The following is a 144,179-nucleotide window of genomic DNA, read 5'->3' as shown; positions in this document are numbered from 1 at the left end:
CTTAGAATTACTGTTCTCAAAACCAGTATTTTTACCAAAAAAAAAAAAACCTACACGTTTGGAGGTCTGGTTTCCCATGCATCACCCATTGATGATGTTTTTGTTATTATTTTTGTCTATTCAGGTGGATATGTCATGTCTCTGCTGCTAGCTGTTTTCCCAGACTGAACAAGTTGGTGTTCAACAGGAAGACTAACCATGTTAGGCTCGTTTAGGCTGTATTATTTCAGCATGAGTGCTATTGTTATGCCATGCTACACTGATATCATGCAAGATAAACATAGAAGGCTACAGATATTTTATAAAATTCATACATTCTCACTGGATGAGCCACATGCAAAGCAGTTTTACAATTGCCAATATGCTAACAACTTAGCACACAAATATGCTAACACCATAGCACACAAATAACTAAACATACTTTAGCAACCATAAAACTCAATTTAGGCTAATTAGCAATATTACTAAGAGGGAGCGATTTTACCACAGTCAATTTTGCTTCATGCCAAACAACTTTCCTTCGTCATGGCAAAATCACAGCAAAAAGTTAACAACTCATAATACAACTCTTAATTTCTCGTTAAACAAGCATAAATTACAATCTTATCAAGCAAAAGCTTGCTATACTAAATAATTCACTAATTTTATGTTGTTTTCAAAAATAAATTTGTATGCCATAAGCTAGTTCAGGATACAAAGCACATCATTAGCAATAGTGGTGGCAAACAAAATGATATCACTGAATAAGAGATAAACATTTCCAATTGTCTTTGATGAGGTTTATTTTCTTGCAAGAAAAGGTCAGCAGTCGTACAGTCACACAGAGTGGCTGCAGAGTGTGACAGTGAAGGGAGGGCATCCTTCCTCTTTTATAGTCTTGACTCCCAGAATGTTATCTTTCTAGACCAATGATGGTATTTTAACCATACGTGGAACATTCTTAGACTTGTTCATCATATTTTATCCTTGAGTGGAGGCCCTCCTGTCACGTACCAACACTCTTTACCATTCCAATACAATTCTATATTAGAATAAGGTTTGTGTGTGCTCTTTTACTGTCATATGATGGTCATACACATCTTAAAGATAAAAATGATTCCACACAACCAAAGGAAATAAGAAGGGGGCTGAAGCAGAAGATGTGTCAGCCAATAAAATGACAACATTCAAACAAAATTATAATAAGCAATTATGGTTGGCTAACAACTTCAAGCTTTTTTCCTCCACGAGGATGTGATCCTTACGCTCTAAAGAAATAATACTGCAATATCTAACTGCTAGAAAGAGATCTGCAAATAAACACCACCTCAAGGAAGTATGGTAGGGAGAGCAGAAGAGAAAAATTGTTCTCTTCCTTCACACCTGCGCCGAGTGGTGCGGGTCAGAGATGCACATTGTTATTCATGAATGCACACGTGCAACTTCACATGACAGCTGACTCCAAGAAGAACTTCTAGAAGGTGGTCATTTCAGCCAATAGAATGCACATGCAAGTTAAGCATTCTACTATACCACACTGTAAAAAATTTCTAACCCTCCCAAATCAAAAATTTCAAGTGACCGATAACATCTACATTTTTCAGTTGGCCCAAGTGAAATTCTTGTTGCAATAGTCTGTTAACATTGGCTCAATGAGAAATAATACGTCAGACTAATTGAAAAATTTAGATGTTATTGGTCACTTGACATTTTTGACTTGGGGATGTCTTTTTTTTTTTACAGTTCATGTAAAATAACAATTTATTTACTATTAAAATTGTCTTGAAAATGTTGTAAAGTAAAACTACTTTGTTTTGACAATTTGAATTTGTTCACTAAATGCAAAAGATGCCTCATTAAGTCAATAAATTCAGCAAGATAATTACAGATTACTTGTTCAACAAATTTTCAATTAGCAATACAATAAATGATCCTATCATTTTGGTAGCCATAAATATAGCCTTATACAGGACACTTAATATGAGAAGTGAACTATGCTATCTGTTTTTGAAGCCGCAATCACTTTATTAATCAAACATCTGAAAAATAGTTTTAGAAGGTTGTACAACACCTAAACACTGGACACACAAACCTCAAGAACAATGACAATCAACGAATGTAGATATCACAAAAAAATATACGATTATAACGCAACAACAACAACAACAGCAACAACGTTTTTAAAAAAATCAGCAATCACTGCATAATTTATGTTATGCTGCAAAGCATGCTGAGAACTCACAAATTAACATTTTAGCAATATTGTTCAACTTGAAGTTCTTTATTCAGACAAATGTGTTTGAGTTGGGACAACATTTGGGGGAATTCTGTTGGTCTAACATGGGGTTTTATGTAGCTTCCAGTAATTTGCATGTCTTATCATTTGTGACTCAAAAGGTCCCATTTACTGGAAAATATGTAGTTGCTTATTTACAGTGTAACAGTGTTTTCTCCCCCCCCCCCCCCAAATCTGTGTTTTGTGGCTTGGCTAAATATGGCTGCCAAGCTGCCACCCCGTAACTTCTCAATAGATTTATCTTCACAAAACTGTTTTAATGCCATTGTGTTCGGATTCTTTTTCGCCACACTGGGGAAAACTTAAAAAGGTTGGCATGAGGCAAAGAGCTCCATAACTGTTCACCATACCTCACTCCAACCTCTCTTAGTCACAGCACACACAAAGGTAATAAGACTCCAGAGAATAGCTCATAGGGGCCATTTTTCAGTGTCGATTGGTCTCTGTCCTCGTGTACTTGCGCACATCCATACTCAAAAACCAATAGAACTGCATACAGTAACCCCTGACATCCATCGACTGCTGCTATGAATGTGCATGCGTGTGTACTGGTGTACTCAAGGGATTTTGCACGAATCTTTCTGTTGGGTTTCCACTGAGATTATAGAAGCGTGAAAAAGAAATGGAGAGACTGAGACGGCTTGATTATCTGTATTACAGGAAAACGTCCCTAGCCGTCCTCAAATTTGATTGTTTGCCCCAGGTCCCACCACAAAACTCTAAACTATGATTAACCATATCCCACATCAACGGGGCATTCAATAAAAAACAGATATAACCTCCTAGGGTTAAACCAGAGCTGAAAGTAGTGTAAATTATCAGTGGTAGCTTGAGGTCAGATTTGCTTCAGCAATGGGGACTTTCAGTTCAGGGCATTACAGAGAGGATTAGAATGGGGACACATAGAACATGTTCCTGCTTTCAAAAACAGTTATAGATGCAGATTGATGGAACAGAATGCATGGGTAATTTTTTTTACTGTATGCTGTCTTAAAAACAGTAAGACACAATGCAACGACAACAGCCATCTGTGTGATGCATTTATACTTTATACCACTATGCCACTAATTGCTACGTACTGTATGGTGTTTTGAAAGTTTGAAGTTCATCAGATTCAAAAGCAAGCATTATTTTTTTGCTCATTCCTTTACCTTCATTTGCTTTAGCTCCATTTTCTTAATCAATCCATTATCTTGTAAGACAAATATATTATAAATAAAATGGATTTATTATCACCATCATTATTACTATCCCACCCACAAAATGAAAAATTATCATTGTATCTCAATGATAAGTCATTTCTAAGTCCAAAAATCCCCAGTGAAGCTCTATTATTATTATTATAAAGAACAAGTGGCAGTAAAACCTGGATGAGAGAAAACAAAGAGGTGTGATTAGGGCATTACGACCACTTCTACATTTATTCCTAAAGACTCTTGATAGTAGCTTTCTCAGTGGGCAGTAAAAAGGTGAATTGCAGCCACATTATGATTTTTACCTTCAATACAATAAAGGCCCAATCAGAGGACAAATCATTGACTAATTGGATGTAATGTTCTCTTCATTCCCTCATAATTTAAAAATGCAAGCATCTTACAATTTTCCCCTGCGTTGTGTTATGGGTCATTTTTTTCATCCTCATTCCAAGGGTCAATTTAAAATTCAAATTAAGCCAAAATGGAAAAAGGCATGTTATTAATCATAACGAGAGCCAGAGAGAATGTAGTTTTAAATTGAACTGTATTAGCGTGCCATTTCTGTGGCAATAGCGGCACCACAACGAAATTATAAAAAGGAACAAACCAGACATTTGTAGTTAAGTTTTGAGATGACACAACATGCATGTATTCATTCTCTTTACAATCAGTGCACCTCTAGAAACAATAACGACTACTGAAAATGCTAATTTGTTTTTAAATATGACTGGAAAGAAAATGTCTTCGATCTCAACCATATTGTGAAAATGATGCCATGACAATGCGGCAAAAGTACAACATTCATCCCAATTTCCTGTCATTACAGACTAATCAAGTCCTTATTTGACCTTTATCACTTAAAAATACAATACTGAGATATTTCCAATAATTCCAATCTTTCTCAATAAAAGGCTTTACTCATTTTCATAAAGCCAGCATACAGAGATTTCACAGGCCCACCACTGAGACAGCGAAACGAAATATGCCAATGGAAATGGAGTCAGATCTACTTGGGGAGTAATCCAATCTTCACTCTGTACGAGTCGTCCATACATTTGACTTCCAAATACATATTTAAAGCTTTCCTGCCTTATGGAACCCTATTACCGCCCCCCTCCTGCCAGCCTTAATAACACTGTTAAACAATGAGAGATGAGAAAGACAGGAATGGAGACCGGGGCAGGCTGGGTAATTCTTTGGGTAAATTCCCTCCATACTTCGGGCTAGATTGAGTTTAATCCCTTGTGGGTGTGTGTATATATATATATATATATATATATATATATATATATATATATATATATATATATATATATATATATATATATAATATAGGGGAGACTGGGGATGGTTGTAACATTTTTGACCTTTCTGTCTATATCTTGGAGTACTTTTAAGCCAGTGTGTTCAAAATGTGATTCAAACTACAGATGGTGGACAACCAAAATGCCTATTACCGCCGCGCCAGCTGCCGCGGCGAAATCACCGCGGCGAAAATAAACCAGCCGCATTTCAAAGTCGTTCCCGAAATGACCGCCAGGTGGCGCAAAGGGACATTGTGCAAAACAGCAGCAATTGCCGTATTTTAAAATGTGGGTTAAATATAAAACCCTAAGCCTAATAGGCATATGATATTTTTCATATATAAATAGGCCTATAAGGCTACAACAGAATAGAACCAAAGATAGAATCAATTTTAGAACTGAAAAAATAGAATCAAAAGTTAAAAATAGAGACGATATTAGGAGCAATGACGCGGAATATTTTTACTATTCTATTGAGGAATTAGATAAATGAAGAGCTCTCGTGAGCGATACAATTACATAGTAATTTATAGTGATTTCAAAAGCAGTCCTTAAAAAAATATATATATATATATACATGGAGTAGTGTGGCATTATTTTTGAGAGATTACGCGGAACGCGTTAGTTAAGATCCTGGTTTCAATGCCCTTAATGTATACTCTAGGGCGGCTACAGCTTTAAAAAAATGTCACAACGCGTTTTGAGATTGTTTTGGATTAAACATTGAAGTTTAAAATGTAGTGTTTTGGCACACCAGGCCGAGTGGCGTTACGCATTGTTCAAAAATCAGGTTTTATTCTGGCATGTTGAACTGGCGTTAGATTTTTTTTTTTTTTTGTATTTATTAGATTTAGATTTTAGATTTCGTTAGATTTTTTTTTCTCATAACTAAAATAGCTAAAATAACTAATATATGCCTTGTCTTAATATGACCTACTTAATATAGGCAATAGGCATATAATAGCCTATATAATAAATTAGCAAAACTTGGCCACTAAATATTTAATTTTCAATTATTTTAATTATCACAATTAAGTTTTAATTTTATTAAATTGAACAAGCGCAACAATCAGCATTTAATCAAATATTCTAAAAGATGTATTATTAATAATAATGTTATTTCAACAAAATATTTCGTTTTTTCGACAATAATGTGTGCCTGCAACAAGCAAGATGTGTATTTGTAAATCCGGTGATGCGTGCATTGATTTTTATCAATAAACTAGTGTTTTCTGACAGTGTCGACTGCAAAGATGAAGTTGACGATCGCCATATTTGTAGTGAACGCACCTAGAGAGAAATGCACATAAAGACATAATCAGAGAGTAGCCTTTTTCTTTTCGTTTTGAATTATTTCGTTTGAAGACATTTCAAGCTTTGTGTATTTGATGTATTTATCATGTCTGTGTGAGGCATACGCTGAGTTTCGTTAAGTTAGGAGGATGAGATGCGCTCCAGCTGACGTGCAATGCAAGTGACCGCGCGGGCGCCTCCATTATTAGTGTCTGTTATATTTGCTTCTCTTACTTATTAAATCCAGGCAATTTTGATGAATTTTTTTTTTTAATTAAGATACAATTTATAGAAAACGAAATTCACTTTAAAGAAAGGTTTTCTACTAAACAAAATTTAATGAAGTGGTCAAAATCATGTCTGACCCACTCCATATCCATCTCTCGATATAATGCATCCTATCTTACTCGTGCTGTTCACTTTTCATATTCAACATAGATGGAAAAAAATAACATTATAATATTTTAACAAATATGATACTAAATGAGATTATTTAATGGCTACAACAGTAGGCCTATAGACTCTATTTGTACAAATTGCTGCACATTAATTTAATTAAATGAAACCTTGTAACGAATTCACACTGTAGGGTAGACGGTGTACAGTTGAGACACCTTAAATAACTTGCGTTCGCAGCAAGCACAAGTTGTGATTTTTGTTGTGCACTTGCATATTAGTGTCAGCTGGGAAGGAAATATATAGAGACCAGGGGTGCGTTTCCCGAAAGCATCGTTGGCCAACTATGGTCGCAAGTTCCGTCGTTACCAATAGAGTTCAATGGACATTGCGATGAACTTGCGACCATAGTTGGCCAACGATGCTTTCGGGAAACGCACTCCAGACCTCTTGGAACTTTAATTGAATACATAGCGTTGGTAAAGCATACTGAAATTACATCCCTACAAATTTATTAGGCCCTACTGAAAATAAATGTATCGAATTTAAGCAAAGTAGCCTAAATGTTAAGACTGTAAGCCCTTTGCTTTTTTACGTATAGCCTATAAAGGACTCTTATAGCCGACTTTGTGTTAATTTAATTTGTAAAGGATTTTTTTTAACTCAAACATTAACACTGAAATAAATGAAACTAAATTATTGTAAAAAAATTTGGCACACCACGACGAGTGGCGCTATGCATTGTTCTAAAGCCAGGTTTTATTCTGGCATGTTGAATTAGTGTTGGACAAACGCGGCGGCGCGTTCATTTGAATGAAGAGCGCTTCTCGCTCGTGTGAGCGAACACACACTGGAACGTTAGGCCATGTCGCAACGAGTGAATCGTGGCCGAATGGTTGAACTTACGTTACGATCATTTAGATGACACGGCTTCGAATCCCGAACTAACTTGGACTATTGATATTTTTATATTAGCCTATTAATGCATTTTATAGTCTATTGTTGATGCAGAGAGATTTGTCTAGTTCTAAATCATAGTTTTTTGCTTATAGCCTATTTACAAAATAAAATCACCATGCATTTCCATTTTACACTAAGGAACAAATATTATACAATGACTTTACTTCTGTAGCCTATAATAATTCCAATCGTAATTTCAAAAGCAGTTCCGTAAAAAAAATATATATATAGGCCGGCCTATATATATATATATATATATAGGCTATATATATATATGTTTAAACGACAAACAATAAAATCAGAACCAGTATTCTGTTGCGTTCATGGTTCCAGTGGCAGTAATGCATCCACGGCTTTTCAAAATGTCACAAAGCGTTTTGAGATTGTTTTGTATGAAATATTGAAGTTTATAATTAAGTGTTTTGGCACACCACGACGAGTGGCAAACTCTTTGTTTTGTTTTGCAAACTCAGCTAGCCTGTGGGGGGTTTGGAGAAGGCAATAGTTGCTTTATCGTGGGGGTGCAGGACAGAGGTGTTAATGTTCCGTCTTTCATATGGAGAGTGTCGGAGCCAGCCTGATGAGCAGGCAAAGGCAACATTCTTTTAAGGATTAATTAATCTCAAAATCTCCAAAACTCCATAGCCTATGTACAGTAGGCCCTATATCTTATTAAATTATATATTGTAGTTTTATTGATTGTATTTAAAGGTTTTCCACACACAATTTCAATTTAGCAGATACAGAGCTCTTTAATTCGCGACCCACCTCGTTTTATTGTGAGGTGAATTCAGCAAGGCATGTTGTATCTTTGAAGGAACAAAAGCTATTTGTTACAGTTTTTTCTTTCGTGATTTGTGTGGATGACACAGCGACATACAGTATTATCAGCTGTATGGTGTTTTTTACGCTGAAATGCTTAATTTCGAGAAAGACCCGCCGCGCGCAGTGAGGGAGACCAAACTTACTAAAAAAATATTCAGCGCGAGAGAGGTAAAGAAAAACGCCTGTTCTTAATTTGTTGCTTTGAACTTTTTTCGTTTTGTAAACGAACCGTTTTAATTTTATAATTTAGCTGCAATTTCTTTGACAATAGAAATTTAAAATGTTGCAAGAATAAGATTCTGTGTTTCTTATTTTGCATCACAAAGGGAATAAACTCTATCGATGCAACCCTGTTTAAATAAATAAACTGTCCCGACACTTTATTCATACCTTGAAATGTGCGATGGGTTTTCAAACTTAATTAATTTTCTTTTTCTTTTACATTTTCATTGTTTATTTTTTAATTGAAAGCAATACTGTATTGAAAGTATTTTTCTGATTTGTTCGATCTGTTTTGAAAAATGTCTTCCGTTGCTATGGCCGGGTATCACTGTCAGTCATCTCAATCTCGTGAATGATTCCCACACACAAAAAAAAATAATTTAGCAGATTAAAGACGAGCTTCATCATCTTCATTTTCTGGTGCAATCGGCTGACAGTCTTCCTTCATCAGATTCATCAGTGTCGTCTTCGCAGCGGCTCTGGAATGTAGCAAATTTATGTTGTAATGTAGGCTACAATTGATAATTAAACAAGACGATTGACTTTAATAAACAGATGCATATTTAAGCATCAAGAACGGAAAAACATAAACACTGTCGGCTACACTGAGATTCGATCTCAGATCGTTTGAAGCTCCGAGAGGCTATTGTTAATGCTTTGCCCACAGAGCTATCGTCTGAATAGCCTAGGTCTACTACTGTTTGTTCGGTATTTGAACCGATCTGAATTCGGCCACGAAACACTAATGTATTTTTACATATTTTGCTTTCGTTAATGTTAACCAATTCTGTTGTAGCATAATAGGTTTTATTTTTATTTTCTGTTTTATTCTCTGCTTTGTTTGTTTATATTTTTACATATTCAATCAGTCTTTTTTTTTTTTTACAAGATCTTGCAAAAGTTTCTTTTTTTTCAAATTTTTTTTTTTAAATAAACAGATAGGAAACTTACCTTTTAAAATGCCGCAGTTGCTGCTGTTTTGCCCTGTCACTTGCGCCACCCGGTATAGCCTAGTCATTTCGCGAACGACTTTGAAATTCGACTGGTTTATTTTTGCTGCGGCAGTAGGCCTAATATGCATTGTGGTGGATTATTTATTAATTAATTCAATTGATAATCATAACAACATGTAAGCCTATTTAATTCTGAATATAACAAAGAATGCTTAAACCGACTAACATCGGTTAGTTGTCTACTGCAAGTCCTGAAAATGTTTTAATTTTACGATAAATTATTTTAATTTATTTCACTGTTATGTTTCAGTTAATAAATCTACAAACACATTAAAATAACACGAAGTAAATGACAAGTAACCTATTGACATAGCCTTTCTAAATTATAGAAAAACTGGGCACACAATGTTAACGTGTGTCTACTTTGTTTAAATTTAATGAATTTGAATTCGTTTAACCACAATATTTATCTTGAATTTATCTGTGGCCTCAGCTCAGATTACTGCCGCGGCAGATTACGTCATAAAGAGAATAAACTGACACTTTTCAAAGTCTGTGATTACAGCGCCACTCAGCGGTAAAAGGCAGCAAATACACATCCCAATTTTGCCGCCGCGGGAACGGCGGCGGTAAAAGTCTCATTCTGGTTGTCCACCATCTGTAGTTACAAGTGTCTGCTATCAAATGAAAATGACATCGCTATTATCTTTGCAACACAAACAGAAAATGCATGGTTTACTTTCAAACACGAGGAGTGAAATGTTACAATTCACCCCATAGTCTGGTTTAGTTGTAACATACCCTGGGGTGAGATGTAACATTATGATATCCACCGGGGTGAAATATGTAACATAATGAAATAAGGATTATGCCGATTTTTTTTTTTTATTATTCAACACTGACTTTTCAATATAACTGATGTGCGTGTCTGTATGTGTGTCACTCTCAGTCTCAGTGTGTTTGTCACTCTCAGTCATAGTAATTAACCATAATAAATTGAACTTGAACACTTGAGCATTTGGTCTGTGTAAGCACGTTATGTATTGGCCCTAATACAATTAAAATTGTGTGTGTCTGTGTGTGTGTGTGTGTGTGTGTGTGTGTGTGTGTGTGTGTGTGTGTGTGTGTGTGTGTGTGTGTGAGTGTGTGTGTGTGTGTGTGTGTGTGTGTAAGGTGTTAGGGTTAGGTTGTAACGTTTCATTGTTGTTACAACTAACTCATGTAGCCATGAACTAGCTCACCTTACAGCTAACAGGCAACTTGCATGAAAAATATCTACACAGACACACAATAAACATAATTTACAGTTTTTCTCAGTCGCTTTGGTGCATTTCTCACATCACTTTTTACATTTGCACAACAGTTAGTTCAACCTCCACAACATTTAGTCATGTGTGCACATCATAGTAGCAGTTTCTCATTCCTTCCAACAAATTGCAAATGCTTTTGGACATGCAACAATTGCTTTCATACAACTCTCTGCTGTTTTATAACATTATCATTTGCTTATGTCATGTCAGTCAAAATTAACTATACATGTGAATGCTGAATAGTCATTCCATATAAAACTAATAGTCCTCATTTCATTGCTTGAGTCACTACATACAAAAATGTTGAACTAGTTGTCAAAATCTGTCAAGCAAATTTTATGTCTTGTACTCAGTTACCTCACTAAATACAGTAATGTGTAACTTTACTGTATTTTTCAAATGGCTGTGCAAATAGTATGTAGTGCTGTCTTGAGCATTTTCAGGTAGTGTCACCAAGATCTGACTTTTTTGTATTGGGAAAACATTTACAGAGTAAACTGTCATAATGAAAACATGACAAAGCCATTTTGACTATCTTGTTCATAAACAATGGTGTCAGGACTTTTCATTTTGATGACACTGACACTTTCATTGACATGAATACTTGCTTTTGAGGAATGAGCTATCCATTTTGAGCAAGTGACACGCTTTTGCAGGTTATCAACTAGGTTTTGCAGTTTGTACTAATTGTTTTGAGAACTGCATTAACTGTTGTGCAAATGTAAATAGTGATGTGAGAAATGCACCAAAGCGACTGAGAAAAACTGTAAATTTGATGAGTTTAACTACAAAGCAGAAATTCCCATAACAAAAATAAACAAAGTAAAAAAAGTTACTTTCTTACCTCAAAATTAGTTTCTCCACTCTAACATCTGCTGTGTTAGCCACAGGGTTCTACTTTATCACATGTGGAATAAGGACTAAACTCAGCATGTGAAGTGAATCAGGTGAAGATAGATAGATAGATAGATAGATAGATAGATAGATAGATAGATAGATAGATAGATAGATAGATAGATAGATAGATAGATAGATAGATAGATAGATAGATAGATAGATAGATAGATAGATAGATAGATAGATAGATAAAGAAAAAAATATATATATATAATATTTATTTATTTTTTATTTATTTTTTGTGCTAACACTCAGGGTGCAATGTATGATCAGCATTGATGCCGAATCGTAAATGAGGAAAAGCACTCACATTACATTTTTATTCAGTCTCTCAGAGGAGTTGGTTATGCTGTCTTGATCCAGAATGCTTAGAGTCAGGGATTTTCTCCAAAAATCTGATGGAGTGAATTTTAATACTAAAGTGTGGATCATTATTTGCTAGGAAGCTGTAATGCCTCATACACACAAATATGAGACATTGCATAATATACCTGACCTCTGTTTAGCAGTCGGTCAGCTCTCATGGGAGGCTTTCTACCCCTATTCCCTCACTTGGAACAGTTAGGGATTAAAAAGACAGCTAAAAAAAAAGTATTTTCTACTGAGAAAGAGATATGAGACTTTTATGCAATCCTTTATCACATAAATTCAACCACATTGCATAGCCTCACCGCGATAACTTCAACAAATTAAAGTCACGGTCCACATTCCAGTTTTTCTGTGACAGATAAACTACCCAGAGAAAGAATTACACCGAATCCTGGGAGATCTGTTGCATTCTGCTCTTCCCAAATCACATGAGATTGTGTTTTTCTTTTCTACACAGACCCATCCAAGCACAGGGTATTGGGGAGAAATATAGCTTCAACAGATAAACAGGTTGAGAATAGCTCTTGCTTTTTATGTCCAGATGAGAATATCAGTCACTGTTTTCTGTTTGGTTTAAAGTTAACATGAAATAAGCGTCTGAATTTTGCTTGCACAATATGGTGCATTTCCAAGTCAAACAGGGTATTCAGTGAGAATCGAATGCAGAGGATAAAAAAAAAAAAATAAAATTAATTAATTTCTAGACATTTTACAGTGTAAAAAACAAAACAAAAAACTGCCGTCAATGTAACAAACAAACAACACTAAAATAATGCACTAAAATGTACTAAATAACATCAAATTTAACATAAACAACAAGACACCTGGTAACAAAAATAAGGAGAAAATAATTACACAACTTTAAACAATATATAATGCTATTGTAATTATAACGTTATTTTAGTAACAAAATATGTTAATAATATTTTGCTGTAAAATTGCAGGCATTGTCTTTTTTAAATAGTCTATGTTACTTTGTCTTAATAAAACTACTTTAACAACATTTTACTTGTCTTGTTAAATATAATATACATGTTTTATTGTACATGAAATGGTAATTCATATTTAGAAAACAATATTTTCATAGTGTTTTACAGTAAAATTGTACTTATAAAACTTATTTGACTGTTAAAACTGTTCCCAATGAGACCAGGATCATGCATTAAGAAAATTAACAGGATCCTTTTTGATTTCATGTCGACTTTAAACCAAATCTCTACAGTAGCCTTCCATTTATTTTTTAGGTGGACAGAAGACTGATGGACAAATACACACAATGTTCCTTGATGCTAGACTTGTCCAATCTGGTGTCCCCATGAAAAAGAAGACAAAGCGAGAGTGAAATAACTGAAGAAGTGAAAAGAAGGACACTTTATCCAGATAAACGAGAATAACGTTGCAGCCAATGAACCTCTGGCCTAACATCCACACTACGACCATTTCCGTGTTCACTTTCCTGTCTCCTGGGAAACAAGTACCTGCCGACAGTTAGTAATAGTGTCTCCCTCTCCTATCTCTAAGCTTAAGGGATGGAGTGAAGGTTTGTAAGTGGGTGATGAAAGAAAGAGAAAAAGAGACAGTATTGCCGATAAGAGGAGGGTTTCGCTGATGTGTGTGGTGATGGATCACTCCGAACGGTAGAGTTGGCAGGTGGGGTCGCTACATTTGAACAGAGGACACTTGATCCATCAAACTCTCTTTCTCGTTCTCTCTCTCCCTCTTTCTGTCTCATTTATTAACCGTCCCGATCTCACTCACCTTCTTTGTATTGGTAGAGTGATTTGAACACGCTGTCTGGTCACCAAGAACAGTTTTTGAAATTACAGTCTGTTCGTGAAATTGAGATGAAAGGCAAGGCTCGAACACACACAAACAAACACACAGGTCACACTGAAGGACGAGTTTTTCTCATATCGACAATCTTGACAGACACTTTCATGACACGATTTGAAATCAATACGCACTATAATATGGATTGTGTCTGGCTGCTACACCTTGAACATTTGAGGTATTCTTCACACGGGGGAAGCAGAAAAGGGGCTCTAACTGTCAATCAGAAGGTAAAGCCAATTATAGCCTCGCTAATTACTGCCATTAAACCCTTGTCATTGTTAACCTATCATAAAAAAACATTTCCCTTACAGGAAAGCACTCCCCTGACATGCAATAAAACACTATAAAACTGTCATATAGCCTATGTCAGTGTGAGGTATGGCGAGTGACTGATTTCTTATTGATTGGCTGCTGATGGTTAAATCGATCACCATTTAGTGATACTATTATATACAGTATAAATACGATTTTTGATTCTACACGACTGCTTTAATAGCCATCATCATGTAAGGTTATTTTCACCCTTGATATGAATGTGATCACACTGACACATCTTGCACTGCTGTACATGCATAAACCATGAGTGATCTCAGATCTGATCTGCCTTATTCTCAGTGGACTGAGAAGTTACTCAGAATTCCCTTTCATTTGGAATTGTAAAGGTTCGGGCAACATTTACTCATTCTAAAGGTGTGGAGAACTTCCATCAAATTTATATTAATGAGATATTGATTCATTATTTTGAAAATGGCTCATTATTACAACTTAGAGAATCACATTTGTAATCAAATATAGCAGAAATCAACTTCCTGTTCTTGTCATTTAACATATTTTGCAGATTATTATCCCTTATTCCATTAAAGTGTCAGTCTGTCAGTCATTGAATGGACATTCCCTAGTTTAGTGTGTTTCCTCCTGTTCCGTGTTTTCATTTGTTTTCATCAGTTACTTTGTGTTCGCACTTTAATAAATGTAACCTGCTCATGGATCCGCTTCCCAGCCTGCTTCTTTGCCTGTCTCAAATATTACACATGCACTATTAAACATCCAAAAAACGACTGAAATCAATAAGTTAACCTGTGTGGTACCATTATATCATGCATTCCTACTCATCATCCACTTTTACTGTATGGAAAAAAAGCAGTTTTGATATCCACAGAAAATCATACAGGACTGGAACAACATGAGGATGAGTAAATAATGGCAGAATAAGGCTTTTGAGTAAAGTAACACTTTAAGTACCAGTAATAAATGTAAATCGCTTCTAAAACAAAACAAAACAAAAAATAACTGAGGCTGCAGATAAAGGTAAGCAGGGCTCCTTACGCCTCACTGAGAATAAATCACACACATTTAGGTTTGCAGCCAGCGGTCCAGATAACTCACTGATTCTCTTTATTACTCTCCTGCAATCCTTTCTTCTGCCCTGATAACATGATTACAAGGAAGAATGAAAGGGTGGTGGAGTGGGGAGGCTGAAATCTGCATACATTTGCGCACTCACACACACTTTAACATAGACATTGTGGCTCGAAGCAATCAAATGCTGTGCTGCATACAGCGCCGGTGCATGTTTTATTCATTTGCCTTCTAAAGTATCCCGAAACACTCTCTCTCTCTCTCTCTCTCTCTCTCTCTCTCTCTCTCTCTCTCTCTCCTTTCAAACTCAAAACTATACATTGACAGGGACATGTCTTCCACACACACAAAAGAAACTTCAAAAAATCAATCCACTATCTTAACCACAAGCCTGGTACAAGAAAACAAACATGTCCACCAACCTGGATCACTGGGCTCATGCAGTGCGAGACTTTGAATTGTCGCTTTTCATTTATGCTGCAGAAGAAATCAAATGTCAAATGAAATGAATGGAAACCATTGTCATATTTGCTGAGCCCCAGCTAGTGCCGCACCAGATACAGATAATTGAAAATAAAAGCAAATTATGAAAATAAAGACAGCTGTCACATGATTTTCTGCATTCAATCACAATCTCCCTCAGCAATTGATGTCTATTATCAGATGTTTTAAGATAAAAAAATATATATAATAATACCTGACTTAACTGTAAAATTGCACAAAAAAAAAGGTTCAGCTTGAATGCAGCTAAAAACACACAAAACACATCTAAAATGCAAAAGAGCCTTGCGATTAACTGTATACCAATAGATTCAATAAGAAATCTGACCTATCTTTTGCTGAAAGCTAAGAGAAGCAATCGCTTGTAGAAATAACTGGAATTCAGGCAGCAAAACATGAATTTGCAGTTGCCATTTTTTGGCAGATATGTTGAATTTTGAGGTAAAATTATATAGGTTATATATTGTACATTTTATATCTTTGAAGGAACCAGTGGCAAATTAGTCTTCCGGGTTTTGGATGTCAACCCTGCACCACTCTATTACATATCTATCACATATCTGTGTACATATATCAACGCCCCACTTCCTACGATCCAATCAATTCCTGAAGGACAAAATCAAGTCCCATCCTACATTTTTCACATTCCAGAAGCTGTTTCACCCAGATATACATCACAATAGAAAAGAAAATACTATACCACACCTTCTGTTTAATTTTTTTCCTGCAATTCTTCAATCATCTTTGTCTTTTTCATTTTTTTCTATCATTATCAGTCGGCATGTAACGAAAGATGCGATCATTTCAGACAGAGTCCCATGGATTCAGGAACTAGTACGATCAACGCCTTCTGTGTTTTTCCAAATACTAGTAACCCCCAGACACCTTTTTTGAATAGAGCCAACACACCCTCCCTTGAGCTGACATTACAACAGTTTCAGGGACAGACATTACATTATAGTAGCTAGTCCTTCTGCTTGGTTGAGCACATTCTTGAGCTGTGAAACTCAATTAATAAAAGCATATCCACATGTTCATCTGGGAATGTCTACAAAATTTGAAGGGACAAGAAAAGAGTTTAAAAATAAGAGCCAACTGTGAATTGGATACATAAATTATAGGAAGTCATAATGGCTATAGCAGCATACAGTAGTATGTGGCTAACACTATCAACAAACAAAATACAATATACTGTATATTCTTTCATATTCTTTTTGATACACACAAACACACACACCACATAGGTTCTTGTAAGATTTTCAACAACACTATAGTACATATTTTTCAAAAAGAATAGTCAAACAGGTGATTGTCATTATACTGTGCTGTTGCTGGCTTTCTAAGAAATGTATGGGTACGTGAGAGTGTTTCAAGGTCTATGCAGAGGAAGCAGCATAAATACCCATGTTTGATTCAGATTGTGAACATCAAGCGATGGTTTTGATGGGCTTAGGGGAAAAGGCAGCATAGGCAACACAAAAAGTGAACACACACATTCAAAATAAATGTGCCTCCTCCCGCTAGACGACAGCTGGCAGAGCACTAGTGAGTGTGTGTGTGTGGTACACCTGGCACTGGGCAGATAGAGTAAACCTCAAAATGCACACAAACATCCACATCACATCAGAGGTTATCACAAATGCATTTCAGAAGGTTAACATCGATAACATATGCCATCAACTATAGCCGACTGTGAAATAAATGTCAATATAAGAGGCATCTAATGGTCATCTGGGTTTATTAATTTTATGAATGCATTATTCTACAGTACTAATATCAATTAAGAGAGAGAGATAATATTCACATGGAATGTAAATTTACATGGTGGTTCAAAAGTGTCTGTATGATTGCCTTTGTGTAAGGAACCCTTAACTGGACTGCTATTTTCCTCCTGGTCAGCAGGTGGCGCCTCTCACCAAACTCCTGCTGAACACTACCTCTCATTATGCCTGATGCATCACACCTGTATCTTGCCCTATTTAACTGTGTTTGTGCCATGCCTTATTGTTCAGTCTTGAGCCTATGTTACCTGTTGCAAGCTAAGTCTGTTAAAGTTTAAGTCTTTGGACCCTTGTGTCTATTTTTCTTTGTACTGTTTCTTGGAAGCCCGGCTTCCCTTGTTTTGTTGTACTTTTTATCAGTAAAGATTGTCTTTTGTTGAAGATCTATGACTCCTTGCCTTTTGATCACCCCTGCTCTTGGATTCATTTAGTGGGGAGTTAGCTTAATCTGTTAACTCAGTGACTTTGAACACAACAGACCAGGGTTCAATCCCCACTACAGACCTGGGAACAGCCCCATTACAGCAAGACTGAACCTTAAACATGAATCCAGCGGAGGAGAGTTCACCACCCTCTAATGTGGATCGCATTCTGTCTGCCATATCAGGGCAAGCTGCTGCCATTCAGCAACATGAGCAGATCCTTACTGAGATTCTTCAACGTTTAAATCTTCAGACTCCAGTCTCTTCATCTCAAGAGCCTCAGCTGTCACATGGTAATCCTTCTCAAGCAGTGGTAGCTTCCCTGTCAGAACCCAAATTACCAGCACCAGAATGATTTGATGGCAGTCCTGAGAAGTGTTGTGGGTTCGTCACTCAATGCACCCTAGTTTTTCAGTTACAACCTGGCAGCTTCCCCACAGAGCAGCAAGGTTGCTTACATCATTACCCTTCTTACTGGCAAGGCTTTAGACTCGGCCTCGGCTTTGTGGGACCAACATGCACCACTCACTGCAAACAGTGGCAGCTTCATTGCTGAAATGAAGAGAGTCTTCCACCATCCAGCCAGCACAGGTGATGTGGACTACCGTTTGCTTCGACTCTCTCAAGACACTCGAAGTGTGGCGGAGTTTGCTATTGAGTTTCGTACCCTAGCTTCAGAGAGTGGATGGGACCAGCGAGCCTTAAGGGCCACATTCCACCAGGCCTTGTCTCCGGAACTCAAGGATGAGTTAGCTTTTAGAGAGCCTTCTCCGGATTTGGAATCCCTAATCGAGGTGGCTATCCGAGTAGATCATCGTCTCCGAGAACGACAACAGGAACAACATCGGGAGACCAGTGTGTATCGTCCTCAGGAATTTTCCAATACTGTTGAACCACTCTGGAAACCCAGTGATCTGGAGGAACCCATGCAGCTGGGTCGAACCAGATTAACCCAGACAGAAAGGGATCGACGGATGAGGGAGCGACGCTGTCTGGAAAGTCTGGCCATTTCCGATCCAACTGTCCTGAATTGTCGGGAAAAGCCAGTTCTCGTCCAGGAAAGGGGGAACTGGAACGAGAGTAGATATCTTCCCTCATCCTACAACCTCTGTTAGTTACGATCCAAGCCACCATCTTCCACAACCAGAATCACCAGCTTGGTGCTTTCATCGACTCTGGGGCTGCTGGGAACTTTTTGGATCTAGATGTAGCCAGACGTTTGGGCATTCCATCCGTGCTCCTCCAGAAACCTCTAACCATCACGGCTCTCGATGGCAGACCTCTGGGGTCGGGACAGGTTAGTCACTGCACTTCGTTTATTCAGTTAGAAATTGGGGGTCACAAGGAACTAATAGTTTTCTCATCCAGTTACCAGAACTCCCCTTAGTTCTTGGATTTCCATGGCTAACTTGTCACAACCCAAATATTGACTGGTCAAGAGGTGTAGTTAAAGGTTGGGGAACTGTTGTGTTTCTGCTCTTTCTTTTTGCCGCTCTACTGAGATACTGGAGGTATACCCAGGGCCATTGTCGACACTATCCAGGTGGCCTGCCATTCTCAATCCAGACATGTCTAACACTCAAGGGCTACCTGTATCTCAGTTCAAATCTGCCACCACGAAGTGCCCAGCCTTTCATCCTGAGTCGTCTCAAGTTCCCCAGGCCACAGATGCATTGCAGCTTCCCATTTTGAAGACCCAGAGTATTATGCCTCCTGTGGTTCTCCCTGAACTGTCCAGAGTTCCTCGAGTATGCTGATCTCAAAGAAGTCTTCAGCAAGTCCCGAGCCACCTCCCTTCCTCCTCACAGACCACATGACTGTGCCATAGACTTGGTTTCTGGAGCATGCCCACCGCGGGGTAGGCTTTACTCTCTCTCTGCCCCTGAGAGGGCTGCTATGGAGAAGTACCTCAAGGAAGCCTTGGATAATGGTTTTATTCATACTTCGACCTCACCTGCTGGAGCAGGGTTTTTCTTTGTTGAGAAGGATGGTGACCTCAGGCCTTGCATCGACTACAGGGGTCTCAACCGCATCACCATTAAGAATCGCTACCCCTTGCCCCTGATGACCTCTGCTTTTGAGATCCTGCAAGGTGCCACCATATTCACTAAATTAGATCTCTGAAATGCCTACCATCTGGTCAGGATTCGAGAAGGTGATGAGTGGAAGACAGCTTGCAACACCCCGTCAGGCCACTATGAGTACAGGGTAATGCCCTTTGGCCTGGTCAATGCCCCAGCGGTCTTCCAGGCGTTGATCAATGATGTCTTGCGGGAGATGCTGAACAAGTTTGTTTTTGTCTACCTTGATGATATCTTAATTTTTTTTCATGCAACCACCAAGAACACATTCAACATGTTCGACAGGTCCTGTCCCAGTTACTTAAACACAGCCTCTTTGCAAGCTGGAAAAGAGCGAATTTCATGTGTCTTCAACCCCATTTCTTGGCTTCATCGTTTCCAAGGGCAACATCCAGATGGATCCTGGCAAGGTGCAAGCAGTTCAGGAATGGCCTCAGCCTAATTCTGTGAAGCAGGTACAACGTTTTCTTGGGTTTGCCAATTTTTATAGAAGATTTATAAGAAGCTTCAGCTCTGTTGCAGAACCTCTCTCCGCACTCACCAGGAAGTCTGCCCGATCATTCATGTGGACTGAGAAGGCCAATCAAGCTTTTAACAAGCTGAAAAGACTCTTTACGTCTGCCCTTATCTTAACCCTTCCAGACCCAGAGTTGCCCTTTGTGGTGGAGGTTGACGCTTCTGATGTGGGGGTAGGGGCAGTCTTGTCCCAAAGAGCCAGGGTTGACAACAGGCTTCACCCATGTGCTTATCTGTCTCGTCGACTAACTGCAGCAGAGAGGAATTACGATATTGGAAACCGAGAGCTGTTGGCAGTAAAGGTGGCATTGGAGGAGTGGAGGCATTGGTTGGAAGGGGCCAAGCATCCATTCCTCATCTGGACAGACCACAGAAACCTAACCTACATTCGGGAGGCCAAGAGACTGAATTCCCGCCAAGCGCGCTGGGCACTGTTCTTCAATCGGTTTGACTTTGTTCTTTCTTACCACCCAGGTTCCAAGAATTCAAAACCAGATGCACTCTCGAGGCAGTTTGACTCCCCAGAGGAGGAGGCCAGACCGGAACCCATCCTTCCCACCTCCAGAATAATAGCAGCTATCCAGTGGGGCATTGAGGCTGCCATTAAGAAGGCCCAACGCCAGCAGTCGGATCCAGGTAATGGTCCACCAGGACATCTTTTTGTACCTAACCGACTACGTTCTGATGTGTTGCAGTGGGCACATACCTCCCTTCCCTCTGGTCATCCTGGGGCCACTAGAACTTGCAAGCTCATCCAGAGGAGATTTTGGTGGCCAAAGTTGCAAAAAGACGTCCAAGATTTTGTCACCGCTTGCACTGTGTGTGCCCAGAACAAGGAGCTCAGAGCCCACCCTCAAGGACTACTGTATCCTCTACCTATCCCTAAATTTCCTTGGTCGCACATATCTCTGGACTATGTCACAGGTCTGCCTGAATCCCAAGTTAATACAGTCATTCTTGTGGTGGTGGATAGATTTTCCAAAGCCTGTCACCTCCTGCCATTACCCAACCTGTTTCTTGGAAGCCCGGCTTCCCTTGTTTTGTTTTACTTTTTATCAGTAAAGACTGTCTTTTGTTGAAGATCCACGACTCCTTGCCTTTTGATCACCCCTGCTCTTGGATTCATTTAGTGGGGAGTTAGCTCAATCTGTTAACTCAGTGACTTTGAACACAACAGACCAGGGTTCAATCCCCACCTAGAACAGCCCTGTTACACTTTGATGGAGGCCAATGTTGTAAAGCAGGTTTTTCAGTGAAAAACAACTTAAATTTCCGTCTATTACTTACACAATGCAGTTGTATGCTTTCAGAAGACTTTTAACATATAGTATATGAGTTGATGACTAATGATGATTTATGTGGTATTATATCCTTTCTGGAGCTTGACAGTCTCAGTCCCTATCTGCTTTCACTGTATGGGGGGAAAAAAAGCAGTACTAAAAAATATGAAAATATTTGTTTTATCATTTCAACATTTTAAGTGATTTTTGCTTGTTCAGTTTAATTAATTTAAAATGAGCTAAAGTAACCAGATAGTTCCATTGACTTCCATGGAAAATAAAAAAATACTATGGACATCAATTGGGCCCATCAACTGTTTGGTTACCCATATTCTTCAACTTTTGAGTTCAGCAGAAGAAATCATTTGGAAACCATAAATAATTTTTGTTTACAGAACTAACCTTATGAAAATGAAGTTGATTCAAGTGTGCTATACTACTTTTAAATTAAAAATATGAAAGTATACTTTCAGTCTATACTTTTTATGTACTTCTCAGAAATATACTTGATATACTTCTCAGAAATATACTTAAAATTGCACAAGCATATTTGACTTATACTGACAGAAAAGTCTAAATATATTTGGCCTTACTTGTACTCAATCTTTTGATCGAGCCATCGAGATATACTTAAAAGTATTATTAAGTATTCAACTCTTTCCCCGCTACTGACTGAATTTTCCGGCTATCCATGTGTTCACTGTTATACGGTATAGGGGCTGCTATTACTCAACTTCTGAAAGAGTACAGAATCTCTGGATCAAAACACAGGTGAAGAAGCAGAGACAAGCGATAGAAGATTGCTTACGAAAATGTAAAATAACATCAAACATTAAACAGCATATAAATCAAAACTGCCTAACGTTACCGAATTAAATGTCAACCCCATATCATACAGATATAAATTCCTTTTTAATTTGTTAATAAATTATTTAATTTAGGTTATGCTAGTTTCCATGTCAGAGTTCAAGATAAATCTTTAAATTACTACTGGAGCTGCCAGTTTGCCACCAATATTAAACAGCAAGCACAAATTATGCAAAATCGGCAGCCCTTCCGGCGCACTCATTGTCCGAATTCACTCAATTGTTTTCATCAGCTCCTACATCAAGTGGACTATTAGAGTAGCCTAATGTAGGGAATCGTGAATGACGAAATAGGGGGGCGATTTCGAACACAGCATGTTTTGATCATCGCTCTGAATCCCATCCGGACGTAGTAGACAAAATGCGATTTTGTCAGCTTTTTGTTTAAAATGTTGCTTTTTTATGAAACCTACCCACATTCAAGTGTTGATAAAAAAAGTATGCATGAAGCTATAATAAAAAAAATGGAAAGAGTAAAGTATAGTTAAAGGCATATTTCAAGTATATATATATATATATAAAGTAAAGTACTTAAAGTGCAAAAATAATATATAGAATAGTAAACTATAAGTTTGATGTTATGTTCACTTAAAGAAAACTTACAAGTAGCCTATACATGCAGTATACAACTACTAAACTAGTAGTTTACTGAGAGTATACTTCAAAGTGTACTTTCATAAATTAAAAAAAATGTGCTACAAGTATTTGGCTAGTAAACTATCAGTATACCTATAAGTTAACTTGTAGTATAGTTGCACTACAGACAAAACACTTTATGTACTCAAAGTTTACTAGTGTTACACTTAAAAGTATAATTAAAAGTATACTTTTAAAAAGTGGGCCAGTTTAGTCCCTAGTACTATTGAAACAGTACACTTACAATTATACTTTTAGTGCATTGATATTAGTATACTTACTACATACTGAAATATACTTGAACCTTACTTAACTATACTTAATAAAATGAACTTGAAGTATACTTATTTTTGGAAGGGTAACTGGGCAGTGGATCTGTTGTTCCTACAATGCTTTGCAAGGGACTGTATTAGGACAGTAAATTAATTTAAAAATAAAGTTGGAACTTTAATAAAGTTCTTCTGTAAATTAATTTGACTTAATCCAACTAAATTGTGTTGATCTAACTAAACTTATTTAATTTGAATGAAATAAAATAAAATTCGTAAAACATTTTGAAAGTTTTGCCAATCATTATTACATATTCGGGTCTTTAGCGACCCGGATCTATATGTAACTTGGATGGATCTCTACCTGTCGCGATACTATAAAACTCTCCTGGTATTAGAGTAACAATTACAGAAGAATAAAACATATTTTGTTACCTTTTGGAGCTTGGAAGGGTTCAGTTTGAGCAGATGTTTTATACCATCATCACTGTCCTCATCAGAGCTCATTTCCCAGTACTGTACATTCAGCATCTGGCTCATATTCGCGATCTCAAACATATTCTCAAAAATATTTTTTTCAACATCTTGAAAATCAATATTATGATCGCTGACAGCTTCTTCGCCAGATCCACCATCGAGTGACATTGAGACTAATATTTGATTGCGTTCAGTACAAATCGTGGAGCCATTTCATAGTTAGTCATTTAAAATTCTGATTGGAATTAAAAACTGCAAAATCGAATATATTCTCTACTTTTGGACTCATTACCGTCAGCTGCTAGAGCACAAATATTGACTCTGTCAGTCCCATGAATATTGTTCACTGTGCTCTGTCCTCTTTAAATGAAGCCATATCTCTTTGTCTCCCACACACTCACTCTCTCCTTTCAGCCTCATTCCAGCAATCTCCATCCACCTCTTCTGAAGATCTGAGGTGCCCTGCTGTTCACGGCCTGAGGGGTCTGTCTACTGGCTCAAGAGTGTCAGGCCGGCTATGAGAGCTTCCACCTTGGGCACATCACAGAGCTTGCTGCCCTGGAGACATCCATGTACATCTAATCACCCAGGCATTTTCCACCATTTCACCTATTCCATCTTTTTCCTCTCTCCTTCTTCCCCCCTCTCCCTTCATCCTTCCATCCATCGCGCTCATCCTGCAGGAAACATACAAGACTATTAATGTCAAATAGCTATTGGTGAAACATTCTTCTAACGCACCTGCAGAGCAGACTAGCTAAGGGCAAAGACTTGATTAATGTTAGTGTGTGTGTGTGTGTGTGTGCGCGCACGCGCGCGCTCATGAGAGACAGCGGGTGGGGGATCAGTTAGAGAGTAAAAGATAAAGGGCAGGACAGAGAGATACAGTGTTATGCTTTGATCGGAAAGGTCATGATTTCAGTTGCATATTATTAAAGGAGTTGAACCCACCAGAAAGAAAGAGTGCATATTTGCTATTTGGAAGTGTAGAATTTATTTTCATCTTTTCCTATTCATCTATGTTTTCTCAGGTCAAATTTCTCATTAAAGCATTTCAGAACAGAACTCCTCTACACAAAAGAATTCCATGTGTATATGAATCTCTAACAGTTCCCCTTTCTCAACACCCTCTCTTTCCTCATCTCATCTCTTGTCCCGTCTCTCCTCCCCTTTCTTTTCCAATCTCCTGTCCTTCCCTGCCCTCTCTTTCACTCTCTCTTTTCTTTGCATACATGACTGGTAATGTCCATTTCTCCTCATCATGTGTCCTTGAGCCTTTCTCCGGTCTTAATTCCTATTAACGCTCAGAATGACCTGATCACTGCCTGCCCATTGTTCCTCTGCTTTCAAATGGCATTTTAATTAAGATTCTGTCATGCACTGCAGATGAACCTTAGGCTCTGGACACTGGTCAGGCTAACTGGAACAGACTGACCGCAGCTCCGTGGCAGGGTTGAGTTCAATTTAATTTTCATCCTGCAAAATGAGAACAAAGAAAGAACTTAACAGCGTTGAAAACTGCAGAAGAAGTGGAATTGAACGACAGATGGCGATCACATTTTATTTATTTATTTCATTGAATTTTTAATTGAATTTCCCAAACAAGAGATTTGCAAACAGCATTTTCCACAAAGGTGTGTGAGGTCAAAGAGAGTTAATTTTAGAAATATTTAAGGTTACATCTATTTATTATAATTGCACAATTATTTAGTTGCCATATTTCATCTAAGTACACTCAATAGAAATGTAATTACTTACACTGACAGTTGTGTGATAAAACATTAAATATTAAGAGATAAAACTGAAATGATTTCTTAAAAAACTACTTCTGTTTAGATAGCTATTGAAGGCTGCTTATTGGGACATTGAAACTACAGTGGGGAGTACAAGTATTTGATACACTGCCGATTTTGCAGGTTTTCCCACTTACAAAGCATGTAGAAGTCTGTCATTTTTATCATAGGTACTCTTTAACTGTGAGTGACGGAATCTAAAACAAAAATCCAGAAAATCACATTGTATGATTTTTAAATAATTAATTAGCATTTTATTGCATGACATAAGTATTTGATACATCAGAAAAGCAGAACTTAATATTTGGTACAGAAACCTTTGTTTGCAATTACAGAGATCATACGTTTCCTGTAGTTCTTGACCAGGTTTGCACACACTGCAGCAGGGATTTTGGCCCACTCCTCCATACAGACCTCCAGATCCTTCAGGTTTTGGGGCTGTCGCTGGGCATTTCAGCTCCCTCCAAAGATTTTCTATTGGGTTCAGGTCTGGAGACTGGCTAGGCCACTTAGACGGTGGGCCGAGGGGAGATTTCGTGTTTTCAGACGATGGATAACCCAGTTTTTTATATGTAACCGCTACGCTTTTCAACAAAGCAAATAAAAATTGTTGCCACTCACATACTTTGTCCATTACTATAATATCGGTAACTTTCTCCAGGTTATTTTCCCGGTGAATAGAGCAGGCAGCTACGTGTGGGGTCTGACATGCGTGACGTATTTGTTGCCTTCATCCAATAGCGTGCGTGGGAAAGTGTCGCTGTTGGTTACGCGTTTGTCAACACATTGGCGCGCCCCGCGCCCAGGAAAGATTTAACTTAACTCATTTTACCCACTTATGCTACATATTCAGTCTGACACAAAATATGAATGTAGATGTAACGTTATCCATTCTTACTGTTTTTATTTTATGTAACCATCTTTTGTCATACGACGTCCGTCTGTCATTTAGTTTACAACCATTTCACAAATATCACGAAGATAAAAACGAGCACAAAGAAGAGGAGAGAAGGCAGTATTAGTTGAAGAAACTGCAAAGGAAGGTTGGTATTAAATTGTATAGACAGGCGGTGCAGTGTAGACAGTAGTATACAGGTAAGATAGTATGGTTTGCAGTAATATAAATTAAATATAAATGTGCAATGTATTAGCAGTAGCCTTATAAGAGCAGAATAGATATGGATATGCAGTATGAACAACATATACAGATATGTGCAGTGTAGTAGCAGTAACAGTATAAGAGTAGTACAAATAATATAGATAATATACAGTGTAGTAACAGTTATATAATAAAAACACCCTGCAAAAATGTACCCTTCCAATTATGGCATCATTAACATCAACAAGGCCAGACACCTGAACGCTGTGAAACTGGTATATTACCCATGTTAAGGGAACAGGTGGAACCAATATATGGAGCATGAGTTTTCCCCTGCTGAAAGTTACAAACCATTTTTCCTTAATCAGTGATGTGGGGAAGGGTGCAGAACCTAGATCTATTGTTTTGCACTTTTTTTAGTGGTAGAGGCAGAGGATGGTGAGGCAACTCCAGTAAAAACACGGGCTCTGAGGTGATCTCTACACGTCCAGCTCCTGCTCGTGTAAAAAAACAAATTGTGTTAAGGGTAGATGCACATGTAAGCTGCATGAGCTGCCATGTACAAACCTCTGTCAGTGTTTAAACTGTGACAATAAGTCACTTGAAGATGACTAGGGCACATGTGTGCATGTATGAACACGCGTGGAGAGTTTTGTGTGTGTGTGTGTGTGTGTGTGTGTGTTGGCTACTCCTGCAGAAGTAAATCTGTATGACATATTTATGTACATTATAACTCTGCTCTGTTTGATAGCTTATGTTCTTTGTTATGCAAGTTATGTACTTATAATCTTGTTTCTATTACATCCAGTTCTAACTTGAGCTCTTAGCTTTCCGGTTAGAATATTGGCTGCTTACTGACCCTTTTAAGAAACACAAAACTCACTCTTGCACTCACACTTACACACAATCTCTCTCTCACACGCACACACACACACAACAGATATGTGGTTTATGGGGACTCTGCATAGGCGTAATGGTTTTTCTAATGTACAAACTGTATAATCTATCCCCCTACACTAACCCTACCCCTAAACCTACAAATCACAGAAAACTTTTGCCATTTTTTGAATTTCAAAAAACACCATTTAGTATGTTTTAAGCCGTTTGGTTTATAAGGACACAGATGTCCTCATAAACCATGTTTACGTTGTAATACCCATGTCATTATACACATTTGTGTCCTCATAAACCACACACACACACACACACACACACACACACACACACACACTAACAGTAGGCCCTGACAGGAGGAGGACAGAGTAAAGGTACACAGGACCTACAATTTCCACACTTTTATTAGCCCCGAACATCCTGTGTATTTGGGGCTAATAAAACACAAAAAAATTTGTAGGGGGGGTGTACAGTGTGTGGTTATTGAAAATGTGTTCTGATATACATTCTTCACAGAAAATGAGCCAAGGCCAATGAGTCGGAGTTTGAAAAAATAATTAATCGTATAATTTTTCTCTTGATAAAAAATGAAAACGGGTCCTACAAACCCGAACACCATACAAGGGTTAAAACGACACTAACGAGACGCTTACATACGTTTGAACAACACAGTGTACAAAACAAACCTTTTAACGTTATATAGATATCATATTCTAATTAAATGAATACTTACAATCACAGAAAGAATGTCCTTGGAGATGGTCAATGTGCTGCCGCAGCAGCTCTGCTCGTGTCCGATAGCTGACATACGTGTAACAGCTGTTCTAAATAAGCTACATCTGATTGGTTAATAATAATCCAATGTCCGTATCTTGCCGCTCTATTGGCTCGACTGATATAGTAGGCAACCGTGTTTGCCTGCATATTTACGGGTCGTGAAATATGATTTCGGGGGAAAATGTGCAATAAATGGGAGTGGCAACACTTTTCATATCGTTGAGAATAAAACAACTGTCCCAACTTTACAAATCCAGGTTCTCCCTCCATGGAGATCATCCATTTCGAAAAGTAAAGCAGATACGGACCCTCGGCCCACCGTCTAACTCCAGGACCTTGAGATGCTTCTTACGGAGCCACTCCTTAGTTGCCCCGGCTGTGTGTTTCGGGTCGTTGTCATGCTGGAAGACCCAGCCACGACCCATCGTCAATGCTCTTACTGAGGGAAGGAGGTTGTTGGCCAAGATCTCACGATACATGGCCTCATCCATCCTCCGCCTCAATACGGTGCAGTCGCCCTGTCCCTGTTGCAGAAAAGCATCCCCAAAGAATGATGTTTCCACCTCCAAGCTTCACAGTTGGGATGGTGTTCTTGGGGTTGTACTCATCCTTCTTCTTCCTCCAAACACGGCGAGTGGAGTTTAGACCAAAAAGCTCTATTTTTGTCTCATCAGACCACATGACCTTCTCCCATTCCTCCTCTGGATCATCCAGAAGGTCATTGGCAAACTTCAGACGGCCTGGACATGCGCTGGCTTGAGCAGGGGGACCTTACATGCGCTGCAGGACTTTAATGCATGATGGCGTAGTGTGTTACAAATGGTTTTCTTTGAGACTGTGATCCCAGCTCTCTTCAGGTCATTGACCAGGTCCTGCCGTGTAGTTCTGGGCTGATCCCTCACCTTCCTCATGATCATTGATGCCCCACGAGGCGAGATCTTGCATGGTGCCCCAGACCGAGGGAGATTGACCGTCTTCTTGAACTTCTTCCATTTTCTAATAATTGCACCAACAGATGTTGCCTTCTCACCAAGCTGCTTGCCTATTGTCCTGTAGCCCATCCCAGCCTTGTGCAGGTCTACAATTTTATCCCTGATGTCCTTACACAGCTCTCTGGTCTCGGCCATTGTGGAGAGGTTGGAGTCTGTTTGATTGAGTGTGTGGACAGGTGTCTTTTATACAGGTAACGAGTTCAAACAGGTGCAGTTAATACAGGTAATGAGTGGAGAACAGGAGGACTTCTTAAATAAAAACTAACAGGCCTGTGAGAGCCGGAATTCTTACTGGTTGGTAGGTGATCAAATACTTATGTCATGCAATAAAATGCAAATTAATTATATAAAAATCATACAATGTGATTTTCTGGATTTTTGTTTTAGATTCCGTCTCTCACAGCTGAAGTGTACCTATGATATAAATTACAAACCTCTACATGCCTCGTAAGTAGGAAAACCTGCAAAATTGGCAGTGTATCAAATACTTGTTCTCCCCACTGTAGATGTCATATTGTGCATTACTTTATTAAATGCCAAATTAAGTGCATCCAAATTAAGTACAAAAACAAAACTGGTTACAATATTTCTTAATGTGAACTTTACATTTCTATTTTAGTAAGACCTTAAGAAGCAATCCTCTTATCTATAAGGCTGATCGTATTTATTCCAACATTTATGGAAATCTCATGCCATGTGGTCTAGTATGGTAAATGTCAGGCAAAAGAAACATCTTATCTAAGTTCACAGGCAGACAGCAAAGAGCAGTTCAATGAGTGCAATGATTAATATATTTCTCAACATATTTTCTTCAAAGAAAAGCAATTTCACCTTTACAGCTAAAATGTAAATGTCTGAAGGTAGCACAAGCAATCTGATGTCTAATGGTAAAAGCTGCCTTTGCTAATGTCTGTCATCCATCCGCTAATAATCACCCATTGACCTTGTGTATGAGTAAGCACTGGTCTGCCTTTTGTGCCAATTAAACTTGGCTAATTATCTACTTAGCCTTTTAGCCTTCATCTGCAGTTCAATGTTAGCCAGAAGCAACAGCAATTAGCAGCCGGCCTGAACCGGGGGAAAAAACGGAAACATTACCCATTACCCGCACTCTAACACAGGTCCATTCTTATCTACAAAGAGACAAAAACTCATAAACAGTTTAACAATTGAACATGACAGATAAACATAGTTGAGATGGCTAACAGAAAACAGGCCTAGCCAATACATTAGGAAAAACAAATGAAAACAGACACAAGGAACAAATTAAATCTATCTATCTATCTATCTATCTATCTATCTATCTATCTATCTATCTATCTATCTATCTATCTATCTATCTATCTGTCTGTCTATCTGTCTGTCTGTCTGTCTGTCTGTCTGTCTTTCTGTCTAGCTATCCATCCCTCATCTATCTATTTTAAAACATTTTAATTATACATCCTTACATTCTAATTTGAATTCCAAATCTACATCTTGTTTTCTACCTCAATATTAAAATTAATTTCAAATTAAGGAACTGAACTGGCATTTAAAAGTCCTTCTTAATTATATTCTTAATGGCACACAACTCATGTTACACAACTTACTAATGTAAGTAATTACATTTGTAATAAATATTATGGTTAAACTTTTTTTTTTTATTAGAATATAATGAAGTGATAAGACCAGGATCAAAAAAAGCATTTATTTTTTTACTTTTTTACTTTTTTATGTAAAGCTGCTTGGTTTTCACACAAATTTTTAGATTGATTGAAATAACATCTGTAAATATGATGGTGAAGAGTTTGTAAAGCAAATGCATGAAATGTTATTTCATAATTAAGGAGTGGCACAAAATGAACAGTAGAAAACAGTAACCTATCAGTTTATGCAAGAAAACAAATATTTTTAATACATAAAAAAAAATACTGCATTGAAGCCGAGAGCTGTAGCGTGCACACACACATACACAACTTTACATAACTTTAACTGATGGCCACTGTTGAATTAACTAACCGTTAAAACCAATAATGTCCCTGTGACAGCGCAAGGGATGGAAGGACGCAGAGAAGGACTCTGCACTCTGTCAGGAGAGTATAATCAACACTGACAGAGGTATCATTTCACTGGAATATCTCGCCCCCTCTCTCTCTCTCTCTTTCTTTTTCACTGACTCACTCTCTCATGCATGCATAATATGACTTCATAAAAGATTGGTGACATGAAACAGCACAGGTTTGATTGGCAATTCAGTGACTGTCAGTTCTCCACTACCAGATTCATTTAATGCAGAGAAAGAGGGAAAAATATCCATGCAGATTCTGAACCGATAGCATTTCTTTTTTTTCATATAGATGATAATATAACATAATTCTATTTACACATACCGCATGGCGGAACTCGGATGGCATTTTGATGACACATTATTTCATCTCTGAATAAAATAATAACTTTTTGTTACCATTGGCAAATTACACAGTCTATTTTTTCATAAAACGTAACCTATGAAAAAGAATCAGAATTGGAAATTATTAACTGCAGAGAACCCAAATGCACGTTTTTATAATATTCTAGATTTTCTTTTTTATTTGGCTTAGATGATAGACTCTTCCTTGACAAGAGTGATGCTTTAAAAGAAGTTTATTTGATGTCATGCTCTTTTTGAAGTAAATCTTTAAGTCCAAATGTTTTAATGGCACAGAGCTGATATCAGTTCCTTTCAAATCTATTTTGCCAGAAGAATCAGCAGGGGTACAATGAGGCTATTTAGCACCCCAGGGTAGAAAACTCAATTGATTTTTTTTCTTCTCTGAAATAAAATAGCAACAAATTCAGTATGCAACACAAACTGAACATTGTACAATTGTCATGATGCATGAGATGCAGTGACAATGTGTTGATTTTGAGGTCATTTTGTTGGCACTATAACAACAGGAACAAAAAGAACATGTTTTAGTCAAGCAGGTCAAAAATGAATTGTACTGCTTGTTCAATTTGCTTAAAAAAAAGGTTACACTTTATTTTGATGGTCCACTTTAGACATTTTAATTATAAGTAACTTTGCGAACATATCAGCTAAATCTCATTAGAGTATTTAGTTGACAACTTAAGACAACTTAATTTCATCCAGTTTGACCACTTTACTTAAACCACGTGAATGATTTAAGTTGTTTCAAACTGGCATTATAGAAAAGGAAAAGGATTTTCTCTTCCCATCATGCTTTGCACAGTGCTGGACAGGGAGAGTAAATGATTAAATAATGCATTATGCATTTTTTTTTTCAAGATAATAAAATGGTGGGTTAATGTTTAATGTTCTATTATGTTGATATTTAAAATAATTATGTTGGTATTTTATTTTATTTTATTTTATTTTATTTTTGGTTGGGTGACGTGTAGTGCATGTGCTTGGGTTGAGGGCCTTCTAATTTAAGCTGTTTTAATAAAGTAACTTAATAAAATGCGACAGATGTACCCATGATGCAACACTCAACAAGAAAAGCCTTTTAGTTTGTTAGTATGTTATTTTTGGCAGCTACATTAAAAAATATCTTACTATAAAGGAGCCGTATGTACGATTGTGGCCAAAACTGGTACTGCAATCACTTTCAAATTACTGTAGAGCGGTGTATCCCCTCCCCCTCCCCCCTGACTGGAGGTTGCCAAATAGGCTGCAGGATCCAGCAGGAACGTAGGCTGCTACGTAGCTGTGGTAACTAGAGCAGAGCTGGCAACCCCGATGCCGAAACACTACTGACTTCGTGATTGGTAGATAGGTGGAGGGTGGCGCTTCAGGCCAAAACACAAGATGACAACATCAACATCAGTTGAGGGCTGCAACTTCACTTTTTAAATGACAATATCCTGGCCGGACTACTGTTGTCAGTGATATAAGTATTTGAAATGAACATGATTTCTTAATGTCTAGTGACATATCAGGGCCATTTTATGATTAATTGAAATACATTTCTTACATACAGCTCCTTTAAATTAACTCAATTAAATCATGGACAGTTTGGTCCCATGTGATTGAAACATGTTATATCTACTCAAATACTTCAGGTAGGATGAACTTGAATCAAGTTATTTGGACATGTTTAAGCTGCGTGTGTGTGTGTGCGTGCGTGCGTTTATATTACATTGTGAGGACCAAATGTCCCAAGGATAGTAAAACCTAAGATCACCTACATTGTGGGGACTGCTGGGGGAAATGGATTGATAAACATACAATAAAGTGTGTAAACTTATGCAGTTCATTATGCAGGTCACTATTCCAAGTTTTTTTCCTCTCTCTGAAATTTGTCACTTTGGTTTTTAGTGGCATTGCATGGTAATTTTTACATTAAACATGCAAAAGTTCTAATATGATTTACCTTTTTTTAATTTTGCATTCAATCAATCTGCCTCGGACATCCAAATATCCAGTAGAGCACCAGTTATACCTTGTGCCACTGGCACAGCAACAAGGCTAAGTCATAACATACGTACAGCATGCAACTGGCCCCAGGGTTCTGGCCAGAATCCACTTAGATTTTCTTGGAAAAGCTTGCTTTAATTAGAGGACAACTCATGCTTTAATCCAAAGCCACTAACCATACACTTCTTAGATGGACAGTCTCCTTGGAACAACCTGGGGTTAAGTGCCTTGCTCAAGGCGCAGTGGTGATCATTACACTGCCCTTTTGTTCACTGAACGCCTTTGAGGGATTTTAACCTATAACCTTTTAGTAACCACCTCGGATCACTAACCAAAAGGCAACATGACCTATATTGTCATAGACTCAACATGCACTGAAAAACTTTCCAGTTTGAAATCTAATCAGAGCTTTACTGATATAACAATTTCAAACGGCAATCAATGTCAACGGTCCAGCGAAACACAATTCAGTAATGCACTAGAGAGACACTAAATAGTCCTAATTGTTTAAAAAGTGTTCATTTTAGTTAAAATGTTAAAACTGTGTTAAAAACAAAACGAAACAACACTGGAAATTTAACCATAAGCTTAATAAGTCTCTCTTTGTTGACTAAAAGGATGAGCTGTGTTTAGCAAGAATGCACATCCTCCGCAACTGAGGATGAACAAGGATTATATTTCTCCATTTATAACAGAAATTGACCATGACAGAGAACCTACCGAGGGAGATATATGTTTGACGTAGATTGATGGATGTTCTCCTACACTGTTGCCCTGCTTTAAGAATTTACTCATTCATAGATGCCGACAATACTGGGTGGTTTCACACAGGCAATGCACCAATGCAATTCAGAAGCATGAATGTGAAAATGAAACATTCATATTCATGACTAGAAATAACTAGTTCCAGAAAAATGTGACGCCCATCGGTATGATGCTGCCTTTGCAGCAGATAATGGATGTCTGTATAATAAACTGTGTTAATTAGGCTGATTATAGCAACTTGATAAAATTAATTAACTGACCAATTAGATCCACTCAACTAATGCATCTCGGTTAGAGAATAGAGCCTCGTATACCTCTGAAGAGATATATATGTATTATAAAAGCTGTCAGTATGGTATTAATCAAGACGACAAGAAAGACTTTGCTTATTAATAAAATTCAGAGCGCCATTTATTGCACTGAGGATTTGTGGGTATAGCTTTAGAAAAATGCTCTGTCATTCTTAGATCATTCTCAAATCAGCTTTTTACTCCAATACTCCAATTCATCATGGCTGCATCCATCACTGTCTGAGACAATAGTAATGATTCCCCTGCTTAAATGCTGCCAGCACTGAGCTGATGGATCCTCACAGCTACAAAGAAATGCCACGCTGACTTACAGATGAAAATATGTGCTGACAGGAGGCTTAAACCCAGTTTAGCTTAGTCACAGTCTACCATTCCTGAACTCCATAAATAATAGCTACAATTTCATACATCTGTCATGTCTAGGCTTGCCATTATGGCCATTATTGATTTTCTGCAGATGTTATGTCAATTATTCTGGAAAGATTTATGAAAACCGAATGTTTTTGTATAAATGCACAAATGAGGGGATTTTTCAGTGACTCTTTCTCCAGGTTACATTATCACACCAGTAGGTGGTGCCAAATTACTGTCTATATGAGTGATTCGTTGAATCATTCATTCAAACGATTCATGTGAAACAAATGAATGAATGAATCACTCAACTGATTGTTAAACATGTTGATTTTTTTTAGTGATATCTTTATAAATGAGTCATTGAATCATTCAACTGATTCTTTCAAAAACACTCATTCATTTAGGACTGAAACACTACTGTGTTGCTTAGAGCCAGAACGGTTAAAGGCCCCAATATCCTTCAAGCGAAATCGAAGAACGAACTGGTGTGATGTCATTTCGGGGGGAAAAAATCAGGCCAAACGAAGTTTATTTGAAATTTGTTTTGGGAACTGGACGCAGATTTGGCTTCGTTTAGAACTGTTTCCTTTGGCGGAGCGAAAATACACAAAGTAGTTGGGAATATTGTGTCCATGGTGTTATTTATTTTGTTTATTGAACAAGAAGATAATATCAAATCAATTGTTTATTGGACAAAGTTAATACTGAAGTAATATCACACTCATAACCCTGCTGTAAGTCTGAATATTAGAAGGCTAGGATTTACTTGTTCTCATTCAAAACATCTCACAAACAAATCAGTCCATTGTTCAAATGTAATTTGAACAGTCAGACTGAAGCATTTCCAAAGATTATAGGTTTTAATCAGAATTAAGTTTGTAAAAAAAAAAAATATATATATATATATATATATATATATATATATATATATATATTTTTTTTTTTTTTTTTTTTTTTAAATAAATTGTCTTATACCTTGGGAGCTCATTCACAGAATGGAGAGCTTCAAACAATTCATAGTAGGGCTACCATGACTGGAGTAAGCCTTGTATTAATTTACAATCGCACCAAAGTGTTTGGCATACAGTAGCTCTGGATGTGCAGACAGGTACTACCAACTCAACTAGCAGTCACGCAGTCAATCAATCACGGCTCAGGCCTGCTGCTTCTAACTGCAGCCATCCGTCATCTCAGTATCTTCCTCTTAGACAACAGTGATGGATCATCAGCGGCGCATTCTGTCAGCACCGTAAGCGACAGCCCTCAGTGGGTTGGCCCCATCCCACTGAAGGAGGTAGGATATGGGCTTGCAGTGCACAAAGAGATTTAATTGAACTGCTGTTCAACAACAGTTTAAGGTATCTGACTATAACAGGATAATTAATATGGATAATACAGACTTAAATGGCCTTGGGCAGTTATAAAATAAGACCTATTAAAGTCTTTTAGCAGAAAGACTTAAAAAATCCGCCTGGCTGGAAAGGTCACAGTCTGATTTATGAAAACTGCTGTAGGTCAATGTTATACTTCAGATCATGCCCTCAACCCCTATAGCTCACCAACTCTAAATTAGAGAACAACTTTAACTTGGATTATTGTGCCCTGCAGACCTCTGATACTGAAAATTGCACCAGTTGTTAACCAAGAAAAAAATAGCAGAACTAAATTGCATTTGGTTCCATTAACGATTCTCGCACATAATTCTTCTGCCGGTAATCTGAAATTGTTTTCTGCAACACTATTCATCGGCACGTGCATCTTAATCTACAAGTGTTGTCCGATTCCTGAACAAACAAAAACATACAGCGCAAACAAGGTACAGTCCAATTCCCCAGCAACAAATTACTCTTTTTTTTTACAAACTGATTATTTTTAGTGAATCAACACTTACAGCGAAAGCTGTGTGGTCTGATTCCTAAACAAATGAATCTTATTAGCTGATTCTTTTCAGTTAATCAAACAAATACAGCTTTAAGACTTACTGTAAATTAGTGTAGTCAATGACTGGTGGTTTATAACAGTGTAATTAAAGATGCACATTGTGTTTCATCAGTTGTATTGCTAGAAATAAATTTGTGAAATATATATCACATTTTTGTTCTTTAGCATTATTTCAGGCACATAGCCTGTTAAAGCCAATTATTGGATTGTATTTATGCTGTCTCTAAAAAAGGCTGTAAAACATGCCTCATATACCAATCCCGTAAAAAAAAATAAAAAAAAACCCGATAAAAGTCTGGCAGCAGAGTTTCCAGACGGATTCCGTTAAATTACAGCAAATAACCATTTCACAAAACAAAACATGCAAAAACCGTAAAAATACAGAATTAACTTAATTAAATTAAATAACAGTATATTGCTGTTGATAATGGCTTATTAAACCGTGGAAAAACAGATAAATTATGTCAAATTACATTAAAAAACATATAACTTTCAGATTAAACTGTACATTTAGGGTTTTATAAAGTTATTTTATAATAATGCTGTCTATCTACAGTAATTTTCTTTTAATATATAGTTTTTCTGTGTAAAATAACTATGAAGTTATGTATAAAAATGCAATGCAGGTCATTCCACCAGCAGGAAACACCAGCAGTCATTCCACCAGCAGTCAAGGTAAAGGTCAGTGAAAGTGATTTTGTGTCTCTTTGGGATGATGGCACCACAAGGCGCCGGTCACTTGCAGGACACAAGCTTCTGGAGGACACATAGATCTGAAGTAGTGAGTTTAGGTATAGGGCTACCTTTAAAGACCACTCTTGCTGCAGCATCTGGATCAGTTGCAGAGGTTTGACTGATGCTGGAAGGCCTGCCAAGAGAGCATTACAATAGTCCAGTCTGGATAGAACAAGATCTTGGACAAGGAGTTGTGTAGCTCCGATAGAAAGGGCCGGATCTTTCTGATGTTGTATAAGGCAAATCAGCAGGATCACACAGCATGTATGGCTGAAAGCATAAGCCAGGGGTCGGCAAGTAAGTTTGCCATCGGGCCAAAAAAAATGTTTGCCCACTAGATGGCGGGCCAGAACATAGTCAAAGGATAATTTAAGAAATTAAAGCCTTTCATGTAGTGTGTAACATAGCCCTAAGTGAATGAAAACATCCTGCACTGTATATAAAGTTATTGTCTTTCAAAAGTAAGAGTTGATTATGAGTTAATTAAATGAATAATTTTTCAAACGAGTCATAAGCCGTTTAGTTGTGACGTCAAGACGGAACATTAGCATATTGCCCGCCCACTTATTGCGCAGGGAGACACCAGGGAAAACTTAAACGCCCTCAAACCGGCAGCTGATTCCTGTGGATACTAGCATCATGTCGAGAAGACGCTGTGCTATACAATGTGAAGGTAAAGCCAGTTTTTTTTTTTTTTCACTGCCCAAGGACGAGCATGTGAAGAATCAGTGGTTAAAATTCATCTTTACCATGATACCACAGCAGTATAATCCTACATTTTTGCTGTGTTTCCTTTATTTTACTGACGACTGCTTCTCAAATCTCAGAGTTCAATGTAGGATTCACAAACCGCTTGCTCTTGAAAGATGGTGTTCAAAAAACTTAGGCCCAATCCCAATTCTACCCCTTACCCCTTCACTTTCCCCTACCCCTCTGTTTTGCGCGTTCCTGTGAAGGGGTAGGGTTGTCTCGATTATCTTTTGGTTGGAGGGGTGGGGGGAAGGGCCAGATAGCCCTTGAAACGAAGATTTTTCGGGACCACACTTCAAACGAAGGGGTATGAGAAATGTACCTGCATACACCGGCTACAGAGGCAACATGGCTGCTAATAATCATTTTCTTTATGTCACATTCAATATTGTGTTCATATTTACGGTCATGTTCTTCAAAGAAACGTTTGCAAAAAAATCACTGAAGTTCGTTAACGATAGTCCCGCAACATATTTTCATGTCTGATAACTGGTGAATGTAATTGCGGCAGGGAATTGGCTTATCTTTTACCATACTTCTGCTATGAACGCATTGTTTTCTTGTGGTTATATATGAACACGATATAAACGAACAGTGCTTACACAGTTTCGTGCTTTTTGCAACATGATCAACCAGTCTTGTATGTTCTTTATCAAACAGGGACACCTGAGGAAACCCGGAGGCTCATTCGTTTTCGCGCTGACAACGAGCAACGTTTCCTGAAGTCCAAAAATACTTAGGCATCGAAGATAACGTCATGTCCATTGTTTTCTGTGAACTTCAGAAGAAAAATGCAAAAAAATAGCTGTAACCCACCCAATTTAGATTACTACAGCTGACGACGGCATCTTGGAAGTTTGTGATAAACATTGGCGCATCTCCTGTGACGAGGCGCTAGCGACAACGTATAATGACGTGTAACGATGTAGTAGTGGTGTCCCATTTCTTAGGGGAATATTTTCACCCCTACGCCTTGCCACTCTGTTTCAAGGGGCAAGGGTAAGGGGTAGGCGAAGGGGTATAAAATAGAATTGGGATTGGGCCTTAGTTTTGAGTTTTATATTGTGTAGGTCTCCTGTTGTAGGAGACTCCAAAACAACATTACCCTGGAAATCCAGAGTTCTCACGAGAGCACAAAGTTGAATTTGCTCATTAATCTTTCAGATTTAGGTCTGGATTTCCAGGCTAAAACAACATTAGGAAAATTTTAAATAGCATAATAGAGGCACTTTAATTAATGAAAAATGCAATTGCCTGTGTCAGACTGTTACAGTGTCTTTTGTAACTGGTAGTGAGCTGTTACTCTGTTAAATCCTGTAGTAGGACAGTCATAAACAAAAGACACATTTGTGTGGCGGTGTCTTGGGTTTACACTGGAAAAATTAATAAAGCAGTAGTGACTAGGGATGAGTCACGATTGTCAAATATTCGATTAGGTTGTGCGATCATTGTCTAAAAAAATCCCCAGCTGCTGTAGTGACCGCAGTAGTGAATGTGCCTATAGAGAGAAATGGACATTTCTCGGATAACATAGGCAGAGAGTAGTCTGTTTCTTTTCGTGTTTAATTGTTTTATTTAAAAGACCTTTCAAGCTTTCTGTATGTATATATATATATATATTTATATTTCTCGTGTCTGTGAGGCAGCTTATACGCTGAGATTCGGTTCATTTATGAGACGAGCTCCAGTTCACGTGCAGTCCAAGTTATCGCGCCGGCGCCTCCATGTCCTGCTTATCGTCTGCTATATTTGCTTCTTATTTAAATCCAGGCAATTGGTTGATGAAACATTGATTACAATTAAGATACAATTTATACCAAATGAATTTCACTTTAAAGAAGGCTTTCTACAAAACAAAACTTAATGAAGTGGTCAAAATCATGTCTGACCCACATGTCTCCTGATATATTGCGGCATCTTGCAACACAGACCCAAGCGTGCCGCACAAGCCCTGAAAAGTGAAGCCAAACCGTCTCAATCGCCCCCCGGTGACTGGTCCTAGTATAGGTCATAAACCCTCCCTCCCCGTGTTATTCAACGGGACTTGAGACCAACTAAACAATTTAATTACACTTCAAATATCTTTTTACCGAAGGTGGTTTCTGTCATTTACTGTAGTTTTTATCACGCTGATGTAAATTCAAGTGTTTGTTTTTAAAATAAGTTTGTTTTTAGTTAGTTATTTGATGCTATAAAAACGGTGGTGTGACGTCATGATTGACAGTTGTGATTGACAGGTTGTCTGAGCGAAGTAGTCACTGAAGCACCAACAGACTTTTTTTCGGGATCTTCTGAGGACTGAGGAGATTGGAGCTTTAAATTTAATATAAAAATTTCTCTAATTAATTATTTCACACCGAGAGTGAGGGCGGGGCCTTGATTTTGCGGCTTTACTTCCTGCTCACTACTGCGCAGGTCTGGTCCCGAAATCGCTACTGCGCAGACTCAAACCCCAAGATGTCAGCACCATATCGGGACACTGGCGGCTTCAGTTCTCACCAATGGAAGAGTGCGAAGGGGCGTCGTCCATATTTTTTTACAGTCTATGCACAGACCGCCTTGCTAAAACACACATATGTGGGAGATGCGGAATGGATAAAAAATAACTCACAAAATAAAAGAGGACTTGAATAAGCCCATTAATGGCATGTTTGAGTCATCCACTTAACAAACTATGTTTGCTACACAATGGAGCCTAACTTATTGTAATAATTATTTGACGTAGTCTTCTTTTACACTGCTTTTTTTATTATTGTTTGCGTGCTGGAGGTACGCTATTACGTCATGTGCAGAGTGATGTTAACATTTAAGCTATAGCTGGTGAGAGAAAATGGCACTATCAAATATTCTAAAGACGAAAGTTGAGAAGAATGGAAAGACAACTATGCGTTCATCCTACCTAGTTTTGTGAATGCAAAGCCGGTGTGTCTTATCTGCAACAAAGTTAGACATTGCATTGCATGATGGCTATTTTAGAGGTGTGTCTAGCGATCCACAGACCCTTTTTTGAATGTCTATCAGAACTTTTCAAATGAAAAGCTCTCAATTCATCTCAAAATATAACATTGCTGCAAAAACGTTCTCATACTTTTATTATGAAAGCAAAATCACTAAAGACGAAGTGATTGTGAGTAACTTTTGCTGTCATGACAAATCTATGCAGCCGCTATCAAAATAATCTGACCAGATATTATTGCTGGCGGGCCAGTTTTGGCCTGCAGGCCGTCTGTTGCTGACCCCTGCCATAAGCAGTTATGTCTTGCCAAGGTTGAGTTGAAGGTGAAGGTCATTCATCCAGCAAGAATTTTCCATCAGGTAGGCTGAGATGTGAGCAGCAACCGTCAGATCATCTGGCTGGAATGAAAGGTAGAGGTGTGTCATTAGGATAGTAGTGATAGGCAAAGCCATGTTTATGAACTTCATAATGACAATTTATTTGTGCATTTGTTTGTTTATTTAATTACAAAAAAGGCCAAGGACACAAAAGTGCCTGTAGTTGGAGAATCACCCACATACAGTAGGCTATATTATTTGTTGTATAGTCTTTTAATCTTGTCTTGCAAATAGATGCTCATTTTGATCATCATTCCATTGTTTTATTCTCCCCTAATTTCATGTATATTTTAAGTCTTTTATGAATATTTTTACAAATCTGCGTTGTTGCACATTCAGGGCTTTGTGTGTGTGTGTGTGTGTGTGTGTGTGTGTATGTGTGCGTGACTGTGTGCGCGCGCAATGATGCAAATTCAAATTAGCCGCCATTCAGTTACCGTTGTTTAATCCTGTCCACAACGGTTAGCTGATCTGTCGAGTAAGTTTGGATCTGTATCAAGGGCAAGCGGGAGATTTGAATTCAGTCTACGCTTGTGAAGTGGATTTTGAGATCAACAGTGGTTTAAAGCAATCGTATTCGTCAAGAGCAGCTGGCTGGCCCATGAGCTGATTCTGAACACATAAGTTATAATCTGTAATAAACAGAAACAATCTTTCCACCATAAACCGTCATTTCCACCACTAGTAAAAAAAAATAAATTTTTTTAAAAGAACATGTGGACGTGGATCTAAGTGTATTTTAAATCAAGTATTAATAGTTCATTACTTACAATATATGTTTGAGTGACTTATAATAAACATAGCCCTGAGCAAAAATGAAATGCTGTAGGCAAAAATCCCAACTCGTGGCAACTCGTGGCATTTAGCAACTTTAAATAAAAATGCATTAAGATTAGATTAGATTAGATTCAACTTTATTGTCATTACACAAGTACAGGTACAAGGCAACGAAATGCAGTTTAGGTCTAACCAGAAGTGCAATAGCAGCAAGTGCAGGATATACAGTGGTTCCATAAGTGCAGAACATGGATATGTACTGAATAAATATAGAGTTGAATACTATTATAAACAAAAATTTACAGATAGATTGTCCTATGAATATAATATACAGATAACTATTACTGTGAACAGAGTTTACAGCTAGATATGTACTGAATATAATAATATACAGATGGCTATTACTATAAACAGAATGTTTACAGATAGATATGTACTGAATATAATATACAGATGGCTGTTACTATAAACAGAATTTTACAGATAGATATGTACTATGAATATATATACAGATGGCTGTTACTATAAACAGAATGTGAGCATAATATACAGATGGCTATTACTATAAACAGAATTTAACAAATAGATATATGTATAAGTTAGGCTAATGAGCAGTATAACAATGGATTTAAAGTAGTGCAAATAAAGTTTGGACAGAAGCTATCCGAGTGAAAGTGCAGTGGAAAGTAATTGCATATTACAGTTAAGGTACGATATTGCAATGTATACAGTATATAAACAGTCGGTACTGTAATAAACAGTCGGCAGTGCAAATTGAGCATATTCCAGTCAAGGTAGTAGTGCAAGATGCATATGTAAACAGTTGTTACTGTAATAACAGTCAGCAGTGCAAATGAACATTATAGTATTGCAAATAACAAAATGGAGGCAGGTGTGAGGAGGGAGAGGAGAGTCAATCAGTATATGAGGGGAGTGGGATCAATGAGGGTTAGAGTTTAATAAAGAGACAGCTCTGGGGAAAAAACTGTTCTTTAGTCTGCTGGTCCTGGTCCGGAGGCACCTGAAACGCCTGCCGGAGGGCAGGAGAGAAAACAGTCTGTGGGCTGGGTGAGAGGAGTCCTTAAGGATGCTGCGAGCTCGATGCAGACAGCGTTTCCTCTGGATGTGCTCGATGGCAGGTAGTGGAGTCCCAGTGATGCGCTGGGCGGTTTTCACCACCCGCTGCACATTAAAGGCACAATATGTAACTTTTTTGCTTTAAAATAGCAAAAATCACTATATCAATGTTATATATATTTTTTTTTTTGTTGTGTACTTACATTATCCCGACTGTTTCCAACAACTTTCAAACCAGGAGAAATTTGTAATTTAATTACAATGTCCCGTTTCTTTATGTCGTTGTCAATGGCGTCATATCCGCATTGTCCCTGATTTCCGCTCGTAATGCCATAGCAACCAGAGCTATGAACCAGAGCCCTTTGATAGTAACCAAAGCGACAGATGTGGACAACTGTGTAGTTCGCAATGTCTATTTGCACACTGTTGTTGTTTCGTTCAAACATTATAGACCATGGCAAGCAGACTTTGGATAAAAAAGAGAACTAAAACGAGAATCAATATCAGCGCAGTGTTTTCGAGATGCCTACTGCCCATAGACAGTATATAAACGAGAGCTCCACGTCCGAGACTTTGACCGCTCCTACATGTACTTTATTAAACAGGTGAGCACATTATATAGTTCAACAATGTTATTCTAATGTTGATCTAGCTTACTGCTAGTCTCATACAGACAAACTAACACATAAATTTCAACACATTCAAATGCAGTTTAGTGTGCTAGTGTAATGTTAGACTAAGTGAAACAGCACTGCGTTACCTCACAAGTTTAATTTGTCTAATAAACTGACCTGTGAGTTGTAATTCTGCACTTGCGTGTAGTTCGGTAGAATGAAATATCCATATTCCTTTTATACCCGCGGGACTCGCGTCGCGTGTGGAGCTGATAGCTGTCTCTTAGCAATCCCGACCTGCTTCATATCACAGTCATGAAAAAAACATAGATGTATTCAGTCATCCATAAACATTATTAGATCGGTCGGCTTGACGTTGACGACAAGATCCATAATTCTTAGCAAATGTTGCGTCATCAAACTACGCCTTTGTTATTGTAAAGAGGTTAGCGACCCCTAGCGGCGAAAAATTTACATACTGTACGTTTAAGTTCATGAAGTATTAAGATTTATTTTGTTACATGATTAGGTAGCCACTGATGTTGTTGACTGATACATAATCTTATATAATCAGTTTTACAATATTATATTGTAATAAAATACATAAATTGAAAAGTGGTGGAAATGATATCTTTGAAAGCGCTCTTCAGAAAAACTGTTAAAAATAATAATATTCCATGGAATTCTAAAACTGCCCACTGTGTTAGACAAATTAATGACGCTAGGAAGATTGTTTTAAGTGTGTTTTAAAAGAGTGAATTTTCCATAAGCTCACAGTGCCAAAAGTGCTCCTAGTTGGAGAATCACCCATGTACTGTATGTACTAATACTATTATTTAACCTTTAAAAAACTCACTTTAACCCCCACATGCTTAATGATCTTCAAGGAAAATGACTGCTCATTTCTGCAGTTACACCTTTTCTTTGTTTTCTAATTTCACAGAAAGAATCTGTAAAATATTACTTAATATTTTATGTAAAATTACACATAAAAATACAGACAATTTCCTTTTAAAAGCTTAAAATTGATGTAAAACCAAAATACAAGCAATTACCTGTAAATGTAATAGTGGACCTTTAAATATCTGTAAATTAAGGCATTTCACTGTATAATGACAAAACTGTAAGATTCTGTAAAACAAACACACAAAAAAACAGACCATTACCTGTAAAATTACACTTTTTTTTAACAGTGAAGACTATTCACACACCAGAAAGACCATGTTTGACCAGTATCACATAAATTATACTGGTCAATATCTCTAAATTGTAGCCTACCTTAAACTGACACTCTCAGAATAGATAATTTTTCAAATTAATAATCAGGGTTTGAAATTAACGTTTTTACTCACCAGTCAATTTGGCTACAAAAATTTTAAGTTACCAGCCTCAGAACTTCTACTATAGCCAGAACAAAATAATCAGAAATAAAACAGATCATCAAAGTGACAGTTTTTAAGTTGTAAAATTTACAGGTTGTTCTATAAATACATTTACATTTTTAATGTATTTTTAAAGAATTATTCTGGCAACCACAGCTGCCATTATTTTTTCTTTAAAAACAGGAATTTTTTGTCTTTTTTTTTAGCAGGGTGATGTGTTTTAAGACATGATATTCATGCCAGCCATGCACTGTGTGATAAAGGAGAGGTAGAAGACCACAGAGCAGGGGAGAAATGTTCATTTTCGAGCTGTTAGACAGACACGGCTTCTGTTCACTTTAGTGCGAGGAGTCAAGCCATAGTCTGTAAGCAAATGCAATTAAATCCTCTTATACCAGCCACTGTTTCTAATCCTTCCATCTTCCTTAACATCCAGATGAAAGAGTGATACAAGCCATCTTGTTGTTCCCCTCTCTCTCTTTCCCTCAACATCCTTGTGTAATCTGACAGTGAAAATTAACTAAATGAAAGTTGTACTTATATCCCTTTAGCCTTTGCTTCGTGTGGGCTGAAGGCACAGATGGATTCGATTTTATTAGCTGTGTTTAAGTGAGCTTTTCTCTATCCTTTCGTCCCTAGAGCTCTGCCTGGATCTGATTCCGTCTGTCAGGAAGACTTATGCCCAACATGCTGCGTGCTTTGCCTGCGAAATGTGAGGTATCTGTGATTGAAAAGCAATTTTTATTATAATGATGTGCCTAAGATTAACATTGATCTGTTTACAAGACCTTTATTGAATAAGTAGGCATGACAGTCAGCAAGACAAGGGAGATGTGCATCAGCCAAAATCCCATGAAATTCTCAGAGAGGATCCAGAAGTTGCACTTTCATGGAAGGGCCAGTTAAATCATTGACATTCTCCATCCAGGCTTAAATCATTCAAAGTTTTCCCATCTCCATTGGAGGAATTCTCAGGGTATCTGGAATCAATAGCGCTCAATGATTCCTACAGAAGTGCAGTATTGTTGAAATTCATTGTTTTTTCCCTACAAGGATCCCAGATTTATTTTATTCAGAGCCAGTACACTCAGAACTAAGAGACCACCTAAGTAGGTATAGAATATAGGATCTTGTTTGTAAGCAGACTTCCTGGCAGAGTTCATTGCTTCCTCTGCAAAACCCATTCTCAGTCGGCATGCTTGACAACAGTCCAGTTGCTATTGCATTGTATTCCATATTGTAATTTACATTCAATTTGTTTGCTATTGTAAAATGAGCAGTGTGGGGGTGAATTCATTAGTTCTGACACTTTTAGATGCAAAAACCTGTGCTTTATTAATTTACTGCACACGAATCACGACCCAGTTTCACCATATGCCACTTGGGTGAACGTGATTTCACCAAGTAGAACATGTTCCTGAATAAACACCCTTGTTGATCCTGGAACCTTCCAATTTGAGATTTGAGACCAATTTGAGGGATAGGTTTATAGTTAATGTCAAATTTAAAGACCCCCTGTGGTGAAAATTCAGTTTTTAATGTTGTTTCTATGTCTATGTGGTGTTTTTAATTCTATGCTAACCATGTGCAGATTCATAAGTCAACACCATTGCTAAGTATTTTCAGAGGTGTCAAGTAACGAAGTACAAATACTTCGTTACCTTACTTAAGTAGAAATTTGGGGTATCTATACTTTACTGGAGTAATTATTTTTCAGACGACTTTTTACTTCTACTCCTTACATTTTCACGCAACTATCTGTACTGTGTACTCCTTACATTTTAAAAATAGCCTCGTTACTCATATTTAATTTCGGCTTGTTTTCATTCCGGCTTGTCGTCGTTAAAAAAAAAATTGGCCAATTACACAAACGGTTTAGATCTGAGTCCCGCCTCCTGAATACACATCGCTAAACTGATTGGCGTTGTGTTTTCTCTCTAACTTGTGAGAGGCTGTAGTCACATTTGGTTGTGCGAAGCGCCAAAACTCCTCCGAAGGAAACCTAGATGCGGTAAGCGAGGGAGAAATCGGGGCAAATCGCATCAAATATTGATTTAGAGAGAGAGAGAGAGAGAGCATTAATTGCATTTTTTTCCTTACATTACTTTTCCTTTTATACTTTAAGTAGTTTTGAAACAAGTACTTTTAAACTTTTACTTGAGTAAAAAGCTTGAGTTGATACTTCAACTTCTACAGAAGTCTTTTTAAACCCTAGTATCTATACTTCTACCTGAGTAATGAATGTGAATACTTTTGACACCTCTGAGTATTTTCTCCTTAAAACTGCAGTGAACCAAAGACAGTCTCAAAAAGGTGGTTTGAAATCACCATTGTTCTCTGTCACAAATATGTTCCCATCAATCCCGTCAACGTGCGGGGCAGGCTTTAGCATCATATCATTTCATATATCATAATTATTCTGTGAAGCAGGCAAGTCTCGAGAAGCCGGTTATATTTTGCTGTTGATATGAAAAATCTGGTACATTTTGCAATATAGCGGGTGACTTATATTCTGATGTTATGATGAACTATATGCCTTTTTCCACTGACATTCTGAGTTGCTGATTGTTAGAAGGCAGCTGTCTGACTCTGAGGTGGCAAATGGGAACATGGTTTGTGTAACATTAACAACACATTATTAGCTGTTTGATAACATAGTCAATCAAAAGGCTGCCAATCGTATTAATTACCATTATGTGTCCGACGTTGTAGAGAGCGATACATAAAATACATAAAACCATTCTGATACATCTATTTTTAGACGACCCTGTATAATTCATTTTTCCACTTCTTCTGAATCAGTTTCTGGTTCAAACATATATGGCTGGATTAAACCAGTATTGCCACTTGCCATTGTGTAGCATTTACTACAGTAAAGTTGACCGAGTGGATCAGGTAGTCCCAGCTGTTGTGATGCGGGACTAATTTGCATATTGATGGATCCGCATATACTAAATGAGGCAAGGTAGTAGAGTTACATTAAAGCTATTTTAAAGGATGAAGAAATTATTTTCTCAGGAAAATATATTTAAACAACATTTAAATATGTAATTTTGGTGATCAAATTTGAGTTTTAAGGGATAAAACTTTTGACTGGGGGACTTTAAGCGTACAACAAGAGTTAGGTGCTTCTGCACCCATCTTATTCACCTGTCATTTCCCTTTGATTTTATGGATACGTTATGGGTAGTGTAAGTGTCACCATTATGTTCAGTTTAATTCAGTTCAAGGACTTTTAGTTTGTATTTCTTCAGTTCATGCCTTTGATTTCACCACTCTTTAGTTACCATGGTCACGTCATTATTAGTTCATTTGTTCCAGCTGTGTTTTATTAATTACATTTTAGTTCACTATATAATTGTACCCCTGTCTTCACTTTTTGTCTGGTCACGTTCACACTTAGTGGTGTTAACTAACGCCTGTTTGCAGAGTATATTTGCTGTTAAACTTTGTTGAGAACTTTATTCATCTAAGGGTTAGGAGTGGGACTATGTTTTTGGACAGGAATGTTGATTCAGGAACATGTCAACATACTGCTTGTGCTGATATAATGCCATGCGTGTCAATGTGATTATTTTCAGTTCAAACATGCCTCGTTTCTATGTAAATTATTTTTGTTCTAAATTGTGCCTACACATATATATAGGCTGGTGGAAATCACAGAAAGTTTAAGTCGGCATGAAACAGAAGTCACAATAGTCTTTCTTTCCTTATTGTGACATATATTCGAGTGAAAAGGCTTCTTAAACAAGAAAAAATGTAGGGCGGGACTTGGTTTTGTCCATCGGGAATTGATTGGATGGTTGTGGTTTGCTATTGCTGTGATCTAATGTGAGTGACAGGTTGTCCCGCCCTCATGTAAACATCATCAAAGAAGAGAAGAGATTATGTTGCAAGAGGGAGGAGAAGTTATTTTGGTTAAAGATTACGAGGACACACGATTTAAAAAAAGAAGAAGATATACACAGATAAATAATCTATAATAAATACAGCGATATTCCATAAAACACAAATTGTCAATTTTGATTTTATAGTGACATTAAGGTTAGACAGTAAATTGAATTTGGTTTAAGAGACAACTGTATACCTCATGGCATCAGTAATTCATTAATTCATTAATTCATACAAATGAATTTGATTCAAGAAATGAAGTTACACTGTGACATGTAAAGTCTAAAGTGACAGATATAAAGTAATACAAAGTAGCAATTTCGAGTCATTAAGTCACATTGTGAAATATAAAAATCCAAATTGTGAGATACAGTCAAAGCTATGAGATATAAAGCTGCAGTTGTGGTATATAAAGTCGCCACCTTTGTAGATACAACAGTTACCTTTTTTATACTCTGAGGTGGAAACAGGCTCAATATAACAAGAACAAACAAAAAAACACAATCGGTGGCCGCAATTGCTTTTTTGTGAACTCCACCTTATATGTTTCAGTTTAGAATAAGCCAAATCTCCGGTAGTTGATGAATTGGGAAGGTATCATTATATACACTCTTATGTGTGTGATTTAAACCATATCCTAATATAAGAAAAATGTGCACTAAAGAGAGTTCTTATGAGGTGTTTAAACAAACAATTTCTCTTCAAAGGAAATATTCATTGTTGTTATTTTTTATTGTTTTCTCTCTCTTTACACCAACCTAATGTACTGTAGGTGTGTGAAATGAAAGTAGAAAAACACATTGCTCTATATAATAACATTTCCTCTCTCTGTATTGTGGCGAAACGCACAAGAACTATGAAATATGATACAGCTTGCAAATAAACGTCTACAGTCTTATAGCTCACATGAACAACACAACAGCACTTTTTGTAACCCCCTCCCCATCTTTTCCCCAATTCAGCCCCAGAGCTGACAACATTCCAGATGTCTCCAGTAGGACCACTTTAAGCAGAAACACAATAACCTGTGGCATTTCGAGGAGATCAAACGCAGCCCGCTTCAGAGTGCTGCACACCAAAAGAGTGCCCTCAGAACACAACCCTTCCCACGTCTCAGAACCGCTCTGTCTGACCATCATTACACATCATCCAAAGCCACTCTGTAGTGTGAGGTTAGAGGTGAGGATGAGTCAGGTGTGAGATGAGGAAGAGCAGGTGGGGGGTGGGGGGTGGGGGGTGGGATGTTAAGTGTGGTCTCGACTGCAAGAAGCTAGGCGCAGTGTATTTTGAAAGAATACAGATGGCAAGATTTAAAAACGAACAAAAAAAATGATATATATTATATATCTTAGAATCATAAAATAAAAATACGTGCAAGGAAACCCATGGTGTGGAGAGAGAATGTGTTATGAGAATTGCATTAAAAAAAACGTGCTCTTTCACGGCGCACGCCACTCATTCGTGTGACAGTAAGCACGCTCCGTCGAGGTGCAAGAATGCTTGTTAATTGGCCCGTGAATCAGATTGGTTTATCCTTGGAGCCAGATAAGGGATCCATAATTTATCTGAGACAAAAAAAGAGCAAAAGAAATGTAATTATTTTCCTGTTCAGTAGAGCATGTGGAGATGAGGAGGACTGTGATGATTATTGAATTCTCACCGTTTTCTATTACACGCTGTATCCGCAGCGGAACTGTGGGGAGCTGGTGAGAGTTCTGTGGCTCCCCGCGAAGTTCATCCATTCGACTGCGTTGAGGGAGCGTCGCGCTGCAGTTTTATTGGCGTCGGTCGTGTTTGTCTTCCTATGGGAACAGCTGGGGCGGATGCGAGATCGGGACTGTGAAAAGAGCAGCTGGAGGAGAACTATGATGTGTACTTGATTCCCTACTGGGACGCCCTGAAAGCAGGAGAGAAGTTCATGGTGCACACAAATGGATGTAATCTAGAGATCCAGGGTGTGTGTAATCAAATTAAAATTAAATAAATAAACAAAATAAAGAATGAATAGGTCTTTTGTAGTAACAGTGATTTTTTTTTTTTTTCTAATTCTGCACAAATTATTTGACTACTAAAAACACTACTCGGTGTGTATGTATGCCTGCATGCAGGGCCGTAGCTAGGGCAAGGGCGGACTTAGTGATTTAAGAGCCCCAAGCAAATTTCAGGTATGAGATCCCAGCTTGAAATCGCAATCCCGTGCCCCCATTGATCACACATACCCCCCACCCCCGAAAGTCAGGGACGACGAGAATCATCACCACCTTTTTGCGACGACCCTGTATGCATGTATGTATGTGTATGTGTAGGATATTATGTAACATATATTATCATATATAAATTTAGATATAAACTTCCATTCAAATGTTTGGGAACTATAAGACATTTTTAAGGTTTTAGAAAGAAGCCTCTTAAGCTCACCAAGTTTGCATTTATTTATTTAAAAATATTACAATTTAAAACGACTTATCTATTTTGAGCCATAACTCCAGTCTCCAGTGTCACATGATCCTTCAGAAATCATTCTAAAATGCAAAATCTGGTGCTCAAGAAATATTTCCTATTATTATCAATGTTGAAAACAGTTGTACTGTTTTGTGGATATTTTTTCTTTTTCTTCAGGGAACAGCATTTATTTTAAATAGAAATATTTTTTTATATTATAAATGCATGTCTTTATTGTTACTTTTGATCAATTTAATGCATCCTTGTAGAATAAAAGTAATATATACTGACCCCAAACTTTTGAACGGCACATATTCATTCATTCGTTCCTTCGTTCATTCACTCATTCATTCATTCATTCGTACGGAAAAAAACTAAAATCAATGGAAAAAACAAAAAACAATTAATGAAACTGATCGAAAAGCCCATGTAGTTAATAATCTATAAGACAGAGGATGAGTGACAGCAAAACATCTAAATGACAGGATGGTAGGGTAAAAATGAAAACGCATAAAAAGAAAAGAAAGCTAGAACTCTCACCTCCATCTGTGAGACTGTGCCTAATCTTTGACTCAATTGCAGCTCTAATAACAAGGTGGAGGAGATTACTCTCTTCCACCCTCAAAAACTCTTCCATTTCACCCCCTCGCTCAAGCCATGATTACTGTCTCCAAGGCAACAGTTCCAGAATGTCTCCATGGCAGTGACAGTGTCCTCTCTGGACTTTATGTCCACACTGTTGTCAGAGAGAAAGTGCATTCTCTACTTTGGGAGAGAAAGGCCCCCTTGGTACCAGAAGTAGTTTTAGAGCTGTTGGCCTCCACCTTCTAGTCCCCTATTGTCCCAGAAAAAGAGAGAAGGAGCAATAGAGAGAGGGAGAGATCACCCGGAAGGCAGGTAGAAAGAAGGACACCTTGCATTGCTGTAATTGAATCACTACTCATCAGTGGCGCTGTGGTGATTTTCTTGGCCAGGACTGATTCTAGGGTCACACTGAGATATTACTGCATGCACACACAGATACACATTGTGTTTTCATGTTTTATGGGGACTTTCCATAGACACAAATGATTTTTTTTTTCGTTTTACTGTAGAAACTGTATATTTTATCCCCTTACACTAACCCTACCCCTAAACCTACCCATCACAGAAAACCTTCTGTACTTTTACATTTTCAAAAAAACATCACGTAGTATAATTATGATATATATATATATAAAATATATAAATATATAATTATTATTTTTTTTTTCATCTACTGAATTTTTCGTCAACGATACCAGGGACACCGAAACACCGGGGAACATGAAATTTGGTGGGCATGTAGCCCCACTAGACTTTTACGGAAAAATTTCGTTTTGGGCCACTCCCCCCCCCCCCCCCCCCCCCGCACTGGGCCCCCCCAAACCCAAAAAATGCAGTTTTTCCTAAATAACTACCTGAACCGTGGCACCGAGGATGACATTTTTATGGTATGTTGGTCTTAAGGGCCCACATAAACCTAGCCCATAATCACTCATTTGTGATTTGTGCCCCTCCCATAAAAAATGAAAATGCAATATTATTCTGCTTTAATCGCCCCTATCTTCAGTTGAGATGTTCAGAACTGCACCATATTTCATGTGTATGATTAACTTGACATCCTCTGGGGGTATGCTAAGTTTCGTAGAATTTCATCCATGGGGGGTATAAAATAAATTCATTTATGTGCACATTTAGTGACTGTACACTCATCGGCCTGTAGATGGTGCTGTTGAGCGAAGGGTTGCTGGTTTAGGATGAAACTGTCACACACACACATGCAGGAATACAAACAAACGCAAGCATGCACACACACTGACATCCACACGCACAGACACACACACACAAACACACATGTACGCACGCACGCATACATACACGCACAGACACACACATACACAAACACACACACATACACACACACACACACACATACACATACACACACACATAGACAGACATGCACATACTACTACTTTTTTTAGGTATCAGCCATATACCCAATTTACCAATACCCAATGTGTTATGCTTGGGCAGTATACTAATGAGGTGGGTGGGACATGTTTCATGCCATGTTAGATCACATCCTGAGAGTCTACGCTTTCAGAAAATATATAGTTTATATAGTTGAATCAGTTTTCTCTTCATGGTACAGACCAAAATGTATTATGTGTACACTTTCTTCACCTAAATCCATAAAATCCCATTAATTTCAATGGGACATTTACTTAAGTGTTCTACTAGGTACAGTGGGAATGAGTTTAATTTTGTTTGTTTTTTGTTTAAAAAGCTGTTTGTTGTTACCAATGTAGCATGAAAAAGACTTGCTTGAACACAATAAGTGTGTTTTTGAAACTCATTTTTATAATACATTATGTAGGGAAAACCACTGTTATGAATGTGACATTTTCACATTACGGATGTTAAGTGTCTAAACTAATGGCTTTTGATATAAAACTTAAATAGTAATAGCAAATAATTACAAAACTCTAAATTATCCATGATCCACAGGAATACTCCAGACAGTCTTTTAAAATATACAACTTATATACATAAACACGCAATACAGCCAAATTGCTCCACGTCATTTATTTTAGTGGAAAGCCAGTGCAGGCCTGAGCGGCGGTCATATTTTGTACCGCCATGCGGTACATCTAGTTTATAAGCTGGTTTCCTCATAGAGACCAAAAGATGTCCCCACAAGGACAAGTATTTCGGATATTGCCATCTTTGTGGGGACATTTTGTCTCCATAATGTTGGCTTTACCACACACACACACAGAGAGAGAGAGAGATTATTAATTTCACATACAGCCCTTCTCTCCCTGTCTGAAGGCCTGTTCACACCAAGAGTGACGACTATAACAGTAACTATATTTGCGTGCACATCAGCGAAAGATAACGTTTATTGTAAGAACTTGCAGCAGTTATATCGTTGGTTGCTTTAAATGCTCAAGCTGGTTAGGTAGATTCTGATTGGCTGTCAATGTTTGTATCATTCATTAGATAAAGTGATTATCAAAGTGATTTCAAAGATATCAAAGGTGTGGACTTTGTGTGTGGATATTATTGTTGATAGTTGTGGCTTTTCCACCATCAGGCCTAACGGTTCTAAGAATGGTTCCAGTTATTTTTCCACAGTTATTTACATCTCATATCGCCTGTAAACTCTTGCGTTACCAAGGCAAAGAGTGACGCATTTGTATTACATTCCAAAGAGTGGCCGTTATCAGCCCTACAGTGGAAAATGAAACCAGTACTGCCGGATTGGCACGGAATGGAACGGTTAAGCAAGATTTGACCCGACGGTGGAAAAGCTGCAATTGTCCTTGTTGTGAATATAATACAGTATGAGTTATGAGTTATGTTATGAGTAAAATATAGTAAAGACATTTTTTCCATATGTTTTTCACTGAATTAACACAATTAAAAGATACTAAAACATTTTAAAGTCGGCATAAAAAAAGAAGTTGCGATCATCTGTTCTTCTCTATTGTGATGTATATCTGAGTTAAACGGCTTCTAGAACAAGAAAAAAATGTAAGGCGGGACTTGCTTTTGTCCATCGGGAATTGATTGTATCGTTGGATCATTGTGGTTTGCTATTGCTGTGATCTCATGTGAATGACAGGTTGTCCCACCCTTGCGCCAGTAAACACATCATCAGAGAAGAGAAGAGATGTCGTTGCTAGAGGGAAAGGAAGTCCATATTACATAAAACATCCTTTTAACTCACTCATACCCAAGATGTGAGGTAAAATAAGCGTTATGAAACTACCCTGACACCATTCCCTTAACCATGTGCATCAGAAGATTAGATTCTTTCTTCAAATACCTTTTATGACTTAAAGGGATAGTTCACTTTGAAATTAAATTTTGGTATGTTTTAGCTTACCTCAAGGGCATCCAAGATGTAGGTGTCTTTGTTTCCGCAGTAGTTTCAATTTTGATATTTTTAGGTCAAACCGTTCTTGTCTGTCAGTCATATAATGCAGGTCTATGGTCACCACCTCAAAGAGCATGCACAGAGAAGTCCAAATTAAACAATTCCCCATCGTAAGTACACACTGATGGCCTAAGACACGAAACGAGCAGTTTGTGTGAGAAAACGAACAGTATTTATAGCGTTTTTACCCTGTACACAACCACGTCCAAGTGATCTGAGGGCGCGCGCGCTTCCTGGTGTGTGACGTGTGCGCGCGTTCTGGCTTAGTCTGCGCAAGCGCCGTGGTTGTGTACAAGAGGTAAAAACGATATAAATACTGTTCGTTTTCTCACACAAACCTCTCGTTTCGTGTCTTAGGCCAACTTACGATGGGGAATTGTTTAATTTGGACTTCTCTGTGCATGCTCTTTGAGGTGGTGACCATAGACCTGCATTATATGACTGACAGACAAGAACGGTTTGACCTAAAAATATCAAAATTGAAACTACTGCGGAAACAAAGACACCTACATCTTGGATCCCCTTGAGGTAAGCTAAAACATACCAAATTTGTATTTCAAAGTGAACTATCCCTTTAATGTTTTATCGCGTTGCATCAGAGCACTGTGTAACAGTACTTGTCTAAAAAAAAATCACAATGTTACTTAAATATATTGTCTAGGATAAAACATGTACCAAAAGAGACTCAAGCAATCCCTACGATATCCTTCAGCAATGACCCAGACTCCACACCCACAATATACAGTATTGTACTGAATGCACGATGAGTCTGCAGATTTTGCTGTTTCAGCTTCAAGTCCTTTTTTTTTCTTTTGGTTGTAAAAAGAGAGAGAGATCAATATTCCCAATGCAGCAGCAACAGAAAGAAAGGAGTTAGTGTTTGCAAAGGCTGGCGTCTGGAAAAGTGACCTGAAAACAACTGACTGTTGGAGATACAATGACCCGGCCGTCTCCCTTTGATGACACAACAGAAGCTGCACCACAAACGTAGGCAAGATATTGTGCTGTTCCAGACACTGGTCTCCTCAAATGGGATAGGATGCTGATATTCTCCTGCATATAGAGCAGTCCAGCTATGGATTTAAAAAAAAGACAAGGTTCAAAGAGAACTGAAGGATAAAAAGACGTGAGAGAGTGCAAGTTTGCAATTGGTTAGAGGAGACAAACATAGAGCTGGCGTGGCACACACTTAAGATACACTTCAGAAAATTGCTAGTCATAGACACACGCGTGTGCACGTGAAGAAGTCGTGCTGGGCCCCTGCTGATTTGTTCGTTGTATACATACCAACTGTAAATCACACACAGGCACTTAAAGCCATTATGCTGCATAATTGCTTTGCCCATTCTAATCCTCAGTCACTAATCAATGGCGTCATTCTCCCAGATGCCCCATGCTGTTCTCATGGCAACCCGGTGACCAATCGTTTACACACATGGCACTGACACAAATCCCGCACAAATTATTTAAACCTACTATCGATATAGCAAATGGCCATTGACAATGGAATTATACACAGATGAACACTAACACACATACTTACACACCGTGCGATTACCTACTGTCTTGCTGCTTTGGAATAGTTTGTATCATGACATTTCAAAAAATAAATACTGAATATAATAGTTTTGGATGGATGGATGGATGAAAGATGGAAAGGAAGGAAGGATGGAAGGATGATGGATGGAAAAGAAGGATGGATATATGGATGAAAGAAAGGAAGGATGGATGGAAAGGATGGATGGATAAAAAGAAAGAAAGAAAGTATGGATGGATGGATGGATGGATGGATGGATGGATGGATGGATGGATGGATGAAAGAAACCAAAGACTTGTTTCACACACTAAACCACAGAACTAGAAATCACATCTGAATACAATACCACCAAAGATCAAGTGCAGTTTACTGATGAATTAATTCCTACTTCTCATTGCTTTCACAATTCGTTTAATGGGCCACTTGTGGACCCCTGTGATGGACAAACTCCTGTCTTGCACCTTTCCACTGAAAAATGCTGTTTGTTCTGCTATAAACACTCAAATATATCAAAACTGTAGTGGAATCAATAATTTTTTGTGTAAGGTGCAACAACCACTATCTTTGCAAGAAAACCAACACACACACACACACACACACACACACACACACACACACACACACACACACACACAAAACCTGTGCCAGGTGCTCTGTATGAACAAGTTTGGTTTATTTCATCTTAGCCAATAAAGTAGAACGCTATAATCCAGAAAACCTCCTGCTGTTAGACTAATTGAGTTCAATAAGCAGTCAATGTATCCATCCCTCTTTCCCTCTCTCTCTCTCCATCTCCTTCTGTCCCATTTATTTCCTCTCACTTTCGTTGTTGTCCTTTTTCATATGCTGTGGATTCATCTTTCTTTCTTAAGGACTCTTTAAGAATAAATTTTGATCTGAGTTTTGTGGTGTTTAGTTATGCTTTGTTGTGCAAAATTCAAAATTTGATGTCCAAAATGATGTCGATCTTCCACTCTGATCCATATGTTAACTTACTATGATGAAATATATAAAGTAAATACTAATTCCATTTAATTTCTATTCCCCAAAGTTTTTGAAAACCTCTTTTTCCTTTGAAAACCTTTACATTATTTTTACTGAATTTCTTTGAGTTTCAGTTCATTTTGATTCTATCTCCTTGCTATCTTCAGCTTGCAATTCTACTTCCTGTTTGCTACCGTCTCGATTCAATTCTGAACGGCACACATGCTAATGTACGCGTAACAGTTGACAAAATATTTTTAGCAGATATTTATATATATTTATTTAAATATAGCTATTCAGACATTGGGCCCTATTTTAACGATCTGAAACGCAAGTATCAAGCGCAAAACGCAAGTAACTTTGTGGGCGGGACTCTTGCGCCCGACACAAATCTAAAATGGGTTGGTCTGAAGTAGCTTCATTATTCATAGGTGTGGTTTGGGCGTAACGTGAAATAAACCAATCAGAGCGTTATCTCACATTCCCTTTAAGAGCAGGCGCGCTTGTTCTATAGCGGATTCCTATTATAACGGCGGATTTGCCAGGCGCACGCCAGGAGCGGTTCACAGCCGAGGAGACCGACGTCCTCGTCAGGGCCGTAAAACACAGAGAAGTGACGTTGGGGATGGAGAAACACACCCAAATTAACTTCGGTTACACAGGCGTGTGATAATTTGGGTAAATGTGTAAGCTAGATGTATGCCTTTATAATAAACTGTCTATCTATCTATCTATCTATCTATCTATCTATCTATCGTAATAATGTATGATTTGCAAAAATGAAAACTGCTGCTTCTGCTTCACGCTACATTGATTATGGCCAAGCATGCGCCCTTAAAATAGCATATGAATAACATGCGCAACGCGCCACTGACTTTAAACTAGTTTTTTTCGGTCAGTGGCGGAATTGTTTTCTAAACCTGCAAAATAGCATGAGGGAACGTTTGCGCCGGAACACGCCTCCTCTTTGCGCTGAACCGCCCCGGGAAGCGCAAGTGTATTTCTTAGTTAACCGACGTGCGTCTGTGGAGGGAAAAGTCCGCTGTGCGCGGGTGCAAAATAGGAGTGATACATGCGTCGGTGTACAAAGTCAATTGCGCTGGATGCAAGATAGGGCCCATGATGTCTATGTGTAGGCCAAACCAGAAGAAAATTTGCTAACCTGGTCTAACCTTTGTGCTAACCAGCACAAAAAGTCTTAATTCGACAGTTTATTAGACATAACAGTAGATTACCATTTTGACAGTTTCAGAATTAACATTTGCAATGTTGTAGAACACAACTTAAAAGTCTCTTCAAGTAACCACAGACCTTATAGTATAAAGAAAAAACCTCTATTCTAAAAACCCATTGCAAATTCTAACAATAGAATTTTTAGCTACATAATAAGTGTGACAGCACAGAAGAAGAAAAAATCTGCATTCATCAAGCAAGCTTTAAATCATGCATACTATTGTAGCTAATGATTCACACCAAAGTCCAGTATGGCATTTTTCTTCAGCTCATTTAAGTTCTCTACGATGTTCCTTAATCAAGACCTGAGGAAAAGAGATAGTGAGAGAATGAGAGAGAGAGAGAGAGAGAGAGAGCAGGTGCGCATTAGCGTGAAACCCGAAACCTGCCCACAACTCCCAATTAAACGCTTGATGGTCATTATGCATTCAGGTGATGAGAACCTTCACACTTGAATCTGGCTTTCGTGTTCCCTCATATCCTCTGCTTTCCCCACATGCATATTAATCATCGGATTTAAATCGTGAGACCTTATTTGTCTCTAATGGACTGCACAATGCATCTGTCATTATTTATGTTATTTCCTTCCTCCCCTCCTCCTCTTTCCTTCCCGCGTTCTTTTGGCAGGTAGTGAGCTGACACAGGAGTGTGTAATTAACTCAGTGAGGCTGTAGAAAGCAGTGTGATCTGTCACCAGCCGGGCTCCGTCAGCGTAACACAGCTTTACACCACCTGACTGCTTCTCATTAGGTGAGATGTGTGTGTGTGTGTGTGTGTGTGTGTGTGTGTGTGTGTGTGTGTGTGTGTGTGTGTGTGTGTGTGTGTGTGTGTGTGTGTGTGTGCCTGATCCTGATCCACACCCTTAAACCTCCTCTTCATTGATTTCAGTAGGAACACCTTATCTGCAGTCCAAGGTTCAAGTGGCCTTCACATGATGATACCCATTAGCTAACATGAGAGACATCAGAACACATAATTCATGCATTACATGCGACATGCTTAAAGGGATTGTTCAACCATAAAAAGAACAATTTCACCGCCGTGTTGTTCCAAAAATGTAGAATGTTCTTTTTTTCATGAAGCACATATTTTGAATTCTAGAAAGGTCACTCTTTTCCATGCAATTACAACGAATGGGAACCAAAGCCATCAAGTTCCAAAAAAGGAGGTGAGAGCATCAGATAAGTGGTGCATATGGCTTATTATGCACTATATTACAAGTCCATAAGAACAGCTAGAATTTAAATAAACTTTACATGCACTGAGCTGTTGACCTCCATGACCAGATCCTAGAGTCAGTGCATTCAAAAACCAAATCATTCACACAAATTTGGTAAACTGGATCGATTACAAATATCTTACTCAAAATAATGATTTGTTTATGAATCAGACTTTATTCTCAAAAACTGCAGGGTTATAAAACTAAAATTAGCTCAAATTAAATTAAATTAAACCTAACATTAAAAATAAGACTAAATTGATTGATTTGTAATCATAAATAAAATAAATAAAAATTAAACCAGACTAAAATAGTGATTGAAAAAAAAATTAAAATAGTAATCAACAAAACATTTTTTTTATATATATTCAAAGTTTAGTAGATATTCATTTATATTTTTATAAATATTATTATCAAAAACTAAAATACATAAAGAAATGGATTTGTCTGAAACTAAACTGTAAAACTACTGTTGAATCGAACTAAAACTAAACTTAAATGTAAAGCAAATTTGAAAGTGGCTAAAACTGAATTTGAAACCAAACAATATCATGAATATACTTTATAATGCATATCATATAATTTATATTTTAATCATACAGTGCACAAGTCATTTGGATGCAATAAGAGCACTAATATGTCTATAATTTATCTTATGAATGGGTTATCTGAATTTTCTCTTTTGATTTGATTAGGATACATCCTGGGTTTTTTAAAATGGTATTGGGTGTGGATTTAATGTTTTGGTTACACATCGAAATATGTCACAGAAGTCTGAAGTGCAAAAAATGTCCCACATTAGGGCAATTCACCCTATATATATATATATATATATATAATTTTTTTTTTTAAGTACATTTTTTAACTGGAAATTCTTTAAAATAAATCAATAAAAAGTAACCTCTTGTGTCCCAAAGACGAAAGAAGGTCATACGAGTTTAAACTAAAATGTGGTGAGTAAATGATGACAGTATTTTTATTTTTGGGTGCACTGTCCCTCCAAACCCCCATTCCTTTCATTTGACTAGCAACACTCTCCCATTTGCAGTCTGAGATGCGAGTGATTGTCGCATGATGATACTCATTAGCTAACATGAGAGACATCAGAGCACATAATTCATGCATTACACGCCACCGGCTTAAGGCTACTTATGCCTGACTAATACATGGAAAGAAAGATCTTTGTGTTTCTCATTTCATACTTAGGATTGGATCTGCAGTAAATTGCATCCACCTTACACAGAAAATGGAGAGAGGGAGGGAAAGGAAGTGAAGGAGCACCAGAGAATTCTGCTGAGACCACATTTAGTGATGCTGAAAGTCTAATTACAGTGGGCAGCTGCTCCTAATAGGGTTTACACAGCAGCATGCTGAGTACAGGTAGAGAGGTCAGGCTCCCCAAGCCTCTGGAGGACAACGAAGAGGAACGGACGGCATGGTGAGATGTAGATCCTAGAGTAGAACAACAGTTTCCCTCAGTTTTACAAACATCTACACGCGGGCTGGTTATAGCCTGGTGGTTAGGGGTTTGGGTTGGTGGGGCGAGGAGTATACAGGTTTGATATCCGTATAGGGGCGACTCATAAAGTGGAGTTATTGGTATGTTCTATCACCATTGCGGCCTTGATCCAGACAACTCCAAAAGGGAATAGTGCCTGCAATTAGAAAACTGTAAATTGCAATGCTGTAAGGAATAATGTACATCCAGCTGGTTGTTATCTCAGAATAAACCCCCAACAGGGTGATGAGGATCAGCCTGAAGGGGGTTCATTCTGAGATAACAACAGGTTGGATGTGCATTATCCTGCTTATTACAGGGCTACTTGCCACATAAGTAAATAATTAGACACGAAATATTGATCCGAGTTTAAATATTTTATTAGGTCCTTAAACACAAAGGTTCCGCGGAGAGAGCCGCTGCTAGCGCGGCAAGTTCAAACTAGACAGACTTCTAAGAGATACGGTTTACAGTCATTCCACTTATTACACAGCATTTCACCACATAAATAATTATGGAGATAAGAGATATTGATTTCAGATTAAACTGTTTTAAAATCATACCTTTTTGTATCTTATAATCCAACAGTGTACAAAACAATAGTCACAAAATGGCAGCAGCTGCATTTGTATGAAACAAGAGAGAGCGAGTTCACAATACTGGAAGGCATAATTAAATAACTGTACACAAAATATTAATTTGACTGAGTTTTAATATTTTATTAGCTATTAGCTATATTCTATTAGCACCAAATGCAAAACATCCTCGAAGAAAAAACATTCCTAGCAAGCGTATAGCACTGCTGACTTCAGTAACTCGGATGAGCCTGTGTTATCTGTTTTCAGCGGATGTTATCTATAAGATACCTCTGGTATCTTTTATACAGTATATATACTGTGTGTGTGTGTGTGTGTGTGTGTCCTGTAAGCTCACAGTATAGTCCGCATAATAAAACACACTCCCTGATTAAATAAAACCAAGCTTCTTGTAATAAAACCAAACCCGTGAGCTTCTTGTTCAACCTGAGGTAAAATGATTAGTTTTGGGAGTCTGTCACCTAATACACATGTGAACCAAACCACATGCTAACATGTTCGGATCATACCAGCTGTTGTACTTCGTAGAAATCTACACAGCGGTCTCTTACGGCTGGCAGATCGAATTACGGCTCGACAGAACAACACAAGCTAAGTGTGTCGAGAGTCTCCCCAGTCAGCATGTGCTCGGATTAATATGCATGAAAATTGAAACACTTACACTCAATAATCATTTAAGCACCAGACTAGGCTTGAAACAGCCAAATCCACTGGAATTCATGCATGTCACGGACAAAGTAAATCTCTCTACAGGGTTTTTTTCTTATAGAGCCCAGAAAAAAAGTGAAGAATTGACAATATTTTCCCGATTACCACTGCAGGGGTATTTTAATATCCTTCTTTAAAGGTGTACAAATGTATTTCTGGATGAAATACGCTTAAGTGGAGTCTCAGAGCAACGGCAGGGTTAAAGATGTCACATTAGGCTGGTTAGAAGTTCTAAGATCCTTTTGAACTTCATATCTATACATATATATACATATCAAGGTATAATTCCCCCACGTTCCTTTTGGGCGATCTATCAGGATGTTCAGATTTCCCTTTCAAGTTAGACACTAAAGGCAGACTCTTCCTCTGACTGAAAGTCGTATGATCTGTCCCTTCCACAACTCTGTCTGAAATCGCATACACTCTTGAGTAGGTATTATTTTGAATAAGTAATTACTTTATGACGTAATTACTATATGAATGTGAAGTATGAATCTGTAGGTATACATTCACCATGGTGTCGTTATCATGTGACCTACCAGCGTCAGTTACGTCGCTTCACTGCCATTCACTAAACCTCTCCCGTGGTCTCATGGGATAGTAAAGTGTCCATCATATACACACTTCAAAATCTCGCTGGGAGTAGTAAGTCATCTGGGTACTTTTTGCCCACTTTTTTACGAGAACATTTTACGATGACATACTTCTTTTGTCACATACTGTTTTTCGCCTACTATATAGGGAAGTGTGAGATTTCGGATGCAGCCCAAACCTTGCATTCAGTGTTAAAAAGCTGATGAGTTGAATCATTTGTGTTAGATAGAGAAGACATACAAGGGCTGTTTCTCAATTCCAAGAACGCAAAGAGGAGACTTGCGTTCTCGTGAAAGAACGAACTCGAAAGGACACAGAACACACCCTGGTGAGAATGGAGATGTGCTGCGATCTTGTTGCTCAACTCTATGATAAGTAGCGTCCAATGCACAACAAAAACAACATCACATCACAAACAAATGCCATGACCTATTAAAACATTTATTTCACATTATTATAGACATTAATTTCATAGTATTTTATATCGGTTTAATTTACTATGTGTATATTTGTAAAAATGAGTAGGCCTATGAATGTTTAATGTTACGCCTTGTCAATGTTAAGATTCTTTTTAATATGCTAATTAAAATACCTCAGGCTTTCTCCGTGTCTTTATCACTTTATTAAAATTAGGCTAAACAAAACATCAAATGTTTACTTTCATGAGTTGGCACGCATTTCCAAGCTTGCAGTGGAATCTCTTAAGAGAGAAAAAAGTTTAAAGCTTGCAGGCTTCCGTACCGTCTTTTGGGATTTCTATCAGTTCAGTCTGCATTCGATGCATCCTCGATATCAGTAACACATCGGGGGAATTTTCATGCGTCCTCTGTGCTTGCATTCTTGAGTACTGGAATTGAACTCTGAAGGTTGATGATGATGTAGTACGAGAACATAAGGATTCTAGAACATTCTATTGACAAAAGACACAAACACTCCATTATATTCTAATAGGAAAGTTTTTATATTCAATATTCAATGTTTTTATGTATATTTATGTATAAAAACAATGTATATGTTTTTATATTCAATATTATATATTCAATAAAATATTATATTCAATTCAACTCCCATTTATTTGTATAGCACTTTTCACAATACATATTGTTTCAAAGCAGCTTAAAAAATAAATAAAAAAATTATTACATGAGCTAAGCTGCAATAGCAATATAGTTTCAAGGCCATTTCACACCAAGGACATGTATGAAAAGCATGTATTTTTAAGCAAAACAATGCATGCAAATTTGACGTTGTAGGCATCTGTGATTACCTATTGTTTTCGAATTTGTTGATTCTCTTATTTGTTTTTGATGCCCAGCAATTCATTCATCTGAACATATTTCTAGGCAATGGCAAATATTTGCCATCAGTGCTGGAGTGAATTAGCCTGGCTAACGTCAGACTTCTTTCTCTTTGAGACGTGGTCTGGGAACCACATGTTCATTTTCTCGTATTTGAGGCGTGGTTTACGAATGCCCAGAGCCGTTTATTGGGCGCTGCAAATGTCTATCAAATGCGCCTGTACGTAGCTCATAGCCAATCGTTTCAATTATACCAGATGATGTATGTAGAGCGACAGATATTCAACGAAGAAGACGACGATGGGTCAGAGACACCAGAGTCCTGCACGGGTCCGATTTTGTAAATCCGCACCCGCCCGTACCCGCAGTGCTTAAAACAGCACCCGACCAGTTTTCCGACAGCAGCACTAATTAAAATCTTCACCCGACCCGCTTAAAATAGAACCGACACCCAACCCGCACCCGAAATAAAATCAGTTTAGACAATCACATTATAGACACACTTACAAAAATGTTTATTGCCAAGTCATACAGAAGTTATTACACGACAATTAACACAAGGACAACTTCAGCCGAAGCTGTCAAAAGGCCGATACATGAAGAACATGGCTAACGTTACCACAAAACTGAGTAGCCTTATAACATTTTACCAATCGAACAGACGTGGCTACAACACTATATGCCACGCAATTTCGTCTAGCCTACATCTGACCATTTTGGGTTCAAACACGCCCTGCACACCACACATACTTAACAGTGTTAAATATGAAAAATACCGTTCGATAGAACTGCTTTAATTGTTACCACAGTTTCTGCGTGCTTCCTCGGGGATGAAGTTCCACATTTGCGGCTATCCAACACGAAAATGTTTGCAGCAAAGCCTTTCACAATATTTTCTTCAGATAACTCCAAATTTCTCCCACACACTGGACTTGATTTTTGATGACGTATTGTTGACAACTTTACAATCTCCACTAGCTATTATTTTCTTCAACTCCTCAGCATCCATCTCGACGACTGCAAGCAGATCGCGTGCGCGGTTATGTCGTCATCATCTTGCTGCTCCCTCCCCATTCTGTGATTGGTTCCCTAGCTGAGGCGAAAATCTGGTCCATGGTATCCAGGCTGCCTAGCATTCCCCAGCATGGGGAAACCCAGGCTAGGAGTGAATAGCTTTGGTGCAAAAATCTTTGCTATTATTTTATACTTTTCTGTCAGTTATTCAGACTATGCTTTTTTTTTTTTTCAGCAGTCTGTTCTGGCCATCTACTATCTGCTAATCCATACACTTATTTCCCAAGCATAATGAGAACATTTAAGGCTAAAAGGGCTTTTGGATTTGCATGGTTCTTAATTGAAATGAGATTTGCTGAGGTCTTGGAAAATGCAAGCCCATCACAGAATGTAAATTTGTTTTAGAGCACAGGGACCAATGCTTGACTTAAAGACCTGGTGTAAAACAAACAGACTTACACACAGAAATACACAGAGGGGCTTGTTTTTTTTAAACAAACATCACAGAAGCGACCTTGGAACACCTTAGGACCGTGTAGCTGCATGCAGAACTGAGACAGACCGTCTCAGTAGGAAGGTGTAGGACCATAAGATGTTCGTCCAATCATTTCAGAGGGCAACAATATGATGTCCTACCTGCCTGTCAACATATTTTTTTCCATACCTTCGCGAACCCTGCTTGTGCAGACATCACAGGTCACCAGTGCATTTCATGCTATGCAGAGTTAGACAGATGTTAGTCGCCAAGCACCGAAACCAAAACAGCAGCCACCTTTTACAGTACCTCCTGAACCAAAACAATGAGCTTATGCTACGTTCACGCATAACTACTGTAATTTAGAAGAGATGGAAACCTGTGACCTTATAATCAGAGTGGTTTGTGACTCGAATTTATGCGTTTAAATGGCAAGTCATATAAAGCCATGGCTTTGGAGACCATGGCTCTAAAGAAAGGGTGGGATATCATGCTTTCAAAATAGCTCGCTATTGCTATCCTCTCCGAAAATCGCCTACCCAACCTTTAAATTGATTTTCAGGTGCATCTTTTTGCACGTTTTTTCTAACCCTATTAAATGTATGTCATGTTTTATGTCAAATTAGGTATCATAGTAGGTGGTGGCAAGTCACTGTCCTAATGAATGTCACATCAACAGTAAAATCATTTGTATATCAGTGTTGATATTATTATCAACATTAAAAACATGAGGCAGTCCATCCAGGATTTCACGATTTTTGTGTGTGATTTTTGCGATCAAAATGACTGATTTTGTGGTGGTAATTTCCAGAAATTTGTGAAAAGATTTGCGATTTTTATATTTTATAATTAGGTATCACATTTACCATAATAGTATGTCAGATGCACAATAGTCATACAAGACACAAATCACAAACAAAATGCATAAAGCTTGTTTATTTTGGTCTAATCAAATTCTCATCAAATTAACTTTTAAAACAACCTATGGGCAATTTTTCTACCTGACCTATGTAAATATTAACAGCAGGTGTAGTAATTTATACTGTAGAACTTTGTGTAAATCCTGAGTTGAGGGGTCCTGAGCTGCAGAAGGCAACCAGTTACTTATAGTGCAGCGTTTTGCATGGCGTCCCCACTGCATAGACTATAGCTACGCAATACGAAGTGACCGTTCGAAAGGGAACTACTCAGTTACTATCGTAACCTCAGTTCCCTGAGAGTAGGGAACGAGTATTGCGTTGCCGGCCGCACTATAGTAACCTGGCAAGTTGTCGCTTCAGTCATTAAACCTGCTAAAACGGCTTTTTTGGGGGACTAATATCATAGACAGTAAAAGAATAATACAGGCTAAGGCCGCGCCCGCGCCATTGGATGTGCAGTTGCCGCAGCACAGCCAATGAGTGAGCCAGACACTCACTGCGCTAGCTGTGCAGCTGCAAAATGTGTTTTACATTTTCGGCTTCAGTAAATCGAGGAAAAGGAGTTTGCCCTTTTCCCGCAACATCTGTATCCACGTAAAAATGCATTGAAACTATAATTAAACTAGAGATATTTCAATTGGGTGATTATAATTTAATGTTTTGTGAGGTTTTTCATTATTGTGATTATTTTGCGGTTAAATTAGGAATTATGCAGGATCGCAAAAAATTTCGACATTTTGTTGATTTTGCGTTGTATGCAGCGATCGCGGAATCGCGAAAAACTGGAGGGACTGATGAGGAACTCACACAGGGTATGTTTCCATATCAAAGAGAGTTTGAGTCTTAATTCCATCTACAGTATATGAACAGTCTGTGTCTATATTTGTGCTAAATCCCCACTTTTACAAAGGTACATTGTCAAGAACAGTAGCATGATTTGCTAAGGCAGCATAGTCATCACGCAACCTACAGGTTCATATCAGTATCATACGCACACTGCTTGTGTAGATGCAGTCAGTTTTGACTGCAAATGTTAATGTAATATCCTGGGATGTCATGTATTTGACCTTTTACGGCACTACCATTTTCCTGTTTTTACATTAGAAGCAGAATTTTGCCTATTAGAAATGCATGCTTGATTTTGTTATTTATAAGGGGAGATAGAATTAATTGAGCAACAAAACTCAGCATTTTGTTTGTGTACCCCCTCTGTCACGTCACCAAGATTGGGAACCACTGATTTAGTGCATTGCTATGTGTTTACCATTGCATTGCTATGCAGTTGTAGTTGCAGTAGAGTGTTTTGAGTGCATTGCTATGCAGTTGTAGTTGCAGCAAGAGTGTTTTAAGTGCATTGCTATGCAGTTGTAGTTGCAGTAAGAGTGTTTTGAGTGCATTGCTATGCAGTTTTAGGTGGTTCTCTGCGTGGCTGCTTATTGGTCCAATTCAAGAGAGCTCACCAAGTCTCAATGATATTCGGGACATTTGATGTGGCTCAGGTCCCTCCTTCGGTTTCTTCGAAGAGAAAAAAAAAATTAAAATTTTTTATTTGCCAGTCAAAAATCATTGGGAAAAGTCAGATTGCTTATAAAAATAACACTCTCCTCAACTTTATGTCTGAAAAACAGTAACCACACAGGATGAATAAAGTTTTTCACTTTGGCTTTTAAAAAAAAGCACAAAATATAGGCAAGCTCTGCCGTTTTTGAAAGCCGCAAACTGAGTAAAAATGGAAGGTAAACACAAGAAAAGCAAGGAGAGGTTGGCACATTGTGGCAACAGACAGAATATGACAGTAAAAAAAAAAGAAAAAAAACGAATGATGCTGGAATGACAAACAGTGAAAACTGTATGTTAAAAAATAAAACCCACACTAACAAGCCAAAATAAAACACACACACACACAAAATAAACCTTTCCCTTCCCACCATCCCTTATCTCTATTTAAAAACGCATACATTTTCGGCTTATTAGTTTTGTCCGCAGTGGTGCATTAGGCAGCGTGTCGGCCATGAAGCACCGTGTGAGGCTCAGCCTGCTCCCCGGGGATCTTTCTATTTACTGATACTATCGGTAGAGTGCTCTGCGGAGGACACAACCTCCACCACCACCCTGCTTACGGATGCCTGGTCACGGTGCAAAGATAGACTTCCTCACTTCTCTTGCTTCTGAACTAGTGCTGCTTCTCTTTTTGGGGGGCCTGAAGCAAGTACAGATAGGCTGACTGACAATGAGGCAAACATTACATGAGACAGTAGCTACTTCTGCTGCCTGACTCAATCGTGTTGAAAGTGACAGTGAATTGGTTCAGAAGAGGATGTAAAACCACAGCGGATGTATTTCTGAGTCATGAGAACACTCAAGAATTTGTCAAAGTCTGCTAATAAAGAAAAACACATGCGCCTACACACAGCACCAAGGACACCCAAGCTCAGGAACTCGCCCTTCAAGTACGTTTCATTCCAAAGTTTATCATAGGAAAAGCGACTCTGGGGGTTTTGTTCAACAGCCTGTTCCCTTCATCTCCGCTTGAGCTGGAATCATTAAACACGTCCACTGGACAGTGAGAAGAACACACATGGCTTGTTTGTCAATTTCAGAGGGAACAGAGGCAAATCTGAGATTAATGAAGAGAGGCTCACAGAGAGCCTTTGAAGTCGCTAAGCCGGCGAAGGCACTCGGCAAACACTCTATTGTACACTATTGAATGAGTTGTATGAGGTCGACGTAAGTAGAGCATCTCTTCTCGATGAAGAGGAGAATTCTCTCAAAGCTCATGATGGTAATACTTCTGTGGAATGCGTTTGACTATTGACGAGGGTGGAGGGAGAGAATAAACTAATGGAAGAGAGAGAGAAAGGACGTTTTTGTACTGCAGTAAGGGAAAGGTAAGCAAGCAATGCTTACGTGCACACATCTGCAACATTGCTTGCATGCACCAGATGTGGTCAGATCAGTGTCTTTAAATAATAATAAAAACTACAAAACCATAATTTATGTAATAAGTTGAAAACAGTGATGAACAGCAGCAAATATTTTGTAAAACTGTTCTTATAAATCTGTGCATTTAAACAAAGCAAACCTATTCATTAAAATCAATGGCAGTGAGAGGGCAATCCCAGAATGCACTTCAGGCACACTGATCCAAGATGGTGGAGAATGCGGGAGATCCACTTTTGATATTGTCAATCAAAATAGTTTGAATCTAATTGAAAACGGATGTAATCAAATTAATGGACTTACTGTAACGCATTGTTAGCTTAACAACATACTTATGTCAAATGGCATTGGAATAAATTGTAACTTTAAAATAAACATTAATGACTCATCCAGCAATACACCAATCAAAATATTTTTTTAATCGTCCCTTTGAATGCCGTCCAGTACCCAGTACCAGTACCAGTAAAATGAACATGATGAATCGAGATCGTTTTGAATTATTACTTTAACTAAAAATGATCAGCATTTTAGAGCATCTCAGTTCACAGTGAAGCGAACTTATGTCTGCATGTGTGAATTTAACATGCGTTCATTCATTCCACATTCTGAGACGCATTTGCAAACCTGTTTTTACAGAAACCTAATACACTAATACAAACACATTTTTATTAAAATGTGACATGTACATTCTAATTTATATTCATATCTGAATACACATTAGCAGCTGACCTGTTAAGCATTACATAATCTAAGCATTGCATAATCTGTAATGAAAACTTTGCACTCTATATAATGTGAATGAAGCTCTGTTGAATGAGCCGCAGTACAATGATTGAAGTTTGTGGTTTCCAGTTAGCCATTTTGACCTGTGAATGATTTGACCTGTGATGTTCTCCTCTTTCATTTTGCGCTAAAACTCCTGTCAGACAGCCCAAAGGTGCTGTCACCTCTTCAGCTAGACAAGAGAGAACCACTTACAGTCAACAAATGAAAAGAGATGTAACAGGCAAAGAGAAATCTATACATGGCTTTAGGCTATGCTTTTATACATTTATGTATTCTGCCTCTTTCTCCCTTTCCCTCTGTCTTTATTCTTTTCACAAAAGCTTGTAAAAAGGCTGATGGAGAAGGAACGCCAAGTGACACTGGTTGAGGGGCAGTTTGGGATTCCTGGTGCCTGGGGACAGCTGTGTATGAAGGTTAAAAATGCAGAGCCAAGCTTGGAAACAAGGTCAGGGGGAGTGTAAACAGGGAGCGCTTCAGGGCAATGGACAATAAAGACAGACAGACACATCCAGTATGGAGTGATGGAGGAGAGTATGTTTCAGATGAAATTAAACTGGGTGAGGGATTTCAAAAGGGGCGGATGGTTTTACAAGGGGATCGATTCAGTGGTTGTGTATGGGGCTTCGTTCACGAGCTCATGCCTGGAAACAGGTTTATTATATAGTATGCATCATATTGTAGTGCATGTTCATGTAATGGATATAACAGAAAGAATAAAGGGCAAAGGGAAAGATGGGAATTATGGGAAAGATGCAATCACCCATATAGGAATTAAGAAAACAAGGACGAGGATAGAAAGGTAACTCAGCAACAAAAAAAAAAATTCTCAGTATACTGTATTTTCAAGATAAGTCCATAAGTCCTTAAGACACTAACAGTTAACAGGCGTTAGACAATTAAGGTAATGGTCACAATAAATAAGGACACTAAGGAGACCTTTCTACTGACTCGGAAAAAAACACCAGGAGAAAGATGCCTAGGGTCCGTGATCACCTGTGTGAACATGCCATAGTCCTGCTGGAGGCATGAAGACTGCAGATGTGAACAGAGCAATAAACTAGCAAACAGCAATGTCTGTAATAAGAAGCCAGTTGTACAGGGAGACAGGAAGGACACCTGATTTCCCTTGCGGTGGCAAACCAACCCCGTGTAACCATATGCCCCCCATATGCCACCACTACATAGAATGAGTTTCCATGGCTGAGCAGCTGCACGCAAGCCTCACATCACCAAGTACAATGCCATGTGTCGGATGGACTGGTGTAAAGCACACTGCCACTGGACTCTGGATCAGTGGAAGCGTGTTCTGTGGAGTGAGGATCTGAGTTTGGCAGATTTCAGAAGAATGTTACCTGCCTGACCGCACTGTGCCAACTGTAAAGTATGGTGGAGGAGGGATAATGGTATGCAGCTGTTTCAGGGGTTCTCTTACTTCAATTGAAGGAAAATCTAAATGCTTCACTATACCAAGACATTTTGAACAATGCTATGCTTCCAACTTTATGGGAACAGTTTGGGGAAGGCCCTTTTCTATTCCAGCATGGCTGTGCCACGGTGCACAAAGCAATGCCCATGAAGACATGGTTGGGTGAGTTTGGTGTGGAAGAACTTGACTGGCCTGACCTCAACTCCATCAAACACCTTTGGGATGAACTTGCATGAAGATTGCAAGCCAGGCCTTTTCATCCAACATCAGTCCCTGACCTCACAAATGCTCTACTGGATGAATGCATGGGCAGAATTTCCCACAGAGACTTGAAAAAAAATCTTGGAAAGCCTTTCCAGACAAGTGGGAGCAGTTATAGCAGCAAAATGAGGGACCAACTACACATTAATGTCTATGTATTTACAATGCTACAATTTTCTGTCATAATCATTTGTTAACTAACAAGTATTCATTACTTCAATGAGATAATTGTTTCTGCCCTAAAATATTACACTGTTTAAATTAATCCATGCCTTAAAATATTACATTATTCAAATCAATAAATTTTTAGCCAACTGTGATTTGTACATTTCTGAAATACATGACTTAGACAGTTACCTCTGATAACAGATCACTCTAAATTGTAATGCATTTTCTGTAAAGCTGCTTTGAAATGATGTGTTTTGTCAGAAGCGCTAAAAAATAAATGTGAACTGGTGAATGTGATGTCATTACTCTCCATGTTGGAGTAATGGTCAGGTGTCCCAATACTTTTGTATTTTCTTTTTTGTGTAAAGCCACTAAAACAGTATGTGACGTCACTGCTCAACCATCCATTCATTTATGCATCTGTCTATCTGCCCAGGGGGTCATTCTGATGCATCACTTTTGTTCTTCTTTTTATTCTAAAACAGAATTCTCTTATTCAAGCAGCCAGCTTTGCTACACAAAGTCGTTCTCTCTCGATGCAGCGAAGTGCAGTTCGTGTGTAGCTTTAGACTGCCAGAGGGTCTAGTGCTATTAATTAACTTCCGTTTATTGATATATGGTTTCCTCTTGAGAGAAAACAATGCATTCATCTCGCCTCCCTCCCATCTCTTTCAATTCCTCGCTCTCTTGCTATCTCACTCTTTCTTGTGCACACTCGCATTCACAGGCGTGCAGGATAAGGACCGGTAACAGCCGTTTGAAATCGCTTTTCTTTACAAAGCAGGTGAAACAAGCATTAATTCTGAAACAACAGGCATTGTTCTGTTATTGACCACTTACCTAACAAAGAGCTTAGACTGCCATTGTTGAGTTATTGAAAAGGTAAAACGACAACTGTGACATTTTCTGAACCATATTTAGAGAGTCCTTCTATATACAGTGAAAATTCATTATTTACTCACCATGAGTGAGTCCCTTAATGGAACAAACAAATGATTAGAAGATAATAATAATAATAATAATAATAATAACAAACAATAATAATTTAACCCAGTTAAATGTTATCTTTAACAAATCTCAAAATGAATATTCATATCCATACTGTTTATTATAATATTGTGATGTCTAAATTCACCTGTGGCATTTAAAAAAAAAAAAAATTAAATATAGATTTTATTTTTTCATTTAGACAAAATAGTATAAAAAGGTACATAGAATCAGCCACTTATCAGTTAAAGGCCATTCATTTATTCATGGACTTATCTGTAAAAAAAAATAAATAAATAAATAAATAATAATAATAATAATATATGTGCATCATTATTTCCAATACAACAACAGCTCACAGTGAATATACAGTAGCTAAATGTGGTCAAACCAATAAACCACACAATATATTTGTGTGAGGAACAGTCCAAATTGTACAAGTTTTTGTTTCACTCATAAATGCGTTACATTACAGACGTAAAATAGGTTTTGAATAATGTACAACATTAAGTATGAATAAAGGTAAAAATCCATGAAATATAATAGTCCTATAAATGTTTTAAACAGCCTGACCTTAAAATATTAACACTACAATATAAAGTGGTCCATCACAGCTTCAACACAAAACCCCTATCACATGTATGCTTTCTATGCGGGATAAGGCCGAATTTCTGTATTTTGAATGAAAGGTGAGGGGAAAACAATAGGACAAAGAGAAAGAGCCTCTGTCAGTCACACTCAATAACCATTCAACAATGCTCAGATGCAAAGCACTGCATTGGCCGAGCATCATTTAAAAATCAATGTGTAGAGAGCATCAGGCTCTCGAGAGAAGTCTCTTATTACATTGTTCTTTCCCTCTCAGGAGAGACGCGTCTCTCTAACACAATCCTTGCAAACATTCATCTTCTCTCCTGCTGGCATTATGATGTCATTACATTCCACAGAGGTCACGCTAAGGCCATGTTGAACGACTGTATTCATTGACCGGGGCGCTCTTCAGGGCTTCAGCAAAACATTAGTGAGCTGTTGACCCTTGACCCATCTTCTTCTAAACAATGGACAATCGGCCTTTGTCTGTTTACATATACGCAGAAGTAATTTACTGCTGTATGGACAAGTGCCAGTTCTTTTTTCCATCCTTTTTTAATTAACTATTGCATGTGGAGCAGTTTATAATGAATTCACTTCATCAAGTGCAAAGATGTGAAAAACATATTGTTCATACAAGCACACTCTAGGCCTCATGGCTTTAATAGACATAACAGTTTGTTGAGAGAAATGTCAGGGATATTTTCATAAGAGGTGAAAAGAGAGAGATAGAGAGACTGAAAGAGAGAGATTGAGAGAACGAAGGGGATGAAACGCTACGATATAGAGCAAAGAGTGGGAGGGGAAGTCCATGCAAATTGGCGGTAATGCAGTCGTAAGCTTGTGCTGGCTTATCACTGGTGCATGTCCAATTTTCTGACTCAAAGCGAGACGCAGAACAGATGATTTCCTGTTTGTTTTACAGCTTCATACTGTTAAAATATTGATTGCCCATTCACGACGAGAGCACACACACACACACACAATCAAAGGCATGGTGTGTTGAAATTGTTTAATTCCTAATGCTGGTTAAAATAATATTAACATGCTGATATCTGTTTTGAAAAGAATCACTTATTTGTGAATGTGATTTGAATATCTAAAATAATCAAAAACATTTTTCTAATTTGTATCTTAAAAACGACCTTGTTATCCTGTTATCCTCCTTAAATGCTAATTATAGCCTAAAAAATTCTTATCAGAAGTTATCATACCATTTTTTTTTATACTATTTATTAATAAATGTTAACTCATCATAAGAATGAGTAAACGATGATAGAATTGTCATTTTTGGGTGTAATGTCCCTTTAAGTCACGATCCAGAAAATCAATGACCTTGGGTTACAGCCAGGTTGTGATGATGTTACCAGCAGTTCTTAATATCCATTCAGCACTCATCTTTGCAATGCATCCTCCAATGATAGAATTGATGTTTGTCTTTACAGAACAGCAAACAAACAAGCATAATCTCCCATATCAGCCAACACGAAAAATAAATAGAATTTGGCAGCTAAATCCATGACCAGTATCGTCTCTATTGAAAGAGGGGATAAATATTAGTCTGGCAAAGGGAAATTGCTGTGTGACACTTTTAATAACATAGCTCTGAATTTAAAGCCTAGTGAATTTTGGTCTATAAATAAACACCTGCAAACACACACAAAGATATATTCACAACAAGACAAAACAGACAAACATCCAGGTATTAATATATGCAGTAAAGACACAATATATTAATAAGATCACTACCAAACAAGCCAAGTAAACATGCTTTACAGTTAGTAGTCATCATACAATCAAGAATTTGTTCTCATCTTTACTTCTAGAAAATACACATTCACTAAGAATAAATAGTGGCAGATGCCATTTGAACCCCAATAACATACATAATTTGCATTTGACTAGCAACTTATACTATTGCATATAAATAGCAAAATATCTAATATTATAAATAAATTGTGTGTGCGTGCGCGTGTATATGCGTGTGTGAGTGTGTGTGGTAAAAAGATAAATAAAAAATGTATAATTAAAAAGTATTAAAATTGTTCTATTTTGGGGGATTTTTTCAATTAATTCATTTTAATCTTTTTGCCTTTTAATTAGTCTGTTAATTAATAGAGAGGTTCAAAGTGGAGACAGGAAAATATGTTAAATGTGCAATTAAGTACCATTTAGATTTTGTAAACAACTTCTTGTAAACAACACATTTTTGCCTTGTATTTAATTACTCTATATCTTCATATCAATCTCGACCTTGCAGAGAATCCAACACTGCCTCTGTTTTGGTGCGGCTGATAATTCCACAAGAGTTTCGAACCCCTTTCTGACTGAAGAACCTCTAATGGTCTGGGCCCGGTTTCCCGATAACGCTCACTCTTAGCCTGCTAAGAAGACTCGAAAGATATATCTTACCAAATTTGTTTATTTTCCTAAGTGTGTTCCCCGAACTATACCTTAGGAAGCCGCTTAAGATATACCTTCTTACGTGGGACGTGACCAGGCGCTGTCCGTGCCAATGGTGCTGAATTGTTTGAAATCGATGGCTCGAGAATCAATTATTCTCTCGTGCAGGGGCTGTTTATGTGAAAAAGCGGTCATCTTTATAAAAGAAGCACTTCAGAAATAGTTGAAATTTCAATTTATTATGATTATTGGATATTATAAAAAATAATTCAAACTATAATAGCCTATAAAAGCGTAGCCTACATATTTTAAAATTGTAACATATAGCCTATTGCTGCCACAATAACCTTTTCAAAAATTTACGTGCCACCTTTTCTTTCCCATTTTTGTTCGCTGAGGTGGAGCTGCGATGAAATATTGTTCTTGTGTAAATACTTTCCAGCATTTCAGTAATAAAAGTTTACATCTTGCGTACGGTGCTCGGCAGTGATCAAAAAGGATTTAAACCGTGAATTTTGAATCTCTTGTAAACTCGGAGATGTGGATTCAGACGGCAATTAAATTACCACACGACCTGTTTGTCAAAAAACAGAAGGTACTAATTTGTCCAGGGATTTTTACGCGGATTGGGTGAGAAAAACACTGATATTATGGATTCGGACGGCACTAAAATCACCGACTTACCCCTGTAAATGTTTAAAATACCGGACGAGCCCATGAGAAACAATATTAGCGTCCGAATAGGACTTAACTGACAGTAGCCTATGCTTTCACTGGCCTTTAAAAGAGCGTTTTAATTCAATTAATAATATTGTATAATAATATAATTAAAAATCTAACAACAATCAGTGTAATGACAATTTTATTCTTTGCATGAAAACACTTGAATTAGCCTAATTTAATACTGTCTGGGTGTATTAAAACTTCAGAATTATATTCATTTAGACCTGCAACAACGCTAAGAGAGAGCTACGAATGGTCCAGACCAACCTTACGAAAGTGTGACTTACAAAAGATATACTTAGCGTACGAACGTTCCGGGAACCGTCCCATAAGGTTAAGAGAGAGGTTAAGGAATAGGTTAAGAACTACTTAGAGATAAGAACGCTTTGGGAAACCGGGCCCTGTTTGCAGGACCAGGACCATTCCTTCAGTGAGAGGCGAAGGCCTAATAAACTTTCCTCGCACTGACTTTCCTTCTAAACAGATTATACAGTACAAATACATCACTTCATTATTGTTACTAGTTGAAAAAATATATTCATAGTCATTTAAAAATTAGTCGAGTACAATGCTGTGTTGAAGAAGAGTTTGTGAGAAAAATATATTTATAAAAGGTATATTCACCGCAGGGAATCTGAATTAAAAAGTGTTTTTGAACAAAGCGACAGAGGGAACAATTCAGTGTCTCGTTCATAAAAGGCAGTTGGTGGTTTTGTTCATGAAGAATCTAGATAATTCATTACTATATAGTAGTCGAAAATCAGTATGTGAAAACAGAATCATGTCAGAAATCACAGTATTTAAAACAGCATGTATATATGTTTCCGGTGAGATTCTGAAGTGTGAATCCAAAGGACACTTCACTATCCCGTGAGGCCACAGAAGAGGAGTTGTGAATGACAAAACCTAGCGAGTATGCAGTGTTTTTGACTAATGATTCAGTGACTCACTCATAAAGATCTACTGGCATAACAATGTAACTGCTCAAATAAATAAATAAAATGAATAAAATTTGAGAACTGGAACTAATTGTTATTCTAAATAAATAAATAAATAGATGGATGGATGGACCAGAACTAATGGGTAAATAAACAAACAAACATTCGAGGACCAGAACTAACATGTTAAAGTAAAGTCAAATAAAATGCTTACATAAGCTTTTAAAAATACTGTGAATTTACAGGGTTGCAATAGAAACAAGAAACATTATAATGTCAACCTGACCAAGACTTCCTTCTGCAGCAAATAACAAATACCATCTCATAAAATGGATTCACACACTCTGAATTCATTTTTCTCCCTATATTTTTTGTTGTTGCTCTGGTGACATTTCCGTCAAAATCAAACTGTAAAGCAATTATGCAGATCTGCGGAAGTCATCCTTCGGTAAAGACATTTATGAAGTTGTTTGTGCATTTTTGAGAAGAATACAAAGCTTCCAGTCGTTCCTGAGAGGTGCACTTTGCTTTTTAAAAGCTGATGGCTCAGTCTCAAATCTATGAGAAAGAAATGTGTCCTTCGCTCACAACAACTGCAGTGTTTCTGCTGAACTAAACAACACATGTAATTTATGTACTTTTACACATTCTCCGCCCCATGGTCAGACTGTGTGTGTGTGTGTGTGTGTGTGTGTGTGTGTGTGTGTGTGTGTGTGTGTGTGTGTGTGTGTCTTCACGGAAAAAATGGCTTTTCTCTCTGTCCCTATCTATGGCTAATGGAACATGTAGAATGAGAGTCATTAAGCGAAGCCGTGGACTATGGCAACACCTAGTCTATGGCTCCTCGATGAGATGGCCTCGTCTATCACTGCTCAGCCAGGGCCACTCACACAAGGTCAGTTTGTACTAATGACGCGTGACCACTGCCTGCCAAAGAGAGAGAAAGCGAGAGACAAGAGCAGAAAGACAGAGTTTATGATATGAAAGCCAGATGTAATGGAGAGAAATGAGAAGGTTAAACCAAAATTACAGAAGGATGGAAGGATTATTAGATTCATCAATGGATCAATTATCCATGAGGTCTTCATAAGTGCTGGTGGAAGTGACAACCTGTCTAGAGGTCGGAGGTCAGTTGTGAGGAGAGTAGACACTCACCCTGCCCCATGAAATTGCTCGATGAACACAGTTTTCCAACTGAAATAGGCTGTTGATCTTGATTTTAGTCTTAATGGTGTCTTTAAGCCTATGACCCCAAAAAACTGAAAACATAATGCAGGGAGTTCAACCTGTTTTTAAAATTACGACTAAATCCTGTACATTGATTGACCCTTTTACTTGTATAGAATTTTTTCTCTCAACACAAAATATAAAAACGACATCATCACAAACCAAAATGAGTAATTCATTGAGCAAAAAATCCACAGAAAAAGCATAATGGTCATTTTGATATGTGGAATATCAAGGAATTTTACTAAAAGAACCAAACACCCCCCCCCACCCCTTTTATGCATTCTAGGGTTAATGTGTGTGCTTTGTAGGGCGAGAATATGTTGGATTATTAAAGGGATTGTTCACACAAAAATAAAAATCCTGTCGTCACTTACTCACCCTCACGTTGTTCTAAACCTGTATGAGTTTCTTTGTTCTGTTACTGTAAACCCAAAAGAAGATATTTTTAGGAATGTTCGTAAACAAACAGAAGCTGGTCACCATTGACTTCCATAGTAAAAAAAAAAATACTTTGCAAGTCAATGAGGACCTGAAGACTAAAATTTCATCTTTTAATATAATTTTATTATTTAATATTATGTATCTGTATTATTATTATTCTTTATTAGTATTCATAATCAGTTGTATTATCTTATGGAGTTTAAAATGCATGAGTTAGACTATAGATAGCATGAGTCCATGTGTGAGGATCACATGTCAGACACAGGGAGGGGAGCTGGGAGAGAGTAACATGTTCCCCTGATGATGATACATCAAATGTGTTGGCATATTCTTTACAAGGAAAGGAATGTTTTGATGAAAATGTACTACAAATGTATACACCGAGGGATAGTTTCTTAATATGGAAAGTGGATTGCAATGTGTAAGCATGAGGTATGTGTTCCATTTTAAACATAAGCAGCATGTTTTTCTATTACATGGAAGTTGTAAGTCCCTCAGTGGTGTATATAAGGTCAATCTTACTGTACTACTGCAGAGAAACACCGGGAACACATAGACCTGGCACGAATACAACTTCTTCTCCAGTTTCTCTCCTATGCTGACACATGTGAAGAATAAAATATTTGTATTGGCAAGATAACTGCACTGTAAAAAATGATCGTGATTTTAAAGGTCAAAGACTGTAAAAATGCTACAGTGAAAAACTGTTAATTGGTTAAGAGAAAGTTTCCTTACTATATACGGTAAACAACTGTGATAGATCTAACGGTACATTTAATGTAATTTTACTGTAAAATACCGTTAAATTTACAGTTTTTGGAAGTGAAAAAGAACAAGTCATTGTATAATTTACATTGAAAAAACGTAAATTGACATTCCCACAATTCCCTGCGTGACACTACACATTTGATGTATTTTTGTTGAAATAACTGTTTCTTCTTTTCATAGTTTTTTCTAATCCGTTATGACATTAGGGTTTTATGTTACATTTAATGTTGTTAAATTAATGTTTATTGCATTTTTAAAATTTCACCTGTGTTACCATGATGGTGTTTAGTGTTTGTATGAATGAGACTGTGCAGCTTATTTATTAGTATTAACTTTTTTCTGAAAGAGCTGTTTGTGATGATCTTTAATTCATCATGGGATTTTCATCTCTACTGTGATTAGTGGTTGTCAGTATATAACTATGGTACAAAACAGATATAAATACTTCAAAAGGTCAGTAAATTAACATTATATCAGATAATTAAATACGGTTTATTACTGTAAGTTTAAGTAAAGTCTGTAAAATCTAAAATGTTGCTACCGTATTTTTTACGGTACATTTCTGGCAACCACAGCTGCCGGTATTTTACCATAAATGTAACAGATTTTTTTTTTTTTACAGTGTGGTGTCCGATCCCGTGAATCAAATAATAACGGGGAAAAGGCTTAATTCCAAGTATACAGGACCAGAAGGTTTTTGTTTAACAACATTCTTCAAAATATCTTCTTTTTTTGTTCAAAAGAATAAAGAAACTAACACAAGTTTAGAACAATGTGAGGGTGAGTAAATAATGACAGAACTTTATTTTACTTGTTTCTTTTGGGTAAACTAAAATCCATTTAACTTGTATGCGTGACACACACATCATTGCAACAGATTGTAGCCAGGTTGATCTTTTCATACTGCTCCCGAATTCAGTCACTCATATTAACCAGCTGTCTACTACACTGCAAAAACGAATTAAAATAGCAACTCGATCAGCTGCACATGATGTCATGATTGAACAGTATTGTGATGTAATTGCAAAGCATTGCCTACATTTTGAGGAAAAACGCACTGCTGTCTCTGTCTTTTATAGCGTTTCCTTCCTCACAGCATTATTCCTAATCACAGTTTGATCTCCCAAAAGACTTCTGCCTCTCTTGGCGCGTGCACACGCGTGCGAACGAGCCACTGATCTGCAATGTGTTTCACGCCTCCTTACGAGTCGAAAATGAGCACACTTTTTTTGCGCAATTATTTTCCTGAGGAGCGGAACACAGTGGCGCGAGCGCAAGACGTGAAACAAAACAAGTCCTTGCTGAATTGAATGGCAATTATGAAAAACTGCCTTAATTACGGGGACTAGCTCACCGGGAGATATTTTGAGGGAGGTCTAGGTCTACAAAGCAACAGATTTTCACTCGTTATTCTGCATAAAGCACCGTCGCCGTGGGTCCTTTAACGCTGGAAGCACAGCTGGTGAAGGGTGAGAGATGCTTTGAGAGGAAAACAGAGACAGTTTTACATATGCGCAAGCTAATTGTGTGATTATAGAGTGTCTATAGATTTCTCTGTGAATGGCCTACTAGTCCAAGCTCCATTCGATGTATTGTAAACATACCTCTGGCATACAAACAATGGCATATGTCGTTCAGCCGAGCACGTGTCTGAACATCAGCGCGCAGCACTGCTTTTAATTCATAGTCATTTGGTGTAATTAGCTAAACACAGCACGCGCAGGTTGCTGTTGGGATGATTGCAAGCATACTGTCAAATGAATAAGGCTTTCGTAGGAAACCCAAGGGGGTGATATGACAGGTGTCTGCCATTATATAAAAGAAAAAAATGTCAATCTAATAAGAATGAAATGAGTAATTTGTTCTAAACAGTTAAACCTTCTGATTCTGTGAAAGGGATTAGCACTTACTTTGGGTTTTTATACTACATTCATACATTTCATGTGATTTGGTGATCCTGGGGTATTTTAGTATTACAAATTATAAGTACATTTAGTATAGTTCCTTTAAAAAGCATATAGGGAACAAACAAGAGCAGATTTCAGGACCACAGACAGCGCCATGGGTGACTGCATTATCTGTATTTTTGGTATATGGCGTAGTATTATTAAAGTTATGATATTTTTTATTATATAAATAAATGAATTATATAAATTGATGTTATACAGGTGAGGATTTGCATGGTCTTTGTAAAATGTCAAGTTTGTGTAGACTTGTTTATCTGTTTGTTGTTGCTTGGAGCATTTTGCAATGACCTGGATGACTGAGAATTTTTTTTTAAACAACATCCAACATCCATTTATTTGACATAAAATTAAACCAACAAATGGATAAACAAGTAATCTAATTCTAATTAATCTATCTTCTAATTTTCCTCCTAAACTAGGATAGATAGATAGATAGATAGATAGATAGATAGATAGATAGATAGATAGATAGATAGATAGATAGATAGTGTATTTTGTACACTATTCATTGAAAGTGGCACTTGAATTTCATTTTTGCTGATATTCACTTCTTTTCTCTGAATGAAAAAAAAAGGTTTGGTATTCAAAAGACCAATCAGTTTACACCTTGTCAGTACACATCTTAGAGACAACTATGCAGACAAACCACTACATATATACGCAGACAGTCAGACAGATAGAAACTGACACCCGCACACAGAAACGTCACAGATCAGCAGCAACTGAGCGGTGAAGGAATAATTGCATGCATGTAAACATATGCAGAGCGAGAGAGAGGACAATCATCAGACGGGTTTGATAAAGGTGGCGAGATAACCTTTTCCTTCCCTGCTTCGCATGGATGAACACGGAAAATAAGAAAATCTCAATTATAACCAGTAAAGAAAGACAGAAAAATACACCAAAAAAAAGCAATAGAAAAACGAAGGATGCAAAGGAGATGAGAAAAAAGGCAAACAGATACTACAGGCAAACAAAAAAAAGGATGCAAATTGAAATTCAGGTTCAGATTATGCTCTGAAGTCAAGAAGAGAAGAAGGCAGGAAGCGGAGGCTAATCTGAATAAATCACATTAACCGAGTTCATAAGATCATGCTCTTCAATCCCGCAACAACAACCTATATAAAAATGCACATCTGCCATCGCTGGTGATAGATGCAAGCAGAAATGGTTTTGAAAAGGATCCATTATAAAACTGTTTATGTAACATCAACTAAAGTTTGACTCAAAAAATGGGTGGCAGTTTTGATAACTGTTTGATAGTTGCAGACAGCAGGAGATAAAAAATATGTTAAATGCAAATAATACAAATGCAACCAACCATATAATCTTGGATAATTAAGATAAGTAGCAAAATAAACAGGCTTATCAACTTTTAATAGAGAAAACTGTTTATTTATATATTATTAAGTCGTTTTTTTTTTTTTTTTTTAGCATTTATTTATTGTTTTAATTTAGTATATTATTATGTAACAGTTGGGAACCACTGGTCTTCACAACTTTGTCTATGCAACCTTTAGTTTCCAAGCACATATCAAGGTATTTCTAAACTACATGACTAACTGAAAGGCTTATTGATGTGGGCCATGACACACTATTATCCATGTCAAAATCACTGAAGAAATGTTGGACTGAAATGTGAAATATTATTTTGATGGTATATCTAGGGTTAGGTATGAGTCAGCAGTAATTCTATAGCAACAAAAAGACTCCATAACACCCAGAATCCTCATTTTGTTCTTTTCTTTTTCTTTTTTTTTTTTGCCAGGAAATCACAAAGCAACTGAGGAACATAGTGCAGGTGGTGTCATTCCTCAAAGAGGAACATCTCATTATTGTTCTAGAATGTTCTCACCCACCGATCTGCTGCACTTTTCTCCTGTCCTGGGGGGACAAACAGGGGAAAAGAAGTGGAAAACATTAAAAACAAGGGATAAGTCAATAAACCAAGACAGCTGAATGGCTTTAGCATGATAAGCACGGCAAAAAAAATTAGTTTTAAGAAGTTCAGTCAATGTGATTCATTATTTAACAAATATATGAAAATAAATAAGTGATAAAATGAAATTATTAAACTCCCTGACCCATACATGAATTCAGTAATTAGAGATGTTCCTATCATCTGAGCATTAATAATGACAATAAATGCAATGCCTTTGAATCATCTTCATTTGATTTGATGATCAAGTAATCACCAGTAATTAATATGATGCTTTTTGCTGAACTAATCAGCATATCAGATTGACAGCCTTAATTATAATTATACACATGCACAGCATAAAGGTCTATTTGATGATGAACACTTATGAGATGGTCTAACATCAGAAATAGTGCTGTGTGGGTGTAAGATTATTAGTAGCATCAATAATGTGATTAAGACAGAATAAACTCATATCTGAAGCTGATTTGCGGCACAAGGTAAAACAGCAGCACAAAAAATTGGTTGCTGAAGAGTTTAAGTCATAGTAGAGCACAATTTCTGTTTGAGGTTTCAAAGAAAAATGTTAATTTGAAATAGTTCCCTGAGATAGTTCTTTTTGTTATGTGATTTGAGAGTATGTAACTTTTTCAGTCATTGCTTATGTAATTAGCATTTTAAAAGGCAGTCTATTCTATAAGGTTTCTACAACCGTCGAGTACAACACATTGAATTTGCATTTACTGACAATAGAATTATGTTTCAATCAAGCCTTCGACTTTCACAAACAAATGAATGTCCCTTTACTTTGGAAAAGAAACCTCATCACCCCCTTTTCTCCTCCCTTTCTTTCTCATTTCTTCTCATTCAAAGTTCTCTCCTGACATTGTTTTACAGAGTGACCGAGAGTGTCAGTCTCTCCTGGCTCAATCTGTTCTGACTAGGAACACTCTGGCTCAAACCTCTCATTTGTCAATGCAGAAGTGTTTTTTTTATTTTTCACTTCTAAGTTCTTTCATTCTTTTCCACACTGCTTGAGGACAACCTTATGCACCCAATACTACACTACTAGGAACTAATACAAAAACTATTTCTGCCCGGCACGACAGGGAGAGGTTGAAAGGTGGAAAGGTGTTCGGAGTCAAGGAAATATAACCCAGAGTGGTGAAGGGTGAGATTGGAAAGTGTGACCCTGGTGGGCCACATCAGCTATAGCTCTGGAATCTCGCACAGATATGGGCATGTACGAGCAGGGAACAAAGAGTGACAAAAGTGAACAGCAAATCATTGTGGAATTTAAACTAAGTCACATTGTACAAGACACAAATGTTCACAAGCAGAGTAGAAGACCAGGGCGGTTTGAGGGTCAGTGAATATTCAGAGCGCAGTCCCGACATCAGTCCATGTGTTTGTAGGCATGCTTTTATGAAATACAGGTATATGATTGACAGGAACATGAGACTTTCAGTATTACTGGAGATTAAACTGAAGCCTCAGTCTCAGCCTAATACACGCTTAAAGAAAGGTTTACTGATACTGTTAACAGCAACTTTGACTGAAAAAATGCAGTATATTTGATCCAAGTTTAATATGCATTTAATATGAGCAGTAGCTACCCTTACGAAAAATACGTTTATTCAAGTGTTCTATTAGTATTTTTCTAATTTTCATTACTTTTTTGTTTAAAATGTTGTCTTTCTTTATGAAACTTACCGACATTCAAGTGTTGATTAAAAAAGGATGCATGAAGCTAATAAAATAAAACGTATAAGTTCACTTGTAGTACAGATGCATTACAAATGAGAAACCTAGTTGTGTACTTAGTTTACTACTCTTACACTTATAGTACTAAACGTATACATTTATATACCAAAATTGGGCCAATTTAGTCCCAAGCAGTATCGAAATAGTAAGTTTACTACAAGTACACATTGATATTAGTATACTTACTACATAAAGTATACTTAAAAATATACTTGAACATATATAATTAACAATACTTGAGGATACTTCATAAAATTAACTTGAAAGGGTAATGATGTATGAGTGTGTGTGTGTGTGTGTGTGTGTGTGTGTGTGTGTGTGTGTGTGTGTGTGTGTGTGTGTGTGTGTGTGTGTGTGTGTGTGTGTGTGTGTGTGTGTGTGTGTGTGTGTGTGTGTGTGTGTGTGTGTGTGTGTGTGTGTGTGTGTGTGTGTGTGTTTCTATTTTTGGGGGTTTTGATTCCCTAATATCCTGAATTCTTTGAGCACAGCTTTTTATACTTCTCCAAAATTTCATTTCTTAAATGCTTGCTGCTGGATCTGAATTGACAGAAACTCTGAACAAAAAGGCACAAGACGTTTCTTCAACTCTTCTCAGCGTTATCTGCAGAACAGGCGGTTGTTCCATAATTTAAATAAATGCTTCCACTTAGTTGCCGAATACCAATGCCAAAAGTCAAAAACTTGGCTTTTGAAACTACATCTGAAGTATAGAGCAGACTGAGTGACTTAACAAAAATTCCAGACATAAAAGCTTAGCGGGAAAGACCAGGTGTTTTAGCTTAACTTAAAACCTTTTGTGGTTTAACAACTGGAAGACCAGAAGACATTTTACATTCTTAGTCAACAGTCTCTCTTTTTTTCCCTCTACTAATTCATCGCACTTAAGAACTGCAGAACATCTCTGATAACTTAAAAACAGAACAATTGTTATCTGAATATATATTAACACAATAACCTTTTAATTGCACCATGTTTCAAATGACTCTGCAGTGAAGTTTGTGTTCAGAACTCTCTTCCACATTCTCCATGTCTGGTTGTGGTCCTGGTGGAGCGCTTGGTAATTAGCTAATCTGCCTAGTTGTGATTACGTGTGCTGGAACAGAAAGAGGAGAGGGCGGGAGGGTGCGCTGACAGATTAGGGAAAAGTTGTGCGTGAAAAAAAAGTTACTTTTCCAGCCCATGCTGGGAACACAACACTGGAAGATTAATTAAACTCAACTGCCATCCCATCAGGTTAATTAGGGTTAAGGTATAATTAGGACACAATTAAAAAACTGGCACACACTGAGGTCCTTCCATAATCTGGCAATATCTGAGCGTATGTGAGAACACATTTGCATATTTGCATATTAAGTGTTAGAGGCCTCATTGCATATGAATGATCCGACCTTGCCATTAGATCCCATAAGAGGACTGTTGATGGTTTCACTTCAGCCTATACAGCGGAAGGTATGAGAGACAGCAATCTTTCCACTAAACAAGCCTGTGGGGTGCGACTAACGCTCCAACCTCCCGCAGTAAAGCTTCCCGGTGGCAATTTCATCTGTGATTTAAAATGAACATCGCCTTCACATGAATAATGCCACCTTATGGGCTACAAATATTTGTATTGGACATAGTTTGATAAAAATGTGCTTTCAGGCACCAAATATACAAACCAAACATCCTGAGAGTTTTATGAGCATTATATCAAACTTTTGAAAAATAAATGAATAAATACAATGATAAATTGAATTATAATAAAACAAACAATATATATATATATATATATATATATATATATATATATATAGTAATAAAACAAAACAAAATACAATACAATACAATAATAAAATTATCACGGTTCATGAATTCACTGGCTCGTTCTCGCTCTGTGTGTATGTGTGTGCGTGTGGGTGTGGCCGCTGATTACCACTCAGCTGATTATCAACGCCAGCTGTCACTCATCATCTGTGTCTATTTATACTCATTGTCATTCGTCTTGTGTTTGTCAGATCATTGGGTTAGTTCCTGTGTGCTTGTCTGTTCTCCGGGCCGATTTCCTGAGTCCCCAGTGGATTTCCTGTCGGATTTACTGATCGCTCTGCCTGTCTTCTCTGAGGATTATCCGATGTTGTTCCCGTCCTGGTTCTGCGGTGGTTTGGATTTCCCGATCGCTCCTCTCACCTTCACAGAGGATCTGGGTTGCCCATTGAGTCCCTGCGCTGCCAAGGCTCAGATTGTTCCAGGCACCACATCTACATCTGACCCTGTTTAACTACTCTCACCTGTGTTTCTCAATAAATGTTTGTTGTCACTCACAATTGAATCCTCTGTTTTATTCTACGTGACAGAACAATCTGACCATCATGGATTCAGCGAGTACACCGGATTTGACACAATTTGTGTCCTGAAGCATGGATCAGCAGGAGGAACAGATGACTGTCACAAGCCGTGCAAGCCTTGGTAGCGCAGGTGTCTGAGCTCACCCAACAGCTCCAACATCTAAGCGGTCCCACTGCGGTCCCACTGCGCCACCCCCTGCGCCTTTTCCCCCCGCTCCTACATCGCTTTACCACCAACCTGAGCTACGTATGCCTACCCCGGAGGCATATTCTGGTGAGCCCAACTTCTGCAGACCATTTATCAACAAGTGCTCTTTGTTCTTCTCGCTCCAGCCAAAGATGTTCACTTCTGAACAGTCTAAGGTGGCTTTTTTACTAACACTGTTGACAGGACACGCGGCTCAGTGAGGGACGGCGGTGTGGGAGAACCACCACCCATGCAGCGCTTCGTTCCAGGCACTATCCGACGAGCTGAGGAGGGTCTTTGATCCTGCTGTGACTTGAGGCGGCCCGTATACTCGCGGATCTTCGTTAGGGGAATAGACCGGTGTCAGACTATTCTATCGAATTTAGGACTTTAGCAACAGAGTGCCAATGCAACAAAGAGGCGCAGTGGGACATGTTCCTGCATGGGCTGGCTGACCGTATTGAAAGAGAGATTTATACGCTGGACCTACCCAGGAACTTGGACGGACTCATCGAGTTGGCTTTACGGGTTGACGCTCACTTACACCGATTGGAGCAACGAACGCACCAGACCTCGGTTTCTGCGAGACTCGAGAGTCACCCGTCTACCAGCAGTGATACGGTCAGCCCCGTCTTCCATCACGAGCCCATGCAGGTGGGAAGGAGAGGCAAAGGGAGGAGAGGCAAAGACGGAGAACCAGAGGACTATGTTTATATTGCGGAGGCACAGGACATTTTCTGAACGACTGTCTGATAAAATATCAAGCCCAATAGTAAGTATGAGGCTAGTATCTGGCGGGTATCTAGTATCTCTCTGTGGCTAAGCCCTCATCTTCCACCCTCCTTCTGGTAAGACTGCAATGGTTGACCCATTTCCACCACTGCCTGGCCTTATTGGACTCGGGGGCCGAAGGTAATTTTATGGACATGAATCTTGCCCAGCTACTTCAAATTGCCATCACTTCTCTCACACGCCAGATTACTGTTAATGCACTCAACGGACAAGAACTCCCTAACATCCATCTCTGCACTGAACTAATAACACTCATCACTTCTGGTAACCATTCGGAGGAGATCTCCTTTCTGCTTATGGACTCTCCACTCATCCCCATAGTACTCGGCCATCCCTGGATAGTGAAACATAGTCCCAGGGTGGACTGGGGCCACAGTTCAGTCTCGGCCTGGAGTAATGAGTGTTACGCGTCCTGTCTTGTGTCTGCTTGTTCGTCTGAGTCTGGTTCTGTTTTGCAGGAGGAGCCTGTGCATTTGTCAAACGTGCCCGCAGAGTACCGCGACCTGAAGGAAGTGTTCAGTAAGTCCTGTGCTGCTTCTCTGCCTCTGCACCGTCCCCATGACTGTGCTATAGAGTTACTGCCAGGTACGTCTCCGCCTAAGGGCAAGTTATACTCACTTTTGGCTCAAGAAAGGGAGGCCATGGAGAAATACATTTCTGATTCTCTAGCAACTGGATTCATTCGCCCTTCCTCTTCTCCAGTGGGGGCGGGGTTCTTTTTTTGTGGGTAAGAAGGTCTCTGCGACCTTGTATTGATAACAGACAGCTGAACAATATCACGGTAAAGAATACTTATCCTTTGCCGTTGATGTCTTTAGCCTTCGAGAGGTTACAGGGAGCATCCATCTTCACAAAACTGGAATTACGCAATGCTTATCATTTGGTTCGCATAAAGGAGGGGGATGAGTGGAAGACCGCGTTTAAAACCCCCAGGGGCCATTTTGAATATTTGGTCATGCCTTTTTGGTCAAACTCCCCTGGGGTCTTCCAGGCACTCATTAATGATGTGCTGAGAGACATGGTAAATCAGTTAATTTATGTCAATCTGGATGACATACTGATATTTTCATCTTCTCTCCAGCAACACGTTCAGCACGTCAGACGAGTGCTCCAGAGGTTGCTAGAGAATGGGCTTTTTGTCAAGGCGGGGAAATGCGAATTTCATGCACAGTCTGTTCCTTTCCTAGGTTACTTCATCTTGTCCGAGGGAATGCACATGGATCCCAAAAAGGTTAAGGCTGTGGTGGATTGGCCAAGTCCAGATTCCCATAAGGCCCTACAGAGGTTTCTGGGGTTTGCCAATTTTTACCGACGTTTTATTTGCAATTTCAGCCAGCCGTTCCTCTGACTGCCTTGACCTCCTCCAGGACGACGTTCAGGTGGTCCGGTGCAGCCGAAACTGCATTCTCCAACCTCAAGAGCCGCTTTGTTTCGGCTCCCATTCTCATAGCCCCTAATCCATCACGTCAGAGGTGGGGGTAGGTGCGGTTCTTTCCCAGCGCTCTTCCTCGGATGACAAGATGCATCCTTGCATGTTTTTCTCCCATCGTTTATCGTCCGCCGAACGTAACTATGACATTGGTAACAGAGTTGTTGGCTGTCAAGCTAGCATTGGAAGAATGGCGTCATTGGTTAGAAGGGTCGGGGGTACCTTTTATCGTCTGAACCGACCACAAGAACTTGGAATATATCAGATTCGCCAAAAGACTCAACTCCAGGCAGGCTCGGTGGGCTCTTTTTTTTCGTCCGTTTTGATTTTTCTTTCTCATACTGCCCGGGTTCTAAAAACATCAAACCCAATGCTTTGTCTCACGTCTTTGACCGTTCCGAACGCCCATCCACTCCCGAGTGCATTTTACCTGAGAGACTCATTGTTTCCACACTCACATGGGATATCGAGTCGAAGGTCAAATCGGCCTTAGAAGGGGTAACGCCTCCGCCCGGTTGCCCATCGAGTCGGTTATTCGTGCCGGGGGGACTGCGGCCTGACATCATTCGATGGGGTCATTGTTCCAAAGTAGCTTGTCATCCAGGAGTAAACCGTACCAGTTTTTTGGTTAAGCAACGATTCTGGTGGCCAGCTATGGCCCACGACATTCAGGGTTTTGTTTTGGCCTGCTCGTTTTGTGCCACTGGTAAGACTTCCAATCAACCCCCAGATGGGTTACTCCAACTGCTGTCTGTCCTTTCGAGACTTTGGTCTCATATAGCGCTAGATTTTATCACCGCCCTCCCGGAGCAAGACCGTCGTTTTGACTGTTGTGGACCGGTTCTCGAAGGTGGCTCATTTCATTCCCTTGCCTAAATTACCTTCTGCCAAGGAGACAGCGGTGGCTGTCGTAGATCACGTCTTTCATTTATATGGCCTCCCGATGGACATGGTTTCCAACAGGGGGCCCCAATTTGTGTCCAAATTCTGGCGAGAGTTTTGTAAACTACTGGGGGCGACTGTCAGTCTGTCTTTTGGGTTTCATCCCCAAAGCAATAGTCAAACAGAGAGGGCCAACCAAGACTTAGAGAGAGTGTTGCGGTGTTTGGTATCCAAGAATCCTTCCTCCTCGAGTCAGCAACTCTCAATGGTTGAGTACGCACATAACTCGTTACCAGTGTCATCCACGGGCCTCACTCCATTTGAATGTAGTTTAGGTTACCAGCCACCTATTTTTCCTAGTCTGGAATCCGAAGTCGCAGTCCCCTCCGCTTACGCCTTCGTCCAGAGGTGCCGCCGCACGTGGAACAGAGCCCACCAAGGCTAAGGCTGGGTTGCCAATTGAGTCCCTGCGCTGCCAAGGCTCAGACTGTTCCAGGCACCACATCTACATCTGACCCTGTTTGACTATACTCTCACCTGTGTTTCTCAAGAAATGTTTGTTGTCACTCGCAATTGAATCCTCTGTTTTATTCTACATGACAAATGAACTGAAATAAAATACAAAATATAATCAAAACAAAACAAAATACAAATAAAATCAAAACTTAAACAATAAAATAAAATATAAATAATAAACTAAACAAAATAAAGTAATAAAATAAAAGACAAAAGCAAAATAAAGAAAAGAAAATAAAAAATATATAATATAATAAAACAAAATACAAATAAATAATACAATTAACAATAAAATAATATTAAAAAACAAAATACAAATAAAAACAAAACAAAAATAAAATAAAAGAATAAAAAATAAATCAGCCATATAAAATCAGAAGCGTGATGACGAAACAAATACTTTTTGAAAAAATATGTATGGGAGAAAAATCCATCGTGAGAGAGGATTCCCATTCTTCCCAGCATACAAATATGACCGCCGAATCACCCTGCTGGACTGTAATATCAGAGCACTATGAAAAAGAGTCGGTTAGACTGACCTCTTGCTCAGATGATTTTCAGCTGGGTTTTCAAGAAACCTCCATAAAGCTCTTATAGAGCCCAGGCAGAGAAAATATTACTCTGGGCCATTAGAGCGCTCTAAAGCTGACGAGACTTACACATGTAGCGTTCTGACCTGACACAGGCCTCCCTCCAAACAAATTGCCCCCAATTTGGTGCCACCAAATGCGACCCTCGGATGTTCTTGTGACAAATTGGAATTGATTTGTGCCTTGGCTATGACTTCAGGGGGTCACGACCCCCCGGCTGCTAAAAAGCATTCCTGTCATTAACATTCTGGACGCCCACCTCACTGCCACGGCGACGAGAATTTCAAGGCATGAATAAAATCAATCACTATTTTTCTTTTTCTTTCTTCCTCTCCACGCCCTCCAGATAACTACACACACAAACAGGCAAGCAAACACTTTCTATTTTGGTGTCCTCTCTGCATTTCAATACACAGTGCAGGCATTTTAATGGAAAAACATTATTCCATATGTAAAACTCACATGAGGAATGTAAAATACGTATACTGATAAACAGATGGCCAGCTCCGAGCAAAGAAATATGAGGCTTTTTCAGAGATGTAGGCCTATTTTCTTTTTTTTTTCTTTTTTTTTTACTCAGCATATATGGAAAGGGTGTCATTCTATTATGCAGTATCTTTTGAACTCTGTAACTTAAGACTTTCAGAAATATGCTTTTGTCAAACTTTTGCCACTTACATTTTCTTAATTACTGCTTGCAATATTTACACAAAGACAATTACATGAACAGGATGGAACCCATTCAGCAGTAGCTGAAGTTAGCTACTGCTGAATGATTGACACTTAGCTTACATAAGGATGTTCATTTTGATGTATTTATTAAATGCTTTCTGAATTTTGATATTATCATTTCTGCAATCAAACAGGGTGTGGTGGTTTAGAATGAGACAAACCAAGTAATCTCACAAAACATCCCAGAATTCACCAAATCCAATGCTTTAAGAGCTTTTCTTAATAAAAAATTGTCTTCTTTCATGTTAGAAGTCATTTAAAACAATGGCTATAAAAATGCTCACAATTTATTGAACAATATATATATATATATATATATATATACAAATTAATTAATTAAAATAATAAATAAATATTTGGTTCACTTTATTGTGATAAACTAAGACAATAAAAGGTATAATCAAATAAAAAAGTAAAGTAAAATAAAATGGAAAAAAATTAATTGTACACTTTATTGTGATAAACTAAGTTAATAAAGTAAAGTAAAGTAAAGTAAATCGTTCACTTTATTGTAAAAAAAACTAAGTTAATAACATGAACTAAGTTAATAAAATTAAAGTAAAAAGTAAAGTAAATTAAAAAAATTAAATAAAATTAATTAATTGTTCAGTTTATTGTGATAAACTAATTTAGTAAAGTAGAAATCAGCACCACTAAATCAGAAACTGATGACAAAGCAAATTACTTAAAAAAGGAGGTAAAAAAAGAATGACTTTTAATAACATGTTTTCTGACTTACTGACACTATTAAAGACATACAGTACAATGGATATGTGTCTGTGACTCTGCGTTGTAAGATACTGCAGGAATGAACTTAACAACATGTGGCCAGAATAAGTCGATGCTAATGGCTCAATATGAAATTAGCCATCCCGGCAGGACGTTTCTGCAGATGGTATGAATCTCAGTCCATCGGGTTCAGCTTCAGTGGATATCAATATCAGTCAGAGGCTGAAAGCGGCCATGTGCTCGGTGTTATTTACAGTGAGCGAGATTATATCTGTGATACGAGGCAGTGATCGGAGAAATGGACTGAAGGAGAGCCACTGATTTCTGTGTAATCAGTGATTTTACAGTCCATTAACTCTGGCCATCTGAGACCGTGACTGGACATCTGCACAATGACTTGGGTGTTTTCTGGCTCCCTGTCTGAACGGACGCATGATCATGCATGCCATTGTGAATGTCAGGTTTGAATAAACATTCAAATGGCCCAATTTTACACTACACAATTAATTAATTTTAAGAAGATGACTAGTGACTAGTTTTATTATTTGAATGAATAGAAACACATTGCTCATAGTTCTCATTGGAGATGTGACAGTCATGTTATTTGATGAGTTTCTGGTGTTGAGGGCAACAAAACAGTTGAAGTGACTAAATGTTTTGAAGATAAGAAACATCTGTGAAGATGGAGGAGTCACAACCCTAGAGACGAGAGCATCCTATCATAACAGTCATCGTGACGGGGCATTCAAGGTGACGCCAAGTTGTTATGGTGACAAGCACTGAGAGTTTGAGCACTTCTCAACTTCTCATATCTTCTGTGTGGGAGCATGTGTTATCTCACGCATTTGTGAAAGTGTGTGTTCACAATAAGTCATCTGCTCTAAGTGCTAACTCTCTTTCATCATTTATTTTTCTCCAACCCCAATCCCACACAAATAAGTCCTTTGACACGCACAAACCTTTGTCCAACTCCCCTGTCCAATGAGAGCCAATTAAGCTTACCTCACCTGGGTGTTTGAATGCACCCAACCATGTCATTTGAGTTTCCAAGAAAACCATGTCATTTTCTTTGGGTCCTTTCCTTGGGATGCGTTAAGCAAGTTTGTTTTGCCAATTGTATTGTTTGAATTCGTTTATTTGAATTGTGGGGAATGTATAAAGAAATAAAGAAATATATATATGGGGGAAAAAGGTAAGAAAACTGAAAAAAGGGCCAGATTCACAACAATTACGTCTTAAAGGGATAGTTCTGGAAGGACTAGCAATATGGTCTGTGAAGTTTAATTGATCATCAATCACAACTCTAAGGTTCCTGGCTGACCTTGATGGAGTTATGGATGACGAACCCAGTCCCTGAGGGAGGGATGCTCCTGAACAAACAGGTCCAGAGACAAGGATGAGTCCCACAGCTGCCCCAGTGCAGGTTCTGATAACTCTAATGCACCACGCATAATGTTCTAAGATTCGGTGTGCATGTCGGGCAGTCCACGTGGCTCCAGCATAAGTGTACTTGCGGGGAGGAGTGGGGTGGTACTGGTACAGGGCTGTGGGAATCCTGATAAGGGACTGGATAAACGTAATGAGGTTGTGGGAGTGTGAATTTTTGCTTACTTTAAACAGGGAAAGCGATTCTAAGCATAGCCCAACACCACCTTGGTTATTTGCTCCAGCAGCTGTGGCCTGGAATAATAATCAGGAGGTTTGTCTCGCAGTCAGAGGACACTGTCAGTGTGTGTATGTCACTCTAATCTGTCCGTGTGTGCTTGGTTAGTCATGAGGCCAATATTACTTTTGCCTTATCTGTGGTCCAAACCGAACCAAATCTTTATGGACGTTATGGAATGTCGGAGGAATGTGTGTATGTGTGTGTGTGTGTGTGCATTTATGCTTTAATGTTGCAATAAGTCATTCAATCACCACAGCCGGCAAAAGCGACATGGAGCTTAAACCTAACTATCCCTCTAGCAGACTAATGAAGAAAAGCAAGCATGCATACACTCACACAACCCTTTCGATCAACAGCTACGGTCCAAAACACACTTTATAGTTAAGTGATTAAGCAAGATGCTCTATCCAGAGTGAAATAATGTCAGATTCAGCTAAAGAAAAAAAAGATTTTCCATCAAAATTATTTTTATAAATCAATAGTTGGAGTCTGACAACACATTTGTTGGCCTTTACATGGTCAGTGAGTTTTTTTTTTTAATTGATCAAGCCTCCAAAACAAACAAACAAAAGTAGTATTCTGCAATATTTTGGACTTCACCACTCCAGTTCAAAATATAGATGTGCTGTTTCATTTAAAAATCTTCTCAAAAATTGTTTTCCCTCAAGCCAAAACTTCAGACTTGGTGTGAAAAGACCTTGAGGTTGCTGTAGTCAACAGAAGCCAAGTATCAAAAAGCTATTTGCTAGAAATAGAGTCCTGTTCTTTATCCAGCTACCTCTCCAGATGATCTACAACCAAACCAATCATCTTTACCTCTAAAATCTACATAAAATGGAAATTCACCCTGTCTATGCAATATTGATCTTATTGCATGTTTCATTTATAAAATCTATTTTTGAGCTTGTAATTTTGAATCGAAAAATGTAACTATGCTGGACTTGTCCAATCATTTCCTACATAAACTCCATTGCTATGTCTGTTATATTGGGATCTGTCGCTAATTCTGTTATATTATGATTTTAAAAAACAAGCAATACTAGTTTTAGGGAGTAGATTGACACATTAAATGTCCAAACTCCTCTTTACCATTCAATAACAGCATACACGGACTGTTAACATCCAAAAGGACAAAAATGCACCATAAAAGTAGTCTGTATGATTATAATAATATATGAATATGAATAAAATTTATAATTCAATTCAATTCAATTCAAATTTATTTGTATAGCGCTTTTCACAATACACACTAGCGTCCCGAGGTAACAACAGAAAAGCAGATGGGAAATAATTAGCATAGCTGCCGTTCATAATATTAATGCATTCGATCTGATTCAACTGTAGTATAAAAGGTAAGTATTATGTGAATGCTTGGCTAAAGAGATGCGTCTTTAATCTAGTTTTAAACTGGGACAGCGAGTCTGAGCCTCGAACAATATCAGGAAGGCCATTCCAGAGTTTAGGAGCTAAATGTGAAAACACCCTCCCTCCTTTAGTGGACTTAGATATCCTAGGAATGACCAGAAGCCTCGAATTTAGTGATCTTAAAGAGCGCAATGGATTGTAGGGCGATAGAAGTTCCGTTAAATACCCAGGAGCTAAACCATTTAGGGCTTTATAGGTCAGTAGTAATACTTTGTAATTGATACGGAACTTAATAGGTAACCATGTGTAGAGATAACTACACTGAGAGATATATATAAGAGATATATAACAATATAATCAATAAACAGGAATACAAAAACAAAACAGTCAAGTAAAAGCTTTTCTGAAATATATATTAGATTACAGTTAAATATACTTCAAGTAGGTTATCTCAACATATACATTAAAAGCAATACAACAAATTCTACCATGATACATGTTACAATTAAAAAATATACAACATAATGTTTTTCTTGCCATTATGGAAATGAGATGTATTTAATCGTGATGTCACAATGCAAAATATTAAGTGTTAACAGTGCTAAAATAGGCTTTTTTCAAATATAATTTTTTTATATAAACATTTTCTATGACTTGTGCACTACGGTATATTCCTTCTGAAGCCATATAATAGTTTTGTGTGAGACTGAAATGTAAGTAACTCAAATTCCCCATCCATAGCTCTCACATCTCACATCTCATTTGAATTCTGCTCAAAAATCCAAAATACATGTACAGTACAAAAACCTGAAAAAGAGTTCTTCATACACACTGGTAAGAGATCATATTTCAAGTCCACTAACTATAATGAATCCAAAATAATAATAAATAAATAAATAAAAATCCTGAAAATGAAACCCTCTGGCTAGGAATATATATTCGTTTTGGAACTGTAAGCTGGTGTCCACTCACCGAAGACCTTGCTGTGAGCCAATTCATCCATGTCTGACAGACATGTAGCTCAGAAATCTCTTAACAAAAATGTTCTCACGGAGAGGTTCATGGAGTGGGATACAGAGAAACTTGTGGATTAGGTTTTCCCAGGAAAACCTGGAGGGCAAACGCACTAACAACCTTACACCAGAAGAATGCTAAATATATCAGAGCGAGTTTTACACTCTCTCTCGTGTAAAGAATTTAGAGAAATTTTTTATGTATAATTGTTTTACCTTATACAGTGAGGAAAATAAGTATTTGAACACCCTGCTATTTTGCAAGTTCTCCCACTTAGAAATCATGGAGGGGTCTGAAATTGTCATCGTAGGTGCATGTCCACTGTGAGAGACATAATCTAAAAAAAAAAAATCCAGAAATCACAATGTATGATTTTTTAACTATTTATTTGTATGATACAGCTGCAAATAAGTATTTGAACACCTGAGAAAATCAATGTTAATATTTGGTACAGTAGCCTTTGTTTGCAATTACAGAGGTCAAATGTTTCCTGTAGTTTTTCACCAGGTTTGCACACACTGCAGGAGGGATTTTGGCCCACTCCTCCACACAGATCTTCTCTAGATCAGTCAGGTTTCTGGGCTGTCGCTGAGAAACACGGAGTTTGAGCTCCCTCCAAAGATTCTCTATTGGGTTTAGGTCTGGAGACTGGCTAGGCCACGCCAGAACCTTGATATGCTTCTTACAGAGCCACTCCTTGGTTATCCTGGCTGTGTGCTTCGGGTCATTGTCATGTTGGAAGACCCAGCCTCGACCCATCTTCAATGCTCTAACTGAGGGAAGGAGGTTGTTCCCCAAAATCTCGCAATACATGGCCCCGGTCATCCTCTCCTTAATACAGTGCAGTCGCCCTGTCCCATGTGCAGAAAAACACCCCCAAAGCTATTTTGGTCTCATCTGACCACATGACTTTCTCCCATGACTCCTCTGGATCATCCAAATGGTCATTGGCAAACTTAAGACGGGCCTTGACATGTGCTGGTTTAAGCAGGGGAACCTTCCGTGCCATGCATGATTTCAAACCATGACGTCTTAGTGTATTACCAACAGTAACCTTGGAAACGGTGGTCCCAGCTCTTTTCAGGTCATTGACCAGCTCCTCCCGTGTAGTTCTGGGCTGATTTCTCACCTTTCTTAGGATCATTGAGACCCCACGAGGTGAGATCTTGCATGGAGCCCCAGTCCGAGGGAGATTGACAGTCATGTTTAGCTTCTTCCATTTTCTAATGATTGCTCCAACAGAGGACCTTTTTTCACCAAGCTGCTTGGCAATTTCCCCGTAGCCCTTTCCAGCCTTGTGGAGGTGTACAATTTTGTCTCTAGTGTCTTTGGACAGCTCTTTGGTCTTGGCCATGTTAGTAGTTGGATTCTTACTGATTGTATGGGGTGGACAGGTGTCTTTATGCAGCTAACGACCTCAAACAGGTGCATCTAATTTAGGATAATAAATGGAGTGGAGGTGGACATTTTAAAGGCAGACTAACAGGCCTTTGAGGGTCAGAATTCTAGCTGATAGACAGGTGTTCAAATACTTATTTGCAGCTGTATCATACAAATAAATAGTTAAAAAATCATATATTGTGATTTCTGGATTTTTTTTTTAGATTATGTCTCTCACAGTGGACATGCACCTACAATGACAATTTCAGACCCCTCCATGATTTCCAAGTGGGAGAACTTGCAAAATAGCAGGGTGTTCAAATACTTATTTTTCTCACTGTAGATATACGTACTTTACGATTAACGCTCTTAAATACCAGAACCTACAAAGGTGGGCAACATGACTGGCAGTTATAAGATAAGAAATTTGTGAGTGAGTGAGTGAGTGAGTGAGTGAGTGAGTTTATATTTACTTATTATAGTATACTATATAACTCATAATAACTTATTCATTTCTATCACAAAGCTATTGTATGACAGCAAAAGACAACATTCAATAACCTACAGCTTCCGTTCTGTTGTCCTCCATTATGAACTAAAATAAAATACATTTATTTATCATATGAAAGGATAATGGGAAGATACTGAGAGGCATTTTGCATTGAGGCCTTTAGTATGTAGGGTTGGTATTCTGAGGTACATTAGCTTTTGTTCAAAGTGTCCGCTGGCTCATTGTAATTCCGGAGATGTGTAAGGCAGCGTGATTATGCTTGTATCAGGGAGAAGATGCGGAGATTAAGCAGAACCAGCCAACGGCTTTTAAAGGCTGTTCCTGTGGGCGTTCAGGAAATGTTTATGGTGGGCATGATGAAGCTCGTACAGACAGTTGAATGAGATGAATTGCTGAGAAGGAATTGACAACAGCTATGTCAGCATTGTTCATGAGGGTTTGTGTGTGTACAGAGAAGTATTACTTCAGCTTCTGAATACCCATGTACTGTATATGATGACTCATCACTAATTTTTAAAAACTGATCTGCATATTATACGGTGATGATAGACTGATGGTTCATAAAGACCTGTCTGAGCACAACATGAAGACATCATAATGAGTTCTCAGAAATTGTGCTGTCAAACTTTAAACAGTGGGATGCAGCATTTACAGCTTACAGCTATAGCTTTTTTAAATGAATATAAAATAAAAGGACAAAATTTTATTTCAATAAAAATAACTCTGAATATATTTAAGGAAAATAAAATAAAATAAAATCAGCGGAGATGGTGCAGTAAATAAACTGACAAGAGGAGGAACAGGATGAGAATATCTTGCCAGATTCAAAACTCCCATCGCCCAAAGCACTAAATCTCAAAGATCAATATGTTGCAGTACATGTGTTCATCTAGGACTTTCTAGGTTCAAGTAAAACAAAAGAAGGTTTGTCTGTGAGTGTGTTTGATCAGACTCCTGCATGTGGACACAAGAACAATTGGAAGAGTGTTAATCCATCACAAAATACCTGGAGCACATAGAAAAGAAAGAAAAAAAATGGGCAGTGGGAATAGAGAGGGTGCAAAACATGTGAGAAAGCAAAGATGTGTCAGAAAGAAACAGAATTATGAGAGAAATATATAGACAGATACACAATCACTTATAAGATGCAAGCAAGCTACTGTTATAATGAAGTAAGCAGTTAGAGAGCACGCGTCTACAAAGAAAATGAATGGCAAGATGCAAAGAGATGCGTGCTACCATTGAAAATCAACAAAGGTGTCTGCACTCAAAGTGCTTATAATTGAGCTGTCTCGTCTCAATGTGTTGCAGTGCAAACTTTGCAATTCTATGCATTCCTAAAATGTTTTCTTTTTCAATAAATCATTTTTAACAACAATGGAGAAAAGAATCAGGACATGCAAAAACTATCACCACTGATTATTGACACCAAATGTTGAAAGTTTGATAGCAAAAACAGGAAATAAAACGTAAAATGGATAGATTCCTAAACCACTGCACACTGATAAAAATGATTTTGTGGTGAAGTAAATACTACAGAAAAAAACAATGTAATTTACATGAAAAAGTTAGTTCAGGCAAGAATTTAATTATATTAGTACTCAATCCAAGCGTGTAGAAATAAAAGCGTATATATCAATGTTTAGTCAAGTAAAATTACTCAACTTTTCTGGTACTGGTGTTCCCATCATGCTCTGGGCCTTGAATAATTAATGAGGTTGATTTTTCACAGTTTTTCAGCTGTACTTACACTGTCTCATCATTGCTTTTGTTTTTAGGATTAGTAACTTGCCATTTTGTGACATTTGGAGTTTATTTTCCACTCAAAATGACACATTCAAACACAAAAACGATCCATCAAATGTTACCGTCATTGTGTATCGTCTACCAAGTATTGAGGTCTCGCATAACTTTTAACATAGAATATCTATTGTATTAATCACTTTGATGTTTTTTTATGTAGGCTAAAGCGTATAGTTTAAAAGTGTGGTTTAATTCAATGTTATATTGTTAGAGTGACATGTATTGCAAAGGAAACTTCAACTAGCATTTACATGCAAAGTAAAGATAATCAAAACTACATAATGGAAGCCTTTATGAATTTAGTAAATGTATTTGTATGTAAACAATACTTAGATTCAGACTTAATCTAGAAAATGAAAAAGGTCTTCTAAAAACTGACAAGCATTTTTTTAGTTACTGCTCATATTTAAACAAATCAAGTATCATGAAAAGTCATTACAAATACCAGGTAATTTTACTCACTGTTGCCCCTGAGCTGTGCGATTTGAGAACTAGATGGTTTCTCTTTGCATTTGAAAGGTTTTAAAAGTTGTGCAATGACCCTTGCCGTATTAAACCTTGAAACTGGACCTTTATCAGCTAAATAAACCGGCCTGGTCTTCAGATTATTCAATAAAACCACAGTCCTATCGATCTCCGATAACATTGTGCACCGGGGGTACTAGGCTTTTTTGTTTGTGTGTGCGTCTGTGGGGCTGCAGCTCTTCATAAATCATTCTAGGAGACAGTTGTGAGCAAGTCCTTCATCTTATGTGGTCCCTGTGTGTTTAACCCTCTAACCATGAAGGGTGCTAACCCATAGTATACAATCACACGACTGCTGCATGCACGCACACACACACACACACAACTGCAGGACTCAGAGAAGAAGATGGGATGAAATGAGCAGTTGAAGGTAGAGAAAAGACAGAAAGAATGGATGAGCGGGGACTGGGAGAGTGAGAAAAAGACCCTACAGCATAGTAATGTGAAACAAGAAATGGGCTCGGTGAAGCACTGAATCTCTTTCCAGCCAAAATGACTGAAAACTGCAGGTTCCACTTCAGATGCCCTTGCCTGTGAGTTTCACCTTCTGTTATTCTAACAATTTCCTGTTCTTACTTAAGTGTGTGCTAATTGTTTGTATTCAAAACTTGTATATAAGTAACATATTGCAGTGCAACATTTTCCAAAGTGGACAACAACTGTTTGTTTTGTACTAAAACCTCTGGATATGCAGCCAGGGTTTGTGTTTGATCATATAGATGGATTGATTAGCGGTGTGATGGGGGTGGTTAATTGGAGCCTTGGCTTTTCCGTGAACGGGGTGGGAAAGGTCATGGATGAAGTCTGCGGAGGCAAGTGGCATTTCCCAAGCTGCTCAGGTTGGTGTGATGGGGCCGAATTGAGGGAGTTTAGGAAAGGAGAGGTAGAAAAGTGAAATGAGAATGTTAGTTCTTCGTCAGCGAGGGTAAAAATGTCAGTGTGTTTCATCATCCCCTCCCTATACAGTACACACACTCATATGTGAGCTCACATAATAAGAAAGAACCGCGTAGGAGTCATAGCTGTCAAATAAGCACTCATTAAAAACTGGACAGGCATGCATGGTTGTGCTGATCAGCCAGTAATAACGGGTTACAATTCAGAATAAGGAATTATCAGTGAGAAGGAAATGTTACAAAATGTTTCACCAATGCGAACAAAGTTTTTGTACAACAAGAAAAGCTAGTTTCTCACTGTGTTTCAGCCCAGAGCACAAAATTCTGAAATAAATAGACCTTATAGCTAATAAATGTAAGTTATTATGCAGAAAAACCACACTTGGGACTTCAGAGAAATGGGGAAAAAAGTATTTGTTTAATGTCAGTAATATAAAAAAAGAAATTTTGCATATAAGGAAAAAAATAACAATACAATTTTCACCTCATTTAGTGGTCTAAAGCGTATATATATTATCTGTTATAATAAACAAATAAAATGTAATCATATTTAATGTTTACATTAATAATAATATGCAAAATACATATGAATTATAATATGAAATAAGATTAAATATTAATAAATATGTCCTTATATTTCTGCATACATTTGTGCTCTACCCCCAAAGCACTTAACCAGAGTCATTTGAGTGTAACTCCAATCTCATAAAAAGGCAAAAATCTCCCATTATTAAAGCTCCTGATAAGACGAGAGGGTCAAGCGTTTGCAAATCCATCCAAAGCTGATTGATTTTGATTTGCCTCATTCACAGCTCCATTCAAAGAGCATTGTGCTCTCTGACGTATGGATGGAATTAGACAAAGAACCTTCGTGAGAGCGAAATCATTTCATGACAAATTGCAATCGTATTCACATTAGCGTCAGGCAGAATGAAAAAAATACCAGCCTTTCTTCTGGGTTCCTAATTATCCTTCATTTTCGCAAATTCATTCTCCCTTTTTTCTTTCTCTTTGCTGCCTGTGAACCCCTTCATATCTCTTTCTCTCCACTGGGTCACGACCTCTTCATTGCAAAGTGGTTTCTGATCGGGGGCTGAAATATGTGCCTGGTGTGAGAGGAAACAGACTCGCTGTGGAGACAGGGAAGGTTTAATGTTATTCATCTCTGCATGCTATTGTAAGGTAGAATAGAGGTCTAGTACTGTGTGATTACACACATCATACCTCCACAGTGCATCTACAGAATAGGTCTACACAAATGTTTTACATGTGCCTCACTGCAAATGGTTGAAAATGTGCAACATTACGACTTGTATATCTGTACACGTATAAGGTAGCGTCACTAGTTTTAAATCATAATTTTAGTAATTCAATAATGGGTTAGCACTAATATAACATACTGTATATATCATTGCAATCAAGTCATGTGACCAGCAGTTTCTTCCGTCTGGATTCAATTAGCAATGCCCAATTCACGAATGAATCAGTTATTTTGAATGAATTAAGCCCTATTCGGACGGGATTAACTTTACAAGGGTAGATGGAGTAATGTAATTTTACCACAGGACGTCTGTAATAGTAATGGCCAGTTCACACGGGATAAGATATCGCAGTAAAACTAGCAGAAGTGGGAGGAGTAACTCGATTTGTGCATCGCCGTCACCCTCCTGTCGTCATGTGTGTATTGCGTTGCTTCCTGATATCGAGATATCACGTGCGCAAACAACCTATATTTATATATAAAACAGTTACATCCGGTCGAACGATGTATTAATTAACTTCAGATTGGATTGTGTTGGCAATAGGTACTTACTTAACGCTAAAAGATGTTTCGTGCCTCTAACAAGTGCTTTCGATCTTCTGTCCGATCTGAATGGTATGTGGAAAACACTTGAGTTTTGCCACAGACTTGTCCCAGCGTCTAGAACGCAACTGAATGCTTTTTCAAGCATCTCCATACTTGGAAAAATTACGGAAAACTACTTGTAAACAGGAAATGACGAAATATTTACGTCCATATTTACAGCTGGTCTATTCGCACAGGATTAGTATTACCTGAGGTAATTTTTCCAGACCTTTTTACTGAAGGTAAAAGTCGCCGTAATCTTTACACCTCTCCATGTTAAACTAGTCCCGTCCGAATAGGGCTTTAGTCAAACAGGGATAGAAACACGGTCTGAATCAATTCGGTCTGAAATATTTGGACAGCTCATTCACACACAAAATCATTTGGAATGGTTTCTCATTCGATAAAACAGTAACGGGACACTTCACAACACAGATAACTAAACAAGCGCAAAAATGGATTTTCATCTACAATCCACTGAAACTAAATCTGCAAATACATCTTATTATTTATTTTTTTGCAATGAAAGTCTTTAAAGTTTACTTGCATCTGAAGCTTGTGAACGAGTATGTAACATCTTCTGATCATGACTATCAAATATATTAGCAGGACATGTTTTGGTTTGTTTTTTTGCACCATGGTAGTACTATGGCATTGTTAAAGTATTTGAGTATCATGCAAATACTACTGTATACAAAATTTTGCTAATGTGACCGCTCCCTAAAAGGGCTCCTATTATACTTTTTAGTATAGGTATAGAGGCGAGGCCTGGTTAATTTGCGTTAGTAGTGTGTTGAAACCAGTGGTCGTGTTAACCAAATATTTTCTGTTAATGAGTAAAAAAAAAAAATAAGTGATGGAAAAAATCCATCAATTAGGGATGTGCCCGAAGCCAAATAATATGATCGTAAAGGAAATGACGCATTCAACTGAGCCCCTAAAGGGATTGTGATTATGATTTTATGAAATGGGAGGAAAAAATATATATCAATGCTTTTGTGTTCTCTCACAATTATATAGTTGGGTAATTATATTGTATATAATCCTCCGACATAGTCGTCTCTCCTTATTATCTTCACTTGATAAGTGAAATCTGATGCACCTACTGAATACGATAATACACTCCGCAGAATACGTTATTAATTTTCTGTGCTTTTCCAAATTCGGAATTAGGCTTTGGGTAAATCCCTATATTGTCCATCATTTTGACAGATAACACTCAGGGGTGATCTATTGTAATTAGTAGTTGTAATTTCCACCCCTGTCCAGTTGGTGGCGAGCACACATTTTCATTAGCTATTCTCTAGTATCGACATCTCGTCTTTGATCTCAGTGTGTAACGCCAGAGAACGTCTAATGAGGGGAGAAGTGCCACTCAATAAACTTCCGGTTGCAGTTCCACTCTTGTTCCATATGAGGGCACTCACATGACGAGTGCAGAATGAATGGAGGTCTATGGAGCTATACCGCTCAAAATCCACTTTTCTTAGGATATCATTTTTTGTCTAGTAATTTGAATGTTGTTTTCGAAAGGGGATGCAAAGAAATTACACATTGCTTGGTGTTAGATTTTTTTAGAGTCACTTATTTGCTTTAAAAAGTCTTTCAAAATGTCAATGACGTCAGAATGCTGACGTCATTAGCAGAATGCTAGCGTGTTATGGGCAACAACAACTCAACCTGTAAGAAATCGAAAAGAAATAAGTACTCGTTCATTCAACTTTCGATCTATAACCCATGTTGAATTTGCAAAACCTACAATCAAATCTGAGATTTCTCAACGGCAATCGGGTGAGGGAGACAAATTTAGCCGTCTAGCCCCATTGACTCCCATTCATTTTGCACTCATGGCGAGCGCCCCCAGTGGAACTCTGATTGGAACTACAACCAATAGGACTTAATAGGGCGTTGGAGTGAACATGCTTTCCGTAGACGGGCTTTGGTAATGCCTTTGTCTGGTCTGTGGCTTTAGTCACCGCTACGTACAATTGCAAAAATGTCAAGGCAACTGAGTGTGAAGCGTTTCTTCAAACGGCCAAATAGTTGTGATGTTGCTGATAAAAGAGGTGAACAAAGAGGGACTGATGCGGTGGAGGATGAAGGACAAACAACAGACAGACTGTCGTCAGCACAGGCACGTACCAGGAGGAAGGTTTGAGTTCATGCAGATAGTTGATAGAGAAAGTTGATTGAGTTTAGCTTATTAATTTTGTATGCGTTTTGTTCATATTTTAATAGCAATTGTATTTTGTAGTATTGCTCTGTTCACACTTGCCTGTTCAGGCAGACACAAAGGTCGTGTTTTAGGCCTCAGCTGTCTACTGTGTTAAAAATGCGGCAAAAAAAAAAAAAAAAAAAAGTATCTGCTTTGTGTGGTGCATGAAAAGTGATGCACAGTCTCTAGCCTATGCTCTTCCTGTAAGTTAATGATTAAAATGAAAATGCAAACAAAAACTAAAGCTATTAATTGTCTTATTAACATTAAAATGTGAACATTTAAATGATGGGTAATAATAGATTATTACGGAATTTTTAAGACCCTGTCCGTCAAAATGACGGACAATATGAAAGTATAATACAATAACTGGTTAAAACTCACAGCTATGGTAAGGGATGTGACATTTCGGAAACATGCTCGAAGCGATTGACCAATCACAACACACTGGTCCAGCTGACCAATCAGAGCACAATGCGCTTTCCTGAAAAGAGGAGCTTCATAGAAACTGGAACTAAAGTTGCTGACAGTCTGGGAAGAGAGGTGCTGCAACAATGTAAAATGTGTTTTTAAAAAAAATATATATATATAATAATAATAATAATAATGTTTTTGAACATTCAAGCATTAAAACCTATTGTAGTAGACACCAAAATCAAGACTTGGGAGCATAGGTCCCCTTTAAGCCATATTGAATTTTAGACTGTATTTCAGTTTATTATGCAGCCTAAGTAAAAACCTAGTTGTATGTGCTTATGCATATTTACAATATATTTACTGATGGCAAACACAGGTTTGAAAATGACAGGTTTCTGTATCCCTTGGTGCTTCCTGCATGTGTATGTTGTGTATCCTGGCATATGGGACCAGCAGCCCAGCTATTCCCAGCAGTCATCAGCAATATGATTCACCAAACAAGCCAATACACCACACATCAACATCTGAGTTCGTCCACCTCAGAGAGAGACAGAGAGGCTTAACAGACAGTTCTTTTGATTTTCATCATTTCAAGTGTAGATAAAACAGCTGAAAATGTTTGTGCCAAACTTTAAATTGAGGCACTTTACACCTGATGCCCCGTGTGGGTGTGTGTATATGAGTGTGATTGTGCTAGACAGAAAGGTCAAGCAATGTCTGAAGGGATGCCAGCTGTCCCTCTCCAGGTTTGATTTTCTCATAACCTACAGACACACACACACACACACACACAAAACAGAGTCATTCGCGTGCACAGACACACGCATGAACATAAATACAAATGCCTCCTGCAAAAGGTCTGACAAATGTCAGAAACCAGGTTGTGAGGTGGAAACAACAGAAAATCATAGAGTGATAGAAGTAAACGTGGGTGAGCTGGAAAGGAGGTTTGAATGTGAAAAAAAAAAGTTACCCTGGAACAATATTTCCAGCTGTGGTGTGCATATCAGTATATTTCCATTAGATTCCCAGCACTCCACCTCTTTCGACCTGTCAAGTATGTCGCATTTTTGACGGCAAGCTTTAAAGATTCAGTTTGAATGCTGTGCATTTTTTCCCGACACCGAGACATGTTTACAGCAGGTGTTGGAGTCAACCTGCTGCTTGGTTTCCTGAGTGTGTATCATGGGGAAGAAAGATAAATAAAAAAAACTGTAACACTTGTGTCTTACCTCAGACTCTTTCTTCACACACACACACACACACTTCTTCAAACTATCCTTATCACACGGCAGGCAGGGGAGGCGAACTGATGCTTGATGACGGATGATTACAAACGCTGTGTAAAAGTGATGTTTAAGTGTGTTGTGATTGACCTCTTCCTCTGAAGCATGTTCTGACTACCTGTTTGTGGCTGAATAAAAGAAAGTGTTTCTTTTCTCTCCTTATGTGGTTCATTTATTCACCTTTTTATTTGTTTTCTTCACACAACACAAATTTTGTCTCAAGCATTTCATCTTATTCATCTAACCTGCAGATTTCCTTCCCATTTCTGCTACTTTTATTTCTACCCTAGTAGGAAAAAAAAGTATACTTTGTTGTATTTCAAATATTCCCTTTTTCAATGGTACATTGCAAATAAAAAATTTTTTTACTATCTTTAAATATATTAAAAGCATCATGCTTTTACCCATTTATTCCAGTAAATTGAAAAGTTTATTTATTTGCACTTTATTTTAAATTATTTCATGTATATTTTTAACTGTGTGCTGAAAATTATCATTGTAACAATGCATTTAAAGTATAATTTCAAAATACATTATAGTATACAATAGTATATTGTACATATTTGTTTATTAATGTACATTTGTCATTGAAGACAAAGTGTGCAATTTGTAGTATTTGTAATAAGCCAAAGGTATTACTGAGCATATACTTCTTACTCAAATATAATATAATACACTTATGGTATATTGCTTGTATGTTTCGAAGACACTCGTAATGTAATGTTCTTGTAACACAAATAAAGTACACTTTAATATCACTATATAAGCATGTAATTAGTCCCTACACAGGCATATTCTTAAAGTATAAGTATACTTGAAGTTGTTCCAATTTAGCACACAAAAGTACACTAAATACACTTGTTATGCTTTACTATAAAATATACTTAGTATAAAATAGTTATTCCAAAATAGCACACTTCAAGTTAACTAATCATTAACACACTTGAAGTAGACTGAATTAGTTTGGCAGCAAGTATACTAATAGCATTATTTTATTTTTTTCACCAGGGTAGGGATGATGTAAAATCAAAATGAGGCCAAATCAAAAGCTATTCAGAAACTAATCCTATTATTTCTGTAGTATGCCGTATGTACAGAAATACCATGTGTAGGAAGTGAGTTTTCTGTATGAATATCTGGATGATCTGCTACATTTGTTGAAATGCATGAAATGTGATGCAATGCTCTGTATGCGAGCTTCAATTTACAGTGTGACAAATGAACCTAACCTGCATTATCTGCTTTGATTTTTAATATCTCCTAAATTAATTATTAGATCAGACTGCAAAATGTTAAGACATTAAAACAAAATTGTCAGCTTGACCTGGGTAGAGACTTTACTGATACGGAATGGGGTCGCATTTTAGACAAAGTACATTCATCATCGCCCTGTGCCAGACATGCTCTCATTCAATTTAAAATACTTCATAGATTACATTTCACCAATTCAAAATTAGGATCTATCCCACTATTAATCCTGCATGTAACAGATGCCTACATTCGCCAGCCACAACAGCCCATATGTTTTGGTCATGCCCGAGACTGGAGGGGTTTTGGAAAGATATCTTTAAATCTTTCAGTGACATGTATGGTGTCTTTATTGAACCTGACCCCCTGTTAGCTGTCTTCGGTACTAGCCCGGAAAATATTGTGCTTAAGGAAGGAATGTGTAAGGTAATTGCCTTTACCACTCTGTTGGCAAGACGCTTAATTCTTCTCCAGTGGAAAAAAGCTGAGCCCCCAACACATAATAGATGGATTAAAGAAGTAATGTATTACATCCAGCTTGAAAAAAATCAAATTCACTGCCAGAGGTTCAAAAAGCAAATTTTTTGAAACGTGGTCACCTTTCCTAGCGTATTTTGATGACTTGCAATTTTCAGAGGGAGGGGCCACCTAAACACCTGTACAGATGTGGACCTAGAGATTTTATTGTATTCTTTATTCTCTTTATTTGATGATCTGTTACTTGTCTGTTTCATACCCTTCCACGTCAGTTACAATTCTGGTTGAATGGACAATTTTGAGGCAAATATAAGGTGATTGATTCCTTCCTTCATTTACTTATTGATTTGTTTACTTATTTATCTGGGTTTTTTTAATCTTTTTTTATTCTTTTTTTTATTTTTATTATTGCTGTACCTACATGATATATGCACCTTATACTTTGAATATGCACACTACTGCAATGTATCTGTTTGTTGTCTTTGAGGATAGTGTATGATGTCTTCGAACTGTAAGCTATGTGTTCACGTTGAGTCGCACGAGGGAAATTAGGGAATACTGTAGGATGTTTGTTATAATGTCTCTTTTTGTTGCTATGTCTTTTTTTTTTTTTTTGCATATTTTGTTATAAAAATGGTTATAAATAAAGTACTCAAAAAAACCCAAAAACATTTAAAATCCCCAAGATGATGTCTAGCTAAATTAAAGATGCAATATAACGAGGTACTGTGTTAGCATAATATTGTTTTAAGCTTTTCTAGTGGAATAACTTTTTCACATATTAAAAAATAAAAAATAAAAAAAGGACTGAGGATGCTAAAATAATGAGTCAATTTTTTTTATAAAATCAGTAAAAAAAACAGCCAAAAATAGAAGAAAAAAATAGCCAAAAATAGAAAAAAAATTAGTCAAAAATACAATAAAAGAAAAGAAAATTTGTCTAACATAATATAAAATTGGGTGATAAATAAATAAATATATATATATATTTTTTTAAATCTGTCCATCCATTCTCTAAACCTCTTGTCCTAAGAAAACACCCTGGACAGAGTGCCAATGCCAAACATCATATCGTCATATATATCACAGCATATCATATAAAGTAAAATAACAAAAAAAATCATTATCCAAAACACTTGTCCTGACCTAGAAATACACACACACACAAAAAGCTGGACCTATGCTTTTTTTTCTACCACATATGAAATGCATTGTAGGGTTACAATCTCTCTTGCATACTGTGTTAAGGGTTCAAGAGGGGTGGACTTGAATTTGCCACAACATCAGACACACATCACCAATACCGCCACACCACTTCTCCAGTCTGCACCCATTTTTTTCCAACACTGCACTACAAATCACCCGTTTTACTGAGAGAGAAAACACTAACAACACACCTGATTCCATTTCTGGGTGGCATCAAAACAAATAAAGTTTTTATTACTGCACAGTTGCATTCATTTCAATCATTTGGTGAACAATGAAGCAGATGCTGTTTGTATATAGGAGATACAAACCCAGTGATTAAGCTCCCAGAACATACACCGAAAACATTTCTCTTCATAATCGCCTGACTCATTATACAGTATTCATTAAAACTAAACGCCTTTGGATGTGATGGTCGATGAACATAAAAAGAAACGAGTCAGTCATATTATGGCATTGTGCATCATGTTTATAGAGAATAAAAAAAAAAACACATTGTGAAAACAACAGATGATTCCTAATTGGCTACAGAGTAAATGACGTGTCAGAAACGTGAGTTTTGATCACATTCCCTGCAAAAGCCCTGACAGTTTGTAATCATAATAAAGTTTAATTGATTATGCCATCATTGTGTTTGACTTAAAATAGTTTGCTTGTCTTTGCTAAACAGTTGTGAAGCAGAAAATAAATTACATTTACAGATCAAACGGTGCCTTTTACCGGATTTGTTTTTCTTACTCCGTGTCTCTTTTTTGATGTGAAGATGTTTTCTACAGCTTTGAAGCTCAGGATTTCTATATATTTTGCAATCTTCATTCAAAGTGAGACCTGCTTATACACAGCAATTCATAATTCACAAGGTCTGAACTTTAAACAGGTTTTCAGGTCTCTCTCGAAAAACAATTATCATAATTCATAAGGGACCAACGTAGTTACATTTACGCATTTGGCAGACGCTTTTATCCAAAGCGACTTACATTGCAAGGTACACATTTACATTATTATCAGTTATTGCTTTCCCTGGGAATCAAACCCTCGACCTTGGCGTTGCAAGCACCAACGCTCTACTATTTGAGCTACTTTGTTCTGTTCAGATCCATGTAACATGGTAATGCATGTCATTAGAAATGAACAATTAGTCATTTCACCACTGAAAACTTCAACAACAAAATAGCAGCTGGCTTTTCAAGGGATTGAGAGGACAAGCCACACAGGAAAGAGGAAAAGAATGTGACTCACGGAAAAAACAACTATAGTACCTTCAAGAGATGAGCAAACTTTCATTGTAAATGACATTTTTGATGCTTAGAGAGAGCAACGTGTTCTGATCTCTACACCACCAAAACCCTCACAGACTGGGTGTGCAATTAGTTTAGAGAGATTAAAGGGAAGAGAAAGAGACAGAGAGAGAGAGACAGAGGGAGAGAGAGAGCGATAAAGTAAACTGACCACACATGAAAAGACAGATATATCACAAACAGAGAAAGATTGACAAAGATGAAAAACTGCACTGCTCTGTCAGGTCAGGTACAGGGAATCGTTTTATCAATATAGCAGTAAATAGTACAGTAAATAGTATTTAATGATAAAACGCAGTTTTGTTTTACCCTTGTCCCAGACCCATTCAATCTCAAAATATGAATACCCATCATAAACAATGATGATCTAAAAAGTGAATTAATCATTTTTACACAAATTACAACTGTCTCTTTTTTGCATCGTTCCATCATAACACTTGACCAACACTGTACCCCAAATAAAGGTTTTCAAAAGTATGTGTACTTGGTTACCAAACAGACAATAATGTCAGTGAAGAGCATGCTTAAAGGGATATTTCACCCAAAAAAAATACCCCATGATTTATTCACCCTCGAGCCATCCTAGGTGTATATGACATTCGTTTATGTTTTGAAGTCCATCAAAGTGCATCCATTCATGATAAAAGTGCTCCACGCTTTTTTAATAAAGGCCTTCTGAAGCGAAGCGATGCGTTCGTGTAAGAAAAATATCCATATTTAAAACTTTATCGACTAAAATAACTAGCTTCCCGCAGACGGCCGTACGCATCGATTTACACACGAAATTGTAACCTTTGACATGACGCATTGACGAACGCGGAAGTGAAGAGGATAGAGAAAAACAAAACACCAGTCACGAATTAGAAGTCTAAAGTCTAAGTCTCGGGGGAGCTTGAGTTTGTTGCCCAGCCCTTTTTGTTTGAACCGCGAGAGGCGTTAAAGCTTACGCTACTCCTACATCCTACGCCATACATCATCAAGTGTTACTCTTTTGGCGTAAGTCGATTTGCGCACGGCCGTCTACCGGAAGCTACTTATTTAAGTCGATAAAGTTTTAGAAGGCCTTTATTAACCTCCCAGAGCTGCGTGGAGCACTTTTATCATGGATAGATGCACTTTTATGGACTTCAAAACATAAACGGCCATTCACTGCCATTATAAAGCTTGAAAGAGCCAGGACATGTTTTTTATGTAACTCAGATTGTATTAGTCTGAAAGAAGAATGTCATATACATTTAGGATGGCTTGAGGATGAGTAAATCATGGGGTAATTTTCATTTTTGGGTGAACTATCCCTTTAAGGGCCTATTTACACCTGGTCAGTTCATGCATTTTCTTTGATCAGATAGCTATCCGATCGTGAAAAGACTGTGTAAATGCCCTTTTGAGACAGATTTAAATCCGATTACTTAGACCACTTCAGGAGGTGGTTTGAGATGCATTCCAGATATAACTGGATAAGTGTAAACGCATCTGGTTGTTGAAACCACATATGTAAATTTTACTCCTCCCAAAATGTAAAAAAAAAAAATAATAATAATAATAATTGTTTATATATATATATATATATATATATATATATATATATATATATATATATATATATAAAAATATACTGTATATATATATATATATATATATATATATATATTATATATATATATATATATATATATTAAACGTCTGAAAGATGTTATAGGTTCTATGACATGTTATTATAGCCAGATATGGCAGCACTACTTCAACAATTCAACAACAATTTGCGCAATTTGCAATGGATGCAGACAAAATGATAATACAAGCTTTTGCTTTCCGCACCATCTTTAAAGGTCAGCAACATTGGTCACTTAAGGTGGAGAAAAAAAAGAGGAGAGCCTTGTTGCAGCGTCGGCATTGAAAAGAGTCATGTGATCGCATTAATCATTCGCCACTGTTGCTTTTTCAATGACGTACGACTCGCATTGATAGGGGAATATCCAATCTGTCCGCTTACATGACAGAGGCTAATGCACATATCCAATTCCTTTCAAAATATGAATGAGGCCTGAAACCGATCTGAGAATATCGGAATCCATGTGCTTTTTTTTTCCTGCTTACACGTTCGTGGGTCATATTCGATCTGTGCCACATGGGAGGAAAAACAATTTTCTGAATTGTGTCAATTCAACCATGTAATGTAAATGCAGCCTAAATGATCTTACCAATGCTTATGTCGCTCTCTCTCCTATTGCGGTCTTTGATCTTAAAATTAGATGATGATAAAGTGTCTATTTACACCAAGTGCAAATAGCCCACCTTGTTGGCAGAGGCTATTTACACTAACTCCACCCACCATTGTCTGAGATAATGAGACTGATAAAATTGCAAAAGAAATCTCGCTGATTACAAAAGAAGTGATGTTAAAGGTTGTATCAGCGATTTCAGGCCCAAAAAAGGCCCAAACATAAATGATCACATTCATCTAATCTTTCCTAACGATCCACTAGCTGCCCGCCCCATAAGCAGGCCGTCAAAAAAACGCGTCTCTGTAGGCAGCCTAGGCTCTGAGATCTGCACACAAAAACAATTGGTTTCACCAACCACTCAGAACCAAAATAAATAGTGTTCCAACCAATCACCGACAGGGGGAGGGTGTTGTGAGGTTTCTCCGACTTCGCGTGCAGCCGTGCACGAGCGCAAAACCTCACAACACCCAGCCCCTTTCGGTGATTGGTTGGAACACTATTTATTTTGGTTTTGAGTGGTTGGTGAAACCAATTGTTGAGACGCGTTTTTTTGACGGCCTGCTTATGGGGCGGGCAGCTAGCGGATCGTTAGGAAAGATTAGATGAATGTGATCATTTATGTTTGGGCCTTTTTTGGGCCTGAAATCGCTGATACAACCTTTAAGAGTAGATTAAATACAAAGTTAACGCAAAGACACGAATAGACGCAAATTCGCGCCGGGCGACGCGAATGACGAAAATTGGAACACGTGATATTCGCCTCAATCGCATCTTCCACGCAAGCTGAAAAATGTCAACTCAAGTGGAAAATTTGCATTATGCAAGCCAATCAGCTAAGCACTCATTACATCCGTTGGATCCGTTACTTTTACATTTCTATGAACTTGTTAGCACTAGCATTAGCCAAAGTTAGCTCAACCCGGCATTCCAGGTGTCGACACCGGGAAATTTCTCTGGATGTTTTTATTTGCACGAGTGACGCGAAAAACAAGAAACGTCCCACAAGTAATCTAGAGCGAGTAACGCAATGCGAATATTCACTTCGCTTTTGGTGTGCAAACACAATAAGGGAAGTGGCGTATCTGTTTGGCGCAAACACATTCTTCTCCCTTTTTCCATTTCATATCAGCTTGTATAGGTGTTTATTTTAAGTTTAATTTTTTTTAAGTGGAAATAAAGTGCCTAACAGGCATTTAATAGTGGGAATAATGTGTTTATTGAGTAGGGTTGGGGTAGATGTAGGAGAGGGCTTTAGGAGTAGGGATTAGAGTTCTCAACGGGTCGGGTCGGCCCGACAAACCCGACGGGACCCGCGGGTTCGGGCCGGGTTCGGGTCGAAAATATAATCAAATGACTCGGGTCGGGTCGGACCTCGGGCTTAATCTTTTCCAGTCAGTGAAAAAAAAAAAACATTTATTAATCATCGCTGCTGTTCACCGTAAAGAAAGTCTGGCTGCTGCGTGTAACGTGCATCATGGAGAGGGGCGGGGGCAGACCTGACGCCGCTGCGTGCACGCCTTTAGCCTGGAGAAGAAGATGGAGTTGGTGAAAAGTAAACTTGCCTCAGGTGAATTCACCGTCGCTACTACAGCCTATTTATATATTTAAAGTTTATTGTTTCAGTTGTTTGTATTGTTAAAAGGCGTGAACATTAAAGGTTGATTTGAATTTCCGTCTGCTGGTCATGATAATAATACGTGTATGAGAAAAAAAAATTCCGACGCGACGTCGGGCCGCGGGCCGGGTTCGGGCAGATAATTCATGTTGATGTGTCGGGTTACATCGGGTCCGGGCTTTAAAAGCCACGGGCCGGGTCGGGTCGGGTTGTTATTTTCAGGCCCGTTGAGAACTCTAGTAGGGATAAGTAACGTCCCAATTAGGCAGCATCCATTTATGATTTTAATAAATATAATCATATACGCTGAATATGCTGTTATTATTGCATACTGTTTTATAATATACTATAATACACTGAGGTACAAATAGTATCAGTGACTTTTTGCAACAGAATAAATAGCATCTAACAACATTTACACTAGCATTCAAATATAAAGAATAAGATGCTGACATGTATATAAGAAACATGCAGCCTGCATGCCTACAGTCCATCTGGGAATTTCTAAGTACTCCTCATCCTGTGGTAACAGATCTGGCAACAAAACTAAATTACCCCCCAAGAGTAAACATCTCTGTGAAACTAACATGACTGTGAATATGTGCTCACAGTGTGATAATGAGTTGCAAGTTCTCCTTAAAGCAATCAAGACCCAAAGGTGAATTACGAGTATTTGTTGAAGAGTCAACGGAGGAGAACGTACAGTACATTTCAACAGTATAAAACGTCATCACCAGTTCAACTGATGGAAATATTTTCCATCATTAAAAAAATGATACACACGCCGTACCATCAATAATATGAGAGCATGACACTCATCATGTGGCAACTTAGCCACTGGAATCTCACAACTCCTCCGACACACGTCGTCCCATGTTGATCCAATACAGATGATTGCGAGGAAAGGTCCCTCACATGTGTTTCTCATCCAGCCTGATTCACAGCTCCTCCTGTCCTTTCCTTCTCTTTGCCCATTCATCTCAGCATCTTATTCTTTATGGGAAGCATTCAGTAATGAAAATATAATGATGTCTGTCGCTTGAGAACGCCATATTTCACTCATCATGAGGCCTTGGCACGTGGCTGCTCAGTAATGGCTCTAAATAGCAGAGATTGACAGAGCTTGACGCTTTTGTTTGATAGCTCCCATCTCAGCCGGATGAGATACAGGATTCATTTGACGGACCAGTTAGCAGCTCTGACTCAAGCTTGAAAATGTAATAGTAAAACACACTTCGTTCAATATACTTTGGTAAACATAAGGAACACAATGTACACTAGTACACAATTAACTCAAAAAACAAATTAAAAATGTTAATAGTCCTAGAGCCTATGCATATTAAGCAAGGACAAACTCTCTTTAATTGGAATAAAGAGACTATATAAGGTTTTAGTAGGGTTTCATCACAGTGGATGAATCGCAATTTGCATACTAATAATATTTCATTATATTACCGTTTTTTTTTTTTTTTATCAAATAACTGCAGCCTTGCATGAATTATTGAAACCTTTCAAAAATATCAAAATATACTGACCCCAAACCTTTGAACTAGTGTATAAATGCACAAAGCAATGTCCATTTAGAAATGGTTTAATGATGTGAAAAAACTTGACCTGACTTGATCTGCATTAAGTCTAGGGCTGCATCCGATACTGCATTCTTCCCTGTAGCAGGTAAAAAACAGTATGTGACAAAAGAAGTATGCGATGAATCAGAAAGCCAACAGCAAGCCAGACTCAATCACCCAACATCAGTGCCTGTCACTGCCTGACCTCATTTACACTTGTGTCTGAACGTTCCAACATCTAAGCCTCCTCAGAAAAAAAAAGGAAGCTGTTACAGCAGCAAAGAAAGGGACCAACTACTTTGGTTTATGGTTTGGACATTAAATGTTCAAGTAATGTTGTAAAAACCTTACCACCATCAGCACACAGTACAAAAGTACTCGCGTTTCGTAATTATGGCTCAGGAGGAACTGTTCCGATGACAGCCCTAGTGAGATAGTCTGACAGAGAGAGGAGAAAATATAATCCAAAGAGGATAAACTTCGGGCTGCTCTCATTCTGTCGGCATTCTAAACGCCTGGAATGAAGTGGCTGGACTGTTTGATTTTGTGCTGCTGGTAATTACACTCATGATAGGTGGCAGCTGAAATCTTAATTGCATTCAGGCTTTACAACCACAACAGTGTGGCCTGATGAAAAGCAGACGTCTGTTCCCTTGATCAACGAACCCCATTAACGCTGGGAACTTTCTTCTGTTGTAAAATCGGACTCCTTGAAGACAGATCTCAATTGAAGCCTCGTCCTTTACGATTGAGGACCACAGCCCGGCAGAGTTTAGCTTCAAACCTAATCCAGCTAATCAAGTCCGTCAGGCTTATTTGAAAACTACAGGTATGTGTGTTGGAGCAACTAAACTCTCCAGGAGTTTTGCATCCCTGTCTTACAGTCAGAATAACACTATGTAATTGGTGATTTTTACACATGGAATAAGTATATTTGGTGTCGCTCTTCTGCGTTCAGTCCTTAAAGACATCTCATTAGCATGCATGGGCAATATTGTGAGAATTAAATCCAATTAACAGTCTTTTATTTGCTATGAACATGACAACCATCCTGGTGTTTCTGCACCACAATACAGAAAGTGATGAATTTCCAGCTGAGATGAAAGGCAACCGAAAGCACGGGATCAGGTTCCTGATTGGTTTTCTGATAATTATTCAGAGGCAAAGTGTTTGTAAGACCTACTTAACTTCTACTATTGAGACATCTCACTTCAGCGTCACACACACACACACAGTTTTCACAAGTCTTATCCATATTTGTGCTGTTCTCACCAACCAGAAGCCACATGGGAAGCCTGTGTGGTTACATGCATATGTTTGAGGTTGGTACGATTTTTGTAATGTTTTTGAAAGAAGTCTCTTATGCTCACAAAGGCTGCATTTATTTTATCAAAAATAATAATAATAATAAATAGTACAATGAACAGTGAAACTTTTACTTAACTCTTTTCTATATTAATATATTTTAAAATATTATTTATTCCTGTGATGAAAAAACAGAATTTTCAACAGCAGTTACTCCAGTCTTCAGTGTCACATGATCCTTCAGAAATCATTCTTATATTCTGATTTGGTGCTCAAGAAACATTTCTTACGATTGTCAATTTTGAAAACGGTTGTGTTGCTTAATATTATAATACATTTATTTTCAGGATTTTTTGATGAATATGAAGTTTAAAAGAACAGCATTTATTTGAAATAGAAATCTTTTATAACATTGTAAATGTCACATCTTGTTTTGTTTCATGTCTTGTCATGTGATTCCCTATGTTAGTCATGTGATTGTGTCATGTTGTCATTGATTCATTGTGCACAGGTGTCCCTTGTCTTGTCATTAGTCTTGTGTGTATTTAAGCCCTCATGTTTGAACGTGTCCTTGTGAAGTGTTGTTACCCTGTGACCACTGTGGTAAGCATCATGTTTATCATGCCATGCCATGCCATGCCATGCCATGCCATGCCATGCCATGCCATGCCATGCCATGCCAATAAACTGCTCTTGGGTTCTCTACAAACTTGCCTCCAGTGGAATATTTACAGTAACATGTTTTTACTTTTACTTTTGATCAGTTAAAATGTGAATTATATAGATATATATCATAATATTAGAAAATAAATTGCATATTCTTTGAGCATTTCAATGTTTTCATTTTCAATAGAAGTGTCAATTTTCAGAGCTTAAAAAGTATAAACTTTCACAGAGCTTTCACTTTAGTTGCGAGCTTTGTGCTATTTGCATTTGGAAAAGCATCTGAATGAACATCTGGAGGCTAATGTACAATAAAAACATAATCTGATCTTCCGATGTAAATGCTGCTCACTCTGAACGCCAAGTAAAGAATGGCGTTCGTACGAGACAAAAAAAAATAAAATAAAAAATAGCCTTGAAAGCCTAATTTCCAATAATCATTCAATGTATTTCTGTCCTAAGCCCAAATGACGATTTGACAAGCTAAATGGATTGGACATTGCAACAAACCACCACTAATTGAAACAGTGATACATGATTCACAGTTCTTAAAAAGCAGCTGTACACAGAGTGCTCATAAATACAGATGCTGTTAGTTTAAGCCTGTCGCAACACGTCTAATTTAGCTTTCGCAATCTGGTCTGTTGCCTATTGCCTTTTGTAAATATTGCAAAAACAGTTCTGAGCTTGGCCAATTGTTTTCAAGTAAATTCACTGTTTGGTAGAAGTTTGAGAAGCAGCTCTAAGGGACCATCATTGCAGACACCAAACAAAAAAAAAAGTAGATGCGAGTATACATTTTTAAATTGAGTAATGCCACCTGTGCCTCCTTACTTCTCAGAAACACCAGCCACCACTGGAACAGAGGACTCTTTCTCAGGGTCACTGGCTCACCATGTCCACTTCTATCCTCTATATTTCATGAAGACAGAAATATTCTCTCCAAGTACAGATCTGACAATACATTTGGCTGTTCAATTTGGCCCTAAGAGAACCAACAGCATTTTCTGACATGTCGAGAGGTTGTGAAGCTGTCAGGGGTTGTTTACAAAAGTGGCAGGAATGGTAAGTAGCTCCAGAACTTTCCGATGAGCTCTCACACTCTGGCTGTGAGAAAAGGCGATTTCTTCTCAGCACAAAGCTCTGTTGGCAGGTAACATTGTGAGAAAATTAGCACGGCACCCTGTTGTGAATCAGTGTAAAAACACCGCGTTAAACTGTTATTTGACTTTGTGCATTTTTCAGGATCGTTTGTCGAGATGTCGAGTTTTAATAAGGCGAGGATTTCGCAACATTGCTCTTATCAGTTTGATGAGACATCTATACATGTTTTGTCATGTTTATACTAGCTTGATGTATTTTTCATGAGGAGAAGTTTAGTTCTCTGAATATTTTTTTAACACAATCTTCCAAAGTTTTACTTATGTTAAAATGCGGGATTTAAACCCCTACCGATCATACATCCTCAGTATGACAGAGTGCAACGGGGATGCCAGAGAAATTGTTGGTTTGAGTGAGATAAGCAACTGTTTATTTCCCTGTGGTTTAGCGAATGGCAGAACCTCATGAATATTACAAAAGTACTGCGAATCATAATGTTGTGAGATAGTGATCACCGTATTGGGTAAAGCTTAGGGCAGGTAAATGAAAGGTTGCTGTGTGAGCCCAACAAGCAGTAGCCCATGATCTTGTGTCACATATGAGTTAACCTTGAAAACCAGATCAGACAGACTCATGAGCAAATCATTTCAATTTGTGAACAAATTGACCTTTTGTGTCAGATCTAATCAATTAATCAGTTAATCCACTTCACAAAAGCATCGCAAGCCTAAATAGATTGTAGATAATATTTTTTGCAAATGGTTTTCTACAATATACTTAGCTTACAATGCGTTTGGGAAACGCAGCTCAGTTTTATGAATTGGAAAAACTGATTCACTGAAAAGATTTAACTTCAAAGAACAATTCGTTCCCAAATCGGACAAAACTATTTCTACTTAAAGGAATAGTTCGGCCAAAAATGAAAATTATGACACTCACACTCACAGGGTTCGAAATGACTGAGGACTCTTGGGGGGTCCCCTAAAATTAAATTATTAAATTATTAAAAATTCTGAAGACTACCTTGCTACACTATATACTGTAGGCAAACTTATATGGAGCAATGTTGAACTGTTGAAGGTGGGATAATGGTCTTGGGATGTTTTTCATGGTTTGGGCTAGGCCCAGTATTGTAGTGGTGTCTGGAGAAGTGGCTATAATCTAACAGGTAGGGTAGAGTGGGGGAAAACGCCCCCCTTAAGGAAAATGTGACATTACAGTGAAACAAAACATCAATGTGACTAGAATTGCCATCCCGGTTTTGAGTGACTATGGCAGGAGTTATTCACCAAATATTAAAATTGCTCAGCCTTCATAATTAATTAGTATTTCCACTGAAAATATTTTTGTACAAAGGGGGCGTTTTGCCCCAGCGGTGGGGTAAAACGCCCCCCAAGGTAGGGTAAAATGCCCCCTTTCTTACCAACCAGTTTGCTTCATAGATAAACAGCAAAATTAACAGACAATAGTTTTTAATCTCTAAAGGTAAAAGGCAAGTAATGTATCAACATGTATATATATTAATATTTATTTCAGAAATGTTCAAAATAGGCAAAATTAACTACCTTCCATCAGTGAGCTAACTGTGCTAGCAAGCTAGCTAGTTAATGCTCACTTGAGGTAATTTTTTCGTGTTTTGTTCAAATATTTTGATTTTACCACCTAGTTATACTGCATTAAGTGTAAAACAAAGGATTTGATAGACAGAAATATTTTATTATAGTAATTATGATAGAGAAACTATGCCCCCAGGGGGGGGGGCGTTTTACCCCTCAGCGTAGGGGGCGTTTTACCCCACAAGCTATGAGTTTTTTAAAATAATGTTTAATTTTTAAAATATAATTATATTCCTTATAAATAATATATGATCTCAAACTACAGACTTCACTATTCATCTATCATACATCACTGTGATATCCTGCAGAACAATATTCTCTTAAACACTTATTTACTAATATCTGAAAATTTACCATGTAATCATCTTCTCTTCAAATGTGTCGCTGGTGTCAGCTTATCCATAGAGATTTGTATATCCCCGTTATCAACGTAGTGCATAGCAACAGTAAAAACCTATATTGACTACTTTTAGTGGTTATTTTGGGAAAAACAGGTGGGGGGCGTTTTACCCCAGGGGGGCGTTTTCCCCCACTCTACCCTAACCCTCTAACTCTGAATAAAACATTTTAAAAGATAATTGCGACTTTTTATCTCACAATTGCGAGTTTACATCTCGCAATTCTGACTTTATAACATGCAATTGCGACTTTATTTCATGCAAATCTGACTTTATATCTCGCAATTCTGAGAAATAAATTCAGAGTTGCGTGAAATAAAGTCGCAATTGCGTCATATAAAGTCAGAATTCGGACTTTTTTTCTCGCAATTGCGACTTTATATCACGCAATTCTGACTTTATAACACATAATTGCGAGTTTATATCTCGCAATTCTGACATCTTTTCTCAGAATTGTGAGATATAAACTAACAATTGTGAGATATTTAAGTCCAATTCTAAGGGGAAAAAAAGACAGACTTTTATTTTTTTTACCTCAGAATTATCTCACAATTCAGATTTTATAACACGCAATTGCGACTTTATATCATGCAATTCTGACTTTATATCTCCCAATTGCGTATTAAAGTCAGAATTGCAAGATATAAACATGCAATTCTGAGAAAAATATATTTAGGAGTGGAATCTGGGTCGAGGCAGACTACAATTTCTTACACAGTTCTTGAATAAAGTTATTTTCCAGCTAAAGGTAGTTTTGATTGATTCACTTCCGTCCATAAGGAGAAACTAGTTGGCACTTTAGCACCCCGCTATGACATCGGGTCCAGGCGTAGGTCCTTCATCAGATCTGGATACAGCCTGGATCCGGCAGGCTGCGGGAAAACCTCGGGATAAACAAAAACACTAAAATTAGCGTAGATGCCATTCTTCTTATGATGTAACAAGTACATCAGGATTTATAGGAAGTGTTCCCGGTTCCGGCTGACCTGATCTATGCAGCCTAACATTGAGTTATAGAAGTCTATAGTGTGTTATGTGTATGCTAGGTCAAAGAGATGTGTTTTTAGTCTAGCTTTGAACTGACAGAGTGTTTCTGCTTCCCGGACAATGGTAGGAAGACTGTTCCAAAATTTTGGTGCTAAATAGGAAAAGGATCTACCGCCAGCAGTTGATTTAGATATTCTAGGTATTATCAACTGGCCGGAATTTTGAGATCGCAATAGACGTGAAGGACTATAATGCGTTAAGAGCTCGCTCAAGTACTGCGGAGCTAAACCATTTAGTGCTTTGTAAGTAATCAGCAATATTTTACAATTTATACAATGTTTAATAGGGAGCCAATGCAGTGTTGACAGAACAGGGCTAATATGGTCATACTTCCTGGTTCTGGTAAGAACTCGAGCTGCTGCGTATAGAGGTTTGGTATACACACACACACACACACACACACACACACACACACACACACACACACACACACACACACACACACACACACACACACATTAATCACGATTAATCAATTTGACAGCACTACTTTCCATACATTGACCAGTTTTGAGGTTGGGTAAATAAATAAATTGATGAAATATCCTTTTAAACACATGATTTATTTTTTACAATGATTCCAGTGCCAATGCCACACATAACCGCAGCAAATTGCACATCACACCTTCAGTTCTTTGAACTACGTCCTTACTCGACCGTTCAAATAATATTCTCCTTATTCTCTTTAAAGCCACCGGAGAATGCAGGGCTGAATCTGGCTTGATTAGGGCTCATATCATACACTAGTTTTGTCTTCTTCTTTTTTTTCTGAGGCCACTTATATAGTTGGTTTTCTTGAACATTTTGCACCTTTTCTCTTACTCTTAGAATTAAAAGGGATGTTTTTGCTGCTATTAAGATCTCAAAAAAATTCCTCTTCACAATCACATTATGAAGTGAGGAACCAATGATGTGAATAACTTGTGGGTGTGGGTTTGCCGTTGGGTCTAATTTAGTCTGTGACTCCCCATCCTTCAATTCTGTTCTCTTGGTAAAGCCTGTGTTACATTGTGACAGGATCACAAAACAATCAAAATGTGTGCAGCCAAAACTGAGAAAGATCAGGGGGCCTTGTTAAAACCCATTTCCCGTCCCCCTCCCATTTTGTTATTTCTCCCGGGGAAACTCCCGTAATTTGTATAGCCCAAACCTCGTTATATAAATAATCACATTAATATTATTTAGTATCACATTAATTTTGGTATAATATTAATTTAGTATAACATTAATATCACATTAATTAGTCCAGTTGCCAGATCCTGAATGAAACGCATCCTACTCACACAATCGACAATCGAAATTTCAACCCATCTGTGACCTCAACCTGGCAACCAACCCAGTTGCGCTGTTGATATCTGCACAGGTAATAGCTAAACGCAGGAAGCTGAATCAAGCAACACTAGTAGAAATAGGAGGAGAAGATTCAGGTGGTGCTCCAGCAAAAAAAAAAATATATATATATATATATATATATATATATATGTATATATTAACAACAGCTGGACAGAAGAATTTAATTTCATATCTCGATGCCATATCGACAATGCCCACGCCTTTTGCAAAGTGTGTCGCACTGATTTTAATATCAGACATGGTGGGGAAAAATGACGTTACTCAGCACATTAAATCAAAAGAATAACGTGACTTATTCATGTTTCTTTTTAGTTTTAATAATAATTAAGTATTATGCATTTATTTATGTGTATAGGTTATTTAGCCTGCCTCTGCCACCTATAGCGAAGCCATCACCCCGCCATCAAATAATCTGCTATTGCAGGGAGACAAAATACACATTTTACTGATTTATTTTTTAGAAAGTTTTCATAATCCACAAAACTTTTTATGTCAAAACATAAAAATTTTAACTCTCATGAATTGACCCCAAGTTTTGGTCTTTAGTACTCGTACCCCTTGTAATCCTTAGTCCAACTGCCCATTTTATTCAAGCTGTACTATCTTATTAACTTTGCAGATTGTAATTTAATCGAGTATGACTAGAACTACATTGCCAGATGGCCACATAGCCAAAGCTATAATGTTATTCTGAGAAGCCTGTCTAATCCAAACTTTTCACAACACAGCCTGTAAGCGGGGTGGTGGGGGGGTGGGGGGGGATCTGCCTACGTTTACATACATCAAAATAGTAACGGAACTTTAATTGGGAATCAGATCACATGCAAAGTTAGGCAAACACGTTTTCCTTTGAGTGCTTTCTGTATATCGATTCAAAGCTGCCGAATTCAGGTTAAATCCCTCCAGCTTTGACTAAAAGCACAGTAATGAAGCCTGGCAGCCAGATGGGAAAAAGCAGGGAGAAATGATTGCTGCAGAAAACGTGGCCGCTTCAATGTCTTTTTCTCACTCACTGTGAATACGGCGGTAGATAAAGCTCAGCTGAATAATCCCTCAGAATTGAGCGCTATTAAAACTCTTTGTGAGAAGACGAGACCAAACTTTTTTATTCGAGTGCTGAGGTTCAGGTACAGCACATACTTGTAAAGGCCCTAAGCTGACCTGGGTTCCTCTCTTTCTGTTTTCTCTCTTTGTCTGCCCCTCTCATTTAGATTTTCCTTCTCTCCCTCACTCAAAAAAATAAGATGTTGAACGAACTTGATTAAATTAAGGAAAACTTTTCCACGAGAATGAATTACATTTTTCCAACAAAATCTAATTTGTTTGAAATGATTTATTGTAATCTTGTTGTATGAACTTAAATTCATTCAGTCATTCCTGCTAGATAAAGTTTTGTCAGGTTGACTACATTTAATTTTTGCCCTGCCTAAAATCGCCAACATTATAATTTTAGCTAATTTGACTACAGTTATTTCCAAACTACTAGTGTTCAATTGAATTAAAACCACTTTTTACAGAGTAATATTGAAAATTACTTATGCAGGTCTGCGAATGAGGTTTAATGCATGTATAGTGTCTACTGAGTGCCCACAGCCCTAAACTAAACACAGTCACTACTCTTCTGCATAATGGTAACCACAAAATTCAAGAACATTACAGAAAGTCCTCTAAGTTTCTAACATAACTGAATATTAAACACTAACATTAATTAACAACATCTTTCCATTTACAGAAAAACACATAAAATAACACTTTAATCCATAAATTGACCCTCCTAATGCAGTCCCTTGCAAAGCATGCTGGGAACTACAGATCCACTGCCCAGTTAGTTGTCAACAAAAATGATTCATGTAGTTTTCACACAAATTAATAAAATAAACTTCATTTTTTAAATATATTAGGTTGATTGAACACAATTAAATTAAGTTGTGGCAAAATATTAAACAATCGTGTTACTTTTGCTAATTTTAATTCATTACATTTAACAAGAGGCAAAAATAAATTTTTTGAGTGCTCGATATTTGCATCTTCTGTAACACCTAAACACAGCGATGAGGATTCACACTATAAATTTAGGAATTTGTCACACACCTTTCCCTGATGAAATCCTATTGCACCTCTCCTCACACTGAGGTTATTGCACAAAAGCTTGTTTTATTACCACTTTTATATAGATAACTTTCTGTTAACTGTTGCGACTATCAGACTAGTGTATTATTCTGTTTTGATTCCAGTTGCCTCCAGAAGTATTTGGATACATAAAGTTAAAATGTAATACAATATATTAAAATAGAATATATTTCTCAGAACCAACTTCATTCTTATAAACGTATTAAATTACTTTTAATCAAATGGTTTTGCAGCTGATTAAACATCACATCACAACATGAACGTGTTCCACTAATCACAATGAGAAATTGTCCAAAGAGGCTGTGTCTGAATTCTGTCTAATAATTTATATCTAATTTATAATTTAATACTTCATTTTGGGAAAATATTGTTTTTAGAAAGTGTGTTTGTGCTCACTTTCAAACACTATTTGGTTTGATATATGGTAATATGAGATATCCATAAAAAAGGCCATCTTAACCAGCTGGACCAGCTTTTAATTACAGTAAAACAAAAACAGGTTTCTGAATGAGTCTTTCCTAAGCAGTAGAAGATAGCTTTTCTATTAAATACATAAAGTTATTTAGGTTCATATAACCTAATGAACCTTGTATGTCGAGGAAGGCCTGACCCAAAGGAACTGAGTTTATGTCCAAATAATTAACCTGTAATAGTTGTACAGGAATATGAAATACGGTGAGTCAAAGACAGTCTTTATCCTTTTAATTAGTCTCGTTTATCAGAGGCGAACGTCAGAGCTTCATTTCTGCTCTAGCTCACGTTCCCTTGCCACCTATGAGGAAAGAATTAACTGCTTGTACATCAAAGCCACTTTTGGCATTCACTGTCATATTGCATTTAACAGAACGGAGAGGGGAATGTGACATTTACTGCCTCCCCTTTGCAGAGTAGAGCGATTGTGCTGAATAGATTTATGTCTGAAACGCCAGCGGTATCCATGAGGAGAAAAGTGCAATTTCACAACGCCATTCACTTTCAAATAACCTCCATTCACACTTTCCCCTTCATCAGAAAGGCTGATAGAAGGGACCGGAAACACTCTTCAACGTCACCCCCATCTCTAATTATATCAGACCAGTGAATATTCCTTTATACCACCGACACAATGCCCTCACACTCCAGTGGCGAGTCATGGAGGCTGGTGCTTATGATCATGCGAGAAAGACAAAGAAACTGCAATTTATTCATTCTTTTGAATAGTGTTTTTTTTTTTTACTTAATTATATTTTTTAAATCTTAATATATAAAAAAACACAACTTCAATTAGAATCAAAAGATGTTGAGAGAAGAGTAAATAAATAGCTGAGGAAAACTGCAAATATACTTTTCGTGGATACCTTATTCCATTATTATGCCAGTAGGTGGCGACAAGTGACTGTCTTTACAAGCAAGTCATTTGAATCATTAACTTAACAGATTTGCTGAAAAATATCGATTAATTCAGGATCTAAATTAACTAAGGGTGCTTTCACACTGGGCTTGTTTGCTGCGGTCCGAGTCCGAGCGTGATTGTTCCCGTCGCCCCCCCCCCGCAGCGTAGGTCTGGTTATCTTTACACAGTAATTGAACAGAACTGAATCAACACTGAAATGGAAGCTTTAGCGCAAGTTCTGCCGGGAAGACTCAATTGTTGCGTCACTTATTACCTTCTCATCTATCCAATCATATTCTAATACTAGAAGTATAAAGGACCTGTACTTACACTTGTCTGAGTTCGCAGATGCTGAACGCTTCCACTCACCACCATCCACCCCACCACCACCAAGATGGTTTTTCCCTCCATCTTCTCTATCACCGCAGGATGGTCCCTTCCCCTCCAACCTCCCCACCACCACCAGGATGGTCCCTTCCAATACCTCACGGGGGTCGGCAGCGCCCCTGCCTTCATCTTCAGGCAGGAAATGCTGAATCCGTACCCTCGGATCGCGAGTTACGGACGGGGCCTACGCCAAATACTTTATTGCATATATTGCTTGCTGGATCACTAATAAATGCATGCTTGTTACAATATCTATTTTCCCGAGTCTTTCTGGTAGAACTGACCCTAAGCTGAACAATGACACTCAGGTTTTTCTTCTTAAAGCTGCTTTACAGAAGAATTGAGCTCTGTTTGCATCGAGTCATTATTTTCCTGTAGGCAACAGATAATGTTAACAGAAATGAACAAACATAGAACAACGAAACATTGAAACAAGCACCAATGAAAAACAGCTTATCAGCGGCTGGCGGAAACATCATGACGCACACAGGGCTCTCTCGACACTCCACTCAAGCCCTTCTCCTTCAGTGCACGCCAAGCTCTTGACAGAGCTGAAACAGTGATCGAAACGATCACGCCGCTAGAAACAAATCGTAGTAGGTCAACCTCCACACTCTTCTCTCCCCGCTCTCTCGTTATATATCCAGCCTAGAACATCACTGAACAGGCTTCAGGTGTGCAGGGGCGGAGCCTAGTCCGAAAGAGAGAGAGAACCAGATCAACCAGATAAATACAAGCACACACAAATAAACATAAGGCTCATGGATGGATGGATGGATGAATGGAGGACATTTATTTGTTCAGGATCAATGTGTTTCTAGGAGAGTCACAATTATGTTGTGACTTTGTTTGGAGCTATTTTCATTGGCAAAGTAAATACATAGCAATATGGTTACTTTATTTTAAGGTGTCATTGTTACAGTGTAATTATATATTTAAGTACTGAGTAATATTAAGCAACTACATGTACTTACTATAGGGTTAGGGTAGGATTTGGATTTGGTTGAGGGTTAGTTGCATGTAATTACGCATAATTTACTGTTATTACTATGGTAAGTACATGTAACATATGTAACAAGGACACTGTAAAATAAAGTGTTACCCAATTTATCTTTAAAATGTAAGTTATTTATGATTTACTGCATTCAAAATTTTACACTCAAATAATGCTTTTGTCAGTGTTTTTGCCCTTCTGTTTTTATTGAAGAAGATTAAGAGGAGTGGCAAACATATTTAGCTGTGTTGTTTATTCGGCTGCTGACACACAGCAACACACATGGTTCCATTTGTTATCTTTGCTAGGAGAAGTCCCTTGGGATTTTAGGAGCATAGGGTGTCTCTGTCACTGCCATCCCGGTCCTTCTCATGTCTTCACTCATCTTTCTATCTGTCTCTCTCTCCAAACTGATAACAATCCTCTCAATCATGTCTGTCTTTCCCTGTTACTCTCCTTCTTTATGTTGTCCTCTGATTGCACTGCCTTCAACTCTGAATGTAATTCTACAGTTAAGATTCCCGACTGTTTACCGTGACATTGTCAAGTACTGTTAGGAAATCCTTTCCTCCATTTATCCACTTAAAAATTATTTTAAGAATATTTTATTTTAATTTTATTAATTTTTTTTATATATATATATATATATATATATATATATATATATTTTTTTTTTTTTTTTTTTTTTAAGAATAACTATTATTATTATTATTATTATTAAGTTTGCCGATGGAGAAAAATAAATGAAATAAACAAACAAATTAATTAATTAATCAATAAGTAAATAGTTCAAAAACACTTTTTCTGCAACAAAACACCACTTTGTGGAGGAGGAGAGTTAAAATGTTATTCTGTATCTAATAATAATAATAATAAATGCAATCCTTTATTAATAAAAATATATATTATACAACTTTTACAATGGGGTCAAATGAATAAGTAAACAAACAAAAAATAAAATTAAATGTATAAATAACTCATCTTGTTTTTTTAGATATTTTTTCCCCCTTGAAGTGTATTTATCTCAATAGCCACACAAACTGGGGTAGGGAGGTGTTGTAAAAATTTATTATTCACCTGCCTCCTGACCCGTTTGCCCGTATAACTGTGTATTGGGCGACCCTGCTGTCTTGAGTGTGCTTGTGTGTATTCTGCCAGGCCAGGACCGAAAATTACTGGGCACCCTGCAGAGCGGAGCGGTCCTTCCAAGGCCACGGCGGTCCTGGTGAGGTTACCACTGCCCGCTTCATCACTGTCATCCCGCCTCTGGGGTGGAAAGGATACACTGCCCCAGCACACAAAACGGACCACTGGAGAGTGACCGTGATGAAAAAGGATACTGGAACACGCAGCCAATGATAAGGACTAAGATTAGAGAAAGATCTGACCTTTTTTTAGGAACTGATGAGGATAGAAAAACCAGGAACAAGCAAAGTCTCTTTACTCTTTTATAAATACAAATATGTTGTCTCTCATACATTTGTGGCCTACAAAGGTAGAATTATGCTGAAATATTTAAGTTGATGCTAAAGGACATTTTAATAAAAACTTCTTTACAACCTTCTTAGAAAATTAAGCCATACACATCATATTGGTGCCTGAAGCAAGTATAAATTTTATTTTTATATTTTTCACAAAAATGCAAGAGATTTATTCAAGTATCTAACCCAACAGCAAAGATAATAGTGATCTTGCCAAGCAAAATGTAAAAAAAAAAAAAACTTATCACGTTGCTAGGCCTGTGCAAAGATTGGGTACATGGCGGAAAAAATAACCCTTTGCTCTAGCAGAGCAAAAATAGCATAAAATAATAATGTTCTTGATAACAATGGTGGCTTCTGAGTGCATAGTCTAGTATGCAGAAAGCCCATTACATGTAATGTGGCATGGCATGAAGAGGCTGTCCTCTTGACTTTTAGCACATTTGTGTAACATTTCATAGTCTGCATACAACTTACACCCAACAAAGGGTTTCAGTGGGGCTACAGTGTCACACACCATCACACTTTTCACTAGTAGAACGTTCACCTCCAGCAAAACAGAGAATTTTAATGCAAATGTTTCATTTAAAGTCAGATGTGTGATGTTCCTACTTGATATAACTAACTTCCAAGAATAAAAGCATTCCATCACCTGATGACATTAAATTAAATTAAATGAAAACTAAAATTAAAGTGTTATTTTTTGTTCAACTGTCAAACAGAATCTCCTAACAATGAAATTGCAGATGATAAAAATGCTATGTAATGCTGGCGATTGTTTTGCAGGTGCAAAATTATCATAAGAAGTACAATTTGCAGTGTATAGAAAATTATTTATGCATTTCATTTGGAAAGGTAAAGGTTTTATCAGTAACAGTGTATTTTTCTCTGGGTCATAAACAGTATTATTTTGGTATTATTTATACACTACTATAATATTTAATAAGAATTTGAATTAGCTTTTCTATATCCAGTTTTCATTTTAGTTAAATTTTAGTCATTTTGTCATGTGCTTTTGTCATTTTTATTGATTTTGTTGAGACACTGTATACACTATGCACTCTCTCTATATATATATATAGCTTTGATTTATATATTTAAATTAAAATAAATATATTTCAGCTTTATTTCAATTAACGATTGATACTGATACTGCTCATACACCCTTCATATCTCCGCAATTCATCAAAATTGTTATGAATTACCACACAAATTTCAAAGTCCTTCCATAACCAACTTCTATTCCACTTTTCCCAAAAAGGAAGTTGGAAATTCCAAGCTGGAGTTAAATTGAATACAACAGAAGTTATTAAATATACATTTGTAAACACACCAGTTCACAACATGCCATAGTGAATTTTAGTAAGCAAATAGGGGTTAAGAAGTTCACACTGTCCCAACAAACTCCAACAATCAGATTATTAGACTGTTAGAATGTATTAGTGCATGGTGAACTATGCTCTATATTAAAGAGATACTTTATTTCAAAGACATTATTTTCCTGGGTTTACGATCAAAGGAAAACGCAAGAATGAGCAGCTGCAAGACTCTGGAGTCACGGCGTGCCAAAACACAGTTGAGATGTTGGCGCGCACCTCTTCTGTACCCAATTAAATTGTGATGATGTAGCTAGCAGACAGGGTTTAAGCCTGACATGAAGTGTTCATGTAGACTGATTGTGTCTGCCACAGATTGACTATGGGCTTCACTGCAGAGGTGATTAAGATAGAGGAGAGAGATTTATGGCCTGCTGCTCCTAAGAGAAGGTAATTGAAATCATTCCCATCGCCAGAGCTCTCTTCTCTCCTTCTCCCCAGGTCAATGCCGACTAAAGAGTCATCAGCTCTAGTGCTGTTTACCACATCGAGATCTGCTTCACCTTGCTTTCACATTGCCGCCCCGTGTGCTTGCGTGTGCACATAAGCTCTTTATTTCTAAGGGCGATGGAGGCTGTTATCACTATCAACCGCTCCTATAATTAAGACATTAGATTTTCCAGCACTACTCAGCGCATTACCGGGGAAGAAAACGGGCGCTCGTGAGACGAAGAAGAAGAGGAGCGCCTGATGGTTTATCTCAAGGGTTAATTAAAAATGGACAGAATCTTTCATTTTCTTCTTCTCTGCATCTCGGACGGCCGGCGACCCTGCGGCTCCCGCAGATTTTGCTGACTTTCTGAGCTCCAACATCGCGCAAATAACTTCTCCAGGCTGACCTAGAAGGGCTGAGAAGGCGAAAAACAGCCTATTTAAACTTGGCAGAACTTCAAACGATCACAGAGATGTTGAAGAGAACCACTATGGGTGACTTCCTCAGTTAGTGCCATCGCTCGTAAAAATAGTTTCTTTTTTTCGCCCCTCTCATATCAAGACCGTCGTTTCACAATGTCTGTCTCGTGTGTAATCGAGCTGAGGAACTATATAATGGCGTATTTGCATTACAAAGCGCACTGCTAGCATTAGTGCTGAAACGGAGAGGAGTGTGTCATGTGGGGCTTCGAAACAGTCCAGCAGTGCATTAGCTATCAAAGATCTCTCTGATCACTGCCCTGCTCTGAAGCAATCCCCCTGTTGTTCAAGTGTAGACAGAAAAGAGAGTCAGAGATAAACAAGAAATACATGATGCAATTTAAGCCATCTGGACACCCGCACTCACAACCCTAGATTAATAGAAGACTTTGCTCCGTTCTGGCTTTGAGCTGAAAGAGGCGTTAAACCGGCTCGTTTTGTGCTGAAAATGAACACCACTTCAAGGAAAGATTTCTTTTTGGTATGTTATTTATGTGTTTGTCTCCCATTAAGGGGATTGGGACCATTCAAAGTGACCATTTAAAGAATTAAATGTGGCCATACATTGGCTGAAGATGAAAGCAATTCCGTCTTTTTTTCTTTTCTTTATAGAGGTCTTTATAGAGGTCCAAAACTGCACACGAGAAGACCCGAATTCATTTTAAATATGCCAACTTTCCATTATTTGTTTTGTGCATTTAACAACATTTTATTATTTAAAAACAAATGCATATGAAATAATTATATGACAATGTTATTATCCCCCTGTTCTCTGTCAGTCCGCGCTTCTGTGTAAATGACCAAACTCTCCTGGATACTGGTGCGTGCAGCAGTGGCGTACGGTCCATATAAACGCACTCTGCAAAACCCAAAGCGTTCAAGAGGATGAGTGCTGGGATTTGCTTAATATTAACATTAATACAAATTTTCTTGTTGTCATTTGAGGTGCAACATAAAGCTTGTGAGTGTACTTGAAATTGCTCATCCCAGCAGAAAAATGATGTACTGTTGCAAGATATCGATTACAGGAAACATCTAAATACAGTAATCATCTAAATTAAATTAACAAACAACTGTATATTTCATGTTTTTCTTCAAACAAAACAATTTGGGAAATCCATGGAAGACATATTCTCCTACATTTTTGACATGTACAAAGTATCTGGCAACATGGCTTATCAACATATCTATCTGAAAAGATTAGGTAGAAGGATCAGGTGATTTTTCTCGTCTACAAATAAGGTAGGAAGATGGGCATACCTGCCATTTTGTTTCTTATTGTTGTCATACCAGGTTAAAAAGTCCTCACTTCCCACTAGCATGCAGGCAAGTGTAGATGTAGATTCCTTTTTTACATTCAGGTCCAGTCAGGTTTAAAAAAAAAAAAAAAGCCACTTTGTTGGGGTCTCATTTTATCAGGTCGGTCTCAGGTTGGGTTTTTTTTTCTGGTTCACCTAAAAAGTGATTCAGGTCAATTCGTGTTGGCCACAAATTACAAACTAAGAAGTTCTCAGTTCCATTTAGGTCTGCACGATATATGAACATAAAATGCATATTGTGATATGGCATTAGTGCAATTGTCAAATCTCGCAGGCTTAATTAAATGAGTTAATTAAATACAGACCCTTTCCAAAAAATTAGAACATCATGGAAAAGTTTATTTATTTCCATAATTCCATTCAAAACGTTAAACTTCCATAGATTATAGATTCAGGGCCCACACCTTAAACGATTTCAAGTATTTAGTTGTTTATTTGTACATAATTTGGGCTTCCAGCTCATAAAACCCACAAAAACAGGATTGCAAAAATTTTGAATATTACATGAAATCACACAGTAATTACACAGTGATACCATGGTCATTGAACCAGGTTTTGGTTATTTTGGCAGTGTGGGCAGGTGCAAATCCTGCTGGAAAATGAAGGAAGCATGAAGTGCTCTGAAAATGCGTTGACTCTGGATTTAATAAAGCACAGTGGACCAAAGTCCTCTTTTCTGATGAGAGCAAATTTTGCATCTAATTTGGAAACCAAGGTCCCAGAGTCTGGAGGAAGAATGGAGAAGCACACAATCCAAGATGCTTGAAGTCCAGTGTGAAGTTTCCACAGTCTGTGTTGGTTTGGGGAGCCATGTCATCGGCTGGTGTTGGTCCACTGTGCTGTCCACTCAACGCAGCCGTCTACCAGGACATTTTCAGAGCACTTCATGCTTCCTTCAGCAGACAAGCTTTATGGAGATGCTGACTTCATTTTCCAGCAGGATTTGCACCTGCCCACACTGTCAAAATAACCAAAACCTGGTTCAATGACCATGGTATCACTATCACTGTGTAATTACTGTGTGATTTCATGTAATATTCACATTTTTTGAAATCCTGTTTTCGTGGGTTTTATGAGCTGGAAGCCCAAATTATGTACAAATAAACAACTAAATACTTGAAAACTTTTAAGTTGTGGGCCCTGAATCTATAATCTATGGAAGTTTAACGTTTTGAATGGAATTATGGAAATAAATAAACTTTTCCATGATATTCAATTTTTTTGGAAAGGGTCTGTATATGAAGAGTTCAGATGCAAAAGCCTCTAAGTGCCATCTGAAGTTTTCTTCTAGAACAGGGGTAGGCAACCTAAGGCACGCGTGCCAACACTGGCACGCGGAGGGTTAATCGCTGGCACACAAGCAAATGCGAGAGAAGTGTATTTCATTCAGATAAAGTAGTCTAGTTTTATGCCGGTCAAATGCACTCGGGCTCCCCATGATTGACATCGCGCAACATCAGCATCACACGTGCACACGGACGCACATGTAGGAAACCTCGTGAATTACGGCCGTTTCACGCATATTTTTTTCGGCGTACATGTTAATCCACACCGGGAGCAGGGGCAGCGCGTGAGCGCCCAACAGGAGCGTCGCGTGAGCAGTAGTGAAGCGGGGGTTTCGCCGCCGAGTCTATTTTGTCTGCGCTGCTCACGCTCAATTTAAAGCCCCCTTTCACACAGAGATTCCAGAAAATACACGGATAAAGTGACCCGAGATTTGACCCGGGTTCGTTTGATTTTGGTTCATTCACACTGCCAGTGATTTTCCGGAATCATAGAGTGCGTTCTCACACAAGCCGTAAAGACACGTGACATCGATGTAACTTAAAATGTCTTAAGTTTGCCTATGATGAGCTGCGATTTCTCTCTCTGATTCTATCATAAACTTGCGCATAACGTATCGTTTCACTAGCTGGCGAGTTGAAAAAATCGGTATCGGCAGGTCAAACTCAATGAAACATCGGAATCGGCCTAGAAAATTGTAATCGGTGCATCTCTAGTTAGGAGTTATAAATATTATTAAATTGTCTATCTAAATCTAAAACAAATTTCAAGAGAAATATTTAAATTTCTGTACTATTTCTGTGTAAGCCATTATGAAAATGTAAAATGTTTGTGTATTTATGAGTGTGTGTGTGTATATATATATATGGGCTATGTGTGTGTTGTGGCACAGTGATGAACTTGGAAACTTAAAAATGGCACTTTATGACAAAAAGGTTGCCGACCCCTGTTCTAGAATGATCATTTTTATCAAGCTTGTATATTTAAGGTCAGTAAATCCACTTAAATGGCAATGCAAATTACCTATTAATTGTCATTTAAGTGAAATAACTGAACTTAAATATACAAGCTTGATAAAAAATGATCATTCTAGAAGAAAATTTCGGATGGCACTTAGAGGCTTTTGCATCTGAACTCTTCATTATGCACTACTGGTTTCAGAACTGTAAAAAGTGAACAGTTGGATCAACTTTAAAAAATTACTTCAATTGGTAACACCTAAAGAAATTAAGTTTTCTCAACTTAAATTATCACGTTTTATCGTGAAAAACGTGATAATTTAAGTTGAGAAAACTTAATTTCTTTAGGTGTTACCAATTGAAGTAATTTTTTAAAGTTGATCCAACTGTTCACTTTTTACAGTGGGTTTCTGACTGAAGGCGTGTAAATGAACACACATTCTGAACACACATTCTAAAACCAGCAGTGCATGTTTTTATTTTGAGTTGTTTTTTGGCAAAAGCAAACCCAAGTATGAACACTCAAAAATTTCCCAAATTGTCCAGTCCCACAAGGATTTAGCGTTCAGAGTTAAAGTAATATTTCTGCTTTTTTAAAAGTTTTTATTTGTTTATGCAGATGCACCAAAAAAAAGTCACCCCACTCATTCTAGAATGATTCTATAGCTATTCAACTCAAATACAAAATGCCGTCATTTCAGTTTTTTTTCCAATATAATGCGGCCCTAGTTCCACTTTACTGTCATGACATTATGCTAGGCCAATTTTTAAAATGGCTGACACATTTTTAAAATGAAAACACTCAGCTTGATTCAAAATAGCTGCCTGCAACTTTACAGCTATATAGTATGTGATGCTCAGGACATCTTATTCAATCAACACACAAAACCACAGCTGTGTTGTTCTGGCTCATGGCCCAGAGTGAAAAACAACAGTTTTTAAACCAAACAGTGACAATTTGACTGTATTTGCAGCTGTAGTCATTAATCAGTTACAGCTTCTGTTGGTTTTATTGGAGTGGAGGCATAATTTGTATGCAAATGGGAACTTTATGATCAATCAAAAGATGAATTAGGTATTTGGCAATCGATCAGTCAATTAGACAAGGAGACTGAATATATTCATACTGCTTGCTTACAGTGCTGTGCATAAAGACTTCATAATTCAACTTCAACAAGTGGGCCAAATGGAAAAAGTCTTGCGGGCGCGGGGACCGAGACAGAATATTTTGTCAACGAAAAGCCGCAATCTGCAGATAACGGTTCTGCAGTATGTTTGTTTACTACATAAATTAAATGAATAGCTTCCATTGTCACCTAGCAGGGAATTCAGAAAAACACATTTACAAAATCAGCCAAAAAGTGCTTTTAAAATTGCTCCATAACATAGCGAGTCAGATTCATGGAAAATATGCTATTAGCCATAAAAAGAAGCAAACAGGGTTATAAAGCAGAAGGACTCACAAAAGAATGCTTCAGTAGCTGTATAACTTTATAGAGGTGGACTCAGGTCATTTGGCCATTTAGTCTGCCATTTAGTTTCTTTGCCTTGGAGAATAAGATAACGCTGTCGGCACCTACGGGAAACATCGCATGAGTCAGTGAATACTTCAAACTGGAAGCTGAATAAATAAATAAGCCAAAGAGTAAAAAAGTGGGCAAAAAATGAGGAAATGTGAAAAACAAATAAATGGAATAGATGCCCTCTAAACTAAATGTATGATTTTCATATCTGTAATTACATCCATTTTCTGCCATTGTCATTTATGTCCCACCAGCTGCCATTACCCACTCAAAGAGTCTCTCAATGAACCTTGTTGAGGGATATCAAGGCTAACTGAATCACAATGTATCCACAAAAAAAGCAAAATGTGTGACAACTGTGCGAGAGAGAGAGGGAGAGAGAGAGGGAGCGAGGGAGGAAGTTTGGGAGGGAGGGGAAAAAAATCTTATCTAAATAAATGTTAACTTATTTTTGTTATTTAATAAGTCATGAAATAAATTGAATTCACTCATATCCATGAGTTGTAAATTGAACTGAACATCTGCTTTCCACAAATATAAACAACCACTGTATATATGTCTCAACTTACTCATATTATTGAGAAACATTTAACAAGACTCCGGAGACTTTGAATTATTATTATGAATTATTCAACTGATTATTAAAGTATTATTATTTAAGTAGCACAAAAGAAGAGTGCAGACATTTTGGCATTCATCACTGGCAACCTAGTTACTCTATCTAGTCTACTCTTGTTCACACACACACACGTACATCTATCTTTGCGAGGACATTCATTGACACAATGCAAGCTCCTTACCCTAAACTTACCCATCACAACTAAGTGCCTAACTCGAACCCTTAACCTAAACCAACTCTTAACCTAATTATAACCTTATGGCTAAAACCAAGTCTTGACCCTCAAAAAGGCCTTTAAAAAGGTCTCCGAAAGTGAGGACCGGCCAAAATGTCCTCACTTTACCCTGCTGCTGTCTTTGTGAGGAGTTTGAGTTTTAAAACTTTGGAGTGAGGACAAAGTACACGCACAGTCCCACAATGTAGGCAAAACCTTACCCAGACCAACACACACACAACCTTCAACCAGTTTTTCTTGCTGCCTGAGGGACTGTCAACAGGTAAGCTCTGCCCTTGGCTAATAAACCAGTTATGTCACAGCTGTTGTTTTATGTGTGCATAATTACATTTAATTATGAATCCTGTGAGCTATCATTTTATTTCTGTTAATGAGCTTGATTGCATTCCCTGTGTCATCTTATTGAACTGTTGACACCACCCAGACTCAGTTCCATCACCCTCAGTGTTGGCAGAACACACATAAACGCACATGCCTTAACAGTGCAATAGCGTACATGGCACAAACGTATTTGCATACTCATTACACCAAATTCAAGGAGTGGGAGGGCAAGATTAATTGTCTAAATTAAATTGCTGTGGTTGTATTGTGTGTTCCTCTCTTTTGAAATTCGGTTTTGTGCTGACATGTCACCCTGTAGAGATTCTGCCATACAGTCTACTTATTTTACACATTACATTTTAGTTATTTTACACGTGAGAACAAAAAATTACTAATCTATTCAGAGTTTAGAGTTTGAGGTAAAAATTAAATGTCTGCTCTCGCATGCAAGGATTCCTATTCATTTTAATCAATCAGTTTTATAATAATAATGTTATTAATAAATTAGTATTATTAATTATTGTTAATAATACATTATTGTTAATAATAATAATGATACAATGTAAAAAGTGATGTTGACTCAACTTAAAAGAAGTGAGAAAACCCATTGCTTAAAATTATTAAGTAAATAAACTTCAAAAAAATTGAAACTTGATAATTCTAAACTTAGTTTTTCAAATACATATTAAGTGTATTTACTTAATTTTAATGCAATGGGTTTCCTCGCTTCATTTAAGTCAACTGATCACTTTTTACAGTGTATTAGCTGTTGTTGTAAATAAAAAATATATATAAATATAGCTATCTAAATAAATATTATTAATTTTAATAATAATATAATAATAATTGTAATAGTGTTGTTGTAAATATATGAATTAATAATAATAATTATCATTATTATTATTAATTGTTGTTATATTATTACTAATATTATTTAAATAACTATTTATTAATAATTATAATTTATATACATTTACAACGACAAAAGTAATACATATTTTAATAATATATCATTCTACAAATTCCATATAATTTACATATGTTTCATAATATAATATTTAGACAAATGCTTCTATTTATTCAGCTATGTTTAATTATATAAATTACTCTGTTTTCTAATTTTACTGCTCGTATTTAAATTGAATAGCTTGTAGATTGACAAATTACAGTTTCAAAGTAACACTGAACTGTTGGACATGTTCATTTTACTTTCTTGTAATTTTTGACTGTCAAAACTGATTGAAGTGTTTGTGCCTCAGTGAAACACAGATGCTAATGACAGGAAATGCTGCACGCTGAGAGCAGTGTAGCTGTAAGAAACAGCATGGAGTTTGTCTGACC

The sequence above is a fragment of the Rutilus rutilus genome, assembly GCF_951802725.1.
Source record: "Rutilus rutilus genome assembly, chromosome: 18".
Lineage (NCBI taxonomy): Eukaryota > Metazoa > Chordata > Actinopteri > Cypriniformes > Leuciscidae > Rutilus > Rutilus rutilus.
This window is presented reverse-complemented; position numbering follows the sequence as displayed.